Genomic DNA, 116566 nt, shown 5'->3' on the forward strand with positions numbered 1-116566 from the left:
TTAAATTTGTTGAGCTTTAAGCTTCATCGCACTTTTCGCGAATTTAGTGCAAAAGGTTCTGCAGAAGGTTACTTTTGATACCTTTAGTTAAATCCCATTTTTTCTTGATGGAAATTAAATTTTCATAACTAAAACGAAAGAAAAATTCATTTTTGATGAATATACAGTTTAACAATGAAAACATGTCTCTAAATGTTATCCTTATCTCTTGTTTTTCTTTTTCCTTCACTTGCGCTTACATTTAGTTCTGTTTATAATCATTGTTATTCTTTGTATTAGTTGTAGGTTTAGAATAGGATAGGGCCATTGTTAGGCCTAGTGGCAGATATATGTAATAATAAACAATAAAAATAATATTAATAAAAGTGAGCAACTTCAAACCAGTTTTTACTTCTCTTCGGAATAGATTTCAAAAACTTCTATAAGCAAAACCAATTTCATTTCACTTAGTTGAGGCAATATCTTTCTCTCTTTTGTTTTAAAATGAACCATAGACCCTTTTCGAAGTCATTGCAAGCCGCACGCACAGCTTCATTTGGCATTTCGTCCCAAAAGCTTGACCAAAAAGGTTTCTTCAATGCGTCAAAATTCAAATGCTTAATGTCGTCTGACTTTCTTAGCATTTATCTCCAAATACTGATGTCCAATGGGTTCAAATCCGAAGACGCTCCAGGCCATTCGGATGCAAATTTTCCATAGACCATTCTTGAACAATTAAACCCTTATACGGTGCTGGAGCTGAATCCTATCGAAGGCAAGAACTGTCTTTTCTAAAAAAGAACATTTCTAGCGCAAGGCTTCGAATTGTCTTTGACAACGTGTTGCAAGTAGTATTTGGTCACTGAAAAAATGCATTTTTATATCACTCAACTGCTCTTTTATCGGCATACATATCACGAGGAAATGCCCCATAAATACGATCATTTTGCTTGTTCAAAAGCTGCCTCCAAAGGCAATAACTCTTCGTCCGAAAAAACAATATTCTGACCAGCATGCGTCTTTAGCAGAAACCGAGATCTGACTACCCTGTTGCCAACATTTTTTCGAATTAATAAATAGATATTCTGCTTCTTAAAAGCTGCATTTCCAAAGTCCTTTTTTAAAACATTGTCCATACAAGTGTTGCTCACGTTCATGTCGCGCGACATTTTTCTATGTTTGCCTTGTTCTATGTATCACTACTGTATGTTGCCATCCTGTATGTTTCAATTTCCAAACCCTGTCAAAGTCATATTTCTTTTCCACCAACAGTACAATTAATCGATCATCTTCGTACGTGTAATAAGATTGATATGTAAACGAATCCCTTTTACGATTGACATACGGTCGACAGTTTAATTACCGCATATCAAACATAAATTGGTACGATTGGTTGTGGGCACTGATTAGCCATATATGCATCTAGCACAAATGCTTTCCAATCCTTTAAAATGTCTTCCGGCCAACCATCACAAAAACCCAGTCAGTATCAGGGGAAACGTCTTTTCGCATCAATCATGCTAAACCGTGCACCGACCGTTGACTTTTTCCGCGTCCAATCAATCTGCCTAAGGGCCATTGGCATATCACGCCGTGCGACACACGCTGACAGTGTACTGTACGCGTTTAGCTTTTTCACCGTGCTCGTCATGAAGCTCGGCACCGTACTGTTTGCCGTCAAGCACATCGACGAAATCATGCTGCTGTGCGACTGTTTGGGACCGACCTTTACCGCCTACCTGGGACTGGTGCGCCAGTACAATCTGCGCCTCCATCGGTCCGAGGTTTGGCACATTGTGGACGAACTGGACGCACTGAAGCGTACGTTGCAGCCGAACGAAATCCGGATCGTGCAAAAGTATAACCGCATTGACCGGTTCCTTGCGTGGGCTTATTTGATTACCGCCATGTCAACCGGCGTACTATTCGTGGGTGTTGCCCTCGTGCTGGTCGTCCTATCGGAGCAAGCTGACTGGAAGCTGCCACTACTGATGGAGTAAGTTCCTTTTGCGTGTCTTTTCCTCACCTTCCCCGGGATAGACGAAAGCTTTTATTCTCGTTATGATTTTTTTTTTCCTTCCCGCGGACACCCGGCAGCTTCCCGTTCGATGTGAAACATCCGGTGACCTTTACGATTTTCTTTGTCTGGTGCAGCGTAGCGATATTCTGGGTCGTGCTAGATTGTGTGGCTTGTGATGCTTCGTTCGGTACGTTTTCCTCCTGTCTGGTAGCACACTTTGTCATCATACAGGAACGGTTCGAGAATTTGCAGTTCGGTATGGTCGGTAATGGTCGGCAGCTTGGCAAACTCATCGAATACCACAAGTATATACTGCACTTGTCCGATCGTGTCATCGATGCGTACAAGACTGTCATCCTAAATCAATTGCTCATCTCGTCGATGCTGCTGTGTATGCTTGGGTTCCAGTTGGTCATTTCGGCGGGCACAACCATTATGGTGGTTTACGTAGCGTACGGGACGGCCATTACCATACAGGTTACTTACTACTGTTACTACGGATCACAGCTTTATCATGAGGTGAATATATATTTTCCCCTCTTTTGCTGTGATTTTGTGTCCTATATTATGCGTTCGGTTTGCAGAGCACACTGGTGCATGATGCTGTTTACAAAAGTAATTGGTACGAGACGGATGTACGGACGCAGAAAATGCTAATCAACTGCATGATGCGTGCGAAGAAATCGGTGAACGCAAAATCAGGCTTTACTGAGGCATCGCTGCCTACGCTGAATGCGGTATAGTACATTATAAGTTGATCATAAGTATTAAATGTTTAAACAGATTTTATTTCATTACAGATTTTAAACTCCGCTGGATCGTACGTTGCTCTACTTATGTCGCTGATGGAGTAGATTGACTGCATTCAAGACACGAAACTGTAGAAGCTTATAATGCTTTTGTTTGACTCTCACTTGCCTTTTCAGCTTTCCGATCCGACTGTGGTTTAGAAGTGAAAACACTTTCAAGATATGCAATTATCATTAATTTTAAGTGGCTTCTTTAAAATGTCATGGCGTGGTTAAAATAGAACATCCCACAAAACAAACAGAAAGTTATCAATTTAATAGCAATTGCATACATTTAGGCGTTTGTAAAGAACTAAGTAGATGGCATCAAAGCTATAAAAGCTTATTGCTAAAATGTTGAATTTAAATTCAATTAATCTGTGATCGGCATTAGAAGCTGAAGTAAAAAAATAATAATTGATTTAAACATTCAACATTTAAACGAGTATAGAATGAAACGAGTATAGAAATTATGAGTATAGAAACTGCACATCACTGAACGGTTTTTAAGGACTTATTATTAGTCTCTCTTGGGTAGATTGGCACCAATAGACCATTAAAAACATTGGTATTGTTTCTCTTTTTTTTCGAAAGGGTAATATGATTTAGTAACAAGCTTTTGCACAATAATTACAAACATTATGCAGGCTATTTGTCCTTTTTTTCTCGTTCAACTTTCACTGAAGTTACAGTAACAAAAATGCTTTAAAATGCTTCTGAATAATAAGTGAAGTTTATTGGGAAGAAAATAAATGCATAATAAAAAAGAATCTCGCGTTCCAATCAAATGCCGCAAACGGCTCCAGTTTCCGGGATGCCACAAACTTCCTAAGTTCTGGCGATGACAGTGTTGGTGAAGCGTACCTGCACCTGAGCCGTGGCCATGTTGGTATTGCCACGGGTAAAATCGGGCAAGCCTCTAACAGTGGTTGGTACGGGACGATCGAACGGATAGCCCATCGCACGACGATCCGGGTACAGCTGATCACGCAGTCCGCAGAACGAGTGTGAATCGTTGCAGTTGACATTCCTAAAAAAAATTTTGGAATTGAAATTTAATAATTGAGAATGAATAGCACAAGATTCGCGAAACAATACGCACTCATCGAACTCCTGGTTGACGGTATCGTCGGCATAGTTCGAGATCATCGCAAACAGATCGAACTGCATGCCTTCCGGAGAACCCTTCGGGATCAGCAGATGATGCGGCCAGCCACAGTTACAGAAGCGGAACATTTCCGTGCTCGGTTCGTTGATGTTGGACATTGCCACCTGACGGAACGTTCTCTCGTACGGGATGGTTACGCTGGATTGTTCCGAACGGCGCACAATGTTGTTCGTACCAGGGTTCACTAAAACGTTAAATAAGTAATATAAGTTCCAATCCAATTCTCACCGGAAAAGAGAAATTCTTACAGTTCACGGTGAATTTATCCAACTCCACCATCAGCAGACGCTGCTCATCCATGGTTAGGGCAGTGTTACGTTCATCCACCTTCGGTCCAATAAAGATGCGGCAGGTTCCACGACGAGTTCCTCCGCTGGTGTTGTTCACAGTCAGTCTGAAGGTGAACGGTGCGTGTTGCAGATGAGTGAACGAAGCAAACACATTTCCTTCCGGTCCGAAATCAAGTCCAGTAGCAAGATCAACCTGCGATCGTTGCCAGTACGTCAGCAACACGTTGGCCGGCGCATTGGCTCGGTTCAGCTGTACACCGAGCGATTGAATCTGGATACCGTTGTAGTTGAGCTGGTTGGCATTGTACGGTTGCAGCGTACGCTTGTAACGATGGAACATGTTGTCCACCTGCGAGTGCAGACGGTAGAACGTTGGATCACGCATAGCCGTCTGGAACTCACCAATTACACCGTATCCCTCCAGGAAGCGGTTATCCGGATCATGACTGTACGCAATGATGTTGTGCAAGTTTCCATGATAGTTTCCATAGAACTGGCTGTTCACGGAAAGGGCCGATGGTTCCATAATGTTACCCAGCACATCAATACCGGTACGCTCATCCAGAGGAATTCGATTACCACCCGGCTACCGGTAAGAGAGATGAAGAAGTTAAAAAATATATTATTTCGAGAAAAAATCACCCAACTAAAATGATCTACTTACAGCTACAACATATCCACCATCAATGCTCTCCGCAATCCGAGCCTCGGAACGTTCGAGATCGCTCACTGTGAAGATAACGCTATCATCCACACGGTTGATATCCTGTCAGGAATAAAAAATTTCTCGTTACTATATCTTCCCATTTCAAGGGTGTTAGAACATCCTCACACTTACCCTCAAGACCGTATTCTGCGGACGAGGAGGGAACGCACGATTGTTCAAGCTACGGATGATCTTCGGGAAATATCCTTCCGCCAGCGGTTCACGCAAGTTGGTCAGTGGACGTACACGGGCAAGACGATTGCAGAAACGCTCCACATTGTAGCGTGCGATCAGTTGCTGATGCATGTAGTAGAACAGCTCACCACGACGATCTTTGTTTACAACATTGCTCGGTCCTTCGCCCGGGTACACCAGATGCCAATGCCAGTGGTGAAGATTCACACCAATATCCTCACGGAAGTAAGCCAGGCGCTGTTCATCTTCCCGATCCGAAGCGGTATAATTCATTGGAATATCGATAGTCATCTAGACGAGACAGTGAAGACATGTAAGGATTAGTGATCGGCTAAATCTTCAATTTTCCCGGAGTAGCACAACTCCGGAGTAATTACTTAAATTGCTCCGGAGTTACTCCTCATTAAACCGGAGCAATTACTCCAGAGTTAAATCCAGATTAATCCGGAGTAATTGCTTCGGAGTTTACTCCGGTTTTTATACGCCGGAATCGGAGTGGATTCATGAACCAACTGAATATTCTTCCACTATTAAACTCGATCTCACTTACTCGGTTTTCCGCCTGCACAATGGAACCTTCCTCACGAAGCTTAGGGAAAACGGTCGGATCAACGAACGAATCGGGGAACAGCTCCAGGAACGATGGGATGTTCAGATCCTTCGTATCCGGCCGGTGCTGAATTGCGACGGACAGCGCATACTGGAACAGAATCGGATTCAAACGATCACGCGAATAGGCCGCCACACTCATCAGCGTATCAACGTCCGATTGACTCATGAACAGATTGATCAGATCACCCGCAATTTGACGGTGCTTCGGGTTGAACAGTGAAAATCCACCCCGGCGCGGTACAGCCTCCGCAAAGGAAATGCTCGGTGGCGCTACACTGCGTACCGGGATGCGCGTATCAGCATCATTCCCGAAGCGGCTCTGCAGCGATGCACCGATCGGACGGTAACGCTCGGTCAGGAAGCTTTCCGGCAGATCGACTACGGTTTTACCATTGTCCTTCGGGTAGAACGTCGGTTCCAGTGGGCGCTGGAGCAGGGCAAGAAGATTTCTGTTGTTGGACATCTTTACTGGCTACTGGCTGATGAGCTACGGCACTATGGGTTGCAACTCGGAAAGGCACACGCTTTACAGTCGGTTGACCTTGTCAAACTGTTGATGGCGATACTGATTTGCATCGCTCTTATATACCGAATTAGAATGCGTCGAAACCGCAAACTAGCCTAAATGTAACGAGCATTTAGATGGATGATATTTTTGTTTTTAACCACCACTATCGCTACCCTGCGGTTCAACGGTTCAACGAACGAATTGGACCGAAAATTATCAAGATTTCGTTTGCTGGATGCTTAGCGATTGCAGGCATCGCAAGTGTTTTGCTAAAATTGAAAAACTTTCATTCGAGTGTTTAGCAAACATACGCTGCCATTTCAATTAGACTGATGGCTTTAAAGTATACATTTCTTACTATGGAACTTTCAAACGATGATGGTTACAGTTGTGTTTGGAATGTTTTTAATTAATTGAGAGAATTCAATTAATTTAAACTTTTTTGAGTCTTTCCATACATCATGTATACAAATTTCAATAGATCCAAAGGCGTCTTTTTAATAACTGGAGTTCTAGTAATTTATTAGATTCTTTTCTGAAGAATATTAGCGGAAGAATTAGTGTAAATTATTAACCATTGTTCACTGTAGCAATTTTCAAGAAGTATTTTAATTTTTTAAAGTAGAAACAATTTTTTTTGTTTGATGAACGATAAATTGTGGGTGAAATCATCAACGGATTTAAGTAAGCAGATTAAAATTACTAAACTTTTAACAATATCTTAACAACGCTTAAGTTGGAATAATCCCAAAAAATGTTGTGATTTAAATATGATAAAAATGAGATGCAAACAAAATATATTTTTTGACCTACATATACCTGTATATAGGGCAAGTCTTCTGGTCACTGAACCAGATACACCTTTGCACATCGATTGCCAACCTGCTGGTGTACGTTTTAGAAGCTGTACCATTGAAGATACAATAAAATCCGTATTGTTTTTTTTTTTCAATTTTGGCTAACTATCATCGTCCGCAGGATTTTTTTATTATGTTACTCAAACTGGTAAAAAACTTTTAAGAAAAATCAGCTTTTCGACCGCGATCTAAATCCTTTGAAGCCATTGCTTTACACGATAACAGATAAAATTGTGTAAAAATCGAAAGAACCGTTTTTGAGTTGGAATGTCCACCAACTTGGAGCAAATGCATTGGACATAATCGCGTAGATTCAAGTTCTCTCTCAGAGTGACATTGCTTTATTTCCTCGATCTGTACCTTCATAAAGGAGTATTTCCTGTTCTTGGGATGTTTATGATTAAATAAATCCCCTAAGGATTTGCTAAATATAGAAAAAATTCTCTCTTTAAAGTTTTATTTTCCTAGTTGAGAGTAGGTGTAAGTCTTTTTTTTTGTTTTTGATATTTTGCTATTTACAAGAATGCATTTAACCGTTCTAGATTATATTAAAATAAAAAAATTATTAAAATAACAAATAAAAAAAGTCGTAGAAAATTCTTATCAAGCTTCCAGCTATTGGAACCATCCTTCTAGTTAATTTTAATCGCCATAATGTCTTGCGAATCTCATCTCAAAAGGGTCCTATCACAGCCGAGTGAGGCTGTTGGAGAAGTATTTTCATTGTACACTTAAACCCATCTTTAACGAAACGTAAAGCTTCTTTCCTTTATTGAACTAATAAATCCCAAATTATATTTTTTATAAATGCATGAAAGTTTATTTATAATTTAAACACATTTTTTTCCATTCCCATTTCGTTTCCATCATTAACCAAACGAACCTACTACGGTCGATCGATAACAGTGTTCATGAATCGTAAGGTCACCGTCGCTAGCCGCATGTTTTTGTACGGTGAAACGAATTCGGCCATCGTTCGCACGCTGCTCGCTGCACGTCTATCGAACGGAAAACCCATCGGACGGCGGCTAGGATAGACCCGGTCTCTCAAGCCACAGAACGAATAAGAATCGTCACATCCAGCATTTCTGATGAGTTGATGGAAAGGGAAGAAGAGAAATATAAAATAAAAAACCTTCCAAGCTCCAATCTCCGGACTTACTCATCATAGGTCACATTAGCGTTATCGTCCTCAAACCGGCTAACCATAGCGAACAAATCATACTGGATGCCGTTCGCATTCCCTTTCGGCAGCAGCATATGTGCTGGCCAACCGCAACCACAGAATCGCGATTGCACATTGCTCGCGTTGGCCTGCACTACGTTCCCAAAGGTTCGGTTGTACGGGATTGTAACGCTGGAGCTCTCCGATCGTCGTACGATATTGGTCGTACCGGGGCGCACTGGTAAAACCAACAAAAAAAAACAACTCATTATCAGCACTGCTTAATTAATGAGAATTATGCAAAACATGCTTACAATTTACACGAAAACTGTCCAGCTCAATAGCCATCGTGCGTCGATCATTGAATGACAATGGGCGCCCCTGTTCGTCTTGGCGTGGCACCAGGAAGATACGTACCGTATCCAGTCTATTCACACGGGCCGACGAGTTAATGCGGATCCGATATTCGAACGGTGCATACTGCAGGTGGGTAAAGCTAACGAAAGCGGTTCCCGCCGGTCCGAAATCTAGCCCAGCACCGAGATCAACCTGTGAACGTTCGTAAAACGTCACCAAACTGTTCACGCCACCTTCGGTGCGATTCAGTTGCGTTTCTAGTGATTCCACCGTAATGGTGCTATTGGACAGCTCGGCTGTAGTATACGGTGGAAGAAGAGCCTTGTGTCTCAGGAACAGATTGTCGACGAACTTATGCCAGCGATAAAACACAGGATCGCGCATAGCGGTCGCTACGCCGCCCATCGCGCCAAACGACTCCAGATAGGTGCCGCGCGGATCATGGATGTAGGCCAGCAGTACATGGCCAGCATTGTGCAAATCACCGTACAAACTGCGATTGATTGAAAGCGACGATCGTTCGATGATGTTCCCCAATATGTCAATCCCTCGAGCGTCATTCAGCGGGACTCGTAGTCCATCGTTCTGTAAGCATTTTGGGCGACAATTATTAAAAACCGATTAAAAAGTAAAACCCTTCCTCTTTGCTACGTACATCGATGGCAAATCCGGAATCGATCGCTTCTAGCACGCGTGTAATCGCAGCTTCAACATCACCAATTCTAACGTCCAGACGATCACTGCTTCGTACCACATCGCTTATCGTCATACCGGGATAACGGGCACTGTATGTGCGATTGTTTGCTGAGCGCAAAAGTTTCGGATAGTATGGTTCGCGCAGCGGTTCCCGAAGACTCGACAATGGTTCCACACGTCCAAGTCCTTGGGCAAAGCGATCCACCTGATAGCGTGCGAGTAGCTGCTGGTGCATGTAGTAAAACAGCTCCCCACGTCGATCTTTTCGCACGACTTCCGGCGGTGCAGAACCAGGGTACGTCAGATGCCAATGCCAGTGGTGAAGATTCACACCGATATCCTCACGGAAGAAAGCCATCTGCTGTTCCGGCTCTGCATCGGTTGCGGTATAGTTCATCGGCATACTAATTGCCATCTGTGAGAAAGAAATGCATCCATTAAAAATATTACCATAAAAGTGAGAGGAAATCATTCACATACCCTATTCTCATCCAGCACAATAGATCCTTCCTCCATCATCCTTGGCTTGGTGGCTGGATCAACAAACTGATCGGGAAACAGGTGCAACATCGACGGTACCGGGACACTCTTCGTATCGGAACGATGCAACAATGCGACCGATAGTGCGTACTGAAACATCGGCCCATTTAGACGATCACGTGCGTAAGCTGCCACATCAACTAGTGTGTCCGCATCCGGTTGGTTCATGAAAAGTTTAATCAGCTTCCCAGCCGCTTTCCGATGTTCGCTATTGAACAGCGAAAATGCTTCACGACGCTCAACCCAGGATGCAAACTTTAGGTCCGGGAGTTCCTTCAGGTCACGTATAGTTACCACTGTAGGCTGCACGGCCGTATCGTTGCTAACTTGCGATGAAGTTGACGATGAAGTCGACGAGTCTGGCCCGAAACGATTGGCCAGATTTTGCCCAATAGGACGATACCGAGACGTTAGGAACCGTTCCGGAAGATCATAGAAGAGGGTTCCATTGTTTTTGGGTAAAAACAGCGGCTCCAGTGGATGCTGTAAAAGGCCATGAAACTTTTGTTTCAAGTCAGCCATGCTAAACTGCTTTCAAGCTTCAAACTAAACGCGTGATAATTGTAACAATAATTATCCACATCCGCACTATATATACTAAATGGTGATCCTCACAACTTTATTGTTGGATCTTAAGTCTAGTGAATGGTAATGGTGTATGTGTTTGTGTTTGTTGCAGAAATGATAAAACAAGCGTATCCAAACATTTCAGCAGAAACCGCAATTATTTTTGGTAAGGTAGCATTGACCCTGACAAAAGTCAGACATTACATTCTTGACATGGCCTTGAATCTATTGAACTTTAAAGAAATCTTTATCCGTCAAGCACAGATACAGTCTAACTGAACAACGGTTGTGAGGTCAACAAGAGGTCAACGACACGCCATTTTGCACTCCGATACAATCAACTGTAGACAGTCAATGTAATATAATAATATCAGATCATTGTCTGCAACTTTGAGTTCCGAGATTATAGTGCATCATCTCGTGGTCAATTCTAAATTACTTCCTTTCAGCCTTCAAAGAAATATTTCTTCCAGTAGTTGTCTATGCGAAAACATTTCAGGATTCGCATTTAAGAACTTAGTGTTGTTGAAACCAGATAATGCAGAATAGAGTCTGTTACCCAGATTAATTGACAAAAGATGTGAAATCTTGGGCTGAGATATTAAAAGAGTTGTCCTGATGCTAAAGCATTATCACTGGAGATCAACTTTGTTGCATAAGACATCGAAATCTGACAAACGACTTGAGGGCTCTAAAAGACATGCAATCAACCGACGACCCTAGTCCCCAATATTATTTAACGTACACCTTTTTTTACATTTTTCATATGCAGCACTTTATTATATACATGCGTTATAAGATCGTATATCAGTTTCCTATTAGAACAATAGCAAGAGCCTTAATTAAGCGTTAAAATTAAACTGAAACTCGAAGACTACACCACTGCACTTCCAAGTTCTCAAATCCAATTCAACGATGACACTATCGCTAGCGACAACCTGCTTGCTAAAGCTTCCAATGTGACAAAGTCAAGATGTTCAGGTTCTGGCGATCACGGTATTGGTGAAGCGAATGTTCACCTCAATATTGGACATGTTAGAGTTGGGTCGCGTAAAATCGGTCAATGTTCGCACTGCCACCGGAATCCGGCGATCGAACGGGTACCCCATGTGTCGTTTATCCGGATACAGTTGATCACGGATGCCACAGAACGAGTGTGAATCATTGCAGTTGATGTTCCTATAAAGGGAGAACACAAACGAAACACTATTATTGCCTTTACTTCCTACAAACAAATGTGACATCCAATCATACTCATCAAACTCCTGATTGACCGTATCATCTGCAAAGTTCGAGATCATCGCAAACAGATCGAATTTCATACCCTCGGCCGAACTCTTCGGAAGCAGCAGATGATGTGGCCAGCCACAGTTACAGAACCGGAACTGTTCCGTTTCTGGCAGATCAAGGTTAGACAATGCCATCGAACGGAACGTTCTCTCGTATGGGATGGTTACGCTGGATTGCTCCGAACGGCGGATCAGATTATTCGTTCCTGGAGTCACTGTGGACATATAAACGTAGTGAGTTACTTTTGCATATATAAACTGAGAACATACAAAAAACACATACAATTCACGCGGAACTTGTCCAACTCCACCATTAGCAATCGCTGCTCATCCATTGTCAGCGGTGTGTTTCGTTCATCCACCTTGGGAGCTATGAAAATGCGGCATGTACCACGGCGTGCCGCACCGCTGGTGTTGTTAACCGTAAGCCGATAAGTGAACGGTGCGTGTTGGAGGTGAGTGAACGCGGCAAACACATTTCCTTCCGGTCCAAAGTCAAGTCCGGTAGCAAGATTAACCTGCGATCGTTGCCAGTACGTCAGCAACACGTTAGCCGGCGCATTGGCTCGGTTCAGCTGTACACCGAACGATTGAATCTGAACGCCGGCGTATCCTAACTGGTTGGCGTTGTACGGTTGCAGCGTACGCTTGTAACGATGGAACATGTTGTCCACCTGGGCATGCAGACGATAAAATGCTGGATCACGCATAGCCGTCTGGAACTCGCCTACCACACCATAACCCTCCAGGAAACGGTTTTCCGGATCGTGACTGTACGCGATCAGATTGTGCATATGTCCGTGATAGTTTCCATAGTACTGACTGTTCACGGAAAGGGCCGACGGTTCCATAATGTTACCCAGCACATCGATACCCGTCTGTTCGTCCAGAGGAATTCGATTTCCTCCCGGCTAGAAAACAAACAGACCGAGACTTGCTTTTTAGTTTCTCCTAAGTGAGTTAAATTTAGAAAGACACTGCACTTACTGCAACAACGTAACCACCATCGATACTTTCCGCGATACGACTACCCCAACGCTCAATGTCATTTATCGTAAGAACAACATTTTCTTCAATACGATTCAAATCCTATAAAGAACATAAAACGGGGCATAGTTAAATTACACAATCTCATCGTTCTCGATCGCGATCAAACCTACCCTCAGAATCGTATTCTGCGGACGAGAAGGAAACGCACGATTCGTGAAACTTCTAACAATCTTCGGGAAGTATCCCTCAGGCATTGCCTCCCGTAAGCTGGTCAGTGGACGTACACGGGCAAGACGATTGCAGAAACGCTCCACATTGTAGCGTGCGATCAGTTGCTGATGCATGTAGTAGAACAGCTCACCACGACGATCTTTATTCACAACACTATTGGGTCCTTCGCCCGGGTAGACCAGATGCCAATGCCAATGGTGAAGATTCACACCGATATCCTCGCGGAAGTAAGCCAGCCGCTGTTCATCCTCTCGATCCGATGCAGTGAAGTTCATGTCAATGTTTATCGTCATCTACAAAACCAGAAAGTCGCACAAAGATTCCCTGCTAATATTTGCTCCGAAAGACTTACCCGATCTTTTTGAGAAACGACCGCACCTTCCTCACGAAGTTTGGGAAATACGGTCGGATCCACGAACGAGTCCGGGAACAGCTCCAGAAAGCTGGGAATGGGAAGATTCTTCGTATCCGGCCGATGCTGAATTGCGACGGACAGCGCATACTGGAACAGTATCGGGTTCAATCGATCCCTAGCAAACGATCCGGCACTCATCAGCGTATCCACATCCGGTTGGCTGATAAACACATTGATCAGCTGACCCGCAATTTCCCGATGTTTCGGAATGAAGAGCGAAAAATCGCCCCGCCGTGGGATCACCTCAGCAAAGGCAAAGTCCGGCAGGGCCGATGCCCGGACCGCAATGCGTGTGTCCGCATCCGCTGAGAAGCGCGTTTGAAGCGATCCTCCAATCGGTTTATACCGTTCGGTAAGATAAGTTTCCGGCAGATCGACTACGGTTTTACCATTGTCCTTCGGGTAGAACGTTGGTTCCAGCGGGCGCTGCATCAATGCCAATAACTTTCTGTTGTCAGACATTTTCACGCTTTCGAAACGATCGGGGTTTAGATTAGAAACAAGTGAGCTAGTGATTACTGTGACACGCACACACCGTTTGTGATGCTGGCAGAACAAATTTGCAAGCTTTATATACCATTCCAAACTGCAAATCCGGCGTAATTGCAATCGCTCACTACCATGCACTTCTCTTGCAAAAACTGGGTTTTTTTGCGGTTGAAAACCACTGCAATTGCGATAGTGCATTTTTATCTGCATCTGTAGTGCATTGTGCAAGCAGCATAAAACAAGCGCATACAGAATGTGTTTCGATAACTCGGTTTATTTTTGGTACATGTGGTGAATTTCTCGATAAATTCGGATAAGAAAGTATGAAGCGAGGACGTTAATCAAGTTATTTCTTAAAAATTTTGAAATAACTCTTCGTCAAGAGACGAGAAGATTCTTCATGTAGGTTGATCTTCATCTATTATTTACTCTAATCAGCCCCTACCTAACTCTGGAAGGACCGGTACCTGATACTTACTTACTTATCAGGTGTTGAAACTGCCTTTCTGGCGGACATATCAATACCATCACTTCATATCAGTTTGAGCCTACTTTCTTTATACAAAAGCACTTTTGAAGGCTGGCCATTTCGGGCGTTACCTGAAGCTATTAACCTTTAGCTGTAAGTCTTGGTTACGAGAGAAAGATCCGCATGTAATATCGTGTAAGTAAGAGTCTTTTGAAGAATGACGCCGTTGAACCACCTGTCCTTTTTTTTTTGGGTTCTTAAGAATAATTAAATATAACATTTTCTTTGTCCGTTTTCAGATTGTATATATCATTATACCGCTTCCAGACATTTTGTGTGATGTTGTTTACGACAAAAAATGGCAAAGGATTATTTACACACTAGTTTTAATTTGCCGAATTAAAATAAACCGCTTAAAATCATTGTTTTTTTAAATGCTCAGTTATGTATGTTTATTTTCATTGCTTCATTTTGTCCGCTTTAAATAATAAAATAGGCAAAGTTCCATGTCTCAATGTTCAATCACTTGGCTACGTTCTTATCCAGCGTTTAATTAGGTTCGCGCAATGACCGTGTTGGTAAATACCACATCCGCAACCGTGCGACTCATGTTGGAAAATCGACCAACAAAATCCCTCATCAAATAATCCTGCGAAGCAGGCAAACGATCGAAGGGAAATCCCATAGCACGACGATCAGGGAATAGCTGATCCCGCAAGCCACAGTACGAGTGTGAATCGTTACAGTCGGCTCTCCTGCAAGTATAGAAAAGAAATACAATTATAGCATAATATAACGTAAAGGAAAAGCTTCACACGTCGAAACACATAGAACTTACGTATTCAAACCCGAACTAACTGCATCATCCTTGTAGTCAGACACCATAATAAACAGATCGAACGGTTGCCCATCGGGGTGACCCTTGGGCAGCAGCATATGGTCAGGCCAGCCGCAATTGCAGAACCGAAAGTTTTCCGATCCGGGCATGTTGGATGCATCGATGCGCCGGAAAGTTCTTTCGTACGGTATGGTCACGCTCGATTGATCCGAATGTCGGATGATCCTATTTTCACCCGGATGCACTACGTTACAGTGGAAACATTAATATTTAAACATAGCCTCGCATTCTCCAAAATCTACTTACAGTTTACAACAAATTTGTCCAGCTCCAGCACGTAACGACGTTGCTCACTCAACAGCAACTGTTCACCGTACGCATCGTAAATAGGCGCGAGGAAGATCCGTACCGTTCCCTTCTTCTGTTCGACCGTTTCGTTGTGTACCATTATTTGGTACGCGAACGGTGCGTGCTGAATGTGGGTGAACGTTGCCACCACGTTACCTTGCGGACCGAAGTCTAATCCCGTACCAAGATCAACCTGTGTCCGTTGCCAGAAGGTAAGCAACCGATTACGTGCCGCCTTACCACTCGTTATCTGTACCGTTGCGTCCACAATCGTTACGCCCGGAAAGGAAAGCTCCTGCTCATTGTATGGTGAAAGCTTTTGCTTGTGCATATCGAACACATCGTCCACGTGGCGATGGAACCGGTAAAACGTCGGATCGCGCATTGCCGTTGTAAAGTCACCCATGACACCGTGCCCTTCGTGGTACAGATTGTCCGGATCGTGTATATACCCGATGAGGACGTGACCGAGCGAATGATAGTTACCGTAGTGCGGAATGTTTACGGAAAGATCGGAATTTTCCACGAGATTTCCAAGCACATCGATACCATTCTTTTCATCCAGTGGGATCTTTGTACCGTCCTCCTGAAGTGAGAATAAAAGATAGATTTTATCGATATAAGAAGAACTCAATTTAAAATAATTTAAGTCTTACAGCAAGGGCAAATCCGGATTGTATTGCTTCCTTTATCTTTCCAAGTGTTGATTCCAGTTCCAGAATTGTTGTAACTGCGTCCTCTTCCGGTCGATTGACATGCTGTCGGTGTGTTGAAGAATTTAAATTATAAGTAAAACATCTTCTACTCCTGCACATGATCGCCTGATCTCACTTACACTCAGCAGCATGTTCGCTGCCCTTCCGGGGTACGTCCTGTTAAGCGCACTGTTAATCAGCTTCGGAAAATATGCCTCCGGGATGGGTTCGCGGAGGTTTTTCAACGGTGGTGCCGGTAGCATTCGATTGCAGAACCGTTCCACATTGTATCGTGCCGTGATCTGGCGGTGCATATAGTAGAACAGCTCACCACGGCGATCCTTGTTCACCACCTCCGCTGGACCCTCTTGCGGATACACCAGATGCCAGTGCCAATGGTGCAGATTCACGCCGATATCCTCACGGAAGTAAGCCAACTGTTGTTCGGGATCTAGCTCGGATGCGGTAGCATTGTGCGGTACCTCGATCGCCACCCGTTCACCCTGCTCCACCACGAAACCTTCCTCACGCAGCTTGGGAAACAGTGCCGGATCGACGAACCGGGTTGGAAACATTTCCAAAAACGATGGAACCGGTACCGTACCTGTGTCCTTACGATGTACCAACGCGACGGCAAGTGCGTACTGGAACATGATCGGGTTTAAACGATCGCGTGCATAAGCAGCCACGGAGAGCATCGTTTCTGGGTTAGGTTGCGCAATCAGATCCGCTATCAGCCGGCCCGCCGTATGCCGTTGGGCGGGATTGAATAGGTTAAAGTCACCATGACGTGGTACACGGGCCGTGTAGCTCAAATCCGGCAACTCTACCGGTTTGATCGATATGTGATGCTTTGCAGTCGATCCATGGCGTGTTCTAATCGAATCAGCAATCGACTGATATCGTTCCGGAAGATACTCACTAGGAAGATCCATATAGACTTCCCCGTTGTACTTCGGATAAAACAATGGTTCCGTGGGGCGTGTCATAAGACACAGGAATCCTGTATCGATGTCCGACATTTTTCTGATGCTAATTTGAATGCTTCTTTAATTTTTTTCAAAATTCACTAGTTCAAAGTTGGAAAATTCACAAATTTTCTTGAGAGTTGGAAGCTGTTAGCTCTGCCTGAAGTGACTGGTTAATCTAGCTAAGCGTCCACATATTTATACCTCGTTTTAACACTCCAATGGAACGGTTAGCTGCATTGATTAGAATGCAATTAGCAACAGATATTTTCAAAACGTTGAAAGTTGAATAACTTACTTATCTGAGTGTTTTACCGCAGGGCAGTACATTGCACTTTTAGTGCATGTTGGCCATAGATAAGAAAAGGAAACCTTACTTAGTTAAATGTTAGATTATTATTTTTCTAATCTGTAGAATTATTAATCTAGTTTAATTGTCTTAATGTACAGAGGATTTTTCTTGGTAGAAATAAATGTTTTTATTGATAAAATGTTGGTAAGACAATCGAATAAAACACTTTCTTTAGTATAATTTTCAAAAATGCCATTTATTGCCCAAAATTTTCCAAAACATATTTTTCTTTTAGCTGATTTTTGTTTTGTTTTAGACCTTCTTCCAAATAGTAGATGCGATCCTCGTTATTTTTCAATGTGAAATTGTTAAGTACGCGCGACAACCGTATTGGTGAAACGAACCGTCACCGTAGCGACACGCATATTTTGATAAGGTGCAACGAAATCATTAAACGATCGAACCGTGTGCGGTACGCGGCGATCGAACGGGAAGCCCATGTTGCGTGCATCCGGGTACGTACGATCTTGCAAACCGCAGAACGAATGTGCATCGTTACATCCCGATTTTCTGCGAAAAGATTCAATGATAATTATACCTGTTCGAAGCCTTAAACTGCTGTTCACTACTCACTCATCAAATAAGGGATTCACCCGGTCTCTATCGTGGTTGGATAGCATAGCGAAAAGATCATACTCCACACCGATCGGATCACCCTTGGGTACCAGCATATGCGATGGCCATCCACAGCCACAGAACCGGAACGTTTCATCCCCGACGTTCGATTGGGACACGTTGCGGAACGTTCGCTCGTACGGGATCGAGACGCTTGAGTTCACCGAGCGCCGGATGATGTTATTAATGCCGGGCAACACTAGCAAAAAGCAATACAGTGAATTTGGGTGGTTTAACTAAATCATTTCAACTACCTACAGTTCACCCGGAACGTATCCATCTCGATGGTAAGCCGTCGTTGTTCTTCGAACGTGAGAAGCGTTCCACGTTCGTTGCGTTTCGGTGCTAAAAAGATACGCACCGTAGCAGGTTTTGCCTTACCAGAGTAGGCAACTTGCAGCCGATAGTTGAAGGCTGCATGCTGCAGATGTGTAAAGGTAACGAACACATTACCCTCCGGACCGAAATCCAACCCAGCGCCCAAATCGACCTGCGAACGTTGCCAGAACGTTAGCAACACATTCTTTACCGATCCCTGACGGTCGAGTTCCGTCTCGAGACTCGTCAAGTTAACGCCCGGATTGCTAAGGTCGGCTGCAACATAGGGAGCCAATCGAAGCTTGTGCCGCAAGAACAGATTGTTCACGTAAGTGTGCCAACGATAGAAGATGGGATCGCGCATGGCAGTCGTTACGTCACCCATCACACCGAAGCTCTCGAGAAATTCACCCCTCGGGTCATGAATGAAGGAAAGCAAGATGTGTCCACTGTTGTGTGTATCGCCGTAAAGGTTACGATTAACCGACACTGCAGAACTCTCAATAATATCTCCCAGCACGTCAATGCCCCGGAAGTTGTCGAGTGGTATAAGTTGTCCGCTTGGCTTGAACGAAGAAAAACAACAGGAATTCATACTATATCTGGCGCTGGGATTGCTTGATCCATTCTTACCGTTTCAACTACACCCGCATCGATCGCTGCAATAACACGTTGCAGCTGACGCTCCACATCCGAAATCACAACTAGCAGCTGATCCTCAGAACGCTGGACATCTTCCATCGTCATATTGGCGTACCGTGCCGGATATGTACGATTGTTCGCACTGCGCAAGATCTTCGGATAGTACGGTTCCGGAACGGGTGCTCGAAGGTTGTTCAGCTGTATCACATTTCCCAATCCCTGGCTGTATCGTTCGACCTGATATCTGGCAATCATCTGCTGATGCATGTAGTAGAACAGTTCACCCCGACGATCCTTCCGCACAACACGATCGGGCCCATCACCCGGATACACCAGATGCCAATGCCAGTGATGCAGATTAACGCCAATATCCTCACGGAAGTAAGCCATCCGCTGCTCCGTAATTCGTTCCGATGCCGTGTAGTTCATCGGAATATCCACCGACATCTGTATGGAGAAACAATGTGATCGCCAGCTAGCTCGGAATATCCAGAAGCACTGTAACACATACCCGATTCGGTTCAAGTACAGCACGACCTTCCTCCAGCATCTTCGGAAATACAGCCGGATCTACAAACTGGTCGGGAAATAGGTGCAAAAACGATGGCACCGGTACATCATCCGTATCGGTACGATGCAACACCGCACTGGACAGTGCATACTGGAACAGTGGCCCATTCAGACGATCCCTAGCGAATGCTGCCACATCTCCCAGTGTGTCCGCGTCGGGTTGCTCCAGAAACAGCTCAATCAAACGTCCCGCGATACGGCGATGCTCCGGAATGAACAACGAAAATGCACCACGCCTTGGGATGGCTTCGGCAAACGATAGATCCGGCTCCTGGATACTATTGATCGAGACGCGATTCATCACCGGCGTGTCCGCACTCGCACCAGCCGGCACGGCAGCAGCCGCACCGAACCTGTTGATCAAATTCTGCCCGATCGGTCGGTACCGATCGGTGAAGAAATTCTCCGGCAGATCGAAGAACAGTTGGCCCTGATTTTTCGGCAAAAACAACGGCTCGTAAGGGTGCTGCAGCAGCCCACGAAATTTGTCCCGAATCGTAGCCATCGTGTTAACAACCGCTTTGCCACGGACACGAACCGAACACTTTTGCGGGGCGTTAGATTGAACGACACTGTTTCAGGTTCTTTGCGATCGAGCTATTTTATATTCGTTGCCAAAAAATGTACTGCCTAATGCCAGATCATCACGCACTTAACCGCACACTGATAAGGTTTAGGAGAATTTAGCTAAGTTTAACCCCAAAATGGGAACTGTGTTGGTAAATGTAACATTTAAATTAGATAGATTGGTAACATCTGATAGTAGCATGTTTAAATCGTATATCAATGGTCGTTCTAAAGCACAAGTGTAGCATTTTAGATCTTAAATCTCTAAATTCTTCTAATCTAAATATGTCTAATAGTTCTAAGAATCTAAATTCTTTTTTAAAAAAACTTTTTACAGAATATCACTATCCTGGTTGTGTATTCCGCACCTTCAACATCTCCTGACCAATATATCTTACAGACAATCGTCAGTTTTAAGACACCTCAGGTAGGTAGCGATGCTTCTCCAAACATATGGAGCACTCTTATACTAAAGTCACCCAGTGCTTAATATTCGCATATTCCACAACTATTGAGAATTATATCATTTATTCGACATTTACATCAAAGGTAAATAAATATTATCACTCAAGTATTTACGATATGTACGCTGTCTAAAACCTCCCCATATGATCGCACTCAAGAGTTCTCATCTAAGGAAGGCGGTTCTAATTCTTTCTTTCACCTGCCAAATTCATTTCCGGAAAGTCGGAGTTAAAGCTGATGTTGCTACCTGTTTGTTGAGAACATCTTGTATTTTCACCAACTTTGTGAGGTGAGTACTAGTGCGAAAAGGACGAGAGCTCTTTATCTCTGACGATCATCATTATCATGTAATTTAGACTCAGAGTCACCTCAACGATAGTTAAAGTATGACAAGAATTCAACCTCTGATCGCTCCATTTAGTTATTTGACCTAGTCATAGACATATTCTCATTCTGTAATAAGTATAATGCTTTAGAGCTCTTAGAGTTACTGTTCAGTTTACCGAATTTTTCGGTCTTATCCTTTTACATAGATAAGACTTTAGTTACTTCTCTTTTTATTTGCACGGATCCGGCCAAGTAATCATCAGAATACATAAAAAAATCTCTAATTATGCAAGTCATATGCTCACCATCATTCAAACGACATGGTCCATTGATAAGTAAGGCTTGTATATTGATAAAAAAGAAAGTTCATGCTCTCAGCATGTAAACCACTACGCAAAACCACAGATCGGACCTTGCAAACTGCCAGCGGAATTTTGTCGTTATCGTACGCCTATCATACACTGCTGCCAATGCTTGAATGCATGAGAATTAGCTAACCGGCCGTATGTAGTTAATTTTGCGGTTAGTTAAGAGTTCATTTTTTGAGTTGTATGCTACCGGATAGCGCTGTCGTTGAGGCTAAAGAAGAGTAATTTAAGACCATGCAAAATAAGTTACTGTAGATAGTGCATGAAGAAGGAATCTTATATTTAATTCGAATAAGTGATTGTGACGAAAAGTAAGCTAAGATAGATAAATAAAAATAAACATTGGTACATGAATATTTGATTATTAGCAAAAACTTTATTGAATGTATTAATAAACTTATTTTAATAAACAGATCACACTAACATTGGTCGAAATTTGTAGAATATATAATGTAAGATTTTTCATACTATAATGTATTTATGTGACCTTGTATTATCTTGTTTCCTATATTTAACCAGAAATTATGCTAGTTAGAACCAAAACTCTATGTGAATATGTGAATAAGTAGGCAAAAATGATTGTTGCTCATAAATACGTAGGTCCGTTTATTTCAACTTCAAATGCGCATACAATTATAAAAAGTCTTATCATCGCCGCAATATATATTTTAGGCTCGCGCTATAACCGTATTGGTGAACCGTATCTTCACGGGAGTGACGAGCATGTTGACGTACGGTTTGGTGAAATCCAGCAAACTTCCGATCGTGCCTGCCGTGAACCGATCGAACGGATAACCCATGCTGCGTGCATCTGGATAGCGTCGATCTCGCAATCCACAGAACGAGTGAGCATCGTTACAGTTAACATTCCTGCGTAGAACGAACATATGAGTTGTAAAGTAAATCGTGCCGAACTGGTGCGTCTGTAATCTGTACTAAAAACTCACTCATCGAAATCTTCAACACGGTCCATCGTGTAGTCCGAAACCATAACGAAAAAGTCATACTCTAACCCATCGGGTGAACCCTTCGGAAGTAGCATATGGTTCGGCCAACCACAGTTACAGAACTGGAACGCTTCGTTTCGCGTCAACGATGATGCGGCCACATTCCTAAACGTTCGCTCGTACGGAATCGTAACGCTCGATTGATCCGAACGTCGCACGATCGTGTTAGCACCCGGATTAACTAAAAGAAGGCAAGAAAATGCATAATTGTTAACATACTGTTTGAGTAACTTCTTCAGCAGACAACATACGCGTTACGGTAAACTTATCCAACTCCACCATCAGACGGCGCTGGTCACGGAACGGCAACGTTTGGCCCCGTTCATTCGTTTTCGGACCGTAGAAAATACGAACCGTACCGCGTCTGGTATCACCAGCACGATTGTTCACCCGAATCCGGAAGCTGAACGGTGCGTGCTGGATGTGCGTAAACGTTGCGAACAGATTTCCCTCGGGTCCAAAGTCAAGCCCAGTGCCGAGATTTACCTGAGATCTTTGCCAGAATGTGAGCAGTATGTTCATAGGAGCGTTCGCTTTGTTGAGCTGAATTTCAAAATTGTCCACGGCTACATCGTTAAATGACAACTAGAGGATAGAAAAAAGAAGTATTTAGCATTAGCAAGCATATGTTCTACCGTTTACTAGAGATCAGCTTTACCTCTTGTCCGGTGTATGCCGGAAGCCTTTGCTTGTGGCGTACGAACATGTCGTCGATGTGCTGATGCCAGCGATAAAACACCGGATCGCGCATTGCCGTCGTATTGTCGCCGACGACACCGAAACCCTCCAAGAACGAGTTGTCCGGATCGTGTATGTAGCCCAAAATGTTATGTCCGTTGTTGTGGAGATCTCCATAGTATTGGAGATTCACCGATAAGGAGCTCGCTTCAACCATGTTTCCCAACAGATCTATTCCATTGTCGTTGTCCAGTGGAACGCGTTGATCGGTTGACTGCAGGAGGATAGAAATAGAGGTGCTGCAAGAATATCTGACTTACAACAAAAACTTACCGATTGAGCAAACCCATTATCGATCGCTTCGAAAATTCTTGTCGTCCACAGTTCCATATCAGCGATCGATACAATGACTCCATCTTCAACTCGTTTAAGATCCTGTTGGAAGATACAAAATGGTATCATAGCAAATGAAACCAAACATCCGATCCACGTTCACTGCGCTCCAACAGTAACCTACCCTCAACGTTTCATTGGGATGCCGGGCCGGGTATGAGCGTCCATCAGAGCTGCGCGTTATTTTAGGAAAGTACCCTTCCGGGATTGCTTCACGAAAATTCCTAAACGCCACAACACGCGGCAAACCATTCGCGAAACGCTCCGTATTGTAGCGTGCCATCGTTTGCTGATGCATGTAGTAAAACAGCTCGCCACGGCGATCCTTGCGCACGATACGATCCGGTCCACGGGCCGGATACACCAGATGCCAATGCCAGTGGTGTAAATTCACACCAATATCTTCCCGCCAGTAAGCTAACCGCTGCTCATCCACCCTATCCGAGGCCGTAAAGTTCATCGGGATCTCAATCGCTCGACGATCGCCCTGATCTACCAGCGTACCTTCCTCGCGCAGCTGTGGGAAAACGGCCGGATCAACGTACCGGTCGGGGAACAGCTCCAAAAAGCTCGGTATCTCCACATCCTTCGTATCGGTACGATGCATCAACGCTACCGAGAGAGCGTACTGAAACAGTGGCCCATTTAGACGATCGCGCGCGTACACGGCTATAGCACTGAGCGCATCCGGATTGGTTTGGTTAAGGAACAGTTCGATCAGTTGGCTGGCCACCCGCTGGTGTGCCGGTTGAAACACGGAAAATGCACCCCGACGGCTAACTACATCCGCGTATGCCAGATCCGGTGCCGTAATGTTCGGCAATGGAATGCGCGTTTGCGCGTTGGTACCGTAACGGTTCTGCAATGCCGCCCCGAACGGACGGTAATGATCGGTAAGATAACTGTCGGGTACATCGTAGTACAATTGACCATTGTTTTTTGGCACAAACGTTGGTTCGTACGGACGTTGCAGCAGTCCACGAAAGCGTGTATTAATATCCGCCATACTGTGTTGACTAAAAACAGACGATTCTTTATCACACGATCACTGTACACCGATGCAACGTGTGCTGGACTGCAAAAGTGGTGTCCACTATCGCTCGTTTATATGCAAAACGGTCGACTAGAATGGTCAACCAAACCCAGTTGCAACGATAAACTGTACACCGCAAATAAACAAGTTTTGTTTATCGTGGTTATACGCTGGCAGAAGCGATGACGGACATTTGGTCATTACGCTGCAAGTACCCCAACCCGGGATTGGAGTGGAAGAATTTACAAAACAATAAGAACCACTGCTGATAGTGAGAATTCGTCCGAAATGATAACGAAACAGTTTCATTATTAAGCACACTATTAAGATTTTATTTTGTCATTCGTTTGTAAAATATTCACCAAATTCTTTCATCCGCCTAAGTGCGTGCAATTACGGTGTTTGTGAAACGAATCGTAACGGGTGTTACAGCCATATTTCTGTACGGGCGCGTAAAGTCCTGCAAGCTTCCGACGGTGCTCGGTGTAAAACGATCGAACGGGTAACCCATGCTGCGAGCGTCGGGAAAGCGACGATCGCGCAAACCGCAAAACATGTGCGCATCGTTGCAATTTTCGTTTCTGATAAAGAACAACCGGAATGAAAATGTTACTAATAATAATTTCAATAACATAAGTGTTTGAAGCAAGTGCTTACTCATCAAATTCTTCAACACGATCCTGGTTGTAATCCGAAATCAAAATGAAAAAATCATATTCCAGACCGGTTGGCGATCCTTTCGGTAGCAGCATGTGCGATGGCCATCCACAGTTACAAAACTGAAACACCTCTGTGCCTGGTTGACTCGATGCGGCTATATTACGGAACGTTCGTTCGTACGGGATGGTTAGATTCGATTGATCCGAACGTCTAACGATAGAGTTCTGTCCCGGACGCACTAAAAGAGAGAATAATTTACTATTCAAACCCATCCAACTGTGGACAAAACGGACGATTAAGACTTACAGTTGACAGTGAATTTATCCACCTCCACCATATGACGGCGCTGATCGCGGAAAGGCAACACCTCCCCACGTTCGTTCACTTTCGGTCCGAGAAACAAACGTACAGTACCACGTCGCATAGTGCCGCTATTATTGCTTGCCTGAATCCGATAGCTAAACGGAGCATGTTGGATGTGGGTGAACGTCACAAACAGATTACCCTCCGGCACGAAATCTAACCCCGTACCGAGATCAAACTGTGATCTCTGCCAAAACGTTAGCAGCATATTCAACGGAGCGTTCGCTTTGTTCAGCTGTACATTGAAACTATCCACCGTAATATCGTTAAATGAAAGCTAAAAACAAACAAAGGTTTTATATTAGTAATTGCACACAAGGTAAATGGACAATATTCCTTACATCGTTGTTCGTGTACGCCGGCAGACGCTGTTTGTGGCGAACGAAAATGTCGTCGATGTGCTGATGCCAGCGATAGAACAAAGGATCACGCATGGTCGTCGTTAGATCACCCATAACACCAACGCCCTCCAGATACGCATTATCCGGATCGTGGATGTAGCCCAGCATGACGTGTCCGTTCTGATGATAGTCGCCGTAATAGTTGAAATTGATTGAAATGGTGCTTGCCTCTAGCATATCACCGAGAATATCGATTCCCTTGTTGTTGTCGAGTGGAATGCGATCTCCATTCGTCTAAATTAAAAGAAAGTTCCAAGCAATTAGATCGTGTTCGCCATGGTGTCACTGGTGACGGCGTTCGATGTAGTGAAGATTTGGTATCGACGCAATTCGTACGAAGACTGGCCTTTAGAGAGTCAGAGATGCCTTACCGCTTGGGCGACTCCATTATCAATTGCTTCAAAAATGCGTTTTATTGAAACGTCCATATCCGCCAAACGAATCGTCGATTCATCCTCGGTTCTATTCACGTCCTAAAAGGGAAGAAAATGTCAGTATTTTGATAGCTCTAAATTTTGGTCTATGAACTTTTTAAACCTACCTTCATCACTTGATTTGGATAGCGACAAGAGTAGGCTCTCCCATCCGAACTGCGCACAATCTTCGGGAAGTAAGCTTCCGGAATGGCTTCTCGCAACTGACTGAACGAACGGGTACGCGGCAAACCGTTGGCGAACCGTTCGATGTTATACCGTGCAATCGTCTGCTGATGCATATGGTAGAACAGTTCACCCCGACGATCCTTCCGCACAACACGATCCGGACCGGTCGACGGGTACACCAGATGCCAGTGCCAATGGTGCAAACTAAGGCCGATATCTTCCCGCCAGTACGCAACCCGCTGTTCGTCAACCCGATCCGACGCAGTGTAGTTGGACGGGATATCGATGGCGCGTCTGTTACCCATGTCCAACAAGTTGCTTTCCTCACGCAACAGCGGAAATACACCCGGATCGATGTAACGATCGGGGAACAGTTCCAAAAAGCTTGGAATCTGAACGTCGCGTGTATCCTCCCGGTGAATCAGTGCGATCGCAAGCGCATACTGAAACATGGGCGCATTTACGCGATCACGCACGTATGCGGCCACTGCTCTCAGTCTGGTCGGATCGGGTTGATCGAGAAACAGCTGTATGAGTTGACCTGCTGCACGTTTATGTCCAGCATTGAACACCGAAAACACACCTCTGCGTTTTACAACGTCCGCAAACGATAGATTCGGTGGTGTAATGTTTGGAAACGGTACACGCGTCTCCGCGTTCGTACTGAAGCGATTCTGTATCGATGATCCAAACGGGCGGTACTGATCCGTAAGGTAAGTATCCGGTAGATCGTAGTACAGCTTACCATCCACCTTCGGCACGAACGTGGGCTCGTATGGTTTCTGCATCAAGCCACGAAACAGCGTATTGTTATCAGTCATCGTACGAATGCAACAAATCCGATTGCGTTTAGCACACTTGTAACCTCAATGTCTAACTGACCCACTGCACCAATTATGGCAGCTTTATATACACATCAAAAGGGTGTGCATCTTTAATCGTATAGCGATCAATCTCTGTGGTCTGTGGTAAGAAATTCAGGGCCATAGCACTATTTGTTGTCCAGTGTATCTGCAACTTGTTTACGGATGTAAAGTCCCACAGTCAGATACGAATTTCTAACAATTCTAGTGTGAAAGCAAACGTTACCGCCGACCGATATATTGCGACACATAATGCATCAACAAGTTACGCCTGAAATGCTATCATTAGTATGGTTACTAGTTGTATATGTTTATTGAATATTTGCCTCAAGCAATACACTATTCGTTCAACACAGAAATACTGTTCCTCTGAAGACTCGGTTGGCACCCGCTCTATGTCAAGCATCGTTTCTTAACCGCCTAATGTTCTTACTTACGCCTGCCTAAATCGTGTTTGGTGTTTCTATGTTTTAAAAACTTTTTGGTTAGTAAAGCGCAAAAAGCGTAAGCTAAACTAAGGACGATCCTTTCCGATTAATGTTTAAAATTGCTAATGTTAATAATACTTCCGCTAAGTAATGTAACCGCTAAAAAGGAACGTCATTATGGTAGAGATCCGCAACTAATACTTGTATTGCTGTTAGTGTGTACTTGTAACGCATAACGCGAACGATAAGTAATACTGAAGAAAATGTTGCTAATTATGCACCCAAACACAGGTAACACCGTAACTAATGTTTTGCATTCTGCTTTCGTTTCGTCTAGTGGGACAGCTTAGTACGCTAGTATCGGAAAGGATCAAATAGGAACTGGAAGGTTTTGTTTCTGGTCCCGTCTAATGTTTACCTCCAGAATGGCGATAACACTCGCCTCTAGATATATCGTACCGTACGTAATAGAAGCATCAAATGGCCAGTCTACGTAATACAGAATAAATGCATTGAAATTCGTCTACAACACCAAGTGATTTCGGGATAGTTGTTGTCCTTTTCTTTTGGTTTTGTTTCCAAGCGCTTGCATGAACTGTCTCGGGACAGCTTCACTCGAACGTTCTCGCATCTGCCAACTTCGGCATCCGACGAACGGTACTTCCGCCCCGCTAGTTAAGCGTGACGTATTGAATGAAGTCCGAGAACAGTTCCATCGAATCTCATAACGATAAGTCATCGTCCGGCTCCAGGCAGCTGAACAGATCGTTAAGCTGATCATCGCGACGCTTCGTTTTGATGACCGTTGTCGGTGGTTTGTGATCTTTGCGTTTCTAAAATTAAACAAATTGGTGCGTAATTAGTTTTTGGTGGTTAAAAAGTGTACAAGAAAATTATATTGGAGGCGGGGGAACTACACATATAAGTCAAACATGAGGATTATGGGAAAATATTGAAGGAAAACCAGAAATTACAGACTAAAATCCTCTTGAAGTTGTAGTGTCACAAAAGACGAAAGAACAAATGAGTAAAACTCAACCAGAATTTGATGAAACTTTGTTGAAAGATGAAAAAACTTTCTAATAAAAATCCACTGAAAACCCGTCCTTTAAAGTCCTCAAGTATACTTCCGCATGCAATTAATCTTAGGAAATATCAGATTTTTTGTGACCAAACTCAAACATGATACATACTTTCCGCTTAAATCCTTTACTGGAAAGGAAAAAGAATATGCTAATAACCTTTTAGTTTTTTAGCACGGGTAAAAAAAATCCTTTACATCCGTTTGCCTCCTTATTGTCGCACGCCACTACTGGCTGCATCTTGACTCCTCTCTTCGCGAACAATTTAAACAAACGCTTTCCCAACCCAGCACCAGTTGGCGCACAAAAATGTAATTTAACGGTTCACTGATTGTGCAACTTTTATTTGCCCTGCGGAAAGCGAAACTCTCTCGCTTGGAAATAAACATAAAAAAGCACAGCAAAAGAAAGAAAAGCGCAAATCTTAACGTCACCAAAACGGAGTTATTCTGCAGCAATTTGAGAAGAATTCTCGTATCTTAAAGTTTAACCACTTCAAGTGGCGAATAATCCACGTCCTTGTGCGTAACAAACCGAAAATAGTTTACCAGCACCAGTGTTGTTTGTAAAGCTGCAAAATTTCTCACCCTTGTGCACGTTTGGCCAATCGTATAAATCATAAAATGCCGCAACACGGAATGCTTCGGCCATTCCGGCAATTGCCGTACGTGCGTGACCTATTGAACTTTCGAACGTAAATTTCGCATTGATGCCTTGAGTTTGAGTTCCACCATTCCAAATGCTGGCCGGTTGCTGGGCTTTACGCAAATGCGGTGTATCAGTCGTAATGCGGTGCCTACACATGCAACACTGCATACATACGGATGTCCGAAAGATGCCAAACGCAATTGCAAAATTCCCAAGCTTTAGAGATTGTTTATCGATTAAACATATTAAATGCTATACCATAAATAAATATGCATTCAAAACAGGCGGGAAAGAACATTCGCACAAAGGGATTCGTTCGCTATCTGTGGATGCCTAACAAACCCTCCCCCAGTCCGGCCATTTTGCAAATGCAACTGGAAATGGAGATAATAAAAACAAACAAACCAACAAAAAAAAAGGTTGGTAAATTGCAAACTCACAATCAGCATGGTGGAGGTCGTTTTGGTGGCCGATTCCAGGTCCTGTTCCTCGTTCTTCACCGAGCCGGATCCATTATCACCAGCCGCCGCACCGTTGCGGCGCAGTTGCTCCAGCGTCCAGTAGTTCTTGCCAAAGCTGTCGATGTCCGTATCGTCATCTTCGCAGTAGTTTTCGTCCGGATTGATTTCGTCCAAATTCAGCCCTTCCTCCTCTTCCTGCTCCTCCAAAACTTTGGTCCGAAAAAAAAAAATGATTGCGGACAGCGCAAAGATACAAGCAAACGGAAGAGAAAAAAAAACAAACAGTCCATTAAATAAAAATCGCTAAAACACGGTTCAATAATTATACCGCACACCATCATATTTTCGGTTCCGGACCAATAGTGAACCGGGTTGTATGTGTTTGTTTTTGCTTCTAAAGGGAAGAGTGTCCCTTTTTTATGTTAGATCGGTATAGATAATGAAATAAAAAAAAAAAAACAGATAACGTTGGCATCCTTACAGTCCCGTATGTTGTCAACGTCCTCCTCCTCTTCCAGGCTGTCCTCAATATCCGTATCGTCCGGTTCGGACTTGATGACACACAGCGGACCGCCAGCCCCTTCGTACCGCTTCACATTTCTCCCAACCGGTGGTCCATCCGGTTCCTCCTCGTCCAGTATCTCCGTCTTGATCGTGCTCAGCGTACCGGAATGGCCCGGAGCAGTACCACCGGCCGATGGTACCAGGCTGAGTCGTCTCGGCCGTTGTTCCACCGACACCACTAGCTGCTGTTGCTGTTGGCCCGGTTTTTGGCGCTTGGGCGTTTTCGGTGTGGTCGTGTCCTCGGGCAGCGCGATCGGTGCGTTATGGCGCCGGAACCGTATGATGATGTTTTTCCCGTCAATGACCTTGTTGTGATTGGCTTTGAACGCTTGGATCGCTTCCTCCACGTTCGTGAAGCGTATGAAGGCGTACCGGGTGTGCTTGATGCGCTGAGCGTGACCGATATCGATGCGTTTGGCAGCGGGAAACATTTGCTTCACCGTCTGTACCGTCACCACGTTGGGCAGATTGCCAATGAACAGCGTGTACGGATCGATGTCCTCGGGCTGTACCTGTGCAGAAAAAAATAAATAAAAGGATATAAAAGGAAGGGAAAACCTTTCGGTAAGCAAACGCACTCAAAGGATAAAAAAAACACATCTAAACTCCCAACTCGGTACATGGTGAGGTGAAAGAATGCTACAGTAATCGGAACAAGGTTTGGAAGATAAATACAATAAAAAAAACCACATGCGTACGAATGGTACGAATGATCCGGATGATGTTCTACGGCCAGCACACGTTAAAATACAAATTTACATAAACCGCTCACTGATTGCAATATGATGAGCTTCCGTGCTGCGTGTGTAGAGCAGTGCTTTCCCACCTATAAACACGAAAAGCGTTCCGTACAGGGCTCACAGGGCTTAGCCATTGTTTAGCACTCGCCGAGCTTCAAATGTCCCCCCAAAAATGCAAAGATTACTGTTGAAAGGATAAAAACGGCTACCATACACACGCAATGTAAACATTCCAAACAAAAAGCAAAGACACACATACGAAACAGCATTCGCAAAAAAAAACACGCTCAGCTCTTCGTTCAAACATGGTACGGAGGACGTTTCGTTTTCCGTAAGGACACCGGAAGCAAGAATGCTAACAGCGGCTGCAAGATAACGGAGGGATCCAGTTTTTTGGACGTTTGCCAAATAATTTAACGCTCTGACATCAGAGACAGAATCAGAGTCAGTGAGTGTATGATAACAACTTGCCGTGCTGTCGGTGCAACCGTGAAGTCGTTCGGAACCATTTCTTTTTTGTTTTTTGCACCCCTTTTTGGCGGCCCAAAATCTAACATAGGATGAACGATACAGTGGCTAACAATAGTGGAAAAGTGAAGGGGGAAAAAATAGACATCCCGTTTAAAAACTATCCACGTGGGTGATTGGACAGTTTTCACCGCTTGGCGGAGGTTGAATTATCCAGAGGAAAACAAACCCCCCCAAAAAAAAAAAAGAAATAAAAACAACTAATCCCCAGGTTCTCCTCCGCTGCACAGTTGCCAACAATTCTAAATGTTTGGAATTTTTGAACACTTGCCATACTGTCCCATGCACACCGGACAAACCGGTAACAGGGAACGAAGCCGGTGTAAAGCCAAGAGGGAGAGACACAAAAAAGTGAGCAAACTTTTTCCCTTCCTGCGTTACCTTACGTTAGTCCTCCCCAAACCCCTATTGCACTTGCCAAATGTTGGTAGATTAAAGGACATTCGCCATAACCTTGGGCATGGGCAATAGAGTTTGGGCCAGCAAAAACAAAAACTATGTTACCAAAACTGTGCCAAAAACCAAGAAGTGCAGTGGTGACACTGTTACACACGCTATACCCGTGTACACCACACACTGTTGAAAAGCTAACCACCCCGAGGGTCACTATTAATTAACGGTATAATAAATCAAACCGATGGCTCTCCATCGCATCGGTTCTTTACACCCGCCCCAAAAGTAGTCCATCGGGATTACATGCCATATGCAGCTTATTGGCGTTAGGGTTTTCGGGTTTATGGGAGGGAGTCGTGTCGGGAGGGAAATTTGCATTCGATCCGCAGATATATGCATCCAATTTGCATATCAGCTTTGGGAAATGGGTACGATTTAATTTCCTGCCAGGTAATCCTCGGTCAACGGTGCGCACTGAGGTAGTTTCGGTGCCCGTTCCAACCGGTTCGGTACGGTTTCTTCTATCAGCTCGTGTTCGTGTAAACGAGGTCAATTGAATGAACTGCAGGACACCAGTTACTGGATCAATACAAGGGGAGGGATACGCTTTGCACGAATAGCTGCTACGAAAGGATGCTGTCGATGCCGTTTAGCCTACGAAGAGAAATTGACGATTGACAACCAAATTTGGTGCAAAATGTGTGTTGCGAGTTGATTAAAGGATCAAATATGGATGTGTGTATGGTAATCTAATCTAAATACAGATAAAACTAGCTTAACTTAACAAACAGAAAACAGCACAAAATTGTGTAGATTCACGCGAAGACAGTGCATTGAAAAAGCAGATCAATTTGTAAATGAAGTTTTATCTTATAAATATCTCACAGTACTCTACATACATACATGGAATGGCCATCGAGCACATAAATTTACATAAAATACACACATACCCAAATTCCCACAACTTCATCTTCTCGACCAATCGTACAAGATTACTTCACACAAAATTGGTAGTGTGTATACACCAAAAAAATCAAAGGTCTAAAGTCCATTTGCAAGAACTTGACGTGGGAAGAAAGTTTTGTGCTTATAGCATTTTTTTGTTGCTACTTTCCTTTTTTCTCTCTCTCAACGAAAGGACATACCACTTTAGGCTCTGTCGTTTTTTTTTGCTGCACACAAAAGCAGTGAAACTTTTAATTCCATCCGAAGAAACTTTACACCGAAAGCTGCCTAGGCGTTAACAAACAATGGTCCACAGATCGTCCTGCTGCTTGTGGATGCTGGTCCGGACGGTCTGGCAGCATTACAACATTCTGCATAAGCCGAATCGATAAAGCAATTCTCCGGCAAACGACTCCGGGCTTGTGTCCTTTTAGGGCTCATCCTGCTGCACCTCTCCCCTTATACTACCCGAACCAGCCTGTACCAGAGCATCCGTACTGCATTGGGGATTTTGGCTAAAATGGTTTCCATATGTTTAATGCATCGAAATCATTTATGCTCATAAAAATTAATAAGGCTCACAAAGCTAAACGAATTAGGTCACAGTGTGAGTGAAATTTGCTGGGGAATCTTCTGAGGGACGGTTGACGGGATACGGGAAATTCGATGATGGTGACAAGGGGGGCCTGCCTGCATGTGTTAGAGCATATTTGTTGGAGCAATGTTGTGCTCGCTGTTCGTTTTATTGCTTCAACGATTCGTATAATATTCGATTGACATGGGCCGTTGACAGGGAGTGCCAACAATTTGGACAGATCACCATCGAATGAGTGATGGTCCCAGGCTGGCTAATGCCCTCCGGTGCTCTAATGGGTGAGATATCATAACGAACGGTCCGAAAGCGTCCTGTCCACGTCCAGAACCTTTTCTAAACACATTCAAACACCCCATAAACAGCGGAACCGTATCTCTTGGGAAAGCTAGGCTAAATGCTGTGAAAATGCGTACCAGAGTACATTTGGGATTATTCGCCGAGAGTACGTACATGGTACGGATGGTGGATGGCGAGTGGCATGAACCGAAACAGGCTAAACTGCAGCGCGAAGGAAAAGTTTGCCACGGTCGGGCAAAAAGTGCAACCGCAGCTGCTCACCCCAAAACAGTAGCGAATGGCTTCTGGCCAGAATTATATATGATGCCCGGACTGTTTACCGTCCCATCCGTTATGGATGAGCCTGGAGTGCTAACCGCATATATTGGCGCATGTACCATGATACCGTGTGCGTCCCATGCGGCACTACTTGAAGCAAAAGCGTGCTTGCGGCCATACTCACACACACACACATGAGTCAAGGCAACGCAACCAGTCAATCCCGTGGCCCGTGGACGTAGGCACCCAGAGCACGAAAGGCTAGCTGACACAGACCGTATGGGGTTTGTGGTGTGGATTGTGTACAAGGTTTTTCGGCTTTCGGCTCCTATCGAGGGTGAAAGAATCGAGGCAAACGTACAGCTGCACACTTCCATTGTTTATGGCAAACTCTCTTGATGAATGCATACCGGAAAAAAAACTTTTGGGTAAAGTTTCCACCGGAATACTATTTGTACAGTAGCAGCCTAAAATACAATCACTTCCAAGGATGTGTTTGTCGGAATGGTTGTGGTGTAGTTGCTTTGTGAGCGTTTTAAGAAATTGGAAGAAGTGAGTACATTTCAACGTTGGGGGTTGATTGTATAAACTTATGCTACTTTCGCATGAAGTTTACTACGGTGAAGATATACGGATTGGGAATTCTGGTTCGTGGTAAAAAATTAAGACTAACACACTTTTGTATTGTGAGCAGCCAAGAAGTAAGCAACAGAAAGTACTCTATAGCAGCTAAATAAATGTTGTAAGTTAATAGAATAACTGTCATTCTTTATTGCTTGGCTTGGGCTATTTGCAAAGTCAATTACTCAGTGTTGGATAGCAAAAGCTGGGTCTAGGAAGTACAGCCCACTCGAGTTTTGATAAAAAAAGATATTGTTAAGACTTAACTAAGGAACTGGATCTAGATACCCTAATTCATACTCATCATAGATCAGGAGATCGGATACAAGATATTGTTTTTTAAGTTGTTAAGACTTAACTAAGGAACTGGATCTAGATACCCTAGTCCTAGAAACTAGGTCTGGGAGGCAATCTTCCATCCACGGCTGCATCCGATCTCCTGATCCATGAAGAGATAGATCAGGGGATCGGATGCAGCCGTGGATGGAAGATTGCCTCCCCAGACCTAGTTTCTTGGTAATGGATTGGCGACCTATTCATGTCATGCTTAACCCATGTCATCCTGGCCAAGGAGAGGGAGAGAGAGAGCCAGGGAGAGAAAGAGAGAGAGAGAGAGAGATATAAAAACAGAGAGAGAGAGACAGACAGAGAGAGAGAGAGAGAGAGAGAGAGAGAGAGAGAGAGAGAGAGAGAGAGAGAGAGAGAGAGTCCATACTCATGTGTCTCGGCGATCGATCCTCAAAATCAGATATTTTGAATCGAATTTCATCTCGAAATCCTCTTAAAGTTTCGTTCGAGCGGGAGCTAGAATACTGCTCAGTAACATTTGTAGCCTCAACAGTAGTTTTCTCTTTAAGTTTTGTTCAGTGAACTAGACTCACCAAGATCCTACAGACTTTGTGGGTGGTGGATATGTCATTAGAATGACACCAGACAAACCGGATAAGCAATAGCCTGTCACGATAGACAGATGTACAGTTGGGTGCAATCGAGGTAGAATGATGAAGTTGATTGTGAGCGATTTTAAGTATTACCGGAACAATTCAAGATTCCTAAACGATTGTAGCACCTGTTAAGTTTCGTGAGCCTCAATAATAAGTACTAAAGCCACTCAGAAAAAGAAGTTTTGTATCCTTATAATACAAATGTAGATAAAAACCGGGTGAGTTGTATTCAAATTTCATGTAATAATTTTCAAATATTATATAAACGTGCGCTTATGATATAAATGCTTTATATAACTTCGTACCTATCATATTCCCAGTACTGAAACATTTTTAGCTTAACGATCTACCACACTTAGTTAGTGCTTGGTGTAATGTTACTTTAGAAAGTTTGCTTTTTGTCATGTAATCATTATCGTGATCTTTGCTCTGAATCCAGCCGTTGTGGTGCACAGGACTCATAATACAATGTAAGTTGTTTTACAACAAGTATACTAACAATTAATATATGTGTAATGATTACTAATTGAATTTTAATGCTGCTCATTTTCCTCGCAGCAAATATGATATGTGCCAGAATTGAATAAATTACGTAAAACATAAGCTTCATAACATAACATAACATAACATAACATAACAAAAAAAAACCATACACTCGAAAAGAAATCAAAAAACCATTTTAGACACTAAAGAATCATGAGCAATGGCGTGCAGAACATTATTATGAAGTGAAACAGGGGAATCATCTCGCACAGGACCTCCTGTACGTGATGCATATCATGCTCTGTGTTTTTTATTCGTCCTAAAAAACACCAACGAAAGCTTTAAAAAGACAACACACTCGAACGTCCCCCCCGGGCAGATAACGGTTGCCTCAGCAAAAAAAACTGAAGAAGTGCTCGATTATATTTCATCACACTTAATGGAGTCGAAGGTACTTGTGAGGTTTATGGCACTGCACAGCACGTTAACAGGGGCATGATTGTGCCAAGCAAGGGGAGCACGATACGTTATCGTGATCCTGGCGTAGGCAAACACGTCGTAAATTTGCGCCACCCCTGCCACAAAGCCCTAATGCCTGTGTACCGAGCCTTTAGGCGGGGGACTAACAAAAGAATCTCTAAAAAGCACAAATTTCTATTTACATTGGCTTTCACTGCCGTAGCACATAGCCTTCACCATACAGGCATGCACCATATCAAACTGTACTCACCACGGGTTTCTGATCGGCGTTGCGTGTCTTCCGTTCGACCATGATTTTACCCGCACCGAACGGGATCCGTGAAATGTGCTTCATGACGCTGTCCACGTCCGCTTCCGGCTTCAAATGCACCACACAGTACCTGTCCACGAAACGAACGGAAGGAAATGGGCACAACACGTAAGGACGAAACAAAATAAAGCGGTTAAAAGTGGAGCAACAGCACAACATCATCAAACGTGGGGTCACAGATAAGCTATCGGCCTGAATGCGGTAGGCCTCGGGCAGTTTCACTTGTAAGCGTCAAGGATCTACCAGTGTTTTGAAATACAGTACACACATACACGCGCGCTCGTACACACATCACACACCACTGACCTTGGTGTTGCTGGCCGATGGAAAATCACATTCTCGATGCTGGCCGAGAAGCCTTGCACGATTTCTTTGCTGAGATGCGGATCCGGGAAGCGTAACAGTAGGACGTGCGGCTTCCGCAGCTGCCCGACCGCTTCCATCTCGACCAGTATCGCCTTCCGGGCATCCTCAAACCGCCAGTTCTTGTTCGGATGCTTGATGGGAGACGTTTGGACCGACTTTTCCGCCTGATGTAGATCGTTGGAAAAATCAAACGATCTGCGAAAGGAAAACAAACACGGATAAAGACAGACGGTTGCTCGGTTACTGAAGCGAATCAAAGCAACACGGTACAAAGCTCAATGCGGCCACACACAATTTAAATCTCACTAGTACACGACAAACACTGCAAAATGTAACACACTTACAAAAATATGTAAATCATAGCAGGCGAAAAAAACAATAAATAAATAAAACAGGTGCGTATCCTTACATGCGACTCTTCCGACGATGTTTGGCGCCATGCAGTAGGTTCAGCATACGTCGAGGACAGTCGGACATTCTGCGTGTGCTCAGCCCGGAGCAACGTCTGTCGGCCGCGCCGGTTCGAAACGGAATGCCTCGACCATCTCCGACGAGACCGTCCTGCTCGAGCGAAAACGGCTGAATGAAATCGCGCGACGGCAGCATCTCCTCGGCGAAGTCGGTAAAATCGAAGTCAGACGTTTCGAACCCGGAATCCACATTAAACCCTTCGCCCGCCGCCTTACCCAGCATCCTCGGTGGTACTGACTGCTGACAGCGGTGGGCTGAACCACCAACGCCACCACCACCGTACACCATCATCCGCTTGGCGGTGGCGTGCGGAATCAGTGAATATCGGCTCGATACGCTCGCCCTGCACTGCATCACTTTACGGGAGGGTACGGGAAAATGGCGTTTTATTGGCACATTTTACAACAGATAAATCACCTTTTCTGGCAAGCTGGCTGGGCCCTTTGCTTCTTGCTCTGCTACGTGCTTGATTTTCGGGCAACCGTGTCCTACACGCTACGTACCGTTCAGGCGCTGTCCTTTCGTCTTCATGCAGACTCCTGCACACACATGCACACGGCAGCTATGGGGCGCGCGTTTATCTCCTCAGCGTGCTCGTTCTGCCACGTGTACTCGTTCTCGTTCTCGCTCGTCCTTTGTGCTTATCCGACGCGCTGCAAATCGAATAGCACTCGGTTGGGGTAGGTTTCCAGTTTGTATTTTCCACCCCCTCGATCGATAAGGGCATAAACATTGAAAGCGCGCTCCCACAGCCAGTGCGCGGGGTGGCCGGGTGGAAAATGCTCATGAAAGCTTCGGCGCAAACTCCGACAGTCTTGCACAATGTTCCGACAATTTCTTTCAATTCAAACAATGCAATAATCCAGACGAGGGAGGCCGTTTTCTTTTCATGTTTCCTAGTTTTGTTCGAAGTTCGATAGCTTGTTTTCTGTAAAATACTACAAATTAATAAACTGCACTAATTATCTGACTTATCGTCTGAAGTTTGGGGCATCATCATCGCGGTAATTTCAGACGGTGTACGAAAATAATCTTCAAGCAGCAGAACTTGCTTATCGTTGATTTTGTATCTCGAATCTTGCCAGGGTAATACGCCTCCTGGAGGTACCGGAACGACGTCTCCCTGCTGAAAGTTCAACTGCTTAGTAGCCATAGGCAGCTGACCCTCGAATACGGCAAGATACCTGCAAAAGCAGAATGCAAATAAATTGGAACGCTTGAGTTACAAAAATGCGATATAATACGTACTGTTTTCCATTCCGGTATATTCTCAACGGGTAGCGATTCACCATAATCCGAATGACAACATTCACGAGAAGGAAAAATCCCAAAAAGTACAGCAAATCCGTCTCGTTGGCTGTTAGCGTTGCGAACTCGATTTCGAACGGAACCACAATGTTGTGGAAATCCTTGAGGAAGGTAAACGCACTGATACCGCTGATGGCCAGGAAACTAAACGATGTTACAATATTGCATGCTGAAACGAGGAAATTCGTAATACAAAGTGGAATAATTCAAAAATTTAATGTGTGAGCTTTCTTCTCCGCATATCTTCCGACACTCTGCACAACGGTCTAGCGTAAGGGAGGCATTTGGTCAAATTGCTAAAAGTGAAATAAGTATTACATAAGTGCATTTCTTCAGAAAACGTGTTTTGTAGTAGTTTTTCCACGGATTAAATTAGTTTTTTTGTAAATCGACCACAAGCAAACTAAACTCGCAGTTTCAAAATATTTTTTTTGAATTCGATCAAAATTGACCAGGGACTGTTGTGCAAATGTAGCTTAATGCATTTGACATTTCTCTGTTATTTTGTAAACAAACAGACCTAGTGTACATCAGTTTTCGTGTGAGAAGCAATTTTACACGATGAATATTCTCCCTAAAAAGAGGTACAAAGCCTTAAACTTCATATTATTAACTGATTTTGTGCAATTTGTATCCAACATATTCACAACATACTGTATTTTTGTTCTATTTTAGATGGCACGTGCGGACCAAGGATAACATAGCTCGTGTCCGGCGAGATGAGGCCAAAGCTGCAGAAGAAGAAAAGGAACGTTTGCGTCGAGTTGCATTAGCTGACCAGGAAGCGCGTATAAATTTGCTTCGAAAAAAGGCTCGCAGCGGTCAAGAGACGACAACAGCAACCGAAACCGAAATCGAAACCGATGTCCGAGTTGAACGGCAAGAACACGTCAACTTTTTCACTGAACTCGAGGAAGGGAAACACGACGGTGTGAAACGTTCCAATGTGGAGCATGAGAAAGAAAAGAAGGAAGAGCAGGAAAAGTACGAAAAACAAATCGGCTACCTTACCTACCTTGGCCAGGATACGAACGAAGCGCTAGGCAAACGGGACTGGTACGATACAGCACCGGCACGTAGCGAAAGTCTCGATAAGCACGGTAAACCGATAGAAGTTGGTTTGAAGACGAAAAACTATCATGATCCTTTGAACGTAATTCGGAGGTATCTTCCGAGTACAACTACATCGCTACCGTCAGCAGCGACTTCCTCCAAGCATGTGGAAGTTGATCAAACAGATACTGCTGAGACAGATTGCATCACAAATCAATCAAAAACCAAGTATGAATCTTTGATTGGACAAACAAGCAGCAGCAGAGAATCACGGAAACGAAAAGCAAGTGTGAGTTCTTCGGAGACAAGTCATTCAAAGCGAAGCAAAAAGAAACATAAGAAGCATTCCGATAAAAAGAGAAAGAAAGAGAAGCGCAAGAAAAAGAAGCATAAAAAATCCAGCTCCGAAGATGAGGACAGTATGGACTGTAGAGAATAGAATAAAATATGGTAGAGAAATTAAGAAATCTGGAGAGTAAGAAAGAGAAAAAATTGAAAATTCATCATGGGCGAGAGGATTAGCTGTCAACACGTGAGAGAAGCTGCACAAGAGAGGATCTGGAAATCCTGAGTGAGAAAACGAAAAAGATCCTTCAGGAGAGAGGATCGAGCGACGATGAGTAAGTTTAGCGAAAGGACAGTCAGTTTTTGGACGGACGTGTAAGTGGACGGATCGTGTCAAAAATAATAAAAAAAAGAAAGATTCTAAAATTTGAATTTGTCTTGCTGAAAATGGTCAGGACAGTGAAAGAAATGGGTGGAAGTCACGACAATGGCGCAAACCATGCTCCCAAATTGTAAGTATAAAGTGCCTTGATGATTGTTCGGTCTGAAAAAGGTGCTAATTTGCAAGTGAATTAATTGGAAGATCGCATACGCGAGCGCGGATGCACGCATACCAGAAATGTTTGAATGACGAAGGAAAGTGAAATCTATTTCGTAGTGATTTTAAATGCTAGAATTATTTACACAGTGGGTTTCATTTCACGTGATTTGTGACCGCAAAGTGGCTCAGATTGTCACCAGATATCCGGCGCACTTACACAGTTTCTTTATAGGCCAATCGCATGCTTTACTCAGCGAACTAGTATGGCCGCCGAGTGCGATTTTAAGAACAATGAAGTGCTTTGTCTGCCAATCTTGGAGCCAACGCGTTCGTTCGTGAACCAATAAGGCGCGATTCTTTTAAGAATTATTCTGAAGCATTTATTAAGTATTTTGTGTGGCTCGGGAGCCTAAAAAAAAAAAATAATAATAATAATAATATTAAAGAAAAGAAAAGCACAGTGAAATATAACTGCATTAACCATATAGTTTAAAAGTATGGGTCGGTTATCCAGAAAACCGGCGCACTTACACAGTTTCTTTATAGGACGAATCGCATGCTTTACTCAGGCGAACTAGTATGGCCGCCGAGTGCGATTTTAAGAACAATGAAATGCTTTGTCTGCCAATCTTGGATCCAACGCGTTCGTTCGTGAACCAATAAGGCGCGATTCTTTTAAGAATTATTCTGAAGCATTTATTAAGTATTTTGTGTGGCTCGGGAGCCTTAAAAAAAAATTGAAAAACCTAGTAAAAAGCGTGAATATCTATCTGAAGACACAAATTAAACGAAAATAATAGAAAAAAAACGACATGCAAAAATATATGTAGAGAAGAATATTGAATGGTGAAGTGAATAAATTAGAAAAACTGTACAGTTTATGAACGCCTCTGGGAGGACTACATTTCGTACTAAATGTAATACATGGACGCCTCTGGGAGGGCTACATGGGAAATCCACTATATTGACGCCTCTGGGAGGGCTAAATATTAGTAAATCTAATACATGGACGCCTCTGGGAGGGCTACATGTAAGAAAAATACGTATATATGCACGCCTCTAGGAGGGCTACATAAAAGAAAAGAAACGCCTCTGGGAGGGCTAAATATTAGTAAATCTAATACATGGACGCCTCTGGGAGGGCTACATGTAAGAAAAATACGTATATATGCACGCCTCTGGGAGGGCTACATAAAAGAAAAGAAACGCCTCTGGGAGGGCTAAATATTAGTAAATCTAATACATGGACGCCTCTGGGAGGGCTACATGTAAGAAAAATACAGATATATGCACGCCTCTGGGAGGGCTACATAAAAGAAAAGAAACGCCTCTGGGAGGGCTAAATATTTGTAAATCTAATACATGGACGCCTCTGGGAGGGCTACATGTAAGAAAAATACGTATATATGCACGCCTCTGGGAGGGCTACATAAAAGAAAAAAGAAACGCCTCTGGGAGGGCTAAATATTAGTAAATCTAATACATGGACGCCTCTGGGAGGGCTACATGTAAGAAAAATACGTATATATGCACGCCTCTGGGAGGGCTACATAAAAGAAAAGAAACGCCTCTGGGAGGGCTAAATATTAGTAAATCTAATACATGGACGCCTCTGGGAGGGCTACATGTAAGAAAAATACAGATATATGCACGCCTCTGGGAGGGCTACATAAAAGAAAAAAAAACGCCTCTGGGAGGGCTAAATATTAGTAAATCTAATACATGGACGCCTCTGGGAGGGCTACATGTAAGGAAAATACAGATATATGCACGCCTCTGGGAGGGCTTCATAAAAGAAAAAGAAACGCCTCTGGGAAGGCTAAATATTAGTAAATCTAATACATGGACGCCTCTGGGAGGGCTACATGTAAGAAAAAGTACAGATATAGACACTCCTCTGGGATGACTATACGCTTGATCGATTAAAGTCTTGAACAAATGATTTATTATTCCGTATGTTAATTAATGTTTTTTTTTCAGGAAGCCTAAGAAAGTGCTCAAATTATGGAAGGCTCTTGAGGCAGAAAGGAAACGTAATGCCTTGCTGGCCGCTAGGCTGAAGAAAATGAGGAGTAATGGGAAGCAAAGTCGTACGATCAAGCCGTTTGAAGAAATTTTTGATCCAGCACCGATGCATTCGACAGCAATCGATATACAGGGTCGAGATAATTCTATCCTAGCTACATCCATGAATTCGTTATCAGCGGTTTCAATTAACATCCCAGTCTGTAAACCAAATGATAAAATGGAGGAAATCGATCGAAAATCTTTCGAAGATTGGAAGGAATTGTTAGAGGCATCCATGGACCTTGCCGGGATTACAGACGAATTCACCAAAAACAATGTCTTTAAAGTGAAGGCAGGACCAAAACTCTTAGAAGTTCTCGAAGAAACACCAAAACAATCATCTCCAGATGTATCAATCGCTCCGTACTCAAACGCAATGCAACGTTTGAAAGGTTTCTTTGGGTCCCGAGAATACCGTCTAATACAACGGCAAAAATTCAGATCACTTACTCAAGATGCGGAGGAATCAGACTTAAAATATCTGAAGAGAGTAATAGCAACAGCTAAACTGTGCGATTTCGACGAGAATAAACTCACAGAAAGTGTGACAGAAGTTATACAATTACACGCACTCAACATCAAAGTCCGCGAGGCTGGCCGCAAAATTCTGCGCAAAGGAGGTACTCTTGCGGCGTTGGTGGCAAAGATTCGGGGGTACGAGGTGGATAAAACCAATGAAGAAATTTTCAAAAAGACGCATCAACCAGCAACGGAAGTTACAGTAGCTGCGGTTACACGCGAAAGAATCGGGCCTGGTTTTTCTGCAGGAATGCGAGGACGAAGTTTCGGTTACCAAGGTCGTTCAAACTGGAGAAACTTTGGAGGTCCAGGCAGCAATTATGGGCAAAGCGGCATGAGAGTCGAAAATAGCTCTAATCCTTGTTGGAGGTGTACCAGCCGATTTCATGCACCGTCAAAGTGTTATGCAGTAAGTAAGGTCTGCCGAAACTGCAAGAAAACGGGACATATCGAACGAGCTTGCCAACAAATGCCGACTCCCGGTACACAAAAACGACGGATCGGCCGAGACGATGACAATGTCAAAGCGGCAACGTCAAAGAAAATCGCAACGGTTACAAAGGAAGAGGATGAAAAGGACGAAATGAACGTCGTAAGTGATTGTTCAACTTGATCTGGCCATTACATTGTATTTCATGGTATTTTGAATTCGCCAATATTCTGAAATATACAAGGAAACTAAATAATTAATTCTAAGTTGTAAATGGAAGTAGAAGCTATGTCACTATTGATTACTCGGAATACTTCGAATTCGTGATTGGTAATTAATATCTTTGATGATTAATTTTAGGTTGACGAACAGACTCCTTTGGCCGTTAATAGGTTACACGATTTGGAAGTCAAGGAAGGATGTATCCTCGGCCGTATTGCAGGCACTACATCCGTGATATTTTTGATAGATTCCGGCGCGGAAGTGAATACGGTGGATCAGGATACTTTCGATAAATTGCGGAACGACGAAACTTCAAGGAAGCAACTCTACTGTATTTCAAGTGGTACAGATAAACCGCTTCGTGCATACGCCAGTCCGGGCGAGATCAAAGTGACAGGAACCTTTGTGGCAGAGTTATTCATTTCCGATTACAGACCGCTTTTTTATGAAAAATTTTACGTTATAAAAGGTGCTAAACCACTCCTTGGAAGAGATACAGCTCTCCGATACAGCGTTTTACAGTTAGGGCTTGCCGTGAACGTCAATTGCGATGTCGACAATGTAAATTATCCTATTAGATTTCCTGGCGAAATTCTCGCTGTGACAGCGACAGACGAATTTCCTAAATTTAATGTCCCTCCAGTAATCTTATCATATGACACTACTAAACCACCATCTCGTAGGATCTTTACGAATATTCCTCTGCCGTTCCGAGAGGAAACTCAACGGCGACTTCAAGACCTTCTAGCTACAGGCATCATAGAGATTGTCACGGATTCAATGGATAGGTCTTTTTGCTCTTCCTTGCTAGTCGTCCCAAAAGGCAAAGACGATATCCGGCTGGTAGTAGATTTGAGAGGCCCTAACAAGTGCATCATACGTACTCCATTTAGGATGCCAATTTTAGAGGAAATTCTCGCTGATCTTCATGGTGCCAAATGGTTTTCCACTATCGACCTAACCAGCGCATTTTTCCACGTGGAAATTGCGGAACAATCGCGGCACTTGACTAATTTTTTTGCAGGGAATGCTACATATCGTTTTAAAAGACTCCCATTCGGACTGTGCAATGCTCCAGACATATTCCAGGAAATATTACAAACAAAGATATTGTCAGGATGCCAAGGTCAGATATGTTATTTAGACGATATATTGGTGCACGGTACTACGAAAGAAGCACATGATAAAAATTTGAAAGCGGTTCTTTACCAGCTAAAAACGCATAACGTGCGTATTAATACAAACAAATGCATTTTTGGCAAGAAAAAAGTTAAGTTCGTAGGCTTCCTTATGTCAGACAAGGGTCTTTGTGTTGAGGAGGATAAATTGAAAGCAATTCATAACTTTCGTCGTCCGGAGTCCGTACAAGAAGTGAAAAGTTTTTTAGGTTTCATTAATTTTTCAGAAAGATTTATTTACATGCGGGCTGACAAAACAAAACACTTACGCGAGCTAGCTAAATCTGAATCCTTTTACTGGTCAGATTTGGAGGAAAAGGAGTTTAACTTTCTTAAATACGAGGCTTTACGACCAATTGCTAGATTAGGCTATTTCAACTACAAGGACGAGACCGAGCTTTATGTAGACGCATCTCCTGTGGGCCTAGGAGCCGTTTTGGTTCAGTTTAGTACGGACGGAAAGCCACGTATAATTGCTTGCGCTTCAAAAGCGCTATCCCGAACGGAGCAAAAATACCCTCAAACCCAGAGGGAGGCACTGGCGATCGTATGGGGAGTAGAACGATTTGCTTTTTATTTGACAAGTAAGTTGTTCGTCATCCGTACGGATTCCGAAGCTAACGAATTTATTTATGGTGAGGGTTATCGACAAAGCAAGCGGGCAATTACAAGAGCTGAAGCTTGGGCATTAAGATTGCAGTCCTATGACTTCTCTGTGAAGCGCATTCCGGGTCATTTGAACGTAGCAGACGCTCTTTCGCGGTTGTTGGCCCAGACTCAGGAAGACGATCCTTTCGATGAGGATAATGATAAGCACCTTCTTTATAATCTGGATGAGGGACTCTTGAGCGTTTCATGGAGAGATATCGAACAAGCATCAGAAAATGACGAGGAACTTACCACCGTAAGAATTGCCATTAAGTCCGGATTTTGGCCAGAAAATCTTAGAAGATATGAGGCAGAGTCTAAATCGATTCGATTGTTAGGTTCAATGGTATTCAAGGAGGATAAAATTATCCCACCTGCCGAATTACGAATGAAAATCTTGGAGAAGGCTCATGAAGGTCATATTGGGATTTCTGCTATGAAACGCATTATGAGGGAGTATTTTTGGTGGCCTAACATGAGCAAGGAAGTGGAGAACTTCGTTAAAAAATGTACAACCTGTTTAGTAATTTCTAAAAAAAACCCACCGGTGCCTCTGATCAATCGTAAACTTCCTGAAGGACCATGGCAGGTACTCCAGATAGATTTTTTATCGTTACCAGGTTGTGGAACAGGAGAGTTTTTGATAGTAGTAGATACATACTCACGGTATTTAGTTGTGACCGAGATGAATTGTCTAGACGCAAAGAGTACTACCTTGGCGCTAAATAGAATATTCTATACATGGGGATTACCACTAACAATACAGAGTGATAACGGTCCACCATTCCAAAGTGCTGAATTTATCACGTACTGGGAGGAAAAAGGAGTAAAAATTAACAAATCGATCCCACTGAATCCACAGTCCAATGGAGCCGTCGAAAGACAAAACCAGGGCATTATAAAAGCGCTAGCCGGTGCCAAGCAAGAAAAAAGAAATTGGAGGGAGTCTCTAAAAGCTTACGTACATATGCATAACACAATGAAGCCACACTCCAGACTTAACATAACTCCTTTTGAGCTTTTAGTGGGATGGCGTTATCGTGGATTCTTTCCTAGTCTGTGGGAAACTAAGTTGGCAAACGAGATGGACAGGTCAGACGTGCGCGAGCAGGATACATTTAGTAAATTAGTAAGCAAAACATACGCAGACTCGCGTCGAGGAGCAAAAGAATCCGATATAGCCGTAGGAGATAAGGTTTTCCTTTCATTTCCAAAAAAACATAAAACAGATGGAACCTTTTCCACGGATCAGTACACTATATTAAGTCGACAAGGAGCGAAAGTAGTTGTTCGGAACGAGCGAGGAGTACAATATACACGTAATGTGGTTGATTGTAAGAAAGCGTTAGAACGAGAGCAAGTTCCTTCGGATACAAGTACAAAGCTGACAGAAACTTCTGGGTCCGAAGCACCAAAGGATTCCGAACAAGAATCAGAAGAACATTCCGAAGATAGGCGGGACGGTATTACGGAAAACAGACCAAAAAGGGTGGTCAGGAAACCGGAAAAGCTAAAGGATATGTTCCTATATCAAATTTTTCAATAGAGTAGGGGTAGGGGTGAATGTAGAGAATAGAATAAAATATGGTAGAGAAATTAAGAAATCTGGAGAGTAAGAAAGAGAAAAAATTGAAAATTCATCATGGGCGAGAGGATTAGCTGTCAACACGTGAGAGAAGCTGCACAAGAGAGGATCTGGAAATCCTGAGTGAGAAAACGAAAAAGATCCTTCAGGAGAGAGGATCGAGCGACGATGAGTAAGTTTAGCGAAAGGACAGTCAGTTTTTGGACGGACGTGTAAGTGGACGGATCGTGTCAAAAATAATAAAAAAAAGAAAGATTCTAAAATTTGAATTTGTCTTGCTGAAAATGGTCAGGACAGTGAAAGAAATGGGTGGAAGTCACGACATGGACGACGAAGTGTTAAAGGCTAAGAAGGCCCAACTGGAGCAAATGCGAAAGCAACGAATCGCACGAGAACGGGAAGAGAAGGAAAGGACGGAAAAGATGCTGGCGAAATTACGCGGCGATCCGGAACCAGCACCAAAGCGCAAAGAAACGCCCCAACCCGCAGTACCTCGTCAGAAATACAATTCACAATTCAATCCAGAACTTGCTAAACAAAATTACGAATAAATCTGGACACCAAACAAAACCGTATTACTACTCGAATTACGATTTATTCGTTGTTTCCAGCCCATTTACAGATACTTTCCAAACCACTTGTGATCCACGGGAGACAACCATCGATGACAGCCCCCGAGATTGTTCTGGATGATGTACTTAAAATCCCACGGGTTCAGATTTTCTCGCACCAATCGTTCTTCTTCTGCTTTCATGTCTTGCAACATTTCGTGTGAAACTACCATCGCCTTGAACGGCAGCTTAGGGCAAACGATATCAAGAATTTGCTTTGCTTCTACGAACTCCATCTTTCCCGCCAATTCCACTATCACTCGACCACTCTTCACTGGTGTAACGTAGTGATCGATGGCACCTTTACCACCGCCCATACGCTGTCCCTGGCCTTGCTTGGTTACCGGTTGCCACGGTGCCTCGACACGCCAGATCGCAAACATGCGGCTCGTATCCATCTTGCGACCGATCGTAAGTCGCAACATTTCAAAGTGGCCCCACCGTAACCGACCACCGCCGGTAGCAACTATGCCATACTGCTTGTGTACGAGTGAATTGTGTACCAACTCAGGACCGCGCATCCATTTCAGCTTCTTCTGCATCTTGGGCGCACGAAGATTGCTGGGCAGCTGAGGAACTTTTTCCATAAAGCGAAGCTTAGGCTTCTCGGGGATCGTAATATCTGTGGCAAAAGAATGTGCGAAAGTCAAAAACGTTTCCCGGGTGCAGCGGGGACATAGCTACTCACTGTCATATTTTATCGGTGGGGCAAAAAACTTCATGCCGGCAATTTGTTGGCCAAACTGACCGTGCAACAACAAGCCTGCCAAAAAAGTAAAGTTTTGTGATGAAGCGTGACGGAATTGAACAAGTTCAGTGTCTTCACATACCCGACAGCAATGGTCGCAGCTTTTCACAACTGGCCAACATTTTTGGTATTATTTTTAGGGGCAACTATAATTATTATACACCTAAAAGCTATACAAAATTGCGTAAACACCCGCGGGATTTTGCCGTGTTTTGATCAAGAATTGCTGTCAATCGTAGTTTCAATCCCCACCACCAGGTTTCCACACGTGCACAGCCGATCTGTCAATTTATACAGTGGTGCCAAACATGTACAAAACAGATTTGTTTACATCGGACCGCACTTGATTTTCTATTCAGATTTCTAAATTGTATCGAAATTTACAATAATAAGAACTCTTTATGATATGAAATATTCTAGTTTTCACCACGATACAACACACGATCTCACGGCACGAACATGTTATGAATATTTTGTTTAAATAATTACGCTCTTTTCGGTGGAAGGTGGTCAATCGAATGCCTTGAAGTTTACCTACCGGAAAGATAATGTTGCATAGGAGCACGATATATAATATTGAATCCAGCGGGTATGTTATCTTTCTTCAGGAAGAATTCTTCTCGCTTTATCACAGCTTTCCGGCATACTACCGAAGAAGTGGACAGCATTCGTCGTCTGTAAAGAAAGCGGGAAAGTTTCAATGAAAACCACTTTTATGTGCTTGTGTACCATAACTTACATAATTGGTGATGATATTAGCGCAGGTTGTTTGCTTGCCGAAAGAATAGGATGCACTTTGTTTCGTAAATGGTGTATTAAATGCTGCACAATCATTTTGTTGCTGTTCCGGTGAATCGCAATGGTACACCAAATTATTTTTATTTACGCATACCGATTGTCATCGGTGACATTTTTGCGCAATCAAATGTTTGCTGTCAAAAATATGTAAACAATTCAAATATTGCGTACGCGTAGCATCATCACTTGCGAGGCTGGAAAGTAAAACATTACCAACACAATGAGATTCTGTACAATTACGTGGTTCTTGTTGTCCTTGCTGACTGTGGTAAGAACATTCATACGAAAGAATCGAATATCGAATGTGCACGTCCAATCTGTTATCCCTTTTCGTTTTAGATCACCGCAGAGTTCTCAGCCGAAGATTGCCGGGAATTGGGCCTTATCAAATCGCAATTGTTTTGTTCATCATGCAGCAGCTTGAGCGATTATGGACTGATTGAACTGAAGTAGGTGAACGTGTCCCTTTCGCATGAGAGTAGCATGGTTTTAAAAACATTTCTTATTGCAGGGAACATTGCCTAGAATGCTGCCAAAAGGACACGGCCAGTGATACGAAGCTAAAGGTATACCCGTCTGCGGTGCTAGAGGTGTGTACGTGCAAGTTTGGAGCGTACCCCCAGATACAGGCATTTATTAAAAGCGATCGACCGGCAAAGTTTCCTAACCTAACCATTAAGTACGTGCGTGGGTTGGATCCGATCGTGAAGCTGATGGATGAACAAGGCAATGTCAAGGAGACGCTCTCCATCACGAAATGGAACACTGACACAGTGCAGGAGTTTTTCGAGACGCGATTGGCAAAGGTTGAAGACGACGATTATCTAAAAACGAATCGTGTTTGATAATAAGCGCGTCCGATATAAATAAAAAATTGTTAAGCTAAGGAGATACTGTTCCATACAATTTGTTAAACACATGATCCGTATGCTTTTTCATAACATTTTGTTCCTAATGGCCCACTGAGTCATTTGTAGTTGAATCCTTTTCGACCCAAACTGTGCATGTAATTGAATCTGGAGTCAAACGACGGAAGAATTCAATACCTTTTTGCTTAATTACAATAGGGCTATTTTACAATTTATTTAAGAAAATTAAAACCTCGAGCATTGCATCTTCAAATCTGAGAACAGCAGTGAGAATGTCGAACCAGGCGCATAACAATTACCATTAAATTTTGTCAATATTGACGACACATTTGACCATTCACAAACATTTGAAAGCACTCAGAGATATTCTTTATGTCATGGTTTTATTCAACATTTGCCTTTTGCATTAATGCACTCATGCCAATGCCAATTATTTCATGGTTCTACATAGGAACAAGCCAATCATATTTATTTCCACTTTTGTATAATGTAAAGGAATCAATACATCAGCGAACAAACATAATTGTTGTTCAAGGCCCAAAAACATCTACGTTTCTAGTGTTAAAAGATTGACACTATTCAAGGTTGATAAGGGACCTTTATAAAATATAAGTGATAGTAAACAATCCTCCACAAAAGGGCTGCTGATATGCTCACTGGAGATGCATACAACGAATAGGTCATGTATGAAACTTTAAATCCATCCAATGAAGGCCATGGTTCCACTAACTTGTAGTAGAAAAACACATTTCATACATTCCGGTCGAAACCGATCGTTACCGGTATTATGCTTAACGGATATATAACCAAGATAACGGAACATTTGTACCCTTTCTTAGAGCAAGGAGAAAAGCATTTATAAGTACAAAACCTTATTACCACATAAATCAATAGTTGAACAGAACTTCTTGTTTGAAATTTTAAGTGTTTAAACATTTCAACTGAATCAATATTGCAAATTAAAGTTTGCTGTTACCCGCCGATTGAATTGTGTGACATACGCTGAAAGCACATCAACTTGCTGTGCACGCGGGTGGCGTTTTCTCCAAGTTTAAAAATGTGTTGTTTATGTGTTCCTAAACAATTATCGTGTCTCTCTTAATTCGTCTCTAATCTCAAATCGAGCTGGGTGTTTTTGTGAGTGTGTGCGCGCCGTTCGCGCATGATTAAGTGTTATACGGACAGATGATCGTGTCTCAAGGAAGAACCAGTTTTAATACTAGAAATTACTGTTTTGTGCCATTTGCATCGATTCGCGTGTATAAATATCCTAACGCGCCTGTGATAAGTACAACACTCGCGCTTAATCCATCAAACGAGAAACAATGAAGACTTCCGTAAGTTCGCCACATGGATAGCCAAAGTTTTCGGGTTGAAGGTTCGAATATCGAATGAAGCATTAATTTCTTTTACCTTCAGATGATTCTGCTACTCTGTGCCGCAATCGTATTGGTTGCAGCCGAAGACAGGAAGGGTCCTTCTAATACGCACCAGGACGCCAAGCAGCATGAGAGTCACGGTCAGCAGCAGCAGCAGCAGCAGCAACAGCATCAGCTGAAGCAACAGAAGCCTCACGAACAGTACCACCAGGGTCCAGCTTCCCAGCAACACCCACTGAAGCAGAATCAGCAACCACAGCCGTCCGCCTACAAACATAAGCGAGAGACGCCAAAGGATAATGCTGACGGACAATCGACCACCGGTGCACCGAAGGTAACCGTAGATCCGAAACAACCGTCGGTTCTGCCGGCCGTCATCGGTCAGGCACCGAAAACCAAGCGTGATACCGTAGCTGCTCAGCCTGCTGCCCGTCCCTCCACAAACGCTCCACCAAAGGCTGCTACTTACAGCCAGCAGAGAAAATCTCAATCACCCCCACGTCCTACCGCCGCCAAGCTGAACCGTGACCAACCCTCTAACACTGCACAGTCGGCTACAAATGCTAAGGCTCCGGCTGCCGCGAACCAACAAGGTTCCTCCTCGACCACAGCTAACCCGTCGAAGAAGTTGTAAATTCGCTGAAAGGAATACGAAATGTTGGCCGATAATTTAATTATCGTTTTTTTATTAAAATGGTGTGTTTTCTTTTTCGCCAAAAAATAAACACTTAGCAGTTGCAATTTCATAAAACAGTTGTAGAGTTGATCGTCTCTTCTTCGGTCGATCGAGTGATCGAGTGTATGATGGATGACGTTGAAAGAAACGTTCCCTAGTCTCCAGGCGTTGAAGTCTCCGTACGTCGCGGCAAAATCAAACCGCGAAAGACCTGTTTCATAATTTCGGACACCAGAAGGCATACACCTGTCTGTTGACGACATAATAAATATTGCATTTGTCTCAGTATTTTCGTGTTCTGATTAGGAGATTATTCTTTCATATCCTTCGGATTTTTCGTATGCGTTGGAGGTCTCAAAAAAAAAAACGTTTATCCAGTCCATGTGAACACTGTGATCTCCCGACTTTCGCCTGATAGTTTTTGGTGAAGGAGGCTACTTTCAGACTTATATTGGCGAAGATTTCAAGTCTTTACCGAAAGAAATTATTTCCTATTTTTAGATGGACAACCCGGTGCTTTGGGCGGCCCGGTGGTGTATATGATACCCGGCAGGGCCGGGGATCAAATCCCATCCGGACCGTCTCCCCGTATCAAGTACTAACTATCCGGCTACGCGGTAAAAAGTCTTTTTTTTTTTGTTAACGGGGAGGGAACCTTCAAAAGGTAACCACCTCGAAGGGCGGCTTGCGGCTACAAACCAATCCCTCCGAGATGGGTTATGTGGAATTCATCGTGACGCTGGGCCCGTGAAGCGGACCCGGCAGCCGATGGGACCCTAACTAAACCACTCCTCGACCTGATCCGAACCCTGCCGATGCGCTTGATGTCCGGCGGTAAAAAGTCTAGTAAGCCAGAAATGGCCAGCGTGACCTTAGGGGTCGTTTAAAGCCAACAAGAGATAGAGAGAGATATATATATATATATATATATATATATATATATATATATATATATATATATATATATATATATAGAGAGAGAGAGAGAGATTAGCACCCTGTTAAGAAGCTTCTTCCAGAACATGATATGAAGGTCCTCTACGCTGATCTTCTTAATGAAAGACATAACAGGTCTCACGTCTGCACCTTATCTACTGTGGAGCGAACTGAATTAGACTTCTGTTCGACACTGGAACTTCTGTTCCAGAAGTGGGAACATATTAAAATACAAAATCGGTAATATCAAACAAAAAGTGTCTGGCGTAACGCCTCCCCAACTAAAACGTCTTCTCTCGCTATTTCAAAACATATCCTTTAATGCATTTGCTTGACTCCCGTTTAGCCGTTTCGCTTTCGTTAAACTAATCGATGATCCTTGCATCGATTTATCAGAATTTTGAAAGGTTTTTTCCCTGTAGTTAAGGTGCGTAAAAAATAAATGAACTATTTTGTTCTCTATATCTTGCTACGCTCGATAGGAAGTTAATACTAACGATCATTAGTTGATATGAAATATGAAAGAAATAGGATCGCTGTGCGAAATACTAGAATATTCTCTTCTCTATTCATCTACGAACGATAGATGGAGAATAGTGTTATCACCTCTACTAAAACAATATCACAGTATGGAAAAAGACAAAATACCTCATTTTTGAAGAACTTTACAAAAATGTACGAAGATTTCAACGCATGGAAAACGACGAACGTTTCTATTCGCATTGTTAACTTCGATAGATTATGAGGTTTAGGGCATTAAATGTGTAAGACTCAGCACTAAGATTCAAAAATAGGTTCTTTGCACTCGTTTATAGACTTTCTTGCTTACTTAAAATATCATTATATATCTTCTGAATAAACATAAGCCTGCCATTAGACATTTTGTATTGCTGTTCGAAGGTGTAATAATAGATAGGTTAACGTGCTTACAACACAGAAAGAAAGCATTACATTAAATGCAAATTTCCAATATTTGCAAGTATGAAGCAATAACTTTTGGCAACATACAACGGCACAGAAGCATTGGTTGTGTCGTTATAAAAAAAACCCCAACATTACATAACGATAAAGTATGTCAAAGTGTGTTTTGTTGCCAAAAAAAACCCCCCGACTTCATACGAAATCGTACAGCACGAACCGGCATTGTGACCTCCAGCAGCTGAAACACAACAAAACAATCGACATTGAGGCTCATCGGGACTTACTCATCGTTTACCACAATGCCCCCCCTCCGGGGAAGTGATAATCGGCCGTGTTTTACTCTTTCACTTATCTGCCATCGGGTGGTGCTGGCGTGAAGCTGTGTTCGCCGTACGTCGGCGTGACGATCGACGATGGATGCGAATTAGTTAAGTACATATCAATCCAGGGTAATTCTTCTACTTCTATTGCTCCAGTGTCATCAACCAACCTGCGCGTACGGTGCAGAGGTGCGAATGGCGCGCCGACAAATGGATGCGTAAAAAATTCACATTCAGCATATAAAAGCGAACCTTTGCTCAGATTCGACGATCACTTATTACTTGCTATTCGTGCATTGTGGCGCTATTGTGCTAGAAAGGAAAATGATTAAATTTGTAAGTAAAAGTTTTTGAAGTAATTTTCTTTTTGTAACATAAATTATTAAACAAAATCTGCTTACTTTCAATTCGCTTTCAGGTTTGTGTGTTTGCGCTGTTGGCCGTTAGTTGCTTAGCCTTGCCAGTGGAAGAGCATCCTAAACTATCACGCCCTTCACCTATAAATCCCGATGTTGCCAGCGACCCGAAACCAACCGAACTGAAGGAAGCGGCCAGCCCATCTTCATCTACTACCGAGAGTCACATCCAAAAAGTCCCTGCATCTGGGGTGAAACTTAGCGTTGAAGTAGCGACAAAAGATGAAACCACAACAAGCACCTCTACCACGGAACAGTCGACTAAGAACAATCCGAAACGATCGGTAGAATTGGATACGGATGTGACGACCTCCACGAAGCAACCCGCTTTCCGTCGCAATCAGCCATCTACTACGACCGAGCAGCCAAGCAGCACTACCGCAAGCAGTACAACTTCCAGCCCAGTTTCGGTGAAAACTCCAATCGGTACGACGCGCTCAAAGCGTGAAGTCGAAGTGACTGCCATTCCTGCCAGCAGTGTTAGTACGACCCCTACAAAACGTACGACGACGGTCGCCCCCAGCAGTAACGATGATGCAGAAGGACCCCATTACGTACGGCCTGTTCCGGTGGATCAAATATTGAAAAATCTGAACCAACCGGAAAAGGCAGCCGGTTCGGGTGCCCCTGAACAGCACAAAAAAGAAAAATCTAACGAATCGAAGGAATCTAAGGAATCGAAAGAATCTTCAGAGGAAGAAGTTCCACCAAAGGCAGAAGGAACTGAGCAAACAAAGGCACATCAACAGACACACCCGGTAATCCGACAGCAGGGTGCCTAATCTGATGTACACTGCGCGCATTGTTTTTAATCTTTTGTTCTGTTATTTTTGTTTTACGTATGTTCGAATAAAAAGCTTAAACTCTTAATTACGATAGCACGTTCTTTCAATTTTACACAAAAATTAAAACCAAAAATACAACTTCCATTTATATGTTTTACAATTTGTTCGCTAATCATTGATTTCCTTCATTTTTCATGTTGTTTTGTTTTCCAGCTGTTTTGCTTCCATATTTGCTTAATTATGATTACCCTTTTTTTGTTTGCTTTACGCGCGCATAAGCTTGCCGTTTCGAAGGAGTTTAGAAGATTGTGGGTTTTTTTTTTTGTTGTTTTGTTTGTTTGTTATTCTTGTCCATGGATGAAGTATTATCATAAGGTATTCAAATATGCATGACATGTCTTTAATGTGGATGTTTTTTTGTGTATATATATAGTTTTTTTAATGAATATGAATGTAGGGTGTGTACGAGTAAAGATGTTATCCATCCTCTGCCTTTAGGTCATGCATTTTGAGTGTGCTGCACGCGTTCTAAAAATATAAGAATATATTTTATGTATATGTATAGTTTTTTTTTTTGCTTGTTTAAATGGTATTTTACGGGGTTTCTCCCAACATTGTTACTTTTTTTTTGTTTTGTTTTTGATACACTTCCTGCACACGTGCGCTTTCGTACATTTCATTTGCCTTATCGTTCGTCTTGTCTTTTCACTCCCTCATTGGCCGCAAAACGCGGCCACATTTCTAAAGTAGTTTTGAATTTATTCTCGTTTTTATTTATTTATTTTGTTGTTTTGATTATGGTGTGGACTCGCACATTGCAAAATGAAGGTATGTCTGCTGTTTGTTTTGATTTCGACACCATGCCTACACATTCTTCCTTGCTCCTTTCTCCGTTCTCATACACAAAACCGAAAGGTAAATGAGCCAAAATACATGTATTGTTATTGGTTTATGATTTTGCGTACGATTTTTGTTGGACAATCTGTGTTTTGTGTTTAGTTTGCTGTTGCATATTTTATTTGCCGGGTATATCCCTCCATATGCCCGTTTCTTTTTTAAATATCGTTGAATATTTTAATGCCGGACAATATAACACACCGTGTAAATCACTAGCGAATGGCTGTTATGACTTGTGAATGCTCACCATTCCGTTTCTTTATCACCTTACACTTCGCAATAAACGAATCGAAACTGTTTGCTCGCTAACTGTTCTGTTATCCCTACGCGCGCACACACACACACACTAGAGCAGGGTGCATATTACACACTTGTCGTGGCTACCGGTGGCGTTCCCCGCAGTCGACTAGACCAATGCGGCGCGTTTAATGATGGTGGACGACTGATACATAAAACCTACTAGGCTACTTTCTACAATAAAATGGAAGTTTAACGAGATTTTCGATTTCAAATAAAATATTAAAATAAATTCCCATCCATATTCGTATGGTTATGCATCCCTTTGACACGCCCTTTGACCACGTGTCTATTTCGCGCCCTGTTCGTCACTTTACACTTCCCCTGACACTTATGAATATGCGTTAAAATCTAATGATAATAATATAACCATTTACGACTAGCATTTTGCAGTGTTCATATCCGTAGTACGGTGAACGCACACACGAGGAGAGCGACGTTTATATCATTACTAGACAGCATCATCATCATCATACTTCATCACCATCTACGTTTCCTAATACATACATACAGCTTTACGATACACGAATCGTGACCGTGACATTGTAAAGAAAGGAAGAAAGCATGCATTGCGTAACTCAAATGCACCCCCAAAACGTTTTTTGCCACGTTGCCTCATACAGTAAAAAGCGTCTAGAGCTATGTTTTATTCTCCTATCTTTTCCCCCATACGCTTCCAACCATTTTGCAAGCGCTATTTAAATAAGTTAAGCGGCAACTAATGGTAGAAATTAATTTCCCTTCTACGATTTTATTTAAAAAAAAAATGCAGTCATAATTATGTTTTCTTGTTCCTCCCCACAAACTACCGCGTATTATCGGAATTGTACAAATTGATGTACAATTGATGTAAAAAGTAAAGTCTTAAGCTCTTTGGCTTAACGTTGGATATTAAAATATCTGCTGTGATTAATAGTTTATTGCAAATGGTTGATTTTAGAAAAAAATCACGCATAAAACTCATCTGAGGTTTTGGGAGTTTTTTCATTTAAAAAACAAAAACTATAACCATAAATTATACTTCGTGCATGAGAAGCAGGCTCTTCCTCTTCCATTCTTTCCATTAATTTTCAGTTTTTGGTATTTTTTGGTACCAAGCATATGCGGTTTTGCTGCTCGGCATATAAATTCTAGCATACATTTTCACAGTCGCAACAGTGTTTATTTGTTGAAAATGAATCATCTTCAACGCTAATTATCAAATGGTCCACCAGCGTAAAAGCGTTCGATTAGTACTCTACCGGTTTGCCTTGGGTGTTTTCATATGCTTAGAAACGTAAACGTTTTACAGTCTTCTACGGTTTTTTTTATACCTGTCTTCAAGCCAGGCTGTAATCAGTGTGTGTCACGAGTGTTCATATCTGATTTAAAACTATCACTAACAATGCATTTTAAAATTCATTACACCTTTTGCATACGAACTCGCTTGCTCTCCCGAAAGCTGATGATGTTTGCTCGATCGAACGATCCGGAAAATTAAAATTAGTGGTGTTGCCTAATATCGTTAACCATACACATACATAAATCCCTGCATTTACCATCCGCTACCGAATCAATACATCCGAAAGTATTGTTGGATTTTTTTTAACGTAATAAATTGAAATTACACCACAATCCACAGGGATAGAAATAAATTTACACTCATTGTGGCTTCGTTCAACGTCAAGCTTCCCTAAGCTAGAAAACCAGGGAGGGATTTGAGTACAACTGGTGTATGTTTGCTGAGGCATGTGTCTATTTGTGAACCAATATACTCGACCTTTCTTTTTTCTTCTTTTGGCAAATTCATTGAGCATCATTGTATTATCGGTGTGGCTCTGTTTCTTCCCAGACGTATTGTTTTTTTAAATAGCTTCTCCTTCTGTTTGCGTCTTTTCGCATTAATTTTGCATCTTGAATCATTCGTTTCATTAACCTTGTGACTGCATTTCGTTGGATTGTTTCTCATCGGATGGATATATCTGCTTTCGTAATGGTATTTAATTTTCCATTCATTTTTTTTTCTTGTTTTGTTTCGATCTGTTAACTGCATGATATTTATCTGTTTCAAAAGTTTTGGTTGGTTTCAACGTATTTGACTCAATCATACATAATACACAAATGCATAAGGTATTATAATAGTGTGTGTGTATACATAGACTTATTTTATGTTTAATACCTCCGTGTATTTTAAAACCACTCGCCTTGGCTTTACACCGCTCCGCTGCAGTACATAATGAAACCGAGTGTGCCAAAACTGGAAACAAATTTAAACCAAAATCTGATGGACTATATTGCGATTTAATCTTTAAAATGGCGTGTTGTAATGTGCAAGCCAATCTGGGTTGTAATTTAAGTTGCATTAGCACACTCTAATATTACAATTAAAGTCAATTTTAATGACAAAAAATAATAATCTCCTCGCGGAAGTTTACAATTGACAATACACACTCAACAAAACTGATTGCCCACAAAGCTCGTTTTTTGTAACGTTCTTGCTAAACGCGCAATAAACGAAAACAGTTACAGACAAATTGGACACACAATTTCAGCAAAACTACAAAACAAAAAATTCCAGTAACCTTCGATGTGGCACTAAGAATAGTGCATGCTCAAAACCAAAATCAGCAAAAGAAATTTATTTAAAACAAAAACCCACCTAATTAGAATTCCTCATCGAAATCAACCAACTTGACTTGAAATTACCTGTGCAAGGCATTCGATATCTGCTTCAGCGATTGGCCGACCTCCTGGACGAGTTTTTCGTTGTCTTGAACGTTTTTGTTACTGGCGGAACGTAACGAACGTGCCTGATTTTCCACCCGCGTGACTAGCTCTCGGAAATGAAATTTGGCGTGCGGTGGCAGGCTTTCGTTGTCGGCAAACGTAACGCAACAGGACTGTAGCGAGTTAAGCCGATCGCTCAGCGCTAGCCACTGTGTGGCGGAAATGTTTGCCACCGGCATTTTTAAACCGGTCTGCAGTGATTGCACCAAGTCCAGGATGTTATCTCGTCCACCTGCTGACGCGGGTGATGCACCTGTCGTCGATACAGACGGTTTGTCCGTTTGCTGAACGTTGCTGCTATCGATTGATTTTGCGTAGATACTGCTAGCACCGGGAGTACCACCGCTCGACCCTGTGGACGTTGTCGTTTGCATCATGTTTTGTACCGGTGTCGCATAGATGGAAGAAAACTTCGATGGTTTCATCGGGACTGCCGGTTTTTTGTTGCTGCCCAGCGTGCCAGCTGATGCAGACCCAACCGGTCCGACGTTTGACTGCTGCTGTTGCTGCTGCTGATGCTCTGCCTGCTGTTGAGGTGTATCGTGTCCAACACCGGTCGGACCATCATCCGCTTCCGTATTGTTATTCATTTTCGGCACCATGTTTGCCACACTTTTGGTTCCCAGCTTGGGGCTCAGCTGTGCACTCAATGGATCACTAGGAGATTCTTTCGCTTCCCAGAGCTTTTTCAGGCTACTGATACTGCCGGTACTTTTACGCTTACCGTCACCTTCCTCACCACCGGCACCGCTGCTGCCGGTAGACAGATTATCACCGCTGCCACCACCGCTGTCCACCTTCAGCGAATTACCTTCCAAACTTTCGCGCTTACGATCATCGCTCAGCTCAATCTTAATTTCAGTCTTTTTCAACTCGATCACCTTATTGCTATCGATCGGTGCCGATCCGGTTACGATCGTCGACGAGGCATTCGTTTTTTTCAACTTCAACGAATTGAGCTCGTTGTTTTCCAGCAGCAACTTACTGCCCGGGTCCATACTGTTCTTACCGGACAAGCCAGTACCATTGCGTACCACCATCAACGACGCCGTTTCGCTCTTTTTCTGTGACCGATGATTTTCATTCTCCGACGAGGAGGACGATGCAGAATTGTCATTATTGTTTAGAATGTTACCATTACTATTGCTGGAAAGGGTGGCGTTAATGTTATTGTTATTGTGAATACTGTGCGGGCTGTTGCCCGATTGATGTTTGTTATTATTGTCCAGATTCGATGCAGGTTCGACGATATCACCACCGCCACTACCATTGCTCGATGCGTCCGCATTGTTGTGATCTACTTTACGTAACCGCGACTTAAAATCAATAATACCACCCGAGCTTTCCTCCTTCTTGGCCGGCTGCGTTGGTGTTCGTTTCCCTGCATCGACCTTCTTCAGCTGCGTCTTAAATGGTGGCTGTGCCATACCCGACACGTTATGGGCGGTAACGCTGTAACCGTCACTAGTCAGTGCGTTCGTAGATGGTAGGATAGTTGATTTCGACATAGAAACCGGTTTACGAAGCGAACTAACATCCGACGACTTGTAGTGCGATATTGGCTGTTGCGGTTCCTGCACGGTAGTAAGCGGCGATGGTGCCTTTGGTAAATGCATCGATTCCGCCAGCTCACTGACTAATTGTGATGCTGGATCGGAATTGGTGGACGGTGGCAGCCCACCACCTAGACTGACCACTTTCTTACCACCGGCAGTTTCACTCGGTAAACACTTTGGCACATTTGTTACCCGCTTGGTATCGGCTTTCGGGTCCTTCGAACCAACGGGCGGTGGTGGTGGAATAGAAAGCGGTCCCGTATCGCCCACAGGATTGATCATCGCATCCGCCGGACTGCCGAGGGAGCTGCACGAATCCGTGGAGGGTTCTCGCTTGCGCAAACTAACACCAAATCGTGAACTCGCCTCTTCGACGCTCGGTTCCGTATTGCGCACATCGTTCGATGGTGCAATACCCTTTTCCAACATACCACCCCGTTGCTCGAGCGGTACGTCAAACTCCTCCGGCGGTGGTGGCAGATCAACCGGTGGTGGTGGAAATTCGAGATCGGCTAAAGTCGGCTGAACGGTACGTTTCGGGCTATTGTTTCCAACCGACCCGCGGAAGGAAGAAAACGTCATCATCGAACCATCGGTTGTCGTACGATGGCGCTGAAGCTTGGAAAGACTAGCTGTAGCCGAGTTGGACATGGTGACGCCACTCGAGGAGTTGCTTCGTATCATCTGTGGTTGTGCTTTGATTGCTGCTGCTGCATTACGCTGCGCTAGTATACTGTTTGAGATCGCATTTGCTGCGGCCATCGGTGGTGGCGGTGGCTCCGACACCAGCGGCATGTTTGCATTTAGCCCCAGCGGATGTGGCCCCGGCAACGGTCCGACATGTTGTTGCTGTTGATGCTGAGGTAACTGCACCGGTGGTTGCGCTTGCTGAATAACAGTTCCATCACTTTGGCGTAACGATTCAAGGTACGCCCCTATTCGAGCATCCTTCGGCAAGGTACCGTATCGGTTGATGGCTTTCTTCACATTCTGCACCTCCAGTGCACCGACAATCGGTGGTTGGCCCATCACCGGCATACACGGTTGCCCACCGGGTGGTAGTTGATCACGCCGTGCCTGCCCAGTCAACCGTTTGCTGCCCCGTGTCTCAAGTCCACGGTTTCCCATGATAGGAGCGCGTTTAAATGAACCTTGCTGGGGAGTTTTCTGAAAACCGATCGGTTCCGGATTGTCTGTATCGGTGTCGGGCGTAACCTCCGTTTGCTCGTTCTCGGAATCTGTGGCCCGATTCATTAGGTTTGCCATGTCACGTGTGAAGCCTAAAACAAACAAAAACACACATATGTCAATGAGAATAAATGCTTTCTTTCATGCAATCATAATAATTAAAAAATCATCAAATACTTGTAGTTAGTTTCTAAATCATCGAGAAGCTTGTTAATGTAGTATTTTAATGCAGTTTAACTTGAACAAACATACCACCCCAGTTCCTTTTTCGTATAAATTGAACATCTTAAGTTGTTAAACTACAATTATAAGTTGATTAAAGAGATATCAAAAGAACACACGTTGTTTAGTAATGATTAACACACTCATCTATAGCGTTGGTGGTTAGAATATAATTGACCATTTGTCGACAAACAAAACACAGTAACCAACAGATGGCAAAACAGTAATTAGATGAAAGCAAAGAAATGGACAAACGTGTAACCAACTGTTTTTTTTTCATAAAATACCTCGTAACGTATCGCTAAGCTTATCGATAAGGAAACTACTGCAAGAAGACGATTTTGTGATGGGAATAGTTGTACCGTTTGCGTTTTGCTCGCCATCGCCAAGCTTACAGTTATCATCATCCCGGTACGTTGAGTCACGGCTAGATGATAGCAAACTAGATGAAAGATAATCGAATAAAAACCGAAATTTCATTAAACGGGCCATAATGTTTAGAAATTCGCATGGCCAGACACACGTACCTTGTCCTCTTTGGTGGCGCTGGTGCCGTTTTGCCACGTTTATTTGTTGTCCGTCGCATTTGTACGCCAGCGGTAGCAGTTTGTTTGTTTCCAAACGTGCTAAACTTCGAACCTGAACCCGAATCTGTAAAAACCATTAGTAAACACAATTAGAAGGACAATTAGTAAACATCATTTTCTATTCATTATTCAATATGTTCAACTACAAAACCCAATATAACAAATAAATCACTTCATGCGTACCAGAAATGGGTGTTATTGCAGGTTCATGTTGTGCCTGCTGCTGTTGCTGTTGCGCTTGCTGTGGCGGAGGAGGTAACATTTGCTGCTGCTGCTGTTGCTGCTGTAGCTGTTGTTGCTGCTGCTGCTGCATACCCATGTGTGGCTTCTTGCTCATCTGCGGTGTTAGCTGCATCGGTATTACGCCGACCCCTTGCAGCTGCTTCTCGACCGCTTCGGTAATGGACGATTCCTGTCAACAGAAAATCTATCCGAATAAGACCTATTAGCGCTAGAGAGACACCCTAACTCTAATTACCTGAAACATGTGCTCCAGATCGTGATGGATGCTTTTGAACGTTGGACGATCTTGAGCATTCCACTGCCAGCACTTCCGCATCAAATCGTACACCTCCGGTGGACATCCTGGCGGCCGCTCCATCCGGTAGCCCGACTCCAGTTTGTGGAAAACGTCCGTTAGATCGATGCCCGGGTACGGTGACATGCCGTAGGTCGCTATCTCCCACAGCAGCACACCGAACGCCCATACGTCCGATTTGGTGCTGAACTTATTGTACGCCAAACCCTCGGGTGCGGTCCATTTGATGGGAAATTTAGCACCGGCGTGTGCCGTGTACGTATCGTCCCGCATCAACCGGGCCAGCCCGAAATCTGCCACCTTGACGAGATTGTTATCGCCAACCAGACAGTTGCGTGCGGCCAAATCACGATGGATAAAGTTGCGGCTTTCGAGATAGCTCATACCCGAAGCGATTTGGGTGGCCATATATAATAATGCTACCGCATCTAACGTTTCCCGACCGGCGGTCCGTAGAAAATCTAGCAAATTTCCGTGACTCATAAATTCGGTAATGATGTAAAATGGTGGTTCGCGCGTACAAACACCTAAAATGATAATGCAATACATTCTTTTTAGCACGGACATTATTCAGATATTGTTAACAAAGTTACTGTTTTTTAATAGGTCTAATTTTGCAAATTATGATTTCAAACGTTTGCAACAAATAATGGTAGAATTTTTGTAAATTTTTACATTTTGAAGCTTGAAAGGGCCACACAGAGTGTGAAAAATAATGCGAAATACAGCACTTATAGCATTCTTGAGCACAAAATTTCATAACAATAACAAAACTAATGCGAATACATATGGAAAAGTTTGCAAATTTGCCGTTTGAAAAAGACGCCAAAAGACGAAGGATTTATACTAAAAATCTTAAATATTCTAATTCTAATCGCAAATAGTAAGAAGTAAAAATAAAATTGACGAAAAGAGTAGCAAATGAAGTTAAACATTGTACATATAAGATTTCAAATCAATAAGATGTAGTGACGGAACTGACATAATCGCTAAAACAATGTTTATCTATTATGACTAACTAGTTTTAACCTATCTTTAAATGTCAACAAGACCTACATGCTATAGTTGCTTGTTAAATGATTGCTCACTAACGCGGCACACAAAACATAATCCTAAACGTTGTGTGTCGTAAATTGCGCGACAAACTGCTCTCATGATGCACGATGTTTTATGTTTATTTTTTATGACGCGCATTCAAGACTAAGCAAATAATTTTGCTACTCCTACACTCCATGTATCAGTTTCGTATACGTAAACCTACCAATCAGTTGCACCAAATTTGGATGTTTCATTTCCTTCATGATGGCAGCCTCTTCTAGGAAATCTTTTAACGCCATCGTATCTTCCTTGAGCGTTTTAACGGCCACCGTGTTACCGTACCGCTTCCACACAGCCTCGTACACTTCACCGTACTGTCCACCACCGAGCTTGTGCTTCATCACGATATCCGTCCGGCAAATTTCCCACTCGTCCGGTTCGGGACTGAGCGGGAATACGGTCGGTTTGTTCTGTTTCGGTGCCGGGTACAGCAGTGGCGTTATTAAACCATGCCCTTCGTGTAGCGCACTGTGATGATGTACCAGTTCCGCCAGCGTGTTAAACTTAGCATCGGCCGTCACGTACACCTTGCCGTCCGAGTCTTCCGATATTCTGTAGTGGTAGACGCGCCCATCATACCGCAAGCTGATGCTACGCTGCCCGGGCGAACTTTCGCTTTCCCGCACCAGAAAGCTACCGTTGATGCCCGAGCTAAGCAAATACTCGGCCGCGTTGCGCGATATGGGCCCATGGTACCAGGAGTGTTTTTCCAGCGAGTTTAACGGGGTCACATAGTTCGACGGTACCCAACCGACATGTCCGGAATCGGAGTGGGCTTCACACCATTCGCCCGACTTGTTGTAGGACAGTATCCGCACCTGTTCACCCTTCCGCAGGCTCAGTTGATTTTCGCCGCCCGCCTTAAAGTCGTACAGCGCGACAAACAACTGTGGATCGTCCTCCTCCGGTCCGGGTGCCAACAGGTTCTCCTTCGACGTCCAGCGGTGTGCCGTTTCGAAGCTAGACTGGGCCGTGTTGGAACTGCCCTGCGAGTGCATCGTACCGGTATGGTTTTCCAACCCATCCTGATTCTGGCCGAGCAGGTCGGTCGGCAGCAAACTGCCCGGTGGTGGTATGTGTGGTAATGGGCGTGATTGAAGGAGTGCCTCTGTAAAGGAAGGAATAAAAACAACACACCGATTAGTATTTAAATTATAAAATCTAGCGCTGAGTGTAGTGGAATACAATTGCAAGTAAATAAACTGCGATAATATAATGGAAAGTTGCGATACTAAACGATCGAAATGCCAGTTGTATGGCCTAGAAAAGACGAGGTTCGTTGCACCGACGTCTCAATTCGATCGTAAACCTTGCATTTATTTCAATGCAATGAGTTAATTTATCCATCGGCATCAAGCATCAAACCCCCCCGAACAGAAGCAATCACTTTCCATCGATGATGCTTACAAAATTTGCTACAATTTCGTGAAACATCATGCAAATGCAAAATGCTTTTCGAGACCTTCAAATATACACCACACCCTCTCGGCTCACCAAATCAAAAAATACATCAACACTTCGGCTAATTTGACCGACGTGATTCACACAGCCACACACACACACACGGACATAAGACATGGCAATGGCGTGTGAAAAAGAAAGCATAAAACGGTTGCTTTTGCTTTCCGACAAAACATTTTTTTGTTGTGCAACGAAAGCGTGAGTGCGCGATTGATATGTATCTACCAGCAACCGACCATAACCCGTAGACTTTCGACTCCCTTATCGTACGGCATTATTGCGTGGCATGATACCCCTCTTCCTCCTTCGTGGGACCGTTAAGATGTTATTAATGGTAACCATCATTATTCACCGCAAAATACATCATTACAGAAGAATGTGCTTTTCCCATAACGAACGATCGGTGTTTATCCCCTCAATGCCGGTTCGGGATTGTGCATCGTGGAAAAAAATGGATTGTAATAAAGAATTGGCAAAAAAAAACTATTATGTGACTGCTTCAATTTTCAACAACTTGATATTAATTTCTTATTTCAACTTGATAGAATTGTTTGTTATTAGAACTTGTTTTAATTTACAATTCAAGCGTTTACAATCGAATGTAACTGCTCAAAATAACTGCCCTTGACCATCTATTCGAAGCAGAATAAATATTCTTATCCATTTGTTTACCGAATGAAATGGTTTTGCTTCCGTTTCAAAATGTACAAAACTGATATGACTAAAGCAATTATAAACAACATACATTAATCATCTATTCAAAAGAATTGATAATATGTATGCTATACATTTTTTGAATTTGACATTTATGTAGTATATCCGGTCCGCAGTAAACAGTCGTTGACAAATTATCATCGCGCTCGGTGACAGCAACTGACACCGTCTGCTAACGACGATTCGCGCTCTAGTGTCTAGTGGGACCTGTACACACTATCTACGATCAAATGCAGAACCCTCTATGGTTCCCTTCCAAGACGGACGAACATAAAACACGCCCGGGGATCATAATAAGGTCGAGGGCAACATGTGTGGGATAATAATCTTGCATCGCAGTGTAAACGCATGAGACGGAAAGAGACATAATTCGCAATAAACGAATGTTTTTGGTCGGACTACTTCAACGCATTCCATGTATTTCTTGTTGCTCCGCTAATGAATTTGTCTCCTTTTTTTACAGTTGAAATAATATTTTATTTTGTCTTTTTCTCGTTTGAAAAATAAACTCTAAAACCATCATCTACCAGCGTGCATATAAGGTTACCAAGTAGAATCAATATTACTATACTTTGCCTTACCCCAGCATCCATAATCGATATCATTTGAGATTGTCAAACATTGATGGTGACCTTGACATGGGCTAACTTGAACACCACGTTTTCGGTATCGCATTGTTGGATGGTGGCCAACCTGCATTATGTCACTCGTGATACAAATATCCCCAACAACAAACAATAGGTGGTGTTTGCTCATACGTGAAACATAAATTGCATTTGCAATTACCGTGGTACGGGGAGTATCAATGCAGAACGAAAGCAACATCCTTACATACACACAGACATACACGAAAAATGTTCACCATGTACACCAATAGTATGGGTCATAAATTTTAAACAAAAAATCATGATATGAAAAAAATGTACAAACTTTGTTATCTTCAAAAGTAGGTTATTCCCCAAAAGTAGAATTAGTTGTTGAAGATATTGGTTTCAAACATTTTATTGACTTTTTGACACTAAAGTTTGAAGATGTCTCCTTGGTCTTGTGATACGTTGCTTGATATAGTACACCGACGACCGTGGTTCGAAACTCACCTCAACCCGAACCACCAATTGCGTTTTACAAAAGAGAAGTTTCTTGTGAGATATTATTCAAGTCATATTTAAACCCAAGAAATAGAATAATACATTTAGTGTGGAAAAAGTGTGTATGGAAAAGTTCTATAGTGGGGAAATGGAGGAATACATTTAGTTACATTTACACACAAGATCCGGGAGGATCAGTTTGAAGATCACACTTTAAGATTCAAACAAAAACACTAAGGATGACTTTTTTATGTATTTATTAAGTTGTTATTGAAGAAGGTATAAACTACACCACATGTATAAAACAATTTAATATTATTGTCCCAAAAACAAGACTTTGAACGACCAATTAAGCAAAGATCCTCACATGTCTATAAAGCATGTAGACCTTACACAATCTAAACGTTGGAATTCCTTTAGCAAATGAAGACTACCACAAAACAAGTTTGCTTACAATTGTTAATAGACATCTCAACACAAATTACTTTACCAGAAATTACCAAAAGTCGTACGGCAACATCATCATCGCCTAACCGTCCATTTCTTGCGATGAGCGGAATATGTTGTGCTGCTTCAACGTGGATAGACGAAAGCAAAAGCAAATAATATAACGTTACAATGCTTCGTCTTTTTTTTGCCGGCTAGTCAACAAGCCGGCTCCGGTCTCCTTGGGTTGGTGTGTAAATATAAACATCAACAGAACCGAAGCTCCCATCCCCCACCCCTCCCCCCGCCGGGTTTTCAACGCGCTACTGGCCACACTATCGCTGCAACGTCACGAAGACGCAAAGTACACAAACACAAATCGGTGGGAACCACTTTATAAACATTGAGTAGCCGCCATCGCGTCATCTCGCTGCACCATCCGCAGATAATTTTCCTGGGGTGTAGGAGCCATGCCATTCCATCCCGTCGAGGGAAAGAAATTAGACACCACTGTCCTTAAAGTGGTACACAGTTAAGTCACATTTGTGTCTAGATGGGATGCCCTGATGTAACGATTCGTCATCAAACAGAACGTCTACCAGCTGGCGAACAATTGTGTTGGTTCAATTTCGACAAAGTTCTTCTGGTGTGTCAACATTGAACATAGAATTGGAAAATTTGAGACTAAAAAAAACTTATGCGAATCCAATGCTCTCTATATTGATGGCAAAGGTTGCGCAGTAATTTGGTTGGCAATTTTAAAGCAAAAAAACGACTATCATAACCTTGTAAATTGCCCATCTCTGTCTCTGTCTCTTCCTCTGTCCCATTCAAAGCGATGAAGTTTCAATAGTAACAAAAACCATTCATGTTGACCGGTAACCCATTCCGGACAGTAAAAACCTGCGAACCGGCCTGCGATAGAAAATCTGTTCTTCCCACCCCGGGGGGTAGAAGGCATTTCAAATGGTAGTTAGGTCTGTGTCATGATACAACACCGGGCGATAAAAAAATGCCTCCACATACCTACACAATCACCATGACGTAACCTTCACAGAAAATCAAATCGGTGGCCCACGATAGTGGCTTCCTGCTTTGAGGGTTTTGAGCAATTGCCTCCGTTCGAAATTCACACACAGTGCTTCACCAAACCAAACCGTCCCCGTGTGCGTTTTACTCCACGCACCCAAGGGACGCGCATGTCTCCGGCCATTTATGACACGCGATCTATCTGCTAGGTGGTGTGTGAGAAGCCGCAGAGACGAATGTACGCAACACGTTCCCATCATACAAGCGGACAGGAGACGCGCACAGGGCCGATTGACGGGCTCCCAATTGGCACATTTGCACATAATGTCACGAATTAGTACACACTTAAGAAGGCTGCAAGAGCAGATTACAATTATGCACACAACCTTGCCTGGTAAGTCACCGGCTTCTATCGCAACGATGTACAGGAGAGGGTCACGCCTCAATATCATGGATGCTAGAGACTAATTATTTACAACATTACATCATTGATGCATATCATAAGACGGACTTATTGGACTTGTTTCTATCCACATAACTGAATCCGGATCTTTCAGAACGACGTGATCTAACGAATATTTAATGATATTCTCCTGTTCCGGGCCCGAAAGATCATCCTCCACCACTGAGCGTTTTAGAACAGTTTACTTCCGAAGACTCAAAATGGACGAACCATGGGTTTATCCAGTTTTTTTCGGTATACGTCGAAACGTTTGAAGGTTCTTCTTGGCTTTTAACGACCTTACAGGTCACGCCGGCCATTTCTGGCTTACTAGACTTATTTTTACCACGTAGCCGGATAGTCAGTCCTTGCTACGGGGGGACGGTCCGGATGGGATTTGAACCCGGTCCTGCCGTGTGGACGGGCGCCGTTTATCACATGCACCACCGGGCCGCCCCTTTGAAGGTTAAAGCACGAATTAACCTCTGAATCAGAAGTTAGGTTCTTTTCCTCCATAAACTAAGGAATTCTTGTCGAGTCAACACCAAAAAGATTGTAAAAATCAATAAGTTTAGGTTACGTTAAAAACAAATACTTTGCGAATAATGTTTTTCGTGAAGAATCTTCAAGAAATTCCCCGTTTTGGTACGTCTAACATGTTTATCTTTTTAATTTAATCCACAAAAATAGTTGTGAATAATTTAAATTAAAAGTAATTTTGTGATTTCGTACTTAATTAAGAAGATAAAAATGTTAGACGTATCAAAAGCGGGAATTTCTTTAAGAATCTTTACGAAAATCTGCTTTAAAGATGCAGTAAATAAAATTAAATGAAAAATCTAGTAGAAGTAATAATCGAAAACAAGAATCCAGATACGATATTAAGGTGCTTTTTGGTAGATTGTTTTGAATATATTCATTAAAAGATCGGGAAAAAAAATCTTCACCACTGACTCATCCGTATTGAGACACGATTTGTCTGCAATGCTCTGACGCGATGTAGAAACCCGGGCAGCACCATTCGGTTGTGTACAACTTAAGCGTGATTTCCGTTAGCATATTTTACACTGTTTATTTGAATTTCCTCGTCGGAAACCCATCCATTACCGTTCTTTAACCGATCTCCGACCGGCAGGGCTAGAATTCAGGAAAACCAAAAAAAAACTAAACCGTGTGTACCGCTCACGGATACTTCCCACAAAACGGTGGCGCTGCTGTTTGCCGAGTTTCTCGGACGATCTCGTCAATTATAACACTTATTTCCACCTCAAATCCCCCCAACCGTGTATCGATACCCCAATACACACTCACACATCCGTTTGGGTTGGACAAGAAACATACCGTTTGGTCGTTCTTGTACTCACCGCCGACCAATAAAACCCAGGCCGGAAGGTATGGTACGGTTGATTCCCACCAAACCAAACCACCACCTCCCTGTCGGATCCCCAAGATAGGAAATTGAAAACATACAGGAAACATACATACACACACCAGAGATTGAAGCAAACGGACGAGAAAAGCCGGGCGACCGAAAACGAAATCAACGTTATCCCGGCACCCTTCGAATTGCATGTTGTTGTGGTGACTGCTGCTGCTGCTGCTGCTGTTTTTGGGTGCATATACATCTGTGCTCACGATAAGGCGGCCGAAGCATACTGTTAGGGAATGCCATCAATCTTGATTCTCCGCGACTCGCGCTAGTACTCGGCGTCAGCGAGATGTGGAAGAAACGATCGCCACAAACAGCCACGACGGGATCGCGGTTTGTTGGTTGTTGTAAGGGTGCTGGCCGCTGTTACGAAGTGCCTGTAACCATGTGTAGGACGATACTGCAAACAGCACATCCCACATTGGCGGTGCACCCATTGTCAAGAGCAAAACATGCCGGTTGTCACCAATCAAAACAAATTAAAACACTCCAGAGGGGAACAGGGAAAATGGTCCCTTTTTTTAAAAAAAAGCATATAATCTTAATTAAAAAAAGTTAAGTTATCTAAATTTATATTGGGTTCTGGAATAACAACCATTTCTAAGGTCTTGAATGATTTCGTCAGACAAAAAAAAATCAAAATTAAAAAAACCTCAAAATAATTCTAGACAACATAAGTTTATGTTGAATTCTAGAACTACAAGTCATTTCTAAGGTCTTGAATGACTTCGTTGTGCAAAACCAAAATCAAAACTAAAAAATTTCAAGTATTCCTCAAGAAGAAGTATTCAGGACAATATTACCTTGAGTTCTAGAACCACAATCGTTTCTAAGGTCTTGAATGACTCTGTCATGCAATTAAAAATGAAAATAAAAAAAATTGAGATCTAGAACCACAATCATTTCTAAGGTCTTTTGAATGACTCTGTCATCCAAAAAAAAACCCCCGAAATACTCCAATAAAATGATTCAAATATCTACATACTGCCATATGTCTGCTCTTAAGAAAAGCGAAAGCAAATTAAGCGAGTCACGATGGAAAACCATTATCCAAACAATTCCCTCCCCAACAACAGACAGGTTAGTCAGCGGAGCAGATAAAAATAATTGATGCAATAATACGCATTCCATGTGCCTTAAAGAAGTGGTAATTATTCCAAACAAAACAAAAAGTCGTTGCACGCATAACGCAATAGCGTAGGTAAATGCTTTTACTGTGGCAGCAGCAACAGCAGTTAGTTGTAGACAACGGCAAAAAACAGCCAAAGAACGATTGTGCCTGGTAAATTGTGCATGTAATTCATCTCCATTGCCATTGGAGAGTTCAGTGCCAATTCTGTCGAATCGGATCGAGATTACTGTGAATGATTCCATTGCGTTCGTTTCGTTAATTGACTTCTCAAGCATTTATGCGCAAACGTTGCTCACCGAAACTACGGTAAGATGAATGTCTGATGCTATCACCGGAGTTGCTTTATATAGAGAAAGAGCGAGTGATTGTTTTTAATTTACAGGGTTTTTCTATTCAGTTTAGACTAGCCGGACACTTTTTCCTACTCGGCGCACTTGATTTTTAGCAAGCAGCATGTTTTTTTGCCTATTCGCGTCAAAAATCAAGTGCGCAGAGCAGGAAAAAGTGTGCGGCTAGTCTAAACTGAATAGAAAACCCTGTAAATCAAAGACATAACCTCACTACGACATAAAATTCAATCAAAAAATAAAATTAAAACTGCAAACACGAAAAATCGTTGGTGAAAGTGACCAACGACGAGTACGAACAAAACGAAACATTTACACTCAGCAGGGGGGAACCCACACACGGTACCACAACGACACTACCAAACCAGAGACAAAAATTGGGTAATAATGTTTAAAAATAGGTATCTAAAATGTTTTCCTCAGCTTGAGAATTGAGGGACATGGGTATTTTGCAATTAGCGAAAGCAAAAATTTCATTCTCGTCAATGTTAATGCTTTATCCAATACTCTAAAGAGCAAAGATTCTGTAGGACCCGCCATTTCTTTCTGCTAAACCATGGTCAATGTTTCCGACCATAAAAAAGAGCAACATTGAATAGCGAAACTTGAAGTTCAAAGGCGAATATATCATACTTGAGGACATAAAAAATATTTTTAACAATTTTTCAACTATTACTTTTATTCAAATAAGTGAAAGCATTCCAACGATATTGCCAAGAATATGTATTTTTGCTTTTTGACACAATTTCAATTTGTCCAATCTGAAAATCGGTTGCCCTTTCTCTTGAGCATCGTTTGAGAAGAATTTTGCGCTGTCCTTGAACGTTTCTTCGTCGCAGGGATGATGATGGTCTCTTTCTGTGCACGACATCACCCAAAGGCTCGGGATGCGTATATTCCCGTACTGTTCCTTTTTCCATATTATTATTCCTGTTCCGGTATGCTCTCTTTCTTTCTCTCTCTATCGGTCTGTCTGTCTCTTCGCCATTCTGAACCCGCTCACTCACTCCCACTTTTGTGGATTCATTACGTGCACAGCAGGAATACCATATAAGGATAAACTCTAGGCATGGACCGACTCTCTTATGTTGTGGAGCGTTACTGGCTGGTTGTGGCACTGTATCGCATCCCAGTGGACAGCTGTTGTCTTCCATGCAAACGAAAGAAACAACACCGAATGCTGGTATTGGACGGTTCGTTTCGATTTCCTTGGCCTCTGTGGGACACAGATCAATATTTAATCAACGGAAAGGAAATTTTTCCTTTCCGCTTGTGTGCGAATAATGTTTACACTGAGCGGGGATTTTTTTTCTAAAGGATATTTTGGATTTGAATATTTGCAAAGGACATGTGAAACCGATCATTACCATTTGCAACACACTTTAGCATTCGAAGGTATGTCGAGTAATATGCGTTTTGTCATCTACTAAGGTAAAGGTTTTTTTTCCCTAACCGAGTCATATGTAAGGCTTCACGGGAAACCGTGTAATATTATGCAAGTGGGTGACTGGTATGGATTGTTTATACAACTCGCAATATTTGCCATGTAACTAATCCTAGAGCCACAGCGCCATTACCTTTTCAGTAACACATATGCGATTGCAGCCAAACCGCAGAGAAGTCCTCACGTAACATAAAACGTGTAGTTTATTGGCAATGATCGTAAAACATCATCAGATCAGGTTGCTTATTAAGTTAAACCGTAAAATATGCTATCGAATTGGAAATTTTAATCAATTTTAAAGACATTTGTTAAAATACCAAAAATTATTAAAAACTTTATATTAAATACTTTAACGTGATTTCATATAGGAAATTATAAACAATTATCCAATATGCAAGGGTTTTGAGAATTCTTTAATTTGTTCAACACTTTCGCTAGTAATGGTAAACAAGTCAATTGATAAAGCTTAAAACAATATTCCAATGTGTACTCAAGATTTCCAAGATGTTCCCATATTCGAAAGTTATCGTCTACTAATCGTTAATCTTGATCACTTTTACGAAAACATGAGCCGAGCGCCACACGTGAGCCGAACAGCCTAAAGATTTTACAAGCTGAATTGTTCGGTGAAATTCTGACGACATGATTAGCTCACAGACGCTTGAAGAATTTAATATCTTTGTTTCATAACACACGTAGTCAGAAATCTTTGTGAGTCGTTGACGCTAACCAACCAGAGGTGAAGATTTGGACGCGTAATTACCAATCTCTACGTCAACTTCACGAAATTCTGAGTAACTCATGACTCGTCAATCTCGAACCAAACCAAACTTTCTGCCGTCTGCTCGGTGTTTTGGTAAACATCTTGTACTTTGAGGAGGCATAGAACACCGAAAAGTACTACATTTATGCATGGTAGGAAATGGATTGACTTGTGAAAGAAGGTTCCTTAAGTTCCAACAGCAGAGATCCGGAATTGTAATAATATTATTAGGAGATTAAAGAGGAGACAAAAAAAAACCAAGTCGTACCTAAGAGCCCTGATGATTTTCCGTCTGACATGTGATGTTGGTCATTCAAGTGTTAGTTCTATGATATTTCTATTGCTGGAAATTATTAGGTAGATTGCAGGTATTTGGAGGTCTTGAAGACACTCACATAATATTCTTTGATTCTTACAAAGTCTATATATTACCAGATCTTATATTTGGTTCATATGTGAGGTAAATCCCCCAAAAACAAAAGGTGACATGTACGACTTTTAACAATAATTTACTACAATTTCTAATTAATCATATATTCGATACTTGATGTTTCCTGATGTATTTAGTTAGACTAAGAATTATCCCAACAACGCATTATTATTTACCGGAAACAAGGAAGCACCGGTGGAACGATACAAAGCGCACACATACATACACGCACATCAACTCAACAAGGACCTCTTTCACATACAAGTGGCTGCTGCTGCTGTTACAATTTCCAACAAAAAAAAATGCCGCTTCTGCGCAGAGTTGCTCCCGGTCGTAGTGACGACTACCAAACTTCACGGCAAACGAGAGTTGTAACCGTATAGACCGTACACTCTCCGTACACATATACACAGGCAGCAGCTTACATCCCTTTTTTCTCCAGAGGTAAGTTTTCAACCATCCCGGCGTACTAGACGCTGGAATTGGGGTGGCTTTAACCCCAAGCCGCAAACGTTCGGTTCTACAACAGAGAAGGAAGTTGAGTCCACGACCACGGCTACAGACGCGCATGTACGCGTAGTAAACTACACCGAGATGCTTTGTTTCGCCTTTGTCTGGAAGGATTGCCGGTGTTTGGACAGTACCAAGAAGAAACGTTGACGTGTTTCGACGGGTTGTTATACTAACAAACAAATCAACAAATATGTGTAAATACAATTGCCACAAGCATAATTTCACACAGCATTACTTCATCATTACTTGAAGACTCGTTTTGAAGCCAAATTATGTTTTTATTTTTATAAACTAAATGCGATCCAAATCAAAGCCAGGTGAAAATAGAAATGTCACCAGAAAGGTCTCGCTTTGCATGGCATTGAAAATGTCTTACTTTTTTCAACCATTACACACTGACGGGAATATATTTTTAAACACCTCAAATCTTAAGTCTGTAAATTTGAAAAGGTTACCGTGCACCGCAAATCTATCGACATTTTCTTGAAGTCTATCCATATCTACACAGTTGGAAGCGTATCAAACGAACGATCGAACGGCATCAATATGACACACATTGAGGCAACAACATCTGCGTACGGTTCTGCCCCTGTCTACGCGGCTTGTACTCTATGTTACGGCGATTCGGAATGTTTAATTGGATTCTCGATCCCATTTAACCATGCTCAATTAGGGGACTGGGGTTATTTGATGTACGTATTTGTCCCGAATAGGGGAGACAGTGTGAGCTTCTCTTGCTCCAGAGACATTAATAAGGATGTTTTGGGCAATAAACAAACGAAAGAAGGGTATGAGAAAAATAGATTGTACTACAAATATCGAGAGATATTGTTAGCATCTTGCTTTATACACAATTTCCCCTCGTTATTTTATGATCTTTGAATAAAGTGTGCAAAAATGCACTTCCGTTTCGCAAATATTGTAACAGTACCTTACGAAATTCGACATCTGCAAGAAACGATTGCAGTGAAATTGTTTTCTACTACTTGCTCCGTGATGTCTTCCCTTAAAAAAAGGTCATTCTTTGAATGGTACAAAAAAGCCTTAAACATTCAAATATCTCAATCCGAGCAGAACGCGAGACACGAATTCAAACTACCCCCGCTTTCAAGGGTGTATAGTACACACACCAAGAGCTATTTACCATCGACTTTTGCTAACCTGCCATGTAAAGAAATACGAAAACAAAAACTTGAATGTGACTGTCAGTGGCCCACCTTAATAGACCATTCCCAAAGCATCTACCTCCGCACCAGACCCGAAACCCAGCGTCCCCAAGACCCAGCGGCAAAACATTCAAGCGTGTGATAGTAATTACCACTGCAACCGAAGGGCACTTGTGTGTGAACGCTTGCTTGTTGCAGCATTCGTATGTGCCAGTAGTGGCTTCGCGCTATTCAGCCGAAGTTCTGACTGCACACACTGGCTGCATTTGCGCGTCCGGGTAACGAGTTTGCGAAACCATTCATGCGTAAACAAATCTACAACAAAGATTTGAGTGCTAAAGTGCATCGGACGGTAGGAGTATATCAATTAGGCCCTCTTCTTTGACACTAAACAAAAGGAAAAGGAAATCCAAAAAAAAGCAAGACTTCGCAAAGAATTCATTTTAGCGTTGAAGGACGGATATGAAACAGCAGAAAGCTGATTATCCATGCTGATCGGAACTCGACTCTGGCCGGATAGTACTTTATTTTATTTATTTATTTTCAAATATGATGTCTTCTGATGTATAGTTAACACCGTTTGGGCTGGATTTGGTACAATATGTACAAGCAATTTCCCTCTTATATTCTGCCTTATCCAAGGATTTATAATAGATATATCTGTTTCTGGTTATAAATATTGAAAGATTATTTATAATCGATTTTGTATCATAAATAATAAAAATAAATAATATATTTTTTCACCCCTATTCACCCCTTTTAATTATTGTTATCTTTGGTTTGGGTTTGGATTTGTCAAATCGCCATTAGATCTGTCATTTAGGAACCGCACGGATAATCCGACAACCGATCAAATGGCACCCGTATCATCGATAATCCTTTGTATGACAACTTAAGTTGGAAAGCTTAAATCATAAGACAAAATATGTCAAACAATTGAGCGAAATATCGAGGATTGCCTAGAATAATCTTCCGCGATATTGGATTTATTGGCGGATTGGATCGAGCCTTGCAAAATTTACAGTTTACCCGTGACTAGTCGGACCTGATCGGACTCATCCGGACCCATCGGGACTCATTGGGAATCGATCGGACCCATTCGGAGTTGATCGAACTCGGAGTCTACCGGACTCGTTCGGACTCGCTCAGACTCAATTTTGGTTTTTAGTCGGAGCCGGAATCAATTTTTCATACGCGGAGTCGGAGTGGATCCACGATTCCACTCCGAATTCCGGACTCTGGACCTTACCTTCGCAGCAAGGACTGTCTATCACGGTTACGTGATAAAAATACGTCTAGTAAGCCAGGCGTGATTTTGAGGTCGGGATAAATGATCGGCGTGATCTTTAAAGGCCGTTAAGCCAAGGAGAGAGAGAGAGAGATTTATAAAACGTCTAAACAATTAAAATGTAGGAAACATGACTTAACCTGGGATACACTAGAAGTATAAAAATGCTTTGTTTTGACATTTGTCGAGAAGCTAGTTGAAGCTTCTAGCAGATAAGCCTTCAAATGTCAAAATGCATGGAGAAAAACATCATCTTCTTTTTCTTGGCTTAACGACCTTACAGGACACGTCGGCCATTTCTGGCTTACTAGACTTATTTTACCACGTAGCCGGATAGTCAGTCCTTGCTACGGGGTACGGTCCGGATGGGATTTGAACCCGGTCCTGCCGTGTAGACCGGCGCCGTTTATCACATACACCACCGGACCGCCCCCGGACATGGAGAAAAACATGTTGAGGGTATATATGTAGTTGATGGACCCCAAAAGATAGAACAGTTAGTCCCCAAGATACTCCGATATATGCCGAGTTTTCACGCTTGTCTGTGCAATTCTACGTCGGGGCCTAGCTACATATATCGTTTTAGATGCACAAACGATATCCTTTATTCCATAGGGCTACATTTCAGCATTGCACAGCCTACTGCTGTTCGATTCCTGCGTATGCTCACACCCCTCCCCTAAATATAAACACCCAAATCAACCATCCGGCAAACGAAAAACAATCCACCGGAGAGGAAAGATGCTGAACGCAGCCACAACAGTGAAAAGGAACACATCGTTTGTAAATCTATTCCGTTTAACCAAAAAAAAACCCCTCTCTCGAGACAGCACATTGCAATGTGTTGAAAGTATTGTAAAGTGCAGGAAAATAATAAGGGGAAACAGCATTATTTCACCCTCTTTCACCCGCACAAAACCCCTGTCGGCTGCTGTTCCGGCACAAAATGAATCGAAGCAGCAATGCCTCAGCCTCCTACACACACACACACACACTTAAACCCACACGCACGCACGCCAGATGAATGCGCCTAAAGAACGTTTTGATGCTGTGTGTGAACAGGAACAACAGGAACGGTCAATCGATAAGCAATGTTGTGCGAGAGTGCGACACGTCTTCTTTTCCCCGTCCGCTACACACATCTTCGCGTTTGTCGCGTTTTTTCTGTGCGCGTGCGATCCAACGGGCACGGACGGGATCGCACGGAGGAGATGCTGAATGTTTCGCTGAATGTTGTGCAAACGTCATTGTGATGCTTGGCTTTGTTGCATACGTGCTGTATGCACGTGAATCGATGTACAGGGAGAGGGTGGATTCTGTAGTAGTTGTAGGTGTTTTTGATCGTACAGCTTCCTCCTGGAAAAGGAAAACATACCAAGGACAACAAAAAGGACCCGGAACAACCGGAAGATGCGCACACAGGGAAAACAATCGTTCGTTGCGAAGCGCAACCCAAAAGCAATACGCCTGAGGATACGAGGGTTGTGCATTATTTGTAGAATGAATGAAAATTACAGAGAAATGTAAAATCTCAAACATATTTTCACTAGTTCAATACTTCATACAAACAACACACAGAGAGACACAAACACACTGTTGCTGCTGTGTAACACAAGGTCTTTATCTTTCCATTTTACTCTATCTACACTTTTTTTTTGTTTTTAGGATTGTTATCCATTTTTCCTTAATATTCCACTCCACTGTTCGTGTGTGACTCATATTGAGCAGAGAGAGAGAGAGAGTGCGGCTTCATGTTTTGTCTGTGTTGCTCAGTTCTACACGGTCTCGGTTTGAAAATTCAAGTTTAAACAGGTCACAACAGACATTTGACATTAAACCATGGTTTGCTATTCAACGCCAGCAAAATTTGTATGCGTGATGTGCGCATCCCGGATAAACTTACCGCTATGTTCGGTGAAGATGTTTGAACCGAGCGTCCTTGCATCCTTGGACGAACGGGGTTTGTTACGGCTGGACCGGATCGAGCTGCCGGCTCCGAGGGTAGAGGTAGTTCCGGTCGGCCGTTCCTTCACCTGCTGGGCACCCATCGCCGCCCCGGCACACTACCGTGTCGCAACAGCACAAGGGAGATTCGTTCTGCAGCAGTGCAACAACTACGACCACACACACGACCACGCCGGTAAGGGATGGTGATAATGGTGTGTGTGTGCGCTTGTCAGACGGCGCTAGGGACGATCGGCGCTTATCTTCCGCTTTTTTTTCTTCTGTGCGTTGACTATGGCCCGTATGCCGGCAAACTGATTACAAAGGGCGCACACGTCTCTGTATGTACGTGTTTCTATATTCGCGTTCAATGCACACACACACACACACGCACGTACACGTTCGTGTCGCACTAATGATTATTACACCATCTTTATGCCACATACAAGCATAGTCGCAGACGTGAACACACCACACACATTGCTCGTACACACTTTTTCTTCTTTACAAAACACTTTTTTTTCGCGCACTTTGGTTTTCTTCTCGGATTAAATTTTCCCACCCCACCTAGAGCGCGGTGTGAACGCACTCTTCCACCATATTTTGCTTCCACTTGCTTTCTGCTCACATTCGGCAGATATCGAAAAATAACCCCACCATACTACTACCACCAATCACACACACTGAACTTGCTGCTGCTGCTGCTGCTGTTGTTTGTGATGCTGTGGGGGTTTTTCAGGCTCACATTCCACATACCAACAAATACGCAGCACACACACAAACAAACACAGCCGCTATGCTTTTTTGTATGCTGAGACGATATACTTTGCACACAAACGGTGCGGCGCACACACACACACAAACACCTGCTCGCGTGCGCACACAATCACTCGCGCACACACATATACGCATAGAAAACTTCCGGTAGCGAAAAAGTTCAACAACTTGGAATCTTCATTTGCTTCTTCATGGTGAAAAATGAAAAAAAACATAAAACGTTGCACTTCACTTGCCCTGCAGCAGCTCCGGGGCTTGTTGTCAAGGAAGAACCACACAACGGAGGCAGGATCCTGCGCCTTGAATGGAAACGACACATTAAAATTCTACGTGACAGATGGTTTCACCAAATCGGGCTGCTGTTCGCGAAAAAGGGGGAAAAAGGCACAACACAAATTGGGGAAAAAGAAACGTCAAAAACCTCCAACCGCAACCGTCATGACGCTTTGTGATTCAGCTTTTGCCGAATGCTCTCTGTACAAGTGGCAAAAGAAAATCACTTCCTGCTGGCTGCGCTACACTGCTGCCTTTGATATGCACAATTCCCACCGTGTATATTCATTCATCCCTCTGTGTTGCTCTCACTTATCTTTCTAGCTGTACAGAGAGATCTTGCTCCAGTGGAAAATGCAATGGACAAAACTGTGGTGTGTTTCATTGCTCTGCACAAGTGCATAAATTCCAGTAGCTAGGAAAAGGAATGGAAAAAGAGGGGGAAAGGAAGACAGTACGACGGGGGGGTGAAAATGCCCTGTGGGAGAAGATGAGAATACACACCTTCATTTCGATCAAATGAAAAACCCCACAAGAGAGCATTAGCCCTTGTGCTCGTGACAAATACTTTTCTCTTTCCAAACAGTATTTTTTTTTCGCCTCCAAACAATCTTTCCAACTACCCTGAAGGGATATGTGTGTGTGTATGTGCGCCTCAACGAGACGCCTGCTTTGATGGAGCCGCTTCATTAATACGACGTACTGAAACGCTAAAAACCGATGGTAGGAACGATTTTCAGATGCTTCCATGTCCGAAATCGTCGTCGCATTTCCTGCTGCTACATACTGACCCATCCCGCTTGTACAATAACGCATTCTGGGGAGAAGAAGAAGCTGTGTACACCACTGTTGCGTTTACTCGCATGCATTTGATCGGAATTTCTCACCACGAATATTGGGAAAAAATAATTATACCACAAAAAGGGAGGAAAAAGAAAACACACTTTTCTCACCAGTGCCCACCGCATACTACGTTTTTCATCAACTGCTTTGCGCCCACTCGATGGGAAACAGTGCATACAGTTTGCCCGTTCGCTTTGATATCGGTGGTGTGTATTCCATGTCCCTGGGTTACCTTTAGCGCTTCCCTTTTAACCCACACACCCCATCATCACACCGTATGTGAACTCTAGCAAGCGAAAAAAACAGAACAGCTTCTCCGAGACAGAATCTCTCCTGTTCGAGAAACATTTTGTTTTGCAGCAAAGAAGCTGGAAGTGTTCGCTTTCCGATCTTCTTATTTTATTTTATGTTTTAATGATGCCGATTTTGTTGCGTTCCGTTTTCCCGTTGCCTTTTTTTCCAGCAGCACTCCTTCCCCCTTTCACCGCTTCACCCATTTCCCAAAAACACACTTACTCTGCACACACTGTGGGTACCGTTTTGTAGTGGAGAACAAGAAAAAAAAGATCTCTCTTTCCACCGCCGTTCAACCTTGGCAAACCCTCTCACTTCTCCTCACTTCACAGCAACCGTGCAACCCGTACGTGACCGGAACGGTCTAAAGCGTACGGAAGTGAGGAAACTTCTATGCTGAACGCGATTTGTTGCCGAATTTAAGCCATGTTGAAGACAATGGGCATCGAATTCGTGCAATCAAATGGTCACGAATAACAGAAAAAAGACGGGAATCCTAATCGAACGCACTTCACGGCACTCCACACTCTTGTTTCTTTTCTGCTTGAGTGTATAGGTTGTAACTGTGGCCTTTCTTGTTGAAATTGAATGAGCATAAAAAACCAACCCCGTAGGCAATTCAACCTCCGGTTCGTACATTTAATACGCTTTGACATATGGATGCATGTTCTTTGACACAGTGTTACAAATCTTTATTTCATTTCAATTGTTTGATGGGGAATACAAAATATTTATGATGATTTAAAGGTTTTATTTACAAAATTTTGAATTATTTTTATTTATCAACTGTTAAAATAGCTCTTACAACAATAAGGAGTACTCTCTTTAAAACAGGAATATGATATTTGCTCGAAGATCTGCTTCGTTATGTCAAATATGCACCACCATTGTAAACGTGTGGAACTGTCAAATTAAACAAAATGACAGAGACACAGTTTTTAAAGATTTGAATAAATTATATAGCGCCATGTACACGGATGCAATATTCAAGCCCATTGAAAGCTGCAACATTTTACCAAAGGTTTTGTGTTTCTATTCTCTATAGAGAAGAAGTACATCAATCGTTAAATTATATTACAATTCCTGCTCCTTTATTTGAATTAACACCCTCCAGCCACCTAAAATCAAACCCAAACTAATGGTCCTGCCTGGTGCATCACTAGCCGAAACGTCAGGTTGTCAGATTTAACCAATTCTAGAAACGTCGAATCTTCATTTTCCTCCGATCCGGAGTAGAACCGCAATAGAAAGGAAATAGCAACGCAGAGACTAAATTTGGACAGCACTGCTTATTTGGTGCAATCCGACTGATCTTTCCTTACCGTGGTTAAGCAAACTTTGCCAGCTTTCATTGCAATTTTGTGTGAAGTTTAGCCTGTGCAAAGCGAACGTAAATTATCAAGCAAGAAAGATGTCGGAAAGCGACTGGGACACGGTGACCGTATTGCGCAAAAAAGCACCGAAAGCGGCCACATTAAAGACTGAATCTGCCATCAATAAGGCACGTCGTCAGGGAATACCGGTTGAAACCACACAGAAATGTAAGTTCGCACCGGCGATAGAAGGGTTTTGCATCTGGACGGTTCTGTGGCAACAGTGTGCAACGAGATAGAGGGATGTCGTCCTTCATGCGAGTAAAAACAAAACAACAACAACAATGCACTTTTGCCAGGGTGTACTAGCGTTTTCCGGCCGTTGTTAAGCAACATAAATGCATGCTTTGTGAAAATGACACGCTATACTACGCGGAAGAAAGCAATATGACGCAATGTTTATTTAAATTTCAATTATTATCTGTGCCATGTGCTTGTCATTCCATATTTCTTCTCGCCGGCTTCTTTGCTAACGGTGTGTGTGTGTGTATGTTTTCTTTATTTTTAATTTTCAGTCAACGCTGGAACCAACAAACAGCATGTCGCGGCTAAAAATACAGCCAAACTGGATCGCGAAACGGATGAACTGCGTCACAAAACGGTTGCACCGTCCGTGGCCAAGCTAATCATGCAGGGCCGACAGGCAAAGGGACTGAGCCAGAAGGATCTCGCTACGGTAGGAAATGGTAGGAGTTGGAAGTTTGGATGATTAATTGTTTCCATTATTTTGGCCGCTTACAGCAAATTTGTGAAAAGCCACAAATCGTTAACGACTATGAGGCGGGCCGCGGCATTCCAAACAATCTGATACTCGGCAAAATCGAGCGTGTCATCGGCATAAAGCTGCGTGGCAAAGATATCGGCACACCGTTGATGCCTCCCGGTAAGAAGTGAGATGTCGGGAGGCAGTAACACATTGCTCGTCCGCGCGTGGTTCTTCTCAATGCACATGTACAGCATGAATACGGCGGGGAGGTCACATTTATTAATTGTAATGTTTAAGAACCGTGTAGTGGAGCCACCACAACTTCGCGACAAGGTACTGCAGGGAAAGGCCGATCAGGTGGACGGTCACGTCAGTCGATAACTTACGGTGTGTGTGAGAGAGAGAACAAGTCCTGTACGATAGCACCACCGGTACCGTATGGCGCATCATTCGAAAATAATACTTAATACCGCAGCATACTGGTTCCGCGCACCGCTCCTTCATGTTTGGAAGGTGGTAAGAGAAAACGCATTCTGTTTCCTTACACATAAAAAAAAAGGAATTAACTTATATTTAAAGCGGCAATTTTGAAGTAGTCTGCACAATGATAAACTTGCCTTGCGGTGGTGTGTATGTGTGTCGCGTTACACTAATACTGGATGTTACAACTTTTCCACATTTAAATGCAAGCTAAATTTAATTGGTACAAATTTCAGCAGTTCAGCCAAATGTGTATTTTTTTTTCTAGAATAAAACTTCATTCGGTGTTTTGTTAATTGAGTAAATTACTCACGATTTGAATGTAGACTACGGAAGCAATTTTAAGGCAATGCTGCTGTGCTAAGTAACGGCTTGTAGTCAGTAAGTGGATTCCGTTTTTTTTAGTTTGTTTGCTTCGTTTTGAAATATAATGTGCGCATTACTCTCTTCTTCCAATATTAAAAGATAGCTTATTGTTTCAATTGTTAAGAAAGAATTTCCATGACCGCATCATCATCTTACATGGATTTTACATGTTTATTAATCCAAAAATAAATGAAAAACCCCTTCATTGACACTCCTGAGGCAAAGTTTAATCCTTTCGGAGGTGCAATGTTTCTTCCTTGATACCGTCCTTTGTAATAATATTGATGATAACGGAATCGCCGGTATAGATATCGCGCTCCGTAGCCGAAATGAACGTGTCCTTAATGATCGAGACGGCTTTCTCCATTTTGACCGGTTCCGGATCCACGTTCAGCATATTCTTCTGGCCGATTTGATTATCCAACACGGGCTGCAACAGTGGTCCGGCTGATCCTCCAGCGCGGTATGTTGTCATCTCACAGTGTCCGATCGGATCGTAGCTATAAACAACACCTTTTCCGTTCTGATCCAAACCGGCCAGTACGTTCGATACATAGTACGGGAAGAACCGTCGGTTGTACATCAGAATGGACAGCATCTGAGCAACAGCCGGCGTTGACATGCTCTTCTGATGCTGATCCTTGTACATTTGCATCCGCACCTTCACCAGGCTGGTTAGTGCGAGCGTATCGCACCAGCATCCGGTGGATGCCAGAACCGTTTTGTCCGAAAGACGAAACAGTTTGTTCTGCGTGCGTGTGTGAATGGAGTAACCCGAGCTGAGACGTGTATCTGCACCGATGACGGCAAAATCTTCACCGGCAATAGCGACAACGCTCCTGCAATGAACAATCATTCAAGTCATTCTCCGTCCACAGCTAACCTTAACCTAACAATGCACGACTGTTAGTTGATGAGTTGCGCTGTTCTTACCCGCCGTTCGACTCGTAAGGATAAAATTGCACTTTGCGTGCTCCAGGCACCTCGTACTCGGGGAAGTTTTCCATTCCAAGCATGTTTATTGTTAAGAAATTACACGGACTACAAATTATTCGCCGATCTGTTCGGTACTGCACGATCTGTTTCTTCTTTTTCAGTGACTGTGCGAAATAAACAGAAACTGTTTGACGTTTCTTCACGATAGTGATGGGCAATGACGTCCAAAGATCCAACCGCTCCACGTACACGGATAATCGAGAATGCACTAGATTTTGAGCAATCATGCCAATCCATTCACGATTCAAACATTTATGTTTTCTCCTCATTTTAGCTATTTATTTTGGTGAATTTGTATTACTTTTAGCTGGTTTTTATATAATAAGATACACTTTAGCTTTCTTTCAGCAAAGTTGTTTACGCACAGACAAACGTTCAACCGGACAATTTAAACCAAAAAAGGATTTGCTTTTGGACGGCTGTTTTTGACGTTTTGTTTGTTGTGAAAAACCGGCTGATTACGACAAAAGTAGAAATTTTTATCGGTGGATAGGTGCAGATTAATTTGCACACACAAAAAAAAGCATTTTAACAAGCATATTTATTTCAGTTTACGTAATGGCAACGTTCCGTTTGGGTGCAATCGCTTCAATTGCAACGAGGATACCTCATCAAAATGTGGCAAAACTGCAGCGAATAAACCTCGTCCGTCGATTGGCTACTGGAGGAGCAGCACCGAAAAAACCTACCAGCACACTGGGGCTGGCGCTAAAAGGCATGGCAGTCGGTGCATTGGTGGGCACCGGATGGTCCGGCTACAGTTACTTCAAAGGTGGTCCTACCGACCATATGCTGCATGAGCATGTAGGACCGAAGGTGCTAGATAAGATGCCAGATGTAAAAATAATGCGAAAAGTAGTCAATCCGAAGGACGATTCCGGGTTGGATTTGGTGCTGTTCCAGTTTCAAACGTGTCCCTTCTGTTGTAAGGTAACGGATATTGAAAATATTCTGCTTAACATAAATGCATAACAAACATTGATTCGATTTTCTCATACAGGTTCGAGCCTTTCTCGATCACAGCGGCCTCTCGTACTCGGTGGTTGAGGTTGATGCAGTGCTACGCCAGGACATACGCTGGTCGGACAGTAAAAAGGTTCCGATTTTGCTAGCCAAAACGAAAACCGGCAAATACGTCCAACTAACCGACTCGAGCATGATCGTGTCGTCGATTTCCAGCTTCCTCCGAGACAAAAAGCAAGACATTGGCGAACTGGCGAAATATTATCCTTCGATATCGTACGAAAACGATGCCGGCCGGAAAGTGTTCGATATCATGAACAAATATTTCCTGATGTTCCAAGAAAAGAAGGTTGACAATCGTTCGAAGGAAGAACAAGAGTGAGTATTGCGAGTATTGGATTTGCGTTGCGTTGGTGTTTATGCTCATAAACATTATTTTTTAACTTAGGGAGGAACGTAAATGGCGTGCATGGGCGGACGATCATCTGGTACATTTGATTTCTCCCAATGTGTACCGCACGAAGGACGAGGCACTGGAAACGTTCGAGTGGTTTTCCGATGTGGGCGAATGGAACGTACACTTCCCGAAATGGGAACGGGATTTAATGGTTTACGTCGGTGCATTCGCAATGTGGGGTATCAGCAAACGGTTGAAGAAACGGCACCAGCTCAGTGACGATGTACGAACGCACATATACGATGCGTGCGATCGATGGATCGGTGAAATCGAAAAGAAGAAAACCACATTTCACGGAGGCTCGCAGCCGAATCTGGCAGATTTGGCAGTGTTTGGTGTACTGAACAGCATGGAAGGCTGTCAGGCTTTTAAGGACTGTTTGGAAAACTCCAAAATTGGTCCATGGTTTTATGCAGTAAAGGAGCAGGTGCTTAGAAATCGGGGCAATGCGTTGTAAAAGTAATTGTTCTATTTGTTTTTAAATTATGGTTATTATGCAAATAAAAATAGGCACAAAAATGCTAAACACAAATTCCAATTGTTTATTATTAAAAATTGTGAATCATTTATCTACAATTATTTAACAAATTTGACTGCAAATCGAAAGAAATATATGTACTACTGCTTAATGTTGCAAAGTTATTTTCTAATTGACGTTAAACAGATTCTGAGGCGCGATAACGTTCATTTCATGTTCCCCTTCTCAAACGGAAGTATGCTAGACGCATACAAAATCACCCGTGCCATGAGGAAGATTACATTTCAGTGTGCCAATCATGTTTTGTAATGCATTACTAACACCACCGTACATGGGCTAAAGATAAACCTGTTCCCAACAGGAAGGACGGAAGAAAACGCAACCGAAAAAAGTAAACAACATTTTTTGTTTGTATGATCACTTGTGATCATCAAATTTTTAAAACACATGTTCAGATACGTTAACGGGAGAGTTGCCCAAAACACGTTCTCTCATTTATGCTACGGTTCACCCTTTGTCTCTCGCGTTTTGCTCTTTTTATTTTGCTCTCTTTATCGCTCTTTTCACTACTTCTCTAGTAAATAGTAAAAAAGGATGGAAAAATACTACCTTTTTAAATTATTATCAATGAAGAATACAATCAAAATAAATTTAAATAGTTTTCAAAAAATAAACTTTTATAACTTCACTAAACTTAGACTGTCGATCAATAATAAGACACTGAACACGATTTTTATCGTAAAAGATCTATTTCATACAACTTTTAAAATTATTTTTCACTACTACAGGATCATTCTCAATGATCACGATCATAAATGATCGTAAAATAAAGAGACAGAGAGTCAAATGAGCAACCCGGAGCAACCCGAAGAAGCGATAAAGCGGCATTCAGTCGTCTCTTGCCCGAGAACGTCTTGTAGCGAGCGGCGCTGGACTGGTTCTTTAGGGTCGCCGCCAGGAAGAAAGATTCAGAAACGCGCGAACGATCGAACCGAGCAGACGGGAAGGAACTGGTTCTCCCGTCCCGGTCCCGGTAAGACAGCCTGGGAAACATATAAAAAAAGTGAAACTCAGAACCAAGAATCCGACGGAGACAGGAAGTGTGGAGTGTGGTCTGATAAGCTCCAAGTCTTTCATTGTAGTGCGCGAGATAAGACACTTGGTTTGGTGAAGTGTGTCGTGTAGTTAAAACGAGGTAATGATCATACAATTAATGTGTGATGTATGTAAAACATCGTGTGCTTAGTATATTATAGGATAAGATTATACAAAAAAATGGGTGTTAAAAACGTATTCTTTGGGAATGGGGAAGCCCTTGGCACGAGTTTTCGAAAGTGAAATAAAGTTTTACGTGGAAGTTATTAAGTTTTCCTTATTTGAATACTTATCAAAAGTTTGTGAAAAATGTATGGAAAAGTGTTCAGCTTAACAGAGTCAAATATAGATTGTGCAACCTGTAAAAACGGCATATCGCTCGGAATGCAAAATTTTTGTACAAAGAAAAAGAAACAGAGAAAACGAGTGGAAAGAACGTGCACCACGAAATTAGTGTTGGTTGGTTAAAAAGGTTGCGATAATTTGAGAAATAGCACACACAAAAAAAAAACGTGGCTGAAAGACGAAACCCCCGTACAAAGTGCAGCGTCGTGAAGAAACTGAAATGGCTGAAGAAAGGCATACAAAAAAAAATAAAAATCCATGAGTAAAAGCACCAGCCCACAGCAGCAGCATCCTAGCATGTGGTGCATCGAAACGCCTTGCAACCGCAACGTCCAACTGAGCCACCCCTTGAGCATTTAAGTCCCTCAAAGCATCGGTCGTAGGAAAGAAAGAAACGAGAAGTCGGCAAAGATAATGACCTGCCCCGGTTTGGTTTCTTTTCGGGTTGCTATTCTTCCCGTGGGTTGGTGTCGTCTTCGTACCAGTTGTTTGAAGAAGCACCCAACGCCATTAATCTTGCCAGTGTGTCGATCGTGTGCTGGGTTCAGGGTGTATGGTGTGTGTGTGTTTTTTTTTATTTTGTTCATTCCTCTTTTGCTGTTCTCATAGCTGTTCCATAGAAATGGAAATGAAAACATCGACATGCCGGTGGAAGCATAAAACCGGACAAATCGAACGTGGAAAAGCGGTTTGTATGGTAAAGAAGCAGCAGAAGATTACCGACAATCTGTGCTCAATGAATGAATAGCGAGTAGGAGTAAAGTTTCGAAGATTCGAAGATCGTTCACAAAGAATGTGGAAAGATTAAAAAATAACACACAAAAACCACGCAACGAAGAAACGAGACAGGGAATAACCTTTCCGTAGCCTTTCAGGAAACGCGCGTTTGACGATCGTTTGTCTATGCGCGTATGTACGATCATCTCGGTAAACGTGCGTTCTTAAGCATTTTTCGTTTTGTTGACCGTTTGTGTGTCGGTTTCGAAATGTGTGTTCTCCCCCGAAATGGACGGCTACGCTAGAGCTTACATTACATCTCCATGTGTTTCAATACCAGATGGAACCGGGCGTGTATAATTTTAGAACTTTATGTTGCATATGTTTTTGACTCGGGTTGCTCTTGTGGCAGACGCGTGTTTTGGGATGAAATCATGCACCGAACTGTTCGACGTAATGCATTCACCGTCTACCGAGACGTGATCATTTCCTTGCGCATCGTATCCATGTTCCAGTGAGTTTGTTTATTTACCAAACTGTTTGTTCAGATATACTGTGTGGTGTGCCACTACTGGGCATATAAATAGTTGACCACGATTGCGTTAGATCATCGCACGATCACGATGCGATAGTAAGAAGCGTAACGGAAATTGGTAAAAATCAATAAACTGAGCTTGTGGTGGTGGGAATGCAGCAAATATTTCATGTTAAAATAATATTTAAATAATATTCCAGGGTGTAAATAATAATCTGAACTCAAAAAATATATTTCTTTACTTAAAAGAAACAAACTTAAATTTTAATCGCTTTCTTCTTACTAGCGTTGTCTCGTCCATCTTGGAGTTGGTGTGATAACCCATAGTCCGGATTAGGATGGGTGAAATCACATCACTCACCCCGATCGCCCTCCTTATGGTACTAACCCTAGGAGTGGTACGATCGGAACTTACGCCACCGTACTTCAATCTTGCTGAGGGACGAAAAATTTCCGCTACCGCCACGTGTGGCGTTGATACCGATGGACCCGAACTGTACTGTAAACTCGTTGGTGCTAATACGGAAAATGATCACCAGAATCAATACTCCGTCATTCAGGGACAGGTAAGTTTTGGCACGTTTTTCGTAGCTAATAGTTTGTGATTTATTATATCACACATATCATTCATTATGTGATTATAAACTTTCTCCTCTACAGGTCTGTGATGTTTGTGATCCTTCCGATCCGGACAAAAGACACCCGCCCGAGTATGCGATCGATGGTACGCAAAACTGGTGGCAGAGTCCTCCACTGTCGCGTGGTATGAAGTACAACGAAGTTAACCTTACGATCGATTTCGGACAGGTAAGAAAACTCAGCTACTGGTAAAGAACGCTTCACCAACGACGATGACCATCTGGTGACAAAATGATCTAATCCTCATACACCAACAGCCGCCGGAAGATGACATAATCTCGGCCGTTTGCAAACACATCTGTTTGCTTGTGAACTTCCAATGTAAACTTTACCATGGTCGGTTGGTTTTGCAGTACGATGTGGTGTGGTTTTGGACACACATGCATATAGCACGATATACGGCCTGGTCCCATGTGGGTTGGCATTAAATGAACGGAAACTATATTCAACCAGTCGGGCCGGAAAACAACCAGCCACACATCCCGTCTTGATAAGGGACGGTTTGGACGGTTTGAATCTGTTTCGTACGATAACTCGGTTGAACTCTTGTTCTCTTTCATTTCGCTGATAAGCGTACACTATTCTTGGCGCGTATGCTAAGCTTCTATGCTGGTGGCTGATGTGTGACTGCATCATAGCTTTCTTATCAATTTAGAACGGTTCCTTCACTTCCTTAGTTACATGAAAAGACGTTCCAATGTTTCTAGCTGGTTAATTGAAGTATTTCTCAATCGAAATCTGTTTCACAAGATGGCGGAATTCTTGTGAAGATTAGTGATTTAGAGTAGCATATTGAAGTAGAAGAAATCCTTTTATTTCTTTTTCGGTTTTATTAGTAGAAAGATTGATTTAAAAGTTTCGTTTTAAGCATTGTTAAATAGAATGAAAATAGATGGTTCCAGAACTATCAACTATTGTGATAAATGTCAATTCAAATATGCTTTAATCTTGAAATCCAACCTATGAATTTCTCTACAAATTATCTGCGATCGAGAGCAAAAATGAAAAAGTGCTCTATTACGATAATCCAAAACTAGAAAAAAGATCATATGATCATTTGGGATATGCAACATCATCTGTACGTCTAAATTGTTATTATATATATTTGGTGGGATCAACTGGGCGTTGTTTATTATGAGCTACTGAATTCTATGAAATCAATCAATATTAAGTAGCTCAATACGATCAGACAAGATCTGTTTGCTCCATAAGTTTGGTGAATGATCCTTTCGAGATTAGCTTGGTTAGGTCCATGACTCCTTTAATGCCCCAGAGGTACTTGTGGTTTAGCGAAGAAGCCAGAGTTCTACATAGAGCTCTAGCTAGATCAGCGATGTTCCAAAACAGGCGACTTTTAATTGATATTTATGGTGTTGCACGTGCACTAACCGTAGATTGTGCCGTAATCTTTTCATTTCCGTTTGAATGCAGCAGCTTTAGCTATGCGTGCATATTTGCGAAGAACAGTTTAATGGTGTGTTGGCTATTTAGCGTCTATTTAAACACAGCAAGACACTTGATGAGCGTAACGTAAACTTGACATTGTAGCACAATTACTTGGCGGTGGTTGCAATTGGCCATTGTTATTGTTATTAGTATAGTCCAAGCAAACAGTTCACCCCACATAAAGCAGATTCCCTAGAACTAGTGCAAAAATGCATCAACGTCTCGTGATCGCGTACCCTTACGTCAGCATTAATTACGCCTGGTGTTTGGTTGCATTCTGTAATGTGAGCAATGAACTTAGGATTTTTGGTCTTTTTTTATCGCTAAGCAATACCCGATCGACAGCGGACACACACATAATAATACTTAGAATGAATGAAATTTAAAGATGGTGTTTTTGTCTGTTGCTTCTGATAGGAATTCCACGTGGCTTATCTGTTCATTCGGATGGGTAATTCGCCTCGTCCGGGATTGTGGTCGCTTGAGAAATCGAGCGATTATGGCAAGACCTGGACCCCGTGGCAACATTTCTCCGACTCTCCCACCGACTGCGTAACATACTTCGGTGCGGGCAGTTTGAAACCGCTGCAAAACGATGATGACGTTATCTGTACAATGGATCACTCGAAGATCGTGCCGCTCGAGGGTGGTGAGGTAGGTGAATTGGAAACTCTTTTGGAAGAGATTATTTTCTTTTGTTTTGCATTCTAAACATTGCGTTTCCTTTGTAGATTCCTATTCGTTTGCTCAACAACCGGCCATCGGCGAACAACTACTTTAACTCGTCAACGCTGCAGGAGTGGAGCAGAGCGACGAACGTGCGTATCCGTTTGCTGCGCACGAAGAATTTGCTCGGCCATCTGATGTCCGTTGCCAGGCAAGATCCTACAGTTACGAGACGGGTTAGTTGCTTTCACTCTCTTTAAACTGGCGTATTATTTTAATACCGTTTCTTTCGTTTAGTACTTCTACTCGATCAAGGATATCTCGATCGGTGGTCGATGTGTGTGCAATGGACACGCCAATACTTGTAACGTGCAAGATCCACGATCGCAAATGCGCATACTAGCCTGCCAGTGTCAGCATAACACGTGCGGTATCCAGTGTGCCGAGTGTTGTCCCGGATTTGAGCAGAAGAAATGGCGCCAGAACACCAATGCAAGACCATTCCAGTGTGAACGTAAGTGTGTACGGGGGAAGTTCTTTGTACGTTTTTGCATAATTCTAATACGCTTGCTCAATTTCCGCAGCGTGTAACTGTCATGGACATTCGGACGAGTGTACCTACTCAGAGGAGATCGACGAAAAGGGACTGTCGTTGGACATTCATGGAAACTACGAAGGTGGCGGTGTGTGCCAAAATTGTCAGCATAACACGAAAGGCATCAACTGTAACCAGTGTCAGGATAAGTACTATCGCCCGTACGGGAGATACTGGAACGAAACGGACGTTTGTCAGCGTAAGTAACTGGTGACTAGTAGATACAAATGGCATTGATTTAATCTTGAACCTGTACACAATTACAGCATGCGACTGTAATCACTTTTACTCCACCGGTAACTGTGAGGAGGAAACTGGTCGCTGTGAATGCCGGGCCGAGTTTGAACCACCGCTGTGCGATGCGTGTTCCTATGGTCATTTTGGATATCCCAACTGTCGTCAGTGCGAGTGTAATTTGAATGGTACGGTTGGGTACTACTGTGAGGCAGTTGATGGTACCTGTCCATGCAAGCACAACTTTGATGGACCACATTGCAAACAGTGTGCAAAGGAATACTATGGATTCCCGGACTGTGATCGTAAGTAGGAATGCTGAAAGTTTATGAAAATAATGGTAATTAATGGGTTTCGAATTCCATGGTATCGATAGCTTGCGATTGTAACATGCACGGATCGGTTGACCGTGTCTGTGACGAGGGCAGTGGTCAGTGTCAGTGCAGACCGAACTTTGCCGGTCGGCTTTGCGATACTTGCAAGGATGGTTTCTACAGATATCCTGATTGTACCTGTAAGTATGCGGAAAGGGGAATGTGCACTTGTGCAGCAGTTTGGTAAATGTTCTGCTTTATCCATAATCTGCTTTGCAGACTGCAACTGTGACGTTCGTGGAACTTTGGAACAAGTATGCGACAAGAACTCGGGCACCTGCCTGTGTCGGGAAGGTTACGGAGGACCACGCTGTGATCAATGTATTCCCGGCTATTACAACTATCCGGACTGTGTACCTTGCAACTGTTCCAGTGCTGGTAGTACTTCTACGGTTTGTGACGTCACTGGACGTTGTTCGTGTTTGGAGAACTTTGGCGGACGACAGTGTACGGCATGTTTAGCCGGATACTATCAGTATCCGGAATGTTTATCCTGCAACTGTGACTCGTACGGTTCGCTAGCAAAATCCTGTACCAACGATGGACAATGCCAGTGTAAGGATAACTTCGATGGAAAGACGTGCCAGCAGTGCAAGGAAGGGTTCTACAACTTCCCAGCCTGTGAGGAATGCAACTGTGATCCGGCCGGTGTGATAGCACGATTTGCTGGATGTGGTTCGGTACCGGCAGGGGAGCTGTGTCAATGTAAGGAACGTGTGCATGGCAGAATCTGTGACAAATGTCGCCCGTTGTACTGGAATCTCACCGCTACCAATCCGCACGGTTGTCAGGATTGTGAGTGCTTCATTGATGGTACGATCGGTGCGTTGGATACTTGCGATACGAAGACGGGCCAGTGTGCGTGTAAGCCTTCGGTGAAGGGACGCCAGTGTGCCGAATGTAAGGATGGAACGTTTGATCTGTTCGGAGCGAACTTGTTCGGTTGCAAGGATTGTGGGTGCGATATTGGTGGTGCGGCGGACAATGTGTGCAACAAGGAAACGGGACATTGTCGCTGTCATCCACGAGTATCCGGACGAACGTGTTCGTACCCATTAACGACGCACTATTACCCAACGCTCTACCAGTACCAGTTTGAGTACGAAGATGGATACACTCAGTCGGGTGCACAGGTTCGTTACCAGTTCCATGAGGATATTTTCCCTGGATTTAGTAGCCGTGGATACGCCGTTATGTCCTCGCTGCAGAACGAGGTTATAAACGAGGTCAGTGTACTGAAATCGTCAGTATATCGGTTGGTAATACGGTACAAAAACCCGAACCCGGACAATGTCGTCGCTACGATTCTGATTACACCGGACAATCCAACGGAGGTGGAGCAGAAAACGAAAGTTTTGTTCAAGCCAACCGAAAATCCGGAGTTTGTGACGGTGTCTGACGCTAGGGGAGAAGTTCCTTCACCGGTTGTGTTGGACCCGGGAAGCTATACCATTAGCATCAAGACGGACAAGACGGTGTTTCTCGATTACTTTGTGCTGCTTCCGGCTGCGTACTATGAAGCTTCCATACTGACGCGCAAAATTGAAAACCCATGCGAGTTTGACGAAATGGATCTTTGCCGCCATTATCAATATCCGAGTGTAGCACCGTTCAACCCACAAAGGGAATCGTTTATTATCGAGGATGGTCAAAGCTACAAACCGGTGGAACATTTCAAAGAGTACCAGCATTTGGATAAGGTACGGGAGCAGGAAATGCCGATTCTAACGGATTCGCAACCGGAATTGTACTACCCGATGGAGGTGCCACATGCAGGCCGTTACGTGCTGGTCGTTGACTACGTTACTAATCGCAACAATCCGGAAGTGGCTATTCTGCAGGTGAACCTTGTCGGTGATATTGATCAGGACGGTTCGGCAACTGCTTACCCGTGCACGTATACCACCGTCTGTCGGCAGCCAGTGATCGATAGGGAGTCTCGGGAAAAGATCTTCTTCCTCGATCCGAATAATCAGAAACCGATTCAGGTGAAGAGTGTCGACGCATCTGGTTCGATCGCGATCAAATCAGTCACCGCCATTCCGTACGAAGACTGGTCGGCGGATTACATTCGTCCGAACTCGGTGTGCGTAATGCAGGGTGGCAATTGTGTACAGACCAGCTACCGTACAGCGCCCGATTCGAAGAAAATTGAGTTCGAAACGGAAAATGAGTATCTCATCGCGGAGGATGTACCGAAGCAACTGTACGACAACAGTACCAAGCTGATACTGCTTGATCAGAACCAAACGGAATTAACCATCGATGCAAAGATCCAGCATCCGAATCGTTACGTGCTGATCGTGAAGTTCTTCCAACCCGACCATCCTTCGTTCAATGTGCAGTATCGCATCCAAGCTACGCGCCAAAACTATGACGGACGATTGGAAGTGCGGCATTGTCCAGCGAACAGCGGATGCCGGGAGGTACTGAAGCAGGACAATGGAAACATTGAGTTCGACCTGGAGGACAACATCGAGCTGACGATTCTGGGCGATGGCACTAAACGGGTGTGGGTTGACTACGTTCTGCTGGTACCGGCTGAGCAATTCCATAATGTTTTGCTCCAGGAGGAAACGTTCGATCAGACGAATGAGTTCATTCAGCAGTGTGGACAGGATCATTTCTACATTCAGACGAATTCTTCGGATTTCTGTAAGAAGGCCGTATTTTCACTCACCGCGGACTACAACAGTGGAGCTTTGCCGTGCAACTGTGACTACTCAGGATCGACGAGCTTCGAGTGTGAACCGTTCGGAGGTCAGTGCCAGTGCAAGGCACACATTATTGGACGGAAGTGTGAAGCTTGCAAGACAGGCTACTATGGATTCCCGGATTGTAAACCCTGCAACTGTCCATCGACCGCGCAATGTCACAAGGACACCGGCGAGTGTGTCTGTCCCGATCGTGTGACGGGTGAAAAGTGCGATCAGTGTGTACCGTACACGTTTGGGTTCGATCAGATCATCGGATGCGAAGAATGTAACTGTAATCCGCTGGGTGTGGCTTACAACAACTTGCAGTGTGACATGGACAGCGGTATGTGCGAGTGTAAGTCGAACGTGGTCGGTCGGAAGTGTGATCGGTGCCAGTATGGATTCTTCAACTTCCCGTACTGCGAACCGTGTCACTGTGACATCCGCGGCACAACGTTCGAAATCTGCGATCAAACGGACGAGAGCTGTTTCTGTAAGAAGAACGTGCAGGGACGCGAATGCAGTACGTGCGTTGATGGAACGTACAATCTACAGGCAAGCAATCCGGACGGTTGCACCAAATGCTTCTGCTTCGGACATACTAGCCGTTGCCAGACAGCGTTTTTGCGTCCGTTCAACGTCAGCATGATGAAGCAGGTGACGGTGAACACGATCCGTCTGTCGGGTGGCAAGATCACAATCGCACCATGGATCCTCACGCATGAGATTATGCTGAACGAGACGTCTGCCGAGGTTTCGCTGAGTACTTTTGATAATCGTGACCCATCGGCCGGAATGGTTTACTTCGGCATGTTGGACCATCTGTTCGATCTGAACAATCATCTTTCGGCGTATGGCGGGTTCCTGACGTACAAGATCCACTTTACGAATGGTTTGTTTGGAAGCGCACTGATTGGGGCGGACGTAATACTCGAGGGCAAACAGTTGGAGGTGATGCACCAAAGCTATCGGCAACCATCGTCCCATCAACTGTTCAGTGGTAGCGTGGAGATTGTTGAGAGCAACTTCCAAACAGCGGCTGGAGGTCCTGTAAGTCGTGAACAGTTTATGATGCTGCTGCGCGATCTGAAGAACATCTACATCCGGGCATCCTACTGGGAGAACGGTCTGGTGACGGTTGTCTCCGACGTTAGCTTAACCATGGCACACGACGATCTGGAACATCCGCATCTGTATCGTGAGCTGGCGGTGGAAAACTGTGACTGCCCACCGGGGTATGTTGGACGATCGTGCGAAGATTGTGCACCGGGCTATTACCGCGATCCGAATGGTCCCCACTTGGGTTACTGTATTCCGTGTGAGTGCAATGGACATGCGGCTACTTGCGATTGTAACACTGGTATTTGTCATGACTGTCAGCATTACACCACCGGTGATCACTGCGATCAGTGCATTGAAGGATACTACGGCAATGCTACACGTGGTACGCCGAATGATTGTATGATTTGCGCTTGCCCGTTACCGGTTGAGTCGAACAATTTTGCCACGTCTTGCGAAGTTTCCGAGGATGGTTATGAGATACATTGTGCCTGCAAACCAGGATACCATGGGGAAAAATGTCAGAGCTGCGCTCCGGGCTACTATGGTCAACCTCAGGTCGAGGGTGAATTCTGTAAAAAGTGCGATTGTTCAGGAAATATCAACGCAGAGGAACCGGGAGCTTGCGATTCTGTATCGGGCGAATGTTTGCTTTGTTTGAACAACACGTACGGAAGAGCGTGCAATTTGTGTGCCCCTGGATTCTACGGTGATGCTGTACAGCTGAAAGATTGCCAGAGCTGTATCTGCGACAAGATCGGTATGGAGTACTGTGACAACTTTGTAGGAACGTGCAACTGTATGCCGAATGTGATCGGAGAGAAATGCGATCGATGCGATGATGATCACTATGGGTTCGAATCGGGACTTGGATGTACGCCATGCGATTGTGGCATTGCTTCGAACAGCTCGCAGTGTGATGATAATACTGGCAAGTGTGCCTGCAAACCTGGAGTGACGGGACGTCAGTGTGATCGCTGTGAGCCGGGCTATTGGAACTACTCCGAGGAAGGTTGTGTACCGTGCTCTTGCAACACTGACTACTCGAGAGGATTGGGCTGCAATGCGTTAACAGGCCAGTGCGAATGTTTGTCCGGTGTTGTCGGTGAAAAGTGTGACTCCTGTCCATATCGGTGGGTGCTTATACCGGACACAGGCTGCCAGGAGTGTGACGTATGCCACCATGCATTGCTGGATGTAACCGATGGATTGAAGCGCGATATCGATCCCGTGCTAGGGGACATTAAGACGATCGCGGACGATTACTACACGTCGCAGAAGCTGAAATACTTTGACGATATGGTCGATCGGCTGGAACCGAAGGTGCGCAGCTTGGATCCGCACGGTGTTAATTTGAATCCGTCGAAGCAAAAGGTCGAAACGCTCGAGATGGAGGTGAAAAATTTGGACCGCCGCATTCAGTATGCAGATGAGAACGCGAAAGATATTTCCACCAATAGCCAAAATCTGCTGGCGGCTGCGTCCAACGTTTTGGATGATTGTCGTTTGGTACACATCAACACGAAGAACACGATCGATGAGGTGTTGATGTTGGCGGAAAATCTTGACTCATCGGAGATTACCAAGCTGGACCAAGCGTATGCCGAAGCGAAAAACTATCTGGACAACATCAAGCAATACTCGACAACGCCGGAGTCGCTCAACTCGCAGCTGGAAAATGCAACCATGTTGCTGAAAGTCGTCGAAGCATTTGGCGAACCGGTGCAGATGCAACATGAAAAGCTAGCCAAGCTGATGCACGACATTGGGGAGTTCGATGTGAAGCTGGAAGACCTCTACACCTGGAGCTTGAAGATAGAGAAGGAAAGCACCATTACGTCGAAGTTAAACAACAAAAATAAAGGGTCAGTCAACACTAAGTTCGATACGGTAACGGCACACGCAAAAGAAGCTACTGAGAATACCGAAAACAGTAAAGGGCTGCTGGCTAATTCGTCCAACATCATGAAGGACATCGACATTACGCACGTCGAGTTGGCAAATGTGAACAAAGGGCTTACCGATCTTGACAACGATGTGGACAAACAGCTACCGGTTGCGTTTGCGGAGTATCAGGATCTGAGTCCTCTTATCGCACGAGCATATGAACACGCGAATGAACTGAAGATGGAAGCCGAGAGCTTGTCGGACAAATATTCGGGCGTTTCGGCTAACTCGGAGACGGCACTGCAGGCAGCAACGGCTCACTCGAAGATTGTGGACGCGGTAAAGGAAGCCGCCGATAATATTCGAAACGCCACACTCACGGCGCAGAAGGCAACGGCGCAGACAGAGGGCATTGATAATCGGGCCGCCGAATCGGATGCTGCTTCTCGCGAGTTGCTCAGTGATGCTCAGCGTATGTTTACCACCCTCCAGATGGACCTTGAACCAAAGAGCAAACAATCGATTGATACGGTTGATGGTATTAAGGAGCGAAATGCTCACAGTGACGACATGCTGTACTCCATCAATGCCGCCCTGGATGGTATTCCGGAGGAATCGCATACGGATGATTGGGAAACGGCACGTGATCAGGCTATCGAAGCGCAGGCCAAATCACAAAATTCGCTTAAGATACTGGATCCGATGATATCCGATCTTTCCAAGAGTGTGTACATGGCAGAGCAATTGCCGAAAGAGGTAGACAACACGAAAAAGGACATTAAGCAGGCAACTGCACAGATCGAACGCCTGAAAACGATGATTCCCAACATTCGCCAGCTAGTCGAAAAGCTCGATGCGAAACAGAACCAGGTTGATTCAATCGTCAGCAATATCGGCGATCAGCTTGAATCGTTGAAGCGTCAAATTAGAGAGGCAAGATCGATTGCTAACACGATCAAGGTCGGTATGCAATTCCACCCCAACACAACAGTGGAGCTGAAACCACCGCAAAGTCTGTCCCAGATGGCAACGAACTCCAACGTGTCCGTGTTCTTCCGCACCGACAAACCGGAAGGTTTCCTGCTCTATCTTGGCAACGAGGTGAAGCCGGACGCGAAGAAGAGCTCGCGCGATGACTACATGGCACTGGAGATCGAGAATGGTTACCCGGTACTGTCGATCGATCTAGGTAATGATCCAGAAAAGGTAATCAGTCCAAAGTATGTGGCTGATGATAAGTGGTACCAGGCGATCGTTGAGCGTACTGGAAACAACGTGAAGCTGATCATTCGTGAAGAACTGGACAACGGTACGGATGTGTTCCATACGAAGGAGCAGGTACTTCCGGGAGCGTACAACGTGTTCAATGTGGATCAGAACAGCAAGTTGTTCATTGGGGGCTACCCACCGGAGTACAATATGCCGCAGGATGTGAAATCGAGCGAGTTTGATGGTCGTATCGAGCAGCTACAGATTGGCGGTGAGCACGTAGGTCTGTGGAACTTCATCGACGCACAGAACGTGTACGGATCGCCTGAGCGGGAGTCACTGCGCAACGAGGAGAACCCATCGACTGGATTCCGGTTTAGTGGTAATGGATATGTAGCTATCGATGCCAAGCCGTACACATTCAAGCAGCAGTCCCAGTTGCAGTTCCAGTTCAAGGCACCACCGGAGACACGGGACGGTTTGCTGTTCTATGCGGGCAAAAACAAACACTTCATTTCGGTGGAGATGCGCAACGGTGCGGTAGTGTTCCAGTTCAAGCTTGGTCAGCATGCCCAGGCAGTCACGATGGGATCGAACAATGCGTTCAATGACGATAAGTGGCACAAAATTTCCGTGGAACGCGATGGCAACATTGGTAAGCTGACGGTGGACGATCGTGAAGTGTTCCAGCAGACCGGTTCGGCAGAGCATCAGCAGTTGCACATTTCCGAAGCGCTCTACTTCGGCGGTTATCATAGCCGGGTTAGCCACTCCGAGGTTACGTCGAAGGGCTTCGATGGTTGCATTGACGACGTCTACATTTTGGGCAACAAGGTGGACTTGAGCATCAATCTGAAGGCACTCGATGTGCGTCCGGGTTGTCCGATGAAGTTCTCGCCGCTCGTGTCTTTCCCACCGCGTCAGTTCGGTTACGTTAACCAGCCTGGTGTCGCATCGGTAAACAATCTGCAGGTCAATCTTAAGTTCCGTACCACCCAACCGGACGGAGTGCTGTTCTATACCAGTAACTACGATCAGAGCGGAACGCTGGGGCTGGCTCTGCGAAATGGAGTACTCGTGCTGAGTAGCTCCGGATCGGAAGTTACCACCGACTATCAGACGTACAATGATGGTGAGTGGCACGCCGTAACGGCTAGCCATGAGCAATACCGGTTAACGCTGATGGTGGACGATCAAGATTCCAACAACGTTCTCTCTCAACCGCTACCGCTGTATATCGAAAATGGTGATATCTACTTCGGTGGATTGCCAAAGAATTTTGTCACAATGCACGGTGCGATCGCATCTACCGCTTACTTTATGGGATGCATTAGCGACGTTACGGTGAACGGACAGATTGTCAACTTCGCTACGCTTAGCGACAAGAAGTCGGCCGTACTGGATCAGTGCTCGAAGGAACTGTTTGCTGCTGGTGATGTGCCGCTTTACTATCCGAATGATGGCAAGGATCCGGAGGTGTTTGTAGCCAGTCGAGTCGAGACGGATAACGAGCAATCGGGCAGAACTGACGGTGATGAAGAGAAGGATCCACGAACACCGGATAAGGGTTGGAAAACAGTTCCTCCTATTCCGAAGCAACCGTCACATGATGTTATCCCAACGACCACCACTACAACAACCACGACAACCACCACTACAACCATGCGCCCAAGGCCAACACAGCCGGATGAGCCACCGCCAGTATGTAAGCTGCCCGTCACACCGGAACAGGATGTCGATTTCGATCATGGTTATCGGTTCGGCACGGGTCAGTTTAGCCACATCGAGTTCAGCGAAGTACCGCTCAAGAGCAAACGGCAGTACGAATTTTCGTTCAACTTCAAGACGGACTTTTCGGAGGGTGTTCTGTTTTACGTGGCTGACTCGCGACATACGGACTATGTTGCGCTTCATTTGCGCGACGGTAAGCTGGTCCATTCGTTTAACTGTGGTTCGGGATCGGCCAACATGACATCCGAACGAAGGTACGATGATAACGAGTGGCATACGGTGAGCTTCGCAAGACAGAATAATAATGGTAGGCTGATAGTTGATCTGGAGGACATATCGATGGGTGAATCTAAGGGTAATACTCGCACCATGGCACTGCAGGCACCGATGTTTGTTGGTGGCGTCAGTGCAGACAATTACGAGGAGGTAGCGCTTAATCTTAAGGTGAGTATTTACATAATATGTGTTAAGATAAGGCTGAAAAAAGACGCTAAAGCTTGAATTCCTTTTTTTTCACAGGTGGACAAAAATGTGCTGGAACGTAATCAATTCGTTGGTTGCATCAACAAGCTCGCTGTAAACGATAATCCGTTGGCCGCACCTTCCAACATAACCCGCACGATTCCCTGCTCCAGCCAGATCGAAACGGGTACGTTCTTTGGCAGTGGTGGCGGATTTGTGAAGCTGTACGAAAAGTTCAAGGTTGGCAACGAGCTGACCGTTAGTATGGACATACGGCCGCGTGCATCAAGCGGTCTGCTAATGTCCGTACACGGCCGTAAGGCGTACTTTGTGCTGGAGATGATCAACGGCACGATCAGCCTGACGGTGAACAATGGCGACGATCCGTACACGGCCACCTACACGCCACTGCCGGAAGAGAATCTCTGCGATGGCCAATGGCGCACGGTTTCCGCTATCAAATCACAGTACGTGATCACCATTAAGGTGAATGATGTGAGCTCGAATCCTGCCATCGGTGATGCGCGATCTCCATCAACCGACACCACCCGACCGCTCTTCCTTGGCGGACATCCTCATTTACAGAGGGTTAGTAGATTTTTGTGTAGGAGTGAACCAAATAGAAAAAAATCTAACATTTTGTATTGCTTTTCTACAGATTCGAGGATTTGTTGCGCGTGCACCGTTCCAGGGATGTATACGCAATGTGAAGGTTCGCAATACCGTCGAACAGATTACACCAAAGATGACGGTCGGCAATGTGCAGGCAGGCGTTTGCCCAACAATTTAAAGCAGAGTCTCCACTCCAGACGATCAGCATCTTCCACGGATAAACGACCATTTGAATGACGAATTTGGACAGACGATTTTCGGACTGCGTTTGAATGAGATATGAAGGAACGGCTGATAACGAAAATGCTGCGAATATTAAGGACTTCTTCGAATTGGATAAATCTTACTAATTGATGACATTACAACTTTTCTTTTCCTATTTTTCAAATTCCTATCTAGTTTATGATTAAACTATCCTCCCAGTTGTACAGGGTTTTTCTATTCAGTTTAGACTAGCCGCACACTTTTTCCTGCTCGGCGCATTTGATTTTTAGTTAGCAGTATGTGCTTTTACCTACCCGAGTCAAAAATCAAGTGCGCAGAACAGGAAAAAGTGTGCGGCTAGTCTAAACTGAATACAAAAACTCTGTAATACATCCCTAATGCAGATGTGACAGAATATGTAACTTCACTACACTTTTTCCCGGAATGATTAATATAGTTAACCGAAACCAGTGCCATTAAGTGTTCACACACAGACAAAACAGTGTTTCATAAGAAACGGAATACAAAACTGAACTAGTGTAACTTTCCCAGTTTCAATAAATTTCCCCAACTTGAGCAAAGTATATTTTTCTTCCTTTTTTGCTTACATGATGACTATGAATACAACTTGTTAATATGTTGTTAGAATTAGTTTAATCGTCGGACATTATGAAGACATGTACTATACAAAATTTTACTATAAGTCAAGTCCCGTAGGATGCCAGGACATAAGGGACATCTAGCGACCCCTAACATGGAGAACAGGCATTGGTTGTCCCCCTCCGCTCAATTTTAGCATGTAACTCAACTTCCGAAGGGGTTGGCTTTCCTCGTATACTCAAGTTTAGATATTGCTGTATGGATATGCGGTATTGCTACAAACACTGATAACAGAACAACACATGGAATGGATGATATACATATCTCACACTGATACGTCTGGTAGTCCTCTACGGGTTCGAGGCCTGGACTATGCTAACGGAGGACGCCAATGCTCTCGCCATTTTCGAACGGCGGATGCTTAGGACTACCTCTGGCGGTGTGTGCGAGCAGGGCGTGAGGAGAATGAATACGAGCTAGCTGAGTTGTTTGGTAGTTCAGATATCCTGACGGTTGTTAAAGCCGGAAGGATACGAAGGTTGGGGCAAGTGATGAGGATGCCGGACTATGCCCCACCAGGAAGGTGCTCGTCAGCGATCTGTTTGGCACGAGGCGGAGAGGAGCACAGCGAGCTCGTTGGCTGGATCAGGTGGAGTCCGACTTGTTGGAGATCGGATGCAGTCCCGGATGGAAGACTGCAGCCCACAATCGAGTTTCCTGGAAACGGATTAACGACCTGGCCATGTCTTTAAGATGTGGATCACCCTGAGCATGCCAAGATGAAGAACAGGAAGATGGAAAAATATCTAAATCTGCGTGTCTCAAAATAGCTTCGAATGACTACCGGAAACGGTTGAGATTGTCAGAATACTCCAGACTCCATCCTTCAAGAACTATATGCTCAGCAGCAAGGAAGTTACAACATTTGATGGTTAAAAAATCTGTTTAGTGGTAGTAATCGGAATATTTACTAAAGCCATAGACACTATCGAAATTAAAATTCCTAGTTAGAATATCCCAAAGATACGAAGAAAATTTAAATGGAACAGCATTTTGCAGGATGCATTTTGTACTGCAATGGCTTGGTACGTGCAGTCTTTAACCCCTTTCACTGCCAACTTCAGTAGACATGTATAGTTACAGATGTTTTGTTGGTTCCTGTTGAGGGTCTAAATCATATCTCTTTTACTTAAATTTTCAATCTGATCCAACAGTTAATTCTTCACTACAATTACTTCTTAAAGTTATAATTTCCACTGTGTCTAATAGTCAACCCCTGCTACAAGTGGACAGTTTAGATGAGATTCGGTCCACAAAAAAGTCGCTTCGCTTTTACACCATAACGCTGTAAACCAATTCAAAGTTGAACTACATTAAACTAGTAGCATTGCCATACATTGTACTGAAATTATCAAAATGAATTAATAACACTCGTTGCTATCTGGCTAGTAGCAAATGTATCAAATCCAGTACACCACAGGATGGTAGCTGTCCGGGTGCTAAGATGCTATCGAACCAAGTACAGATTTACGTGTTAATCAAACCCGTTTTCTTCAACTTGGCAAGAATACTTTAGAGCGCGCGTCAAAATGAATGGTCATTTGTGTGGCGGTTGAAGTAAAACCAGATAATACAGCCCGAACCGAAGACGAACCAGGAGATGAAATCAGGCCCTAGAGGTACTCGGATTAGACACAGCTCGAGAGGTCGGATCAAGCAAAAAAAAAACACACGTACAGGGAGAGAGACAGGATGAAAGTGAGGTGAGATTTAGTAGTGTTGCATTAAACGGGACGGCAAATGCACTACTGCCAGCGCTATAAAGCATAATAAATAAATCGATTAGATAAAGTCAATTTAAAAAGATTAATGTGCCACCGCAGAATGAATGTTAACGGAGGTACCTTGGGTACCCTGGGCTCTCGTTGCGTATCGGACGTCCTACGCCAAACGCAAAAAGACGCGGGGTTTTGGGTTGGGGCTAGTGGCAAAGCTTTTGTGAAAGCGTCAACAGTGTGTATATATATACCGGAGGCGCGTACGCAAATTATGTGCACACAGCGGGTACGGATACGTAACAAATCTTTGCATTGCAAACGTACGATACGCTATTAAACATTAGTGCGACACGTTTGCACTTGTTTGCCGGACTTGAGACGCACTCCGTACGTCAAGATGCAAATAGTTTAAATTCCACCGTATGATGAAAGTTAGGTAATGATGGTGAATATCCTTTTCATTCGTGCTCGATACGTTTTAAAACGAATCGATAAGAGATACTTTGTTAACAGCATTAAGGCTTTTATGGGTGTTTTAATTATTTTTTTTAGTTGCTAATGACACATGCAGATAAAGAGGTAGAATGTCTGCTGTAATGCATTAGGCTCGATCGTTTTGACTACAAAAGCGTCCAGTTTCGCCAAGTAACGATCAATCCAAAAAGTTGAAAGGAAAGCTGAACCACATCGTACGATCGTACGGCGTAATGAGCCATTCTAATTATTTTTATATTATGAGCAATCGGAATACATACAGTGGATCGTATCCAGCGCTATGCTTAACATTCTGCAAACGAAAAAAACTCTACGCCAGTGACGGCTCGTAGAAAATGGTCACACTGCAAGACCACCCTTTACGTACGGTGGAGTACACTCATAAAGCTTTATCGTGCCCGGCCAGGCTAAAGACGGAGCTACCCGTCGGCGTATTTACCTATTTATTATTATCGTAATTTATGGTGGGCCAATTGAGAAATAGGTGAGCACTGGCTGGAACGTTCGATTCTCGATCGTTTAACGTTTCGGCGTAGGTTGCGAAATGACCAAGGATTTGCCGAGGGAATATACACACGATGTTGATGAAAACTAAAGATGCAACGTTGTTGTCGAATAGCCGGCGGCTCGTTCTCTGGTGGTTCGCTGGTTTCGCAAAGATGAGACATTGACGTACCTTGTTCCGTTGGTCGAGACATTCAAAATTTCTCATACACTCGTGGTTAGTGGGGCAATGTGCAATGTGTTGTTATTAATAGAATGTTGATGTGCATTACCACATTCTAGATTTCAATCAAAAGCACTCGACACTTAACAAATAGCGCTAGCGATTTAAATGAACGATGCGATCCTTGCCGATCGTGGTGTGTTCTCGGTCGGTTCTAACCGATGATGGCATAACTTCTAGCATAGGGCAATAGGAAGAACCTCGCGACGGGTTCGTGAGCGAGAAATGGCAGATCTGGTGCGGGCGACCTATGTTAAACAAGCATTGCTTTTAATTCCAACTCAAGGACTACCGCTTCGCATGTCCACGGTGACCCGTAAGTGCAGCGTAAGAAATGGAGTCATGCTCTATGCAGGCAAGCTACCTTTGATGCAGCTTCATGGAATGTGCAGCTCACTGCACAAAAAAAGCAGCAACGAACCGACTCTGTACCGTGCAAAGTTCCCGCTCTGTGTGTTCCGTTTCGCTCCGGTATGGCCTCCGGGGTTTCGTATGGCGGTATGGTGGTAACATTTGAAGACCATCCGTTACCATCCGTAACAATGCTATACATGGGTTTAGTGAGATGATTTAATAAAATTAATTCCTTCTGCAAAAACGGTTGCCCGTTTGACATTTTTCCCTTTGCAGCTGTAGGGTTCGGGCAACATTTAGTATCCGTCCGCCGGAATGGATGTGTTTGATCGTTCGCGATCGATAAAATGGCGTACGGGCCGCGAGTGTACCAAACCGGGAATCCGATCCAATGTATACGTTTTCATCCTATTGCACCATGTTCAGGCTGCACAGCACTGTTCCCCCCCGGTGGGTTCGATTGGGCACAGCGAACGGGTAAGTGTTGGGTTTTAGGGGCGTAAGTTAAGCAGTAAGGTGCAAATGTAAAGAAAATGAAAATTACCAGCGCAAAATACGACCTTCAGGCCGGGTGCCGGGCGACCCGGGTGAGGGCACACCGGCGTATGGCTCCCCGTGGCCACGCTCGGTACCGGTCCGGTCGCTCTCCAGGCGTAGTAGGAAGTCTCCGAGGAGGCAGATTAGCGTGCATTAGCGTTGTGTTTTTTTTATTATTAGATTACAACTTAATTCTAGCTTTCGTGCAGGTTCGACATTTCGCTACTCTTGTTAAAACTTGCACGCACGAAAGTCTCAGGGCTGCTGGTGCTGCTGCTGCTGCAGCAACACTCATACACGTGTGTGTATGTGGTACCGCATGCGGCGATGACCGATCTACGAACACCTGCCCGTGCACAGCGGTCGCACTGATAATACACGGTATAGGAAATTAATTTGAATATTCATTACAACCTCACCGCTAAGTGTGCGCCCACAGCGGCGGCAGCAGGACACAAGCAAAAAGGGGGGAAGGGGGATTGGGAAATGAGAGCATCGGGGAAAATGGGGGGCGGAGGGAAAGGAGGCGCACGAGCTGGTAAAATATTGACTATTAATCAAATTAAGTGCAGCTTATAATTAGTATATGGCGGCGAGAATGGGCTGTTGGCAAAAGTGACAAAATTGTTTTGGTAAACCGTTTTACAACCTGGGTGAATGTAATGCAGATAAATTTAATTTTCAAATGGAAAATTTATGTTTCATGTTCTATTTAACGGGGTTTCTTTCGTTTAAGAGACATTTTGCTTAATTTTGAAACTTTAAAAAGCTTTACTTGTTGGGAAGTAATTGTTACTTTTACAATATGTGCGAACATCTACGATGCGATTTGATGGACTAGCCGTATCCGTGGGTTTGTAACACTGAACTGCCTATTAGAGGAAATTTTTGAGAAAAGTAGTATCGCTATTTTCTTAAGTTACAGTCGATTTTCAGATTTTTTTCCTTGAACACCAATATTTGTATAAAAACCAAATATTATTTTTCGATTTCTAAATCTTCATGCGATCATATAAACGTTAACGTTACTAAAAGCTGTGAACCCAAAAAAAAACGATTTTCAATTGCCGACAGACCAGGGAGAACGCGTAAACTAAATAAATAAAAGACTTTAAAACACATAAAGTAAGAAGAAAACCTCATCTTTTGCAGTTATCAGTGTAAAAGATAGAACTTCTTTTTTAATTTTAAGGGCGACTTTAAGTGGACGCGAAAAAATAGTAAAGTTCCCTTTACTTTGAAAGTAACTCCCAATCTGATAAAATTTAATGAAGATATACTAGAATAGAAGAGTAGAAATATAAACACAATAATTGAAACAGAAATACAGTCACAAACTAACTAAGACTAACAGAGAACAAACACAAAAAAAATACAAATTAAAATTAACAGAAAAAAGTAGGATTAGCCATAAAACAATCAGAAGTAACAAAAGACAGAACAAAAGTAGAAACTATAGAAGGAGTAAAAGGGAGGGGGAAGGAGTGAAAGAATTAGTTGGAAAAAGATGCGAAACCATGTTTAAATTGCAAAGGCGGATCGGACGAATCGTAAACCGATACCGAGATTCTCCAGCTTGGGGATGGAATTGAAAATTTAACTCATCAAAACGCTTTTGGGTAGAGTACGAAAGTAAAAATGAGCACCAAAAAGGAGTCCTCAAACGCTTTAATTTAGAGCTACTAATTGAAATGTTATAATCAGTTTCTATACAAGCATCTCTTCTACTTAAAAAATGTTATCATGCAAACCTTCTTCCTTGGAAAAATACATCAGTAAATGAACGGCAGCCAAGATATGAGACATTTAAATGAAAACTACGCGTTACTAGACATGATGGACCGCTTATCGTTAACTGATTACGATTGGTTACTCAGTCAGTCATTAGTGGTCAGCGTATTAGTGCCCCATTACAAGCCATTAGTAAAACACGGTACAAATCACTGCTCATCATCACACCGTCCGTTTCGCCGATAGTGATCGTGTGCCGCGGTGCTACCGTGTGTAACGCTGGGCGACGATCATCGACAACTTACGTTACCAGTACACCGTTGCGTTGGTCGCGCTGATGCTACTGCTGCACTGCGCAACCTTGCTCAACAGTAGCCACACTGAAAGACCCTCGGTACGATGGTGCACTGTTTGCACATGATGATCATGTGAAGTGATTTATGAGTGCATGCAGAAAGCATACCGATGCAACAACAGCTGTCATCGGACGGTTGTTTCTTCTCTCGCGCTTTTTTTTCTAATGGCCCCGAACGTTCGGGGCGGTGGTTAAAGTATGCCTGGAGGAGACAAACTGCCATTGAGCTGACTGATGGTGTTTGTTTTTGAAGTGTATTTGCACACGTAAAGGCCCCATGTCAATTTCGTACAGATAGATGAAAAAATATTGATACATGTATGGACGCTGGAGAGATTAAGTTGTTTTTCGCAATAGCTGCATCGTATTGTGTACGAGCATGCAAATATCAGTTGGAAAAGAGGTTTGATTAGTTTGTCTATGCCATCCTTGGCATGCGCTTGACAGTGTGCTAAAGCGTTTTCTACCATAAAAAAGACTCCTTTTAATTGATTTAAAAAAAATGACTATAGAAAAAAATTGCACTTACGTTGACCAAGCTGACAAAAAAAGTTTGCCACATTCCAAGGACTTATTACAGACGAAATGCTTGATTGAGTTGTTTGTTTGCGTTGGCGAAAAACTCGCTGCAAAAGGAATTGGCTCAATTAGTACGTTTAATACCATTTCCTGTACGGATTGTTAACAGCATTACAAAACCGATTTACCATCCATTGACGCTGATAAGGCACCGAAAGCTTTTCTTTTTTGTGTGTTTTTGCTGCCGGACGATTTACGATTCCCTCCAGCATTCAGCCACAGCTGGTCGTAAATCGAAAGCTTAGCGCCATCATTTTCTTTTGGTTTGCGGAAATGTGGAACCATGTGTACCATGTGTCTCACTTAAATTCGTTCTTTAGCCGACAGGAGAGCCAGGAGGAAAGGAAACAACAACTAAATCTCAACACAGCTGTACCGAAGTGGCCGAAATGGCCGGAAGGAAGATGCACAAATAAATTCCCGGCTTAACGAAAGGCGGAGCAGGTTACGGTCCGCAACGTCTCTGCAACAGTGCGCCGGACTGTTGTCGATAGTGTTTGGCAATAAGTTATCGATACAAAATCATAAACAAATGAAGATATGAGTATTTGCTACGCTCTTACCGTATAACATATTGTGTAAATCAATTACGTCCAAACGATAGCAAAGGAGGGTTTTGTGCAATGAATTCTCGTGGAACTTCTGAGGACCTTCGGCCCTGGAACCAGACACAGCTTTCACACGTACCAGACAGCACGAGAGTACGGCATTCGATGGACGGTGTGATGTTGTTGAGGCAACAATCATTGTACGATCAACGGCGCTATCATTATGGATTATTATTATTTTGTTTCGATTTGTTGCATTACACCTTTTCGTTGCTATTGATGATACTCTTTGGTGCGGAAGGGCTACAGTAGGAGGGGGGAAAAATATCTCTCTAGAGGGTGTTTTATTATTGGAAAAACAAAGTTTAATAGAAAATTAGATAAATAAAGAATTTATATGTTGTTAAAATAATTCTATATTTTTAGCTTTATTTTATTTACAGCATTTAAACACAAAATTAAAAAGCTGAGCACATTGCAGAAGTTTAATCATGTTTGAAACAATGCAAAAAAAAAGTAACCCAAAATCACACGAGACATTAAATTGCAGGGTTTTCGTGGCCCGTTTTGTACCCCGTTTCGAGATGCATCGGGCCGGTTGCACGTACCGATCCGTTCGCATGATGAAGATCACAAAACATCCATTTATTACCATCCTCCCCCCCAAAAAGACAGGCACCGTCGATAACGATCGAAAACGTTAGCTGAGAGACGCGAGAAAGTGGCCACGCTATGAAAACCCCCGGGACGGCGAGTGTTGGAAACTGCGGTACGAAAACCGATACTTCATACCACGTATGATCATAAAGCTGTATGGTGGCTCTTTTGGACACACGACGCCGGATGAGCAAACACAATAAGATCGAAGATCACTAATTGTTTATCCTTGCGCGCGCACTCACACGTGGAGGCGGTCCGTGGATGCCCGTTGCCCGAATGGGGGCCAACGGGGAGGACTCCCCGAGGGGGGAAGGGGAGCCTAGGAGGGGGGATGTTGCATTTGCTACGATGTTGCGATATCGATATTGAGATGTAGATGCTGCCCGAATCATGAAGAGATTATGCGGATGGGGTTTTGTTTGTGATGTGCCTTGCAAACGTCGGACTTCTTTCGTACGGCTATATCAGCATGAGGGAATGATTATGACAAAACGCAATGTGGCCGAGAACGAAAGGCCAGAGGGACCGTTGCACGTTGTATGTGCCCAGAATAAGTGAATGAACAATTTAATGCAAGCGGGGTTTTTATTATACCCGCCGGCTACGGTTGGCCGGATGGTGCATTTCTCATTGAAAGTGATCGGAGAGGTATCGAACGCCATAATCGAGTACGAGAACGAATGTCAGATCGGTTGTGGTTGTTGCATGCATCGAAATGCATTTGTCCGGTTTATAGCAATATGGTGACCTTTTTCGATGAATTCGATGAAGAGAGAAGCGAACTGTTTTAAGGGACATTTTGGGAGAAGAATATTGTAGAAGTAGTTGTGATGGGATGGGTCATATTGAAAGGGCAAAGAGTACAAAAAATTAATCCCTGAAAAATCGCAAAGAAAACCATTGAAAGAAGGACCCAGAAAGTGGTGCTATTGTTCGTTCGTTTGAAAATGCCACCCATGAAGGTAGAATATTTTATTTTTTTAGTAATTAGAAAACATTAGAGGACTATGTATATTTTTCTTAAAATGTTATTGGAATCATGAAAGGATGGGTTGAAGGAGGAATTGACAGGTGATTTTACGCCAGATATGGAGCAATAATACAATTACCAGAAGGAACAAAAATATACAGAAATGTCCCTATCACGTATCGGATCACGCAATGCGATCTTGGGACCCTTGTTGCAGTTCTCGTCGCAAACTATAAAATTGAGTTTGTTGGAGGAAAATGATCTACTGAATTTTCCTTGCTCTGTGGAAAGAGTGGGCGCAGTGGGTGATCTAACGTTAGACGGAGGATCTCCGATCAGTAAGTCCTCGAAAAACGGAAATTTGAATGAATGTTTATAGCAGAGGGAACCCTTTCTCCTAGCCAAGGCACACACGCAAACACGGTGTTATGGGAAAGGGGGCCCTTTTTTAACTAATTTTTTACCACCTGATTAAACCCCTTTAAAGCGTTTTCCTACTAAATACAACAGTGTTTTATATTATTAAAAAGTGGTCATCTATTTTGCTTAACTTTTCCATAACATAAGCGTAAGAACGGATTTGATCGAGAGGAGCGAAGAGTTGTATTGATTTTTTTAAGAGCCTTTTTTCATTCGTCTGTCATTCGTCTCATTCGTGTGTGTTTAAAAAAATACGATGCGAAAGATAAGCTTCACCGGCCGCTTCGGCAATTATAGTTGTGTGGGTGTGGCGTGATAATGATCATGAGATAAGGAGAAATTGGTATCAGTAGCGATCGGACAGCGATACATTGGAGTTATGTAAACTTTCGGTACGTAACAAATTTGGCAAGAGTTGTTTTTTTGGTGCCAAAAAGTGGTGCTTGAGGATTTTATTCGATGAAAAAAATGATTAGTATTATAATTCGTGTGTTGATGTGATGTAAAACAGTGAAAATTAGTTTTGCACATGTAAAAATGGTTGCCAGCGTCGGCGTCGGTTTATGTCAGCGGATACTCTCCGTGATGCTTGTTAGTAAGTGTAAGTGAAAGAAGAATGCCACTGCGTTCTTACTCTAACGTTAAGGTCATTATAGTGGTCAGAGGATGCTGTACGCTAACGCCGGATGGTATGTGTGTGAGAGTAAGCAAATTTATAATCAGTGCGTGTACTAACCTTCCAAATTATTTGCGTCCGTGTTTGTGCAGTAGATTTTGGAAGCGTGTTTTATCGTAAAACCAAGCCATAAATGTCTTTTTTTGTAATCTCCGTGCTAGTTTCGGCTAGTTAATTAAATTTTAAATTAATAAAAATAAACTTTCGATATATGTTGTGGAAAGCGGCTCCCATCCTTTGTGCACAGAAAAAAGCGTTGATTAGTTTTTGGTGAAAAAAGAGATTTCGTTTTCTCAATAAGCTTATTGAAAAATGTGGCCATTGTAGGCGAGTGTTGTGTTTTAAATGTGCGAAAGCGCATTTGAAGTGTGTGTGTGTGTGAAAAAAAAAGAGTCAAAGTGTAAAAGTGTGTGTAATGCCGCGAAGAATCAGTTTTATCTTCCTAAGTGAATGCTTTCCAGTGGTTTATGAAAGTAAAGTGTCCTGCGTACAAACTATCGATTTGCCAGGGTAAGTAAACCACATTAAACATTTATTTTATAACAT

General features: G+C 43.4%; 16 protein-coding genes across 21 annotated transcripts; 8 read left to right on the forward strand and 8 right to left on the reverse strand.

Annotated features, from left to right (window-relative positions):
* Positions 1-1142: 1142 nt before the first annotated feature.
* LOC125771042 (odorant receptor 47a-like) lies at positions 1143-3160 on the forward strand. The gene is made up of 3 exons (XM_049441229.1): positions 1143-1975; positions 2077-2518; positions 2584-3160. The coding sequence occupies exons 1-3, from the start codon at positions 1431-1433 to the stop codon at positions 2740-2742; spliced, it is 1146 nt and encodes a 381-aa protein (XP_049297186.1). The 5' UTR covers positions 1143-1430; the 3' UTR covers positions 2743-3160.
* A 315-nt stretch (positions 3161-3475) lies between these two features.
* On the reverse strand, positions 3476-10760 carry LOC125767170 (phenoloxidase 8-like). The gene is made up of 12 exons (XM_049433483.1): positions 9822-10760; positions 9301-9756; positions 8603-9230; positions 8286-8526; positions 8011-8211; positions 6625-6631; positions 5697-6230; positions 5084-5437; positions 4910-5011; positions 4204-4831; positions 3890-4139; positions 3476-3817 (listed from the first exon to the last, which is right to left on the reverse strand). The coding sequence occupies exons 1-12, from the start codon at positions 10401-10403 to the stop codon at positions 3616-3618; spliced, it is 4185 nt and encodes a 1394-aa protein (XP_049289440.1). The 5' UTR covers positions 10404-10760; the 3' UTR covers positions 3476-3615.
* A 436-nt stretch (positions 10761-11196) lies between these two features.
* On the reverse strand, positions 11197-27585 carry LOC125767172 (uncharacterized). The gene is made up of 28 exons (XM_049433485.1): positions 26481-27585; positions 26311-26412; positions 25880-26173; positions 25482-25815; positions 25173-25413; positions 24903-25096; positions 23607-24514; positions 23423-23524; positions 23070-23363; positions 22663-22996; positions 22352-22592; positions 22140-22274; positions 19619-20249; positions 19099-19554; positions 18406-19030; positions 18106-18346; positions 17849-18042; positions 16353-17215; positions 16174-16275; positions 15476-16103; positions 15170-15413; positions 14918-15086; positions 13311-14129; positions 12898-13251; positions 12725-12826; positions 12021-12648; positions 11703-11952; positions 11197-11627 (listed from the first exon to the last, which is right to left on the reverse strand). Exons 1-28 carry the CDS (start codon positions 27360-27362, stop codon positions 11426-11428), a joined length of 10569 nt encoding a protein of 3522 aa, XP_049289442.1. The 5' UTR covers positions 27363-27585; the 3' UTR covers positions 11197-11425.
* On the reverse strand, positions 14773-17472 carry LOC125770947 (phenoloxidase 8-like). The gene is made up of 5 exons (XM_049441059.1): positions 16353-17472; positions 16174-16275; positions 15476-16103; positions 15170-15413; positions 14773-15086 (listed from the first exon to the last, which is right to left on the reverse strand). Exons 1-5 carry the CDS (start codon positions 17232-17234, stop codon positions 14885-14887), a joined length of 2058 nt encoding a protein of 685 aa, XP_049297016.1. The 5' UTR covers positions 17235-17472; the 3' UTR covers positions 14773-14884.
* LOC125770948 (phenoloxidase 8-like) lies at positions 21966-24872 on the reverse strand. The gene is made up of 6 exons (XM_049441061.1): positions 23607-24872; positions 23423-23524; positions 23070-23363; positions 22663-22996; positions 22352-22592; positions 21966-22274 (listed from the first exon to the last, which is right to left on the reverse strand). The coding sequence occupies exons 1-6, from the start codon at positions 24486-24488 to the stop codon at positions 22073-22075; spliced, it is 2055 nt and encodes a 684-aa protein (XP_049297018.1). The 5' UTR covers positions 24489-24872; the 3' UTR covers positions 21966-22072.
* A 96-nt stretch (positions 27586-27681) lies between the features above and the next one.
* LOC125770952 (protein painting of fourth) lies at positions 27682-38785 on the reverse strand. The gene is made up of 7 exons (XM_049441071.1): positions 38522-38785; positions 37957-38374; positions 37488-37742; positions 37122-37251; positions 30505-31099; positions 30003-30232; positions 27682-28665 (listed from the first exon to the last, which is right to left on the reverse strand). Exons 1-7 carry the CDS (start codon positions 38547-38549, stop codon positions 28555-28557), a joined length of 1767 nt encoding a protein of 588 aa, XP_049297028.1. The 5' UTR covers positions 38550-38785; the 3' UTR covers positions 27682-28554.
* A 112-nt stretch (positions 38786-38897) lies between these two features.
* Positions 38898-50094, reverse strand: LOC125771014 (39S ribosomal protein L16, mitochondrial-like). 2 transcript variants are annotated; one of them, XM_049441189.1, is made up of 4 exons: positions 49953-50094; positions 49752-49888; positions 39267-39495; positions 38898-39202 (listed from the first exon to the last, which is right to left on the reverse strand). In XM_049441189.1, the coding sequence occupies exons 1-4, from the start codon at positions 50045-50047 to the stop codon at positions 38977-38979; spliced, it is 687 nt and encodes a 228-aa protein (XP_049297146.1). In that variant the 5' UTR covers positions 50048-50094; the 3' UTR covers positions 38898-38976. The 2 variants fall into 2 exon arrangements, with proteins under 2 accessions (XP_049297146.1, XP_049297145.1); XM_049441188.1 differs by lacking the exons at positions 38898-39202; positions 39267-39495; positions 49953-50094 and adding exons at positions 48430-49087; positions 49154-49228; positions 49296-49494 and having other exon boundaries at positions 49752-49861.
* Positions 39808-48429, forward strand: LOC125771041 (leukocyte receptor cluster member 1 homolog). Its single transcript, XM_049441228.1, has 3 exons — positions 39808-39910; positions 40002-40800; positions 48187-48429. The coding sequence occupies exons 1-3, from the start codon at positions 39888-39890 to the stop codon at positions 48403-48405; spliced, it is 1041 nt and encodes a 346-aa protein (XP_049297185.1). The 5' UTR covers positions 39808-39887; the 3' UTR covers positions 48406-48429.
* Positions 50095-50162: 68 nt separating the features above from the next.
* On the forward strand, positions 50163-50900 carry LOC125771026 (selenoprotein F). The gene is made up of 3 exons (XM_049441207.1): positions 50163-50279; positions 50351-50460; positions 50523-50900. Exons 1-3 carry the CDS (start codon positions 50232-50234, stop codon positions 50854-50856), a joined length of 492 nt encoding a protein of 163 aa, XP_049297164.1. The 5' UTR covers positions 50163-50231; the 3' UTR covers positions 50857-50900.
* A 1189-nt stretch (positions 50901-52089) lies between these two features.
* LOC125771020 (activating signal cointegrator 1 complex subunit 2 homolog) lies at positions 52090-53010 on the forward strand. The gene is made up of 2 exons (XM_049441197.1): positions 52090-52217; positions 52300-53010. The coding sequence occupies exons 1-2, from the start codon at positions 52206-52208 to the stop codon at positions 52891-52893; spliced, it is 606 nt and encodes a 201-aa protein (XP_049297154.1). The 5' UTR covers positions 52090-52205; the 3' UTR covers positions 52894-53010.
* Positions 53011-55158: 2148 nt separating this feature from the next.
* On the forward strand, positions 55159-56398 carry LOC125771003 (uncharacterized). The gene is made up of 2 exons (XM_049441176.1): positions 55159-55448; positions 55531-56398. Exons 1-2 carry the CDS (start codon positions 55437-55439, stop codon positions 56308-56310), a joined length of 792 nt encoding a protein of 263 aa, XP_049297133.1. The 5' UTR covers positions 55159-55436; the 3' UTR covers positions 56311-56398.
* A 400-nt stretch (positions 56399-56798) lies between these two features.
* LOC125770928 (tyrosine-protein kinase Abl) lies at positions 56799-84049 on the reverse strand. Of its 4 annotated transcripts, none has more exons than XM_049441015.1 (8): positions 83776-84049; positions 81038-82154; positions 65626-66570; positions 64305-64891; positions 64010-64238; positions 63767-63890; positions 63527-63681; positions 56799-63109 (listed from the first exon to the last, which is right to left on the reverse strand). In XM_049441015.1, the coding sequence occupies exons 2-8, from the start codon at positions 81180-81182 to the stop codon at positions 60189-60191; spliced, it is 5106 nt and encodes a 1701-aa protein (XP_049296972.1). In that variant the 5' UTR covers positions 81183-82154; positions 83776-84049; the 3' UTR covers positions 56799-60188. The 4 variants fall into 4 exon arrangements, with proteins under 4 accessions (XP_049296972.1, XP_049296970.1, XP_049296971.1 ...); XM_049441013.1 differs by having other exon boundaries at positions 83488-84049; XM_049441014.1 differs by having other exon boundaries at positions 83082-84049.
* A 325-nt stretch (positions 84050-84374) lies between these two features.
* On the forward strand, positions 84375-86288 carry LOC125771030 (endothelial differentiation-related factor 1 homolog). The gene is made up of 3 exons (XM_049441213.1): positions 84375-84806; positions 85154-85314; positions 85380-86288. The coding sequence occupies exons 1-3, from the start codon at positions 84677-84679 to the stop codon at positions 85530-85532; spliced, it is 444 nt and encodes a 147-aa protein (XP_049297170.1). The 5' UTR covers positions 84375-84676; the 3' UTR covers positions 85533-86288.
* Positions 86289-86306: 18 nt separating this feature from the next.
* On the reverse strand, positions 86307-87339 carry LOC125770988 (proteasome subunit beta type-1). The gene is made up of 2 exons (XM_049441156.1): positions 87124-87339; positions 86307-87029 (listed from the first exon to the last, which is right to left on the reverse strand). The coding sequence occupies exons 1-2, from the start codon at positions 87204-87206 to the stop codon at positions 86417-86419; spliced, it is 696 nt and encodes a 231-aa protein (XP_049297113.1). The 5' UTR covers positions 87207-87339; the 3' UTR covers positions 86307-86416.
* Positions 87340-87581: 242 nt separating this feature from the next.
* LOC125770977 (prostaglandin E synthase 2) lies at positions 87582-89138 on the forward strand. 2 transcript variants are annotated; one of them, XM_049441134.1, is made up of 4 exons: positions 87582-87679; positions 87737-88116; positions 88187-88527; positions 88598-89138. In XM_049441134.1, exons 2-4 carry the CDS (start codon positions 87745-87747, stop codon positions 89061-89063), a joined length of 1179 nt encoding a protein of 392 aa, XP_049297091.1. In that variant the 5' UTR covers positions 87582-87679; positions 87737-87744; the 3' UTR covers positions 89064-89138. The 2 variants fall into 2 exon arrangements, with proteins under 2 accessions (XP_049297091.1, XP_049297090.1); XM_049441133.1 differs by having other exon boundaries at positions 87608-88116.
* An 878-nt stretch (positions 89139-90016) lies between these two features.
* On the forward strand, positions 90017-106174 carry LOC125770926 (laminin subunit alpha). Its single transcript, XM_049441007.1, has 12 exons — positions 90017-90279; positions 92063-92342; positions 92437-92583; positions 94279-94515; positions 94593-94763; positions 94825-95041; positions 95112-95321; positions 95389-95661; positions 95733-95870; positions 95950-104756; positions 104832-105362; positions 105433-106174. Exons 2-12 carry the CDS (start codon positions 92115-92117, stop codon positions 105562-105564), a joined length of 11091 nt encoding a protein of 3696 aa, XP_049296964.1. The 5' UTR covers positions 90017-90279; positions 92063-92114; the 3' UTR covers positions 105565-106174.
* Positions 106175-116566: the final 10392 nt, after the last annotated feature.

The sequence above is a fragment of the Anopheles funestus genome, chromosome 3RL (genome assembly GCF_943734845.2).
Source record: "Anopheles funestus chromosome 3RL, idAnoFuneDA-416_04, whole genome shotgun sequence".
Classification (NCBI taxonomy): domain Eukaryota; kingdom Metazoa; phylum Arthropoda; class Insecta; order Diptera; family Culicidae; genus Anopheles; species Anopheles funestus.

Excerpts from the sequence above, each read along its gene's own strand:
- LOC125771042 (XM_049441229.1), top strand. The coding sequence starts at position 1,431 with ATGTCTTCCGGCCAACCATCACAAAAACCCAGTCAGTATCAGGGGAAA. Across the intron at positions 1,976-2,076 it reads AAGCTGCCACTACTGATGGA|CTTCCCGTTCGATGTGAAAC; the intron begins GTAAGTTCCTTT and ends GACACCCGGCAG. Across the intron at positions 2,519-2,583 it reads GATCACAGCTTTATCATGAG|AGCACACTGGTGCATGATGC; the intron begins GTGAATATATAT and ends TTCGGTTTGCAG.
- LOC125767170 (XM_049433483.1), bottom strand. The coding sequence starts at position 10,403 with ATGGCTGACTTGAAACAAAAGTTTCATGGCCTTTTACAGCATCCACTG. Across the intron at positions 8,212-8,285 it reads GCTAATGTGACCTATGATGA|AAATGCTGGATGTGACGATT; the intron begins GTAAGTCCGGAG and ends TCAACTCATCAG. Across the intron at positions 5,012-5,083 it reads CGCAGAATACGGTCTTGAGG|GATATCAACCGTGTGGATGA; the intron begins GTAAGTGTGAGG and ends TATTCCTGACAG.
- LOC125770947 (XM_049441059.1), bottom strand. The coding sequence starts at position 17,234 with ATGTCGGACATCGATACAGGATTCCTGTGTCTTATGACACGCCCCACG. Across the intron at positions 16,104-16,173 it reads AATCCGGATTTGCCCTTGCT|GAGGACGGTACAAAGATCCC; the intron begins GTAAGACTTAAA and ends TTCTCACTTCAG. Across the intron at positions 15,087-15,169 it reads GTTAGTTCGGGTTTGAATAC|GAGAGCCGACTGTAACGATT; the intron begins GTAAGTTCTATG and ends CTATACTTGCAG.
- LOC125770948 (XM_049441061.1), bottom strand. The coding sequence starts at position 24,488 with ATGGCGGATATTAATACACGCTTTCGTGGACTGCTGCAACGTCCGTAC. Across the intron at positions 23,364-23,422 it reads ATAATGGGTTTGCTCAATCG|TCAACCGATCAACGCGTTCC; the intron begins GTAAGTTTTTGT and ends ATCCTCCTGCAG. Across the intron at positions 22,997-23,069 it reads CGGCATACACCGGACAAGAG|TTGTCATTTAACGATGTAGC; the intron begins GTAAAGCTGATC and ends TCTATCCTCTAG.
- LOC125767172 (XM_049433485.1), bottom strand. The coding sequence starts at position 27,362 with ATGACTGATAACAATACGCTGTTTCGTGGCTTGATGCAGAAACCATAC. Across the intron at positions 26,413-26,480 it reads ATCCAAATCAAGTGATGAAG|GACGTGAATAGAACCGAGGA; the intron begins GTAGGTTTAAAA and ends CTTCCCTTTTAG. Across the intron at positions 16,104-16,173 it reads AATCCGGATTTGCCCTTGCT|GAGGACGGTACAAAGATCCC; the intron begins GTAAGACTTAAA and ends TTCTCACTTCAG.
- LOC125770952 (XM_049441071.1), bottom strand. The coding sequence starts at position 38,549 with ATGAAGACGAAAGGACAGCGCCTGAACG. Across the intron at positions 37,252-37,487 it reads CATCGGCCAGCAACACCAAG|GTACTGTGTGGTGCATTTGA; the intron begins GTCAGTGGTGTG and ends TTTCGTGGACAG. Across the intron at positions 31,100-37,121 it reads ACGCCGATCAGAAACCCGTG|GTACAGCCCGAGGACATCGA; the intron begins GTGAGTACAGTT and ends TTTTCTGCACAG.
- LOC125771041 (XM_049441228.1), top strand. The coding sequence starts at position 39,888 with ATGAATATTCTCCCTAAAAAGAG. Across the intron at positions 39,911-40,001 it reads AATATTCTCCCTAAAAAGAG|ATGGCACGTGCGGACCAAGG; the intron begins GTACAAAGCCTT and ends GTTCTATTTTAG. Across the intron at positions 40,801-48,186 it reads GCTCCGAAGATGAGGACAGT|GAAGTGTTAAAGGCTAAGAA; the intron begins ATGGACTGTAGA and ends GACATGGACGAC.
- LOC125771014 (XM_049441188.1), bottom strand. The coding sequence starts at position 49,335 with ATGTTGGCCAGTTGTGAAAAGCTGCGACCATTGCTGTCGG. Across the intron at positions 49,229-49,295 it reads GCTGCGACCATTGCTGTCGG|GCTTGTTGTTGCACGGTCAG; the intron begins GTATGTGAAGAC and ends CTTTTTTGGCAG. Across the intron at positions 49,088-49,153 it reads CCCACCGATAAAATATGACA|ATATTACGATCCCCGAGAAG; the intron begins GTGAGTAGCTAT and ends CTTTTGCCACAG.
- LOC125771026 (XM_049441207.1), top strand. The coding sequence starts at position 50,232 with ATGAGATTCTGTACAATTACGTGGTTCTTGTTGTCCTTGCTGACTGTG. Across the intron at positions 50,280-50,350 it reads TGTTGTCCTTGCTGACTGTG|ATCACCGCAGAGTTCTCAGC; the intron begins GTAAGAACATTC and ends TTTTCGTTTTAG. Across the intron at positions 50,461-50,522 it reads TATGGACTGATTGAACTGAA|GGAACATTGCCTAGAATGCT; the intron begins GTAGGTGAACGT and ends TTCTTATTGCAG.
- LOC125770928 (XM_049441015.1), bottom strand. The coding sequence starts at position 81,182 with ATGGGTGCCCAGCAGGTGAAGGAACGGCCGACCGGAACTACCTCTACC. Across the intron at positions 64,892-65,625 it reads AAATTTGGTGCAACTGATTG|GTGTTTGTACGCGCGAACCA; the intron begins GTAGGTTTACGT and ends TTATCATTTTAG. Across the intron at positions 64,239-64,304 it reads ATCTGGAGCACATGTTTCAG|GAATCGTCCATTACCGAAGC; the intron begins GTAATTAGAGTT and ends TTCTGTTGACAG.
- LOC125771030 (XM_049441213.1), top strand. The coding sequence starts at position 84,677 with ATGTCGGAAAGCGACTGGGACACGGTGACCGTATTGCGCAAAAAAGCA. Across the intron at positions 84,807-85,153 it reads GGTTGAAACCACACAGAAAT|TCAACGCTGGAACCAACAAA; the intron begins GTAAGTTCGCAC and ends TTTAATTTTCAG. Across the intron at positions 85,315-85,379 it reads GCCAGAAGGATCTCGCTACG|CAAATTTGTGAAAAGCCACA; the intron begins GTAGGAAATGGT and ends GGCCGCTTACAG.
- LOC125770988 (XM_049441156.1), bottom strand. The coding sequence starts at position 87,206 with ATGCTTGGAATGGAAAACTTCCCCGAGTACGAGGTGCCTGGAGCACGC. Across the intron at positions 87,030-87,123 it reads CCTTACGAGTCGAACGGCGG|GAGCGTTGTCGCTATTGCCG; the intron begins GTAAGAACAGCG and ends TGTTCATTGCAG.
- LOC125770977 (XM_049441134.1), top strand. The coding sequence starts at position 87,745 with ATGGCAACGTTCCGTTTGGGTGCAATCGCTTCAATTGCAACGAGGATA. Across the intron at positions 88,117-88,186 it reads CGTGTCCCTTCTGTTGTAAG|GTTCGAGCCTTTCTCGATCA; the intron begins GTAACGGATATT and ends TTTCTCATACAG. Across the intron at positions 88,528-88,597 it reads CGTTCGAAGGAAGAACAAGA|GGAGGAACGTAAATGGCGTG; the intron begins GTGAGTATTGCG and ends TTTTTAACTTAG.
- LOC125770926 (XM_049441007.1), top strand. The coding sequence starts at position 92,115 with ATGGGTGAAATCACATCACTCACCCCGATCGCCCTCCTTATGGTACTA. Across the intron at positions 92,343-92,436 it reads ACTCCGTCATTCAGGGACAG|GTCTGTGATGTTTGTGATCC; the intron begins GTAAGTTTTGGC and ends TCTCCTCTACAG. Across the intron at positions 95,322-95,388 it reads CGAAACGGACGTTTGTCAGC|CATGCGACTGTAATCACTTT; the intron begins GTAAGTAACTGG and ends ACACAATTACAG.